Genomic DNA, 118,260 nt, shown 5'->3' with positions numbered 1-118,260 from the left:
ACAGGAAGGGCTTCTGTTCGGTCATCCTCCAGGGGACGGTGGATCACACAGGCCGTTTCATTGACGCGGAGGCAGGCTGGGGTGGTCGGCGGAACGACGCCTTCGTTTTCCAGCAGTCTAACCTACGCGTTGCCATGGACGCTGGAGCGTACGTCCCGGGGAACCCCACCGTGACGATGCAGGGGGTTCGCGTGCCAGCCCTCATAGTTGCCGATGGGGCCTATCCCCAACGCCGGTGGCTCATGAAGCCCTATGCCCCCCCACGGAATGCGGTGGAGGCGTACTTCAATGGCCGTCTTTGCCGGGCACGCAATGTGGTGGAACGGGCGTTCGGCCATCTGAAAGGACGCTGGCGATGCCTGCTGTCCACCCTCCAGGCCGCCATAGTGAACGTGACCCCGGTGATCATAGCCTGTGTCATCCTGCACAACATCTGCGAGGCACACGGCCATGAACTCCGTCTGGAGATGCCGCCCAGGGACACCATTGAGGTCGAGGAGGAAGGGCTGCCCAGTCGGCGGGAGCGGCTGCGCACACGGCAGCAGGGGCAACGCGTCAGGGACGCAGTGGCTGCCTACATGTTCGACCGCCGGCCACGGAGGGGCGCCAGGTGAATGACGGACACGTGACACAGGGGAAGGTAAGGGCCACCCCACTGACGGGACGGCCATTTATTTGTCACCGGTTTACAAGCGCCGGGGCCCGCGGCCTCCCCGGGGCCGGCGTCGGCCCCCCGTGGCAGCGCCCCTGGCTCGCCCCCGCGCACCGCGGCGTGGAGGGGTGTCCTCGACGCCGTCTACCCCGTTCGCCGCCCCCTCCCCCTGTGCCATGGCGACCGGAGCTTCCACGAGCCCAGGAATGGGAGCTGCAAGGGGTGGCTCGGCCGGTGGGATGACAGCGGCGGGGACAGGGGCGCCATCCATGGAAGTCATCCGCTCCAGGGCTGTCGCTATGCGGTCCAGGACTCCTGTTGCTGTCGCGAAGGTGGCAGCTGGCCCGGCCATCGTCTCCCGGTGCAGGTCCCGGAACTCTGCCCACTCCTGGCGGTCCCGCTCGCCCTCCGCCCTCCCGAGCTCCAGCAGCGTGGCCTGCAACTGGCGACGCTCGTCCAAGTCCTCCTCCCCCTGCTCCAGAAGCCGTTCCCCCACAGTGGTGAGGAGGGCGACGCGGCGGCGGCGCCTGCGTTCCCGTTGTAGCCGCTCCTCGGCAGAGAGCGCCCCGAGGTCCAGGGCCGGCCCCTCCCCTTCTTCGCCGCCATCGCCGTCCCCACCGCCTCCACCTGCATGTGAATAGGTGTGTTGTGGTGGGGAACGGCCGTCCCAGCGCCCCCCCTGTCCCTCTGCGCCATCGCACGCACCTGCAGAGTCCTCCCCCTGTCGCTCGGACTCGGAGGCCACGTCCGGGGAGACTGGGCTTCTGTCCGGGGCATCCCCCCATGCTGCACCTATGGGCGACATGAAGGGCGGCGCCTTGGCCCGGGGTGGCAGTCCGCCGTCGGGCCAAAACACCTGGGGAGCCGGCTGCTGGCCAGCCCTTCCCACGGCTCCCACACCACCCATCCCACCCGCTTGGCAACCCATGGTACCCGTCGTCTCCTGGGTCCCGGCTGACTCCTCGTCTGTCTGTCCGGCATGGTCGCTGTCCCCCCCAGGCGACACCGGCGCCGTTGATGGCCCTGGTGGGGGTCAGAGACAGGGGGTGGGTTCGGTGGCTGTGGCGTGGCCCCCCCACCCTACTGGCCGGGCGGCCGCCCCCCGGGGCCATTACCTGGCCGTGGCTCCCGCTGCCTAGAGGGCACCCGTGGAGGCTGCGGAGCCCCACCGGCGGATGCCGGTCTCTTCGGTGGACGTCCCCGGCCCGCCCACTCAGCCTCCACCACCTCGGGCGGCCGGGGAACACGGCGCACACTGAGGCTCCGTGCCACCCGTCGCGGCCGCCCACTGCCGCGCGTGCCCAAAATATCAGCCAGCCTCCGGTAGTGCGGGCATGTGGCTGGCTCAGCTCCCGTGCGGTCGTTATGTTCGCGGACACGGTAGTACTCCTGCCGCAGCGCCTTGGTCTTCGTCCGGCATTCCAAGGCGCTGCGAACGACCCCTCGTTCCCGCAGGTCCCTGGAGACCCGTTCGAACACCTCACGGTTCCTGTGGGACGCGTGCAGGGCCTCCTGGATGTCCGGGGCGCCCCAGACCTCCAGCAGAGCCACGACCTCATGCTCCCTCCAGCTACGGCCCCGTCCCCCCTGCTCGCCCGTGCTTGCCGATGCCGACGAGCTAGGGGTCGGGTAGTCGTCCGCTGGGGCAGGTGGCACCTCGGCCGCTGGGGCAGGGGTCCGTGGACGGCGCGCTGCCATGGCCTCCCTGCTCGCTATGGCCGCGTGCTCTTGCACTAACCAGGTGGCCGGCAACGGGGTCTACACGGCGTGGCCAGGGAGCACGGGCAGCGTGGCCGGCGATAGGCGGTCGTGACACGCGTCAGTGCGTCCGGGGGATGCCGGCTTCCCAGGAACGTCGGGGGCGGTCCCCGTCCCCCTCGCGATACTGTCGGCCGGACGCCAGGGGGGCGTGGTGGGAAGGGGCGGTCCCTGGGAGGGGCTGGTCACTTTCGACCATGCTGCGAACGTGGAGGGAGCGGCGTGACGGAGCCCGATGGCAATGCCGGGCTGTGGAGCTCTTTTTGCTCCACTGCCTGGCGATGGGCGCGTCACGTCGCCTCATGACCACGCCGCAGCTGGTCAACTGTTATGACCTGTTCCGAGCGGCCTCGGAGTATCTCGAGGCCGCCGGATACTCCCGCACACCCCGCCAGTGCCGGGAGAAATTCGAGCGGCTGAGGGCAGCCTTCTTTGCGGCTCTGAGAGCCATCGCTGCCGGGTCCCCAGGACCACCTCCGCCCCACGCAGACGTCCTCGACCTGATGTGGGCGGAGGCTGGGGCTCCCCTCTGGATGCTGCGCCAGCAGGAGGGTGTGTATGACGGCAACGGGCGACTGTGCGGACCCGGGCCACATGCCTGGCCGTTCTGCGCTCCCTTGCCGTCATGGCCCTGTAGGGACCTCTGGTACCGGTACCGCTCTCACCGGGTGCCTTTCTTCCCTACTTGCAGGGGATGCTTCAACGGACTGCTCTGCTGCCGGACCCTCCTCGCCGCCCACGTGAGCTGCCGCCGGCGACCTCCCGCTGCCCTGAAGCTGGACTTTGGGGGGGTTCGGGTGTCCCCTTAGTTGCCTCCCAGTTCGCCCCTCCCCTTGTTTGCTGCCCCGGTCCGTCCGTCCCCTAGGTCGTCCCCTTTCGCACTGTTTCCCCCCTCGCGTGTCCTGTTTTCTCGTCCCCCGGTTTGCACTGTACTTTCACTGTTTTTTATCTGCACTTTTATACTGTTTTTTATCTGCACTTTTATACTGTTTTTTAACTATTTTATAAAGTTTGTATGTTTCACCCGCACCCTCGTCTCTGGTGTCGTTTGTGGTTGTGGGGGGGTTCGGGGATTAGTGGGTTCTTGGGTGGCCTCTGTGCCGTCCCTCAAAGGACATGCTGCCCCTCTCCCCCGCTGGAGCTCAGCGCCCCAGCCCGTTGCCTCCAGGGCTCCCCTGCTTCCCCTCCCCTTTTTTGTGATCTCCGGCCGCTTTCTGTCCCCGTTCCCTTTGGTGCCCTCCGCTGCGTTCCAGCAGCCGCTTCGCTTGTGACTCTGGGGGCTGAACCCGGAACTCCCCGATTATGCACGTGGCGGCTTCGACGCCACGTCTGATTGGACCCTGGTTGTTAGGGAAGCTGCGGTTTCTTCCGCGTTCCGCTAACGCGACTTTTCCGGCGGCGTGCGTCGAATCTGCAGCCCGTTGCCGCCGGCACCGTGCGTTATCGGTGATTTTAGTCGCCGCCATTCCACCCCGAATGTGCGTTAAAACGCCCGTGCATAATGGGTCTTGGAGACCAAGCGCACAAGGAGAGCAGATTGCTGTTGATGAGTCAATGGAGGACCACATGCCCTATATATTGCTGCGTATCTCAAAGAGCAGAAAATCAAAATCTTCAGCTAAAAAAAATGGATCAAAAGCTAAGACTCTATATTGGGAACAATTGAAGCTAGTTGTCTTGCGGACAATGTTAGCTTTCTCAAGGACACAGGTGCAGTTAATTGCACTAAACTTGCACTAAAGGAAGCAAAGACTTTTTCCTGCGGCCCACTAAAACATTCACAGGGCCAAAGCTTGAACCAAAGTTTCATGAAACATGATTTGAAGCCATTATTTCACTACAGGGTGTCATGCCAAATGTCCTTAAAGAGGGGAAAGGGGGAAGAGAGAGGCTATGGCCCTGATCTATGGGGGGGAGGCATTATGTGGGACCCGTAGCACATGCTACATATGCTACATGAATAAATCAGCCCTGCCAAGGTTACTGCCTTAGAAACTCTCAAAATGAAACAGATGAGATTGAAAACAAAAGTAGTTTTTATTAAGAGAACAACAATTTAAGCGATTAACAAACTTGCTCACAAAATTATCTAGCACACACACAAGATCAGGAAAACATGGTTGAGAGAATCTGATGGGGGAATATAAGAGGGAAAGTATAAAGTATAACTACCGTCATGGCATAAAGAAGACTGTGGAAAAAATGACCAGCAGCTTTGGAAGAGATGAAACCTACAAGTGTGTAAAGGTAAAGGTAAAGGTATCCCCTATGCAAGCACCGAGTCATGTCTGACCCTTGGGGTGACGCCCTCTAGCGTTTTCATGGCAGACTCAATACGGGGTGGTTTGCCAGTGCCTTCCCCAGTCATGACCGTTTACCCCCCAGCAAGCTGGGTACTCAGTGTGTAGGGTACAAGTGTGTAGGGACACGTATATTGGTACCAGGCAACACACAAAGAAGAGTTCTGGCATATGCCTTAAATAGCAAGATTTGTATCTTGAGGCTAAGGTTGGGCACTGTAGCCCTTAAGACAATGCACTTGAAGTGATTATATATAATAAAGAAACGGGAAAGCAGACAATAGTCTTGTCCAGTTTAAAACAAAACTTTGGGTGGAACTCTTTTCCAGAGTGGGAACAATACTTGTGATTGCCCTGTGTGAATCCTTAATGAATTTCCCAGGAAAGTAGAAAAAAAATCATACATTACCTGAGTGAGGCTAAAAGTATAAATGGTTCTTGATGACCCCTAGATTGTGGGACAGGATGCTGCCGAGGTGTTGCAGGCTGTTTGTGATTTCCCAATTGAATTCTGTCAGGTAAAAGGAAAGAAGAGGTGTTGATGACATTAGTTATACTGTTAGAAACCTTGTTGTCCTGAAGATATGCACTGCTGCTTTGAATGGGGAAGAAGTCAGCAGTTAACAGCCCCTGTGGGCTCACAATGACCGCACCCAAAGAGTCCCGGCAGCTCCTGGAAACATGGCATCAGGCTGGCATGTACAATATTCTTCCTGCTAGAAAGCAGACTGTGCAATTTGGTGAATCTGGATGTGAAAACAAGGTGTGGGTGGTGTTTTGCAGAAGGGTGTTTGTGGGCGTACTTCCCCTCAAAGTGCGGAAAGGGGGGTCTGAACACTAACAGATTTCACCATCTGGTATCTTCAAATATTTCAACAGTTTTAGACTGCTTAGTAACATGGAGATTGTGGTAGAGATCAAAAGAGGTGGAGAGAGAAACAGGGCTGCCCCATGTTTTCAACTGAAGAACAATAGGAACTGTTGCCTCGATTTGCCATGTGGAAATGCTCTGTGTGATGCCCCCCTTACAATTATGGCAGGTGAGCTCATTGCACTCACTTAGGGATGCCAGGGGTGGGGGTCTGAGGGAACAGAATCCCTGGGGTCCAAGTCAACTCAAGGGCCTATTAAGCTGGAGTAAAGCTGTATCCAACCAAACACATTTCACTTCTACTTTTACTGTAGGTCTGTGCTGTAGCCACTAGAGACCCAGGGAAGTTTGAACACAGTGAAGAGGAGTCAGTCTATATGCTCACCTGCTTCCTGCAAAACTGAAGCAAACCCTTTCCTAACAGATCAGCTAAGCCCACCAGCCTTGTCAGCAGTGGAGTGGGGGCCAGACAAGCCAGCACAGCTGATGGCTGCTACAGTAATTGCCTGGTTGCAGCCTGCTAACGAGGTGTTTGTCTCCCACAGTCTGTCATTTCCGTTCTCCTGTTGTTGCTCCCAAGTCCATGCCTAGTCAGATCTTCCAAGATAGCAATTAGTGTATTGTAACAAAATAAAACAATGTTTCCCTTTCCCCCTTAATTTCTTGCTGCATTTTTCCCTCCTTCGTTTTGCTCTTTATTTATTACATTTCTATGCTTCCCCTTTAATTTTCTGCATTCATCTCTCTCTCTTCCTATTCTATTGTTTTGCTCTCACCCCTTTATTTTCAGTCAAGATCTCAACTCCTTCTCATCCCTATCCCAATTGGCAATTTTTAATAGTAAAAGGTAAAGGTATCCCCTGTGCAAGCACCGAGTCATGTCTGACCCTTGGGGTGACGCCCTCTAGCGTTTTCATGGCAGACTCAATACGGGGTGGTTTGCCAGTGCCTTCCCCAGTCATGACCGTTTACCCCCCAGCAAGCTGGGTACTCATTTTACCGACCTCGGAAGGATGGAAGGCTGAGTCAACCTTGAGCCAGCTGCTGGGATTGAACTCCCAGCCTCATGGGCAAAGCTTTCAGGCGGCTGCCTTACCACTCTGCGCCACAAGAGGCTCCTTTTAATAGTAGCATAGTAGCAAATCTTTGCTAATTTTATCAAGAGAGGAAGGGGAGAGTAAATATTTCAAAGTAGTAAAGAATGATCCCCCTCAACATGGATGGTTATGGACTATTAGTCTGTTTTAATGGTTACACGGAACAGAAATCAGAACTCCCCTCTTTGGATTTAATTACTTTTTCAACATTGTTCAGGCACTGGGTTGATCATGTACTAGGGACACATGACTGGTTACTTACAAACTTTCTTGTTACATGATGCTTATCATGAAAATAGTGCCCTCAAGGGTGTTTTGATTCCCTTCATTTTTGGTACTGTACCTTTTGTGATTCATGGCCGGTTTCAAACATGATAGCCTTAGTTTCTGATGAGTTACGTTGGCCTGCCACAGAGACTCTTCTCTTTCATTGCAAGTGGCATGGAGTTGCTAGTGATTGTTGTGTCTGGAGATAACTTGGGCCAGGATATTCTGATATTTTAGTTTAGCCCTCTCTCACAATCATCTTGAATTTGACGGCCAATTTTCTTTCCTATCTTTATTTTCCAATGACGTATGCCTGCCACCAATGGACAGGTGAATGTACATTTTGATTCTTTTATTATGGTAAGAACAAACCAAGCTGATGGTGACTCTTGGCAGCCCAGAACTAACTGTAATAGGCTTCGGTCATCATTTGCAGACATAACTGTATTGTTTAGCTCTATACCACTGATTCCCCTGATGTTAAACTATTGTGCAAAAAAACCCAAAAAAACCCCCCACTATTGTGCAGGTGCAGGCTGTGCCTACATGTTCATATGTATTTGTACAGGATCAGAAAACATTCTAGTGTTTGATAAGCATTTCACTTGCACAAGCATATTGGCTGTGTATCTACTTCAGACTGCTGCTGTGTACATGTTTAATTAAGTAACATCATGTCTACTAATGTAGCATAACTATTTAATTTCTGAGATGAATTATAGTATACATGCTTCATAAATGACTGGAAAAGCTGGAACAGAAAAAAATAACATTTCCCATAACAAGTTCATAGTCTGGAGTTTAAAATAAAAAAGAGTGGTTTGGTTGCCTTGACCATTTTGTTGAAGATATAGCCAAGGGGAATGTGTACCTGAGTGGGATGACATCTTAAGGAAAAGGGAGTATTAGAAGTGACTGTAAAAGCAACGAGAAAAGGGGAATTACATAATGGGAGAGACACATTGAAAGAATAAAACAAGAGCACAATTTGCTGTTGGCAGAAAACAGTCCCTGATATTCCCACGGTGTTCTGTTGCCTACATTGTCTCTGAGTGGGCAGATACTTCAGATTATATCTACTCTGCAATAAAATCTCCAGGTTTCTCTTTGATTTGATGTTTCCAGTTTGCATTGTTCTGTACTGTCATAATGGCATCTCTACTGAGATATCTACACATGTTCTCAGTCTCTGAGTATTGCTAACAGTTGGAAACCTGCAGCACTCACTTTTTATAAACTTGTTATTGCTGTTTCATATACATCTGCAAAGAATTGACTAGGCAAGTTTCAAGATAAGAGAGTTCCAATTAGAGAACTTTTACTTTAATAAATACTGTTGAGGGATTCCCTCTGCCTTGATTGGAAGGTCCAGAATTTCAGAACATACAAATAACTGATTTATTTTAATACCAGTTTTTCTTCTGGGACTGCCATATTTCAATCCTGCTACCAAATTATGCTAATATGGGATGTTTCTACATATGTGTCTGACTTGTGAAGTAATAATGCCAGTTAATATTTGATTATGTACTTAGGCACTGTGCTAGAGGGAATGGCTATTTTGCTCTGAAGCCCAGAGTGTTTCCCATGGTACCTTAAGCATGATTGATGTCACTCGTATTTTTTTCCATTGTTACCTTTTTTGAGAAAGCAGATATCATTGGGGCAAAAACTAAAGGCAGTGCAACTATACCTTGTTTTACTCACTGCCCAATTCTATAGCTTACGCCTAAAAATAGATATTCAAAATGGATTCATGCTTTGAAACTAACATTCCAACTTGTGAGGCACCAGGGAAGGACCTGAAACAAGACCTCTCCTGGTCCTCAGTCTGCCATCCTACAACTCTACCTTGGAGCCACCTGTGGCTGCTTGTATAACCAATTATGCCTTCTGGGTTGCAATTTCCTCTCCTGGTTTGGGATCAGTTGACCTGGTTTCTGCACAAGGTCTATGAAGAATGGGCGTGGAAGCTGATTCCTCAGTCTTGTTGGCCTGTGAGAACCTGGAGGGATGGGCCAGAACCAATGGGATGAAATTAATTCAAAATAAATTTTGTCTAAACATCAGGAAGAAGTTACTGACAGAGCGGGAGGTGGTGGGTTTCTCAGGAGGTGGTGGGTTCTCCATCTTTGGAAATTTTTAAACAGAGGCTAGATAGCCATCTGACGGCTTTTTATCACTGGGGACCGGTCAACGCTTGACAATTTTACTTTTGCCAAGGGACATTGCCACTGCCTGAGCCCCTGCTCCACTTGCTTTCCCACCAGGGCCCCTGACTTCCCACTGCCAACTGGAGGGTGCTGCCAACAGCAGCTGCGCAGTGCCACACCGAGGGGGAGCCCCAGCCATGGCGGCCGCCGGAGAGCACCAAAGGTGAGCTGGCAGAAGAGTAGCAGGGCAGCCCCCAAGGCAGCAGCTGGGGAGGAGGATGAGGAGGAGCCGCGGCCCGGTACCAACTGATCCACAGACCGGTACCGGTCTCCGGACCGGGGGTTGGAGACTACTGGACTAGATGATCCATGAGGTCCCTTCCAACACTATTCTATGATTCTAACCTGTCTCAGATTAAAATTGGTACTTTTGGCTGTCATGCCTACCCAGCTTCTTGCAGTTTGACTGCCTGCCCTTGAGGGGGTGACAGTTGACAAATTTCTAAACCTTTTGTTCAGCTATTAGTCACTGGATATGATTTTGCATCTGGATTTGTTTTCTGATTCAGCAGCCCTATTCTACGGTAGAAGGTATAATTTTCTCTCCATTGGAATGCAGTTTTTTTATAAGCTCATGGAAGGAGTCTCACAGAAAGTAATGTTTATGCTGATGCTTAAGTCAAATGGACCTTATCCAAAGGCCAGGAGGGAGAATGGAGTAGTGTTACCACTACTGCTCATGTAAACATGGGGGGGGGGGCTGGCCTGGTGGCTGCAGGATGGTTCCAGAAGATGGAATGAGGGGTGGAGACCCTAGGTTATTGGCCCATCTTGTAAGGGCATCATCACTCCCAGCGTCCAAGGATAGGATATTTAACACTATGTAATTGCCTTCTTCTCTGCACAATTGTTTTCATTGTGGATCTGTTCTACTTGCATCAATATATTTCTATTCCACGGCAGTTGAATAAAAATCATAAAAGGTTTACCAATGTATTAATTTTGTATTGAGCATTTGAATGCTAGGCAAGCAACCTCAAAAAGGCCCAGTTCGGCCCTGGTTCATCATCCAAGTTTATGCTTTCTTGCCTCTGACTTATTTTGTTTGGCCTGTTTATTTACACGTCAGTCCTCAGCATGACCCCAGTCCGATTTCTTGCCTATGTTCCATGTACTAGGGCTCTTGAACATTCGGTCCCCAGCCTATCTCTACTCTGTTTCATGCCACTAATGCTATACCGGGCATTCCTCCAGACATTTGAGATCAGCTGTCGAAAATACAGGTGCTTATGATCCCAGCAATGATTTGAAGACCCAGGGAGCTCTCTTCAGAAGTTCTCAAAATATTAACACAAAACAATCACAATTGCTTATTGGGTGTTTCTGGTATTGGCTCCAAGCTGCAAGGCCTAGATAGTTCACTTCTCTCTACTATGAGAAATAATATCCATCAACATCAGCCTATGCTCCCAGCCTATGCTCTCACCCATAGTCATGCCAGAATCCACTGTCCTCTAAAACAGACGAGTCATCTGATTGGGTAGAAGTGAAGCTGCAAGCTTCTCTATATGGCTGAGTTTTCTCAACTAAGCCATTTCTAGGTTGGGTGTTCTTAGAATGTCTGACAGAAGGGCCATTTCACATAGAAATCAAGCCAGGTTTGCCACCATATACATATATGTTCAACAGAGAGCCACAATCCCAGATTTCTTGATGATGTATGCTTAGTTTAGCCTACAGGCTAGTCTACTATAACCTGCTCTATGTAGAGCCTTGACCTGGAAACTACAACTAGTGTAGATTGCAGCTGTTTGGAACCTTATGAGGATCCTGTTGAGAGCCCACATTTATCCTGCTTTTCGACAGCTGCATGGGCTGCAAGTTGAATTCTGAATCAGGTTCAAGGCACCTTCAAGGCCTTAAGCAGTCTGAATCCTGTGTATCCGAGGGACCATCTCTCTGAAGAGTTTTACAGTCAGTTAATTCCAACTTGCTAGTGGTCCCTGGCCCCCAAAAGTGTGCTTGGCTTCAAGCAGAGCCAAGGTCATCTTGGCCCTGGCACCAGCCTGGTGGAACAAGTTACCAGCAGAGATCCATGCCCTATCAGAGATACCAAAGTTCTGAAGATCATTCAGACGGTGCTGTTCCACCAGGTGTATGGTTGAGGCCAATGCAAGCACCTAGTAACACCGAAACAGGCTTACCTTCTGTCTACCTCCCTCCACATCGGAGTTCAAACTCTCAGACCCAAAACTCACTACAGCAATTACATATCGAGGGGTGGCTGGAGCATCTATATTTTAAATAAGAAACTGGGTTTTGTTTACTGTTTTAAAACCATATATGAGTTTTATACATGTTGTTAACTGCCCTGAGACTGTTGTCAGAGAGGGGCGGTATACACATCCAAAAAACAACTGCCTGTCACAGTTTATTTTCTTAGATACATACTTTAAGAAACTTCCTTAATTGGAACAGCTCAAAATGTAATGTGTGAAAGGAAGAAAGCAAACTTAGGAAGTTTTCATATGTGATGCTTATATTTGCTGTCCTCTATAGCTGCATCATGTGACTATGAAGCACATACTGGCAAAATGTACATTCTGTTTTCCTTCCTTGTTAGGTCATACGTTAACACATTGGGCACACAGCATGATAGAAACACATTTCAGTGTCATGCGTGAGAACAGCCTCATTCATTCAGTCACTATTATGAGAATCTTATGATACTGGGAGGGGGGGGGAACACTTGCTTCCCATCCAGAAGCAGAAAAGTGGCCTGGGTCCCTTATAGACCCCCCCCCCCCGAGGATAGGGGTCAGTGAATCAACACCAAAATCGAAATTAGTAGTAAAAGGCCACTATACCAGCAGTCATTTTTTAAAACATTGATCTGCTTACGGGTGGAATTGACATGCAAGGTAGCAACCCAAATAGCTAGAAAGAGTGATCAAGGTATAGTAAATTCAGTCCTTGATATCTTTATGTCTGTGAGACTGGATGCGTTATTGACTTTTCTGCTAGGAGTCAGGACGGAAGCTCTTATTTTACTTCAGGGGCAATGCAACCTTCTGTGGGGGATCTTCCTCTCTGCCCCTGAGTATGTTTGCTAGAAAGTAAGCCCCACTGAATTCAATGGGACTTATTTCCTATTAGGTATGCCAAGGATTGGACCTTGTATTGCACAACCAGGCAGCTTCTTAAGGAGCTAGATTGCACATCTTTTGAAAAACATACAACATGGTTTCCATTGTATAGTTTTTAATAATTCAGCTGACTTCCTTGAAGATCCACACCAGACCAGAGAAAAATAGTAAGGTATCACTCTTCACCATATTATCATCTCACACTGCCCAATTTGAAGGCACTGTTTTCTCATCCTAGAGGAGGAAAGGTGCAATTTGATATTGGCTTTGTCCAGCACTGAATAATCTGTTCAAGTCTGTGAAGGACAATCAAGAGGTCTTAAAATCTAGCTGTGAAATAGACACCCCCCCCCCTCCTTTCACATCCAGCTCATTAAGGAGCGCTGAGGGACTGGAAAGCCTGCGTGCGGTTTTCTGTGTTTTAGGCGGGTCCAAAATTTTCACGAAGGCACTACATGGCTGTTGCTAACGGATTCTTCTTCGGACTACAGCTGCTACCTGCAGTCTGCGAGCTACTGATGGAAATTCCTGCCTGGGGTTTCTTTGTGATGCCGCCTGCCTCGCTACAGGTAGCACTGCTCTCTGTCGCCCTACCTATTTGCTCGAGAAGCGCCATTTGGAAATGACATCATCAGCAAGAGAAAACGACAAAGGCGGACCGAAGCGCCGCCGTCGCGTGGCTGAAAAGGGGTCTCTTGCCCGCCGTTCCCCGAGCAGCCTGCAGGTGGCGTCGCGAGTCAAGCGCCTTGCCCGTCGCCCTCGCAGGCAAGCCCGTGTGGCCCTGCGCGGCAACAGCAGGTGGTGCCAGATCCCGCGCGGAAGCCGCCGCCGCCCCAGCCTGGGAGGGTTTGCGTGCCGCAGACTCGACGAGCAGCTCTCTGCACTCGCTTCCCGTGTCGCTTTCAGCAGCGCCCAGAAGGACCAGCCCGCGTAGGAGAGGAGCGCTGTCCGTTCAGCACCACCCAGGGGGGAAACCACAAGCAGCCCACCCAAATCCACCCAATCCCTTTAACGCAATCCAGCCGGAGTCTCTTTGGTGCGTGGCGTGTCCCGCAGTAAGTACCCAGGGGAGAACGGAGGGGTGGGTGCTCTGGTGGGCGTTAGGGGCGTCTGACTGTGAAGCCTGCTCCCTAGTTGTGTTCCCCCACCCCCCACCCCAGCCTACGGGTTTCGAAGGAGAAAGAAACAATGGTGAAGGAGGATCGCCTCTTTCTTGTCTGCATTTGCTGTGGCTCTTATAAACAAAGTGTCTTTGGAGTTCGACAATAGCCATTCTTTCATAGCAGACCTCAGCAGATGCCTAAGAGCAGAGGTTGCTAAATAACAATTCCCATCCACACCTCACTGTAGTTATATTAATATATATATCCTGACCCTGGCCCCAAACCACCCCTTGTACCAGTCTGGTGGTTTCCATGGATTTACAACAAAGCACTCAGGCAAGGGCTGGGCATTTCATCCCTCTGGTGTGATCCTTGTTTATCATTTTAGCATGAATTTCTAAAAAGAAGCTGGATCAGAACACTTGTCAAAGATCAGTCAAAGAGCATGCTTGATGTTTTATGGTGATTTCTGTTTTTAAACTCATGCCCGGAATTTACGTTGCTACAAAATGTAGCAATATCGCAGGGAGCTGCAAAGGGGAAATGAGGCGTGTTATGCAGGGCAGAATGGAGCACTGCAAGTCAGTATCTACTTGCTAATCGCTAGTCTTTCTCCTACCTCACTTCTGATCCTCTCCATATGTTTTAGGTCTGGGAAGTGAGGTCTAAGGATGGTGAAACTGGGGAGCAATTTGAATGACAAGAACAAGCAGCAACCGTCCAGTGAGGATGGTTTTCAGACAGTTCCTTTGATAACACCCTTGGAAGTAAATCACCTGCAGTTCCCAGCTCCGGAAAAGGTAAAAGAAATAAAAACAAGAAAAGGCAACAATGCTCTGCCACTGTGTTGATCTGATGTCTTTCAGGGGCATTTAAGCACGTGCATGGACACACACACACACACACACACACACACACACACACACAATTGCTCCAGTTAAATGCAACCATAGAAAAAAGGGGATTGTCTTTTGCTTTGTTTGTGCATGTGGATTTTTGAAACACTGCAGACCTACACATAATGCATGAGAAACAGTCCCATAGAAGTGGGGGGCAAATTAAGTTGTACCTGAGCCATTAAAAAATTATTTTGTGCATCATTGTCTTTTGTATGTGCGCAAAGATAGTGATGATCGGGTTGTTTTTACTCTTTATTCCTCACAATCGTGTTTTGGCTTTAGAACTGCAATCCAGGTTGGTCGTCTGGTATAAAATTGCGCTTTTATGGATGAGCAGAATAATTGAATTTTTCTGTATGACAAAGGAACACTCTACATTTTCAGGTTTTAAAAAACATTTTCAGTTGTCTCGTGGGAAGAAATAGCTTTTGTCGAACTTCCAATCATAGCTCTCTGATTTCGAGTGGCGTGCTCAAAAGTGGGATTCATTGATTGGTTGCCCGTTGAGCTGTTCTCTTTATACAGCCTATTGTCCATTCCATACAAATTACTGACTTACATCAATACTGTCAGAAAGAGAGATAATGTGGTACCATGAACACATCTCACTATAAGACTGGGTGTTTAGAAACATCTTTGTGATGCAAATCCTTACCCTCCCCCCCCCCCAAAGGGGGGATTTACTGCTGGCCCACTTCACTGTATTCTAATGATATACAGAAGATATCTCTCCCATGAAATAAGAGTGATATTAATATGCATAGTTCTCATACTGCATATATAATCAATATGTACAGAGCATATGGAGACTATGTGAACTGTATGGTGCTCATGTTTTTAATGGGGAAATAAGGGGGAATGATAGAAATGAAGCCACTCTCTTAGTTTACAGCTGTTTCCCTCACATGGCAGAACGAGAGAACTTGTCTTTCCAGAACATCCATATCATCCAATGCAGAAGAATTCCATTTGGGTGACTTGGGGATGCAGAAAGCGAAAGGCAGCTCTGGCATCCACAAAAGGCAGCAAAGGCTTACATGGCTGCCTATGTTTTGGATTGCAAGGAAGTATAATTTCAAAATATTTTTTTTCAGAAACAAAGGAGGCACATTGTGTAAGCTGATTTTCCTGAGGAAACAAAGCTGATGCTGGGATTTTACAATGTTCAAAAATATTTTTCCCCTTTCTTAAAAAAAAAAAAATAGAAATAGAAAGGCATGTTTCCTAAATGCTGGTTTCCTGGAATTTACTTTTTTATTCTTCCAGCATATTTGGAAACATTTTATAAAATGACATGGTACATTTCTCTCTGTGTCTCTCTCCCCCAACAGTATACATACACAGAGATATAAGGCAGACTACTTTCCCCCAAAGGAGGAAAAAACAAATGAACACGCAAACACCCTTAGTGCATTTGTATCCCAGCCCTCCACAAGGAACTCAGTGTTGCACACATAGATTCAGAAAACCTTTATTGACATAAAAAAGTAAATTCATCATGAATTTTATTGACATAAAAAAGTAAATTCATCAAGTGCATATGTTGTTGTTATGTGCGAAGTCATGTCCAACCCATCGCGACCCCATGGACAATGATCCTCCAGGCCTTCCTGTCCTCTACCATTCCCCGGAGTCCATTTAAGTTTGCACCTACTGCTTCAGTGACTATATCCATCCACCTCATTCTCTGTCGTCCCCTTCTTCTTTTGCCCTCGATCGCTCCCAGCATTAGGCTCTTCTCCAGGGAGTCCTTCCTTCTCATGAGGTGGCCAAAGTATTTGAGTTTCATCTTCAGGATCTGGCCTTCTAAAGAGCAGTCAGGGCTGATCTCCTCTAGGACTGACCGGTTTGTTCGCCTTGCAGTCCAAGGGACACACAAGAGTCTTCTCCAGCACCAGAGTTCAAAAGCCTGAATTCTTTGACGCTCGGCCTTCCTTATGGTCCAACTTTCGCAGCCATACATTGCAACTGGGAAGACCATAGCCTTGACTAAACGCACTTTTGTTGGCAGGGTGATGTCTCTGCTTTTTAGGATGCTGTCTAGATATGCCATAGCTTTCCTCCCCAGGAGCAAGCGTCTTTTAATTTCTTTGCTGCAGTCCCCATCTGCAGTGATCTTGGAGCTCAGGAAAATAAAATCTGTCACTATCTCCATTTCTTCCCCATCTATTTGCCAGGAATTGAGAGGGCCGGATGCCATGATCTTTGTTTTCTTGATGTTGAGTTTCAAGCCAACTTTTGCACTCTCCTCCTTCACCCGCATCAACAGGCTCTTTAGTTCCTCTTCACTTTCTGCCATTAGAGTGGTATCATCTGCATATCTGAGGTTGTTGATATTTCTCCCTGCAATCTTGATCCCAATTTGTGACTCCTCTAATCCCACATTTCTCATGATGTGCTCTGCATACAAGTTAAATAGGCAAGGCGACAGTATACAGCCTTGCCGAACTCCTTTCTCAATTTTGAACCAATCAGTGATTCCATGTTCAATTCTCACTGTTGCTTCTTGACCTGCATATAAATTTCTCAAGAGACAAATAAGATGCTCTGGTGGTCCCATCTCTTTAAGAACTTGCCACAATTTGTTGTGCTCCACACAATCAAAGGCTTTAGCATAGTCAATGAAGCAGAAGTAGACGTTCTTCTGGTACTTCCTAGCTTTCTCCATGATCCAGCGTATGTTGGCAATTTGATCTCTAGTTCCTCTGCCTCTTGGACATCCTGCCTGTACTTCTGGAAGTTCTCGGTCCACATATTGCTGGAGCCTAGCTTGTAGGATTTTGAGCATAACTTTGCTAGCATGAGAAATGAGTGCAATGGTGCGGTAGTTTGAACATTCTTTGGCATTGCCCTTCTTTGGGATTGGAATGTAAACTGACTTTTTCCAATCCTGTGGCCATTGTTGAGTTTTCCAAATTTGCTGGCATATTGAGTGTAGCACTTTTACTGCATCGTCCTTTAAGATTTTGAATAGTTCAACTGGAATGCTGTCACCACCACTAGCTTTATTGTTGCTCAGACTTCGGTGGCCCTGCACGGCATAGCTCATAGCTTCACTGAACTACGCAAGCCCCCTTGCCACAACAAGGCAGCGATCCTTGAAGGGGGCAAGGGCATATAGGATGATGATAATGGTCATATAACATAACAGTAATAGTAATGACCTTATTTGATACCAACTGTCTCCATCAATGGGAGATTTATTCGTAAAATTGCTAACGAAATTTTGGCTATCCCAAAATTGGTTGATGGGTTTTTCTTACTCAACATCATTTTAACCAGTTGCTTCTCTTCTATGCAATTATATTTCAGTTTCTTCATTTAATCACCTAGGAAATTATGTACACATAATTGTTCCCTCCTCCATTTTATCCACACAACAAACTTGTGAGATAAATTAGGCTGACAAGAGCCTTTCTAAATGAAAACAGTAGATCTGAGAACTTGGTGAGATCTTAAAGACAAACAAAGTTGTTGTAGGTTTTGTAGGAGAGAATGTGTTTCGTTAGGATACATCAGGGGACCCCAACACAGTGCCTATTTCCTGGTGTCCCCACATGTTTTTAGAAAGTGGGTAGGGCCAAGTGGGGCTTTATCCCAGCAAACCTTTTGATTGGCCATTGGAAATCTGATTGGCTGTACTGACTTTTTAAAATATTGCTTTAGCAGCTGCCACCATTGAACAAGAATCTTATGTGGCTGGCTCCACCTTCTGTGGCAGCCATTTTGTTTCAGACTTCCTAAGGTGTCCACAGGCCAGGAAAGGCTGAAGACCCTTGGATAGTTGATAAGGAATTTGATCCTGTCTTCTTCATGCATCTGGAGGAAGGCTTTGGTCTACAAAAGTTCATCCCACAGTTGATTTCTAGCAATTCTTAACAAGCTTAACTGTTTGATGATAATTAGGGGTGGTTTGTGCAGAGCATTTGTTTTGTATCCTGAAGCTCCAGGGTCAGTCCTTGGAATCTCCATTTTAAGAGTCAGGCAGTAGGTGATTTGAAGGACCTCTGGGCCAATGACTCAAAGCAGGTTTATGTGGTCATGTGGCCTAGTGTTGCAAATGATAAGACATAATCCTAAAACATAATCCTAAGAAAGCTTTCCTGGTAGAAAACCCAATTAAATAAAATGGGACTTTCTTCTGAGTAGACCTCCGTATGATTGCTCTTTGAATGTTGTCTGCCCCAGTTTGTGTATGATCTTAAGGTCACGCAGGCAAGGGAATAAGCAAATCTATGAACCTAGCTAAAAGGACAGCTTGGAACCCAGGAGCTGAATTAGTATCTGGTGAATGGAACTAAAAAAGATGCCACTAATATCCTATAGACTTTTTTCATTCTGGGGCTCAAAAAAGTCATCATTCACCAATGGGAGGCCAAAATATGCCTTACAGCCAGGCACGTGATATATTTGCTCAGGATTTGCTCCTTGTTGAGATCCCTGAGATGTTGCACCATGAATTCATAAGAGAACAACAGACACGAATCAGACACTAAAAGCCAAGATTTTCAGCAACCAGTGTGTGTGTGTATTTCAGTTGCAGTACTTTAGTAGAAAAGTTTTGAAAGGAGTCTCCTATGACAGGGGTAGTCAGCCTGTGGTCCTCCAGATTTCCATGGACTACAATTCCCATGAGCCCCTGCCAGCATTTGCTGGCAGGGGCTCATGGGAATTGTAGTCCAAGGACATCTGGAGGACCACTGGTTGACTACCCCTGTCCTATGAGATGCTGCTGAATCAAAATCATATGCAGATTTGGTACTAGCAATTGGACTTAGGGTGGTGGTCATCTCACAGCAGAAACAAGGGTTCCTCCATGCAGGTTTGCGCATCCTGCTATGCCAACCATTGGAGGTAACCCATATCCACTTTGTATTGATTTTTGTGCTCTTTCTCTACTGTTGTTTGTAGCCCTGAATATATATCCCTCTGCCAGTTGGGTATAATGCTCCATGCATTTTATGTAGTGGGCTCTGGCTGCCAAAGGCTGATGCCACAGTAAACGTATTAGTCTTTAAGGTGCCACAAGTCTGTTTGTGGCTGCAATACCCTTACATGGCTAGCCTTTGGAATTTTTCTAGATTGAGCTCCTTAAAAATCCTAACTATATATTATACAGCCTTTGTATAATGTCTGGGTTTGCTAGGATGACTTTCAATCACTTGCAACTTGTGAGGTCCTCTCTGGGAATTCAATTTCCAGGTGCATACGCCCCAATGGGTATTGAGAATATTACATTTTGGAAGCGATGCTCGAGTCTTCCTCTCCACATTTTTTCCTGATCTGAAAGCCCCAAGGCAATGTTATTTTCTTTGTTTGGGAAAGCTGTGTGTACCCCATAATGGAACCCCCTCCAAAGGGCAAATAGTCCCTCCCCTGGCTCAGGCATAAGATCCTCTCCCCATGAGTCATGATCCTGATCCAAACTTGTGGGCCCATGAACACCTAGAACAGGAGTTCGTTTTTATACCCTGCTTTTCACTAACCTTCCTTCCCCACAACAGACACCCTGTAAGGTACATGAGGTAAGATTGCTCTGAGACCACTGTGAGTGGCCCAAGGTCACCCATCTAGGCTCATGTGGATGAGGAGGAGGAGGGAATCAAACCCAGTTCTCCAGATTAGAGGCCACTGCTCTTAACCACCATACCAAGCTAGAATATGAGTTCCACCTAGGATTTTATTTCCACCTAGAATTTGAGTTCCCACATTTGGGGAACTCTAAAAGCTCATCTAATTGATAGTCCTTGTGGCAGACTCAAGGACTTTGTAACATGTAGTCAGGCCCTCAGATGGGACAAAAGGGCTTAGATAAGAACCAGCAATTGTTCATGTTTGAAAAAGACCAGAATTAGACTGCATCTAAGTCCTGCTCATATGAGTAGACACTTATGGACCGAACAGTGCTTCAGAGAGATGCAGTTTAAAGCCCAGTAGATGCACTAGAAATGTATCTCATGACTTCTTGAGGTGACTTCAGGAGCAGACAGGCATGTATTGGTGAAACTTCACTTCAGCAGGTTGTTATAATTATCAGTAAACTAAATACTACAGAAGGGTGTTGTGGAAATTTCTGATAGACAACATAATTTGCAGCTGTATTCCAATTTTTTTTTAAATCATTATGTCCCATTTTAATTATTGACACCAGCATCACAGATGATATCTTCTCACAAGCATTTTCTCCAGTCCCTTAACTTGACTAGGGAGCAGATTTGTAGTTGCAAACAGAGGGTCATGGTGCTGGCCTATCTGCTCCAATGAATGGAGAGCTCTACTACCATTCAAGCCTCACATTTTCACATTTCAATTAGCAGCTGCCTGCTTGGAAAAGGAAGAATAAGAGCCAGTGCTGGCAAGTGGATTACTCAACCTGAAAATATCTAGGAAAGACAATATAAAAAAAGCCAAGTGTTCAAAATAATATGGTCTTACTCTACCCAATGTGTCCACTTTTTTTGGGGGGGGGGACATTTTAACAGTTATAAGCATCATTGAAAACCAAACAGTGTGGGGGGAAAGAACCACAAAATCATCAAGAGCTATTCACAAGCAAAACAGGTGAAATACCATCAACACCACACAAATCCTCTGAACATTTATTCTATAATTCTACCCTTGCACCAGAAGGTTCACGTAGGGTACAATCAATGGCAAGTGAGAGCCAACATGGCGTTATGGTCATAGTGTGGGACTAGGTCAGGGGTGGCCAGATTGTGGTTCTCCAGATGTCCATTGACTGCTATTACCAGCAGCAGGGGCTCATGGTAATTGTAGCCCATGGACATCTGAAGAACCACAGTTTGGTCATCCCTGGACTATGACCTGTGACCTCTTGTGTCACAGGAACTGTGTGGCAATGAGCCAACCACACTCAGTCAGCCCAACCTACCTTGCAGGGATGTTGTGAGTGTAAAATTGAGGTGGGGAAAACCATATATGCTACCTTGAGCTCCAGATGGCCCTAACACTGTTAAAACTAGATGATGGAGAATACACACACACACATCTATCTAGCTAATCTATCCATATATATACATACATAAATATATCTATATCTACCTATCTACCTATCCACCTATCTACCTATCCATCCACACACACACACACACACACACACACACACACTCACATACACATATATACATACACACACACACACACACACACACACACACACACAATCCAATCAGACAGCACAAGACATTAAGTGCAACTGGTCTAGGATTACAAAATTAGAAAAAAATGTGAGCAAACCCCAATCTAAGATGTGATTTAACACCAATAATACAGAAAATGGAAACAAAAGTGAAAGACAATGGCCCATTATGCACAGAGGGGAAGGTCCGCATTCAGGGTGGAATGGCGTCACCTAAAATCACCGATAACGCATGACGCCGGCTGCAACTGGCCGCAGATTTGGTGCATGCTGCCAAAAAAGCCGTGTTAGCGAAACGCGGAAGAAAGCGCAGCTTCCGGGTGACCGGGGCACAACCAGAAATGGTGCCGGGGTCGCCGTGTTCATAATCAGTTACTCTGGGTTTTGCCGCCGTTGCGTCCCATCCCGTGCATAAGCGGTTTGCTTCGCGTCTTCCCCCTCCGCGTTTTCCATGTGACCCGAAATTGCTGTTTCGTGCCTAATAGGCCAATGCCTTGATATTGGTCCAGGGCAGTCCTTACTATCTTCCTTACATGGGGACATGCTAGCATTTATTTGAAAACATTTATTTGTTTGTATACCTTGCCCAAGATATGGTTCCTAAAAATAAACTGTATTAATTTACTTTCAGTGCTATCCTAAACAGAATCCCATCCTTCTAAGCTTATTGGCTTTCACTGCTTTGGAAGGCCTTAACTCTGTTTAGGATTGTGCTCCAAGGTTTACTTTAGGAAAGATTCAGCTGGGTTTATCTGACTCGTCATTCTGTATTTACTCAGTCAACCCATTTATACCAGCAATATTTGTGTGTGTGTGTCCCGCCTTACTAAGGATGGATTGGAAATGTGATACAGTGGATCATTCTTTATTAACTCAGGCTTTAGGCTGAGAAATCTCAAACATACCTATTATGGATTGTGGCTTCAATGCCTTCAAAAACTCAGATTCCATTAATGTGGGTTCCTGGATGCATGATTTTCACTTACCTTTATTCAGTTTTCCTAGCAAGTAATTTCACCCACACAGTGTCTGCTGAGCTAGCCTTTGAAAATACAACAAAACTATACAGTGAATAAATGGAATATCCCCCCCTCCCCATGCACAGATAAAAAAAAGACAAATGCCTCTGATAGATTTTAATGTGGAAGATACCCCTCTCCTCTTTGAAATTTGGCTTGTGGCATTCGGTGAGGGGTAGGTCCTGTTCTGAAAGAATTTGGGGTACCAAATTGGCCAGGACATCCTTCATGTTGTCAGCCTAGTAGCAGCCCCCTTTTGCCAAGGTGTCTCTGCAGCATTTGCTACAAAAGAATTCAGCAGCGTTTATCTCTGGTAAATGCAGCTTTCTGGTTCCTAGAATTAGAAGAGCTTGTTAAATTGTGAGCTGTAATGTCAGGTGATGGAGGAGACTGAAGCAGGGATCCCAACAGTTATAGGATGCAGTTTCCTTTACCGATACTCTTTCTTGTCTCTTGGCCATTGTCACTCTAACCAGGCTGCTGCCCTATAGACCACTTGCCTGTGACCTGCCTTTCTTCCTTCTTTTCAGTCCTTGCCAAACCTTTTCCATGTTTAGAAAAGCTAGTGCTTGAAAGCAGAACCAATTACATTAAAAATAAGCAGATTTATACATTTATTTAGCCTGCATAGTTTGTTCTCGTGGTTGAGACACATTTTTGGCAAATGCAGGAGCCGTGTGATAAATCTCAATGAACACTTAATGCCTTTTGATACAGGTTGCAATCCTAAAGACAGGTGCTTGGAGAGTAAAAACTGTAGAGTTTTCCTTCTAAACCTTGTGATGAAGGATTGCTTTACTTCCTCCATCCTCATTGGTAACTGAGCTATCTTAGGTAGACACTTCGTGAGCAGTTTTATGTGAACAAAAATGGGGTAGCTGCTGCTGAAGAAATGGAGAAAATAAGAAGAAAAATGGAGCATGGGGAATAAGGGAAGGAAGGAAAAATGAAAGAAATACAGAGATGTTTTTACATGCCAGTTGTCCTTTTATTGTCTTGCCCAGTCCTTTAACTTGACTAGGGAACAGATTTGACAAAAACTGATTTTAAAATAGTCCTTCATGAGGTTTGTAACCTGCCTTCTTTGGCCTAAGCTTTCCTTATTGTAAATGTTTGTCATTAACTGGGTTGAACATTATCCCCTGGGCATTTCTGAATGTGGATTTTAGCATATGAATTCATCTTACATTTTGTCATAATGGAGATGTTTTTTAAAACATGTCTCAGTGAACGTATTCCAGTCCTGAGAGCACTTTCTTTCTCTCAGCTGTCCCCAGACTATTTTTGTGATAAATCTCAATGAACACTTAATGCCTTTTGATACAGGTTGCAATCCTAAAGACACGTGCTTGGAGAGTAAATTACATTGAAATCAATGAAACTTCTACAATAAGAGGGACAATCTAGTCTTGCTGTTTAAAACCCCATTGATTTCTGTTGACAACATTTTAACACATGGGTTTTATTTGTTAATGCATTTATACTCTACCTTCCCCCCCAGTTGGAACCAAAAGTGGAATTAAATCATTCTCTTGTATTCTGTTTTATCCCCACAACAACCCTGTGAAGCAGATTAGGCTAAAATATTGTGACTGATCCAAGGTCGCCCAGCAGGCCTCCATGGCAGAGTAAGGGTTTGAACCTGGTTCTCACAGATCCCAGGCCAATATTATAACTATTACACAGCATGCTGTAAAATCACTCTGATTGATTCCAGCCTATACTTAGGTGAGAGCTGCTAAATAGCAATCCAGTACCTTGGTGGCTTTACAGTAGCAGAAATCATCTGAGCTCTGAGAAATGACCCATTCACAGCTAATGTGGAGGATGCAGGCTCCACATGTGGAGAATGTGTCTTGATGAAAGAAGTAGTTGGATGTGAGCAGTGGATAGGGCTGCCAGCTCCGGGTTGGGAAATACTTGGAAACTTTGATCGTAGAGCTGGGAGTGGACAGAATGTGGAGCAGGGAGGGACCTCAGTAGAGTATAATTCTGTGGAGTCCACCCTCCAAAGCACCCATTTTGTTCTGATCTCTTTACACTGAAGATGACCTATAATTCTGAGGGATCCCCAGGTCCCACCTGGGAACTAGAATCTCTAGCAGCGGATGCATGGTGTGCTGGAGGACAGAATGACTATATTAAACCTTCAAGTATGGCAACTGTAACTTTTTTTCAATGTAATCTAAATTCACATTAGATACACATTCATGATGGGAGGATATATAGAATCATAGAGTTGGAAGGGACCTCCAAGAGCATCTAGTCCAACTCCCTTCACAATGCAGGAACTCACAACTACCTGCCTACCTACAGTGACCCCAAGTGATGCATGCCCAAGTGATAACCCCCACCAAAAATCTCCAGAACTCAGCCTGTCCTGGAGGAAATTCACGTACCATCCCACAGTGGCAATCAGCAATTCCCTAGGTCTGCAAGGAAGGGCCACAAGAGACAAACACTGGGGCACATCCCTTCCTGTCCGCCCACTCACTGCCTAAGTTCATAAAATCATCCTCTCTGTGAGATTATCTAGCCTCTGCTTAAAAACCTCCAAAGGAGGGGAACCCGCCAACTTTTGAGGAAGCCTGTTCCACTGAGGAACCGCTCTAACTGTCAGGAACTTCTTCAGGATGTTTTGCTGAAAATTATTTTGAATTTATTTCAGCCCACTGGTTCTGGTCTGACCCTCTTGGCCAACAGAAAACAACTCTGCTCCATCTTCTATATGAGCCCTTCAAGTATTTGAAGATGATTATCATATCACCTCTTAGTTGTCTTCTCAAACCAAGCTAACTCAACCTTACCTCGTATGACTTGGTCTCCTTTTTCCCCTTTATGAAGATGGGGACAACATCTGCCTGCCTCCAATCTTCTGGCACTTCACCTGTTCTCCAAGAAGTGACAAAAATAATGAACAGAGGCTCAGAAATTACATCTGCCAGTTCTTTTAATAGGCTTGGATGCAGTTCATCTGGCCCAGAGGATTTGGTTTCATATAAAGAAACTAGGTGTTTATGGACTACCCCTACAGTGATCCTAGGCCACAACTCCCATCCTTCATCACATGAAATGATTTTGCCCCCCTTGAACAGAAGTAGGAATTGAGCAGTTCAGCCCTCTCTTCATCACCTGTTACAATGTTACTTTCATGACCCTGCAATGGTCCTATATTGTTCCTATTATTTTTCTTACTTTGACTATAACTAAAAAAACCCTTTTGTTGTTTTTATCATTCCTTGCTAACTTGGGGGGGGGGGTTCTTATGTAACTCACCACGAGATAGCTTGCTGGGAGTGTCGGGAAACAAATCTAATAATAAAATAAATAAAATAAAATATTGAGCTTTAGCTTTTCTAACACACTCCATAAATGCATTGGTTATTTGTTTATATTCCTCCTTGGTTATAAGGTCCTCCTTCAATTTCCTAAATGAATCTTTTTGATTACTTAATTATTTTGAAAGCTATTTATGGAGCCATCCTGGTTTCTTTAGGTTCCTCCCAGTTTTCTTCCTCAAGGGAATTGTGCCTTCAGTATTTCACTTTTGAGAAGCTCCCAAACTTCTCGGACTTCCATCTCCTTAAGTTTTTCTGATCATGGGATTCTACCTGACATAACTTTAAGTTTGTTGGAATTTGCTTTCCTGAAGTCCAGCCTGTATATGTCAAGACGTGAAAAAAAAATGAGGAATTTTGTGGGGTGTAGCCTGGGTACAATAGGGTATGGGGAGGGATATAATGCCCTACAGCCCACTCTCCAAAGAGGCCATTTTCTCCAGGGGAACTTGTCTTGATTATCTGGAAATCAACTGTAATAGTGGGAGATCTCAAAGTGCTACCTAATTATAACTCTTATACCAAACTTGCTGCCTACCAGTGAAATCTCACATGGAGTGACTCCAGTTTAAGACCACTGATTTCAGTGAGACACAAAATTGCCAATTAAATCCAGAGCTAAAAGCACAAAATAATCTTGTTTCAAAGGGTGGGGGAGATTATCCTAGTTACATATAAATGACGATTGCTAATAAATTAGCTGTTTCCACTCAAAAATAGTAGGAACAAAAATAGGTCTTAAATTAATCACTGAATGTATTAGCTCAATGTGTTGAAACATCAAATACTCTAATAGGCTTCTTGGGACCACTGCACAAGGGAGTAATACAAAATGCACACCCAAAGCAGGAAACTGATTTAAAGAGGAAAGGATTAAGATAAGAGATGGAAAAAGTTATTTAAGTTATTATGAGAAAAAAGTGATTAGTAAACAGCCTGTTTATGGAACCGTACAAATGCAAGAAGTCTGGTGCAATTGTTACATGACAGGTTTAAAAATTATGAGGTAAAATTATTCTTCATATCACGACAGAGTGACATTTATTACCTTAGTATAGGATGCAGGCAGTAAGCAACTGAGTGGGGTTAGGCCTGCTGAGAATCACCACAGGCTCCCAACCTTTCTCAACTTTTTTTACCCTTGAGAAACCACTGAAACATTCTTAAGGCTTTGAGAAACCTAAGACGTGGTGTGATTGTGCAGCATATGGTTGGGAAGCATAGCTGTGTACATGCCCACCTGGGATCCCTCTCCTTCCCCCATCCCCTCCAGACCCATTATTGGCCATTTTGGGAGGGGGGGTGATTGATATATCACCTGATAAATGTTTAATTAACTTAAATCTATCTTGAAAATGAATAAGTAATTAACTCCCACCTATTTGGGAAACCCAGGGCCATACAGAAACCCCAGGGTTTCATGAAACTGTGGCTGAGGAAGCCTGTTTTAAAGCCTCACACCATCTTCTAAACCTTAAAAGAAAAAAAAATGTATGGTTTTCAGTGACCCTGGATAGGTTTATAATTGATGGTCTCTGTTTGCTCTTTACATTTATCCCAAAATCTCTGCCTCCAATTTATATCTCACTCTTCTTCCAAGGATCTCAGGAGAGAGTACTGGTCTCCCCCATTTTCTTATCAGAACCTGTGAGGTAGGTTATGTTGAAGGAGAGACTTCCCAATTCCCTTCCTTTCAGTAAAGGATCCACAGAACTTACAGCCACACATCCTAGGATTGCTAGCTCTGAGTTGGGAATACTTTGAGATTTTGGGTGGAGCCAGGGGAAGGCACAATTTTGGGAGGGGAGAGCTCAGCGGAATATAAGGCCATAGACTCCACCCTTCAAAGCAGCCACTTTCTCCAGGGGAACTGATCTTGGTACTCTGGAAATCAACTGTAATAGTAAGACATTTCCAGGTGCCACATAATAAGTCATTTGAACAGGTATGCAGGGTCTGTTATAAAGAGGTTAGTAGACTATACTGGCCTATAGCTTCTTAATCTAGTTGCATAGTGCTTGTTTGTATTAGGGTTGACAGGCTACAGCTAATAGCTACAGTTTCTCAGGAGAAACTAGGGCGGCGGGACCTGATTATGCCATCATCATGCTGGTGTGCTGACATTACAAGGAAGCCAGCTTCCAGGTGGGCCCTAAGGATCCCTTGGATTTACAGCTCATTTCCAGACCATAGAGATCTGTTCTCCTGGAAAAAATGGATGCTTTCACTCCACTGATGCACTCCACTCCACTGATACCCCTGTTCTCTCCAGGCTCCGTGTCAGAGTGCTCAATTTCCCAATAAGGAATGAAGACATCCAGTACAAATGCATAGGCAGAACTGAGCCTTTTGGCCTCAGGACTGTGTATGTAGAAAAGAGGAATGCATCTCCCCCCCTCCCTTAGGAAAGTGACAAAATGCTTTTCAAAGGAAGACGAAACACTATAGATCAGTGGTCCGCAACCTTCCGGTTGCCGCGGACCGCTGCTCCGGAGTGGCGGGAGAGGGTAGTCCAGGGCCCCACGCATGCGCGGCAGCCCCAGCACAAACGCGCATGTGCGGACTGCTGCGCACCCGCGTTTGCGCCACCGCCATGCCGGTGGCCGCAGCTCCCTCTCCTGGCCCCTCCAGGCCGCCAGCAAATCGGCCGCCAAAGCGGCCAATTAGCTTGCGGCTCGGCAAGCTTCTCGTCCCCCCCCCCCTCCCGAAACAAGAAACTTGCCAGGCCGCGAGCTTCTCGCTTCAGGGGGGGGGGCGGGAAGAGGGAGCTGCGGCCCGGCGCCAAGGCTTTCTCGTCCCAGCACCGGGCCGCAGCCCGTGGGTTGGGGACCACTGCTATAGATAATCTAACTACAAAGGGGAGACTAGGAGTGGGAAGAGCTGGGAAGCAAAATGGAGGTGGGAAAAGCTAGCTGCAATAAACCAAATAACAGGATGCAACCCTGATGTGTCAAAAGCAGGCATCTGGGCAGCATCACAGGACAAGCATTATTCATGGCAGAAATTCCAGGGGGATTCTTACACTCCATCCCCAATTTCCAATTCCTAATCTGGTGAATAGGAAGACCTGGCAACTCAGTTGCTATAATGCAATAAAGTTCAGCCTCTAAAGCAGCCATTTTCTCCAGAGAAACAAAAATCTGTAGATGGGTGATGACTAGTAACTCTGGGAGAACTTGAGAACCTACCTGGAGGCTGGCAACTTACTGCAGGGAAGGGTTTGAATTTTTAAGCTTCTTCATAAAAGCCCCTTGCATACAGAACAATAGTGCACCAGGGAGAAAATCTTAGTTAGCCCACTTCCTAATATGGTTGTTTTCTAATTGCCTTGCAGGGTGGGATGTCCGGGCTCCAATAAATACGCTCACACGTATTGGCACGAAAGGCCACAACTTTTATTTACCGCAACCCCAACGAGGGTTGGCCTGGCAGAGGATTGGGAGCAGGAGCAGTCAGCCGACTGCCTCGTTTTCCTTGGCAATGGCTTTACCCTTCCCGCTTGTTCCCATCCGGGAATGCGGGTTCCCCCAGCCATTGCACCTCACTAACCGGGAAGTGTCCCACCCTGGACGCCGGAGGAGGCACAAATCTCTTCAGCACCCATCCAGGGCCACCTGGCTCTGTGAAAATCTGTGCCAAGCCCAGACAGGCTTGGCACCCGCTCACATTCCGCCACCTCTTTAAGGAGGTCCCTTTCGTGGGGAGTGGGCCACGCAGGGCATACTCCCCCCAAAACCGGCTCCGTCTTCTGCCAACCCGCCACCAGAACGATGGAAGCCTCCATCGTTCCCGCCAACCCTCTTTCCATTTAACCACCCACTCAAGGTCACCTGTAAGTCCCCCAGCCAGATATCCATGCCCTGGCTGGACAAGTGGACACCATCAGCCCTATAAAGGGTCGCCAGGCAACCTGCCAAGGCCTGGTGTTCAACCACCAGCCCCCCAAACCCCGTAACATAACGTGCAATAACTTTGTTAACTTTCCGAACTGTCAAATTAACTCGTTTTGATGCCCTGGCCTGCCGCCAACATATTCTCTCCACCATGCTGGACCATATCAGCACTGTTTGGGGTAACCGATGAACCAGGAGAGACAGATCCTGCTTCATCCAATTCACCAGCTCTACGCCTTTTGTAGCCGGCAGATCATTACCACCCAGGTGGATGACCACAGCTTCTGGGGGGCCACTGCGCCACACTGCTTCCGCGACCATGTCCACCAGCTCACTCCAATGCATGCCACGTCGCCCCAGCCAGCACAGCCGGACTTGATCTTGCAGGCCCAGGTGTCTCCCCCAGCCGGATCCAGCCGCATAACGTCCTCCCCAGAACACGTAGCTGTGCCCACACACCAGCACCGAACAAGGCGTAGAGAAGGATCCTGAAACAAATCACATGTTAGGCACCATACCAGGCCGCACGTACCCTCTGTACGCCCCAGACTTCCACCATCCCAACCACATGATACCCTGGGGTGAAACCCCATCGCAAAAAGCTTGGGTGGCCGCCCCAATCCGGAAGGAGTGCGTGCCATATTGTCGGGGGTCCAATCCCACCCCTTGCAGGCACAGCCGCAAAATTGCGGTAAACTGGAATCTGGACAGGCAGGTGCCATCCTGGTGTATGAACAAGCACCCCGGCACCCTGGGCCGAATCAACAGATATGCCCGCAGGGCTCCCACCGGGTAAACCCCTGTGTCTGCCGCCCTGGCCAGCTGCACCAGTTGGCCCTTGCCCCCTTGATCCGTCTTTGCCCTGGCCACCCAAATCTTGAGGTCGTCCCCCCATAAGGACACATCCCCCATGGTCAAAAACCCCGCCCCGCGCTGACACCGTGAGGCAGCTACAACCTCTGATGCTCTGAAAGCCCCTGCGTAGGTTAACGTGAAGGCGGCCCTGACCATGACCCCTTCATAAGCATTGTGGCAGACACTTGCGGTGCGCTCCACTATGGCCCTCAGCACCTCCCTGGTGATAGGCCGTCTGGCATCTGTACTCTTGCGGGCCATCCTGCCCCACCCCGTGACTGCTTTGCGTGCCAAAAATGACGTGCCCGGGTCCCAGCCGCCCCACAGCTTGCTCCAAAACGAGAGTCCCGCTAAATGCAGCCGCATAAATCTGACTGAGAGCCCGTTTGCACACATGCCAGCCAGATATCTCAGTGCCAAATCCTCTTGCATGGGCCAAGAATCCCGGTAACCAGCTGCCTTGGTGAACTCCAAGTAGCTCCGTGCTGCTCTCTCATAAGTTTTCTGCGTGCCAGGCGCCAATGAAGCCAATGCCCCTCGGAAGATCAATCGTCTCCAAGCCGCCACATGCCCTCCAGGAACCTCTCCAGCGTTAGGCGTGCTTGGGGAGCCAAACGACGAAACCTGTCTTCCTGACCCCTGGAAAGTGCATCAGCTAACTCATTCTGTGCGCCCGCCACATGCTTGGCCCTAAAGGAAATGTTGTTCTGCAAACAAGTGAGTACCATGAAGCGTACCAACCTCATGACCCGTTCTGATCTGGAGGTTTGCCTGTTCACCACAGCGACGACCGCCTGATTGTCACACCAAAAAAGTACCTTTTGGTTGGTGAACTTCCCTTGCCATACAACCAAGGCCACTTCTATGGGAAACAGCTCCAGGAACGTTAACTCCCTCCGGACGCCATCTCCCCACTCCGCCCGCCCACTGCCAGATGACCACTGGTTGTCGTAGAAAACTCCAAACCCAGATCCCCCTGCAGAATGGACTTGCAATTCCCCGCCTACCTCCATGGTGGATTGCCACAGGGAAACCCCGTTGTACTGCTCAAGAAACGACCTCCAGACCCAGAGGTCCTCCCTGACACAGTGATCCAGATATGGTGCCGTGGCCTGCGCGGCCTGGCCACTGCCCTGGCCAGCCTGGTGCAGAATGCCCTGCCGGGCACCACTGCCTTACAGGCGAAATTTAAGTGCCCGTGTATGACTTGCAAGTCCCTGAGCGTGCACTTGGGACGCTCCATAACCCCATCTATGAGGCCCCTCAGGACCACCAGCTTCTCCTCGGGGATCCTGGAAACCCCCTGCAAAGAGTCCAGGGTAATCACTAAAAATGTGATCCTATCAGCGGGGCCCTCAGTTTTAGTGGCCGCCAATGGCACCTTCAACTCCCTGGCCAACTCCTGAAAGGACCTCAGCCTGTCCCCGCATTCTGTGGAACCCTGTGCACCCGCAAACAAGAAATCATCGAGTTAGTGCGTGATTTCTGTGAAACGCAGCCTGTCCCTGATGGCCCACTCCAGGAACGTACTGAAGAGCTTGAAGGCCGCGCATGCCACCGAGCACCCCATGGGCATGGCCTTGTCAACAAACCATTGACCCTGAAACGTGAAACCCAGCAGGCAGAAGTCTCCCGGAAAAACTGGCAACAGACGAAAAGCTGACTGGATGTCACACTTCGCCATGAGGGCACCCCGCCTGCATGAGCGCACAATCCATACTGCTTGATCGAAGGAAGCATACCTGACTGTGCAGAGACCCGGATCGATACCATCGTTCACCGACCCGCCTTTTGGATAGGAGAGGTGATGAATTAGGCGGAATTCCCCAGGTGCTTTTTTGGGCACCACCCCCAATGGGGAGACCCTCAAATTTTCAATAGGCGGAGCTGCGAACGGACCAGCCACCCGCCCGGCAGAGCATTCCTTCCTGATCTTCTCCTGTACCACATCTGGCATGTCCCTAGTGGACTTAAGGTTCCGGCAGACTGTGGCCACCCTGTCCCCAGAATAAGGGATCCGGAAACCTACCTCAAACCCAGCCAGCAAGTATTCTGCCGCCTCCTTGTCCGGGTACCTCTCCAGCAAGGGCCGCAAGGCCGCCAGTTTTACAGGCATTGGCGCCATGCCCAAGCTGAACTTCACGGAACCCTCAGGCGGATTTGCTGGTGGAAGGACCATTGCCCCCCGATCCTTCATCCTTCCGTCCGGAGGATCGGGCCCCACGAAAGGGCTGCTGTGCATCGCTCGCTCTCTGGCAGCTGGACCCCAGGTGACCACCGCCACACCCTTCACAGGTGTGACTGAACCTGCACTGCTTCCTTTTGCAGGAACGCCTATTATAGTCCCAGCAGGGGAGCGACACCTCTCGCCTACCCCCACTCTGGCGTTCCTTCTCCCGCTGGGCCTTAACACTAGGGCCCACCTTCACCAACCACGTGTCATGGTGCTTCGTGTCCCAGCGGGCCAGAGCATTGTGAGAAGTGAGCTTCCTGAAACACTTATCATATTCCAGGGCAGCTTCATCCCCCGCTAGCTCCCTGGCCTCCAGGACATGGCCCAAGTATCTGTTCAGGTGCCAACCCCACTCGGGGTAGGCAGCCGTTATCAATGCTGCATATTCAGCAAAGCCTCTCAGCCAATTGCTGAAGGAATGCTCGCCCTTAAATGGCTCCATTCTCTTTTTATCCTGCCTCCTACCCGTATCCCCTTTTTTGTTCCCTGTCCGCACAGATGCGAACAAATCAACATAATATCCCTCGAGGTTCCCGCAACCTTGGGAAGGTGAATGCCCGGTGGGGACTCAGCATCTGTGTAGCTGCCCGGTGGGGCCTTCTCTACACCTTCCCATTCTACAGATGCCAGCAGAGCACTGGCTGTCTCCCGCCGCCTCCTCAACCAAGAAGGGAGGCCAGGCACGAAGGCCCCTTCGAGCCAATACTTCCCTTCCTCGTGAATGTCATCGCCATCATCCTCGGACAAAAACTCACCCGAGGATGACGTGCTGAGGCGGGAGCCCCTTCGCTTCTGACCGGAACCCCTTTTGCGCCTCCGGTTCCTGCCCCTCTTCCGCTCCCTACGCTCCCCAACGGCAGCTTGGGAGCTACTGGAGCTGGCCCGGCTTCTTGACCTTGATCTGGAACTTGAAGACCGGCTCCCCGCTGCACCAGCCCGTGACATTTCAGCCACCGCCCGAGAATAACCTCTCCAAAAAAGCACAGAGTCAGTATCTGATGCATCTCTAGCCTGGGAGGGCCCTTCATCCCCCGAGCCGGCGCCCCTGCCACGCCTGGTTGCCCTCACCCCCTTTTGGCTGGAGCCTGGAACGGCCCTCCTCTTTTTCTGTGGGGGGGCAACTCTGTCCACCTCAGAGGAAGAGCCCTCCCCCAGCCCAACGCCTCGGGGGCTAGCAGCCCTTGTCTGCCGCCCTCGCCGCCTAGTGGATGCCCGGCGGGGTTCATCCAGCGTAGGGGTGCCCTCTGAGCTGGAGCTGTATTGCTGAGCCCGTGCCCGGCTTCTCCCAGCCCCCCCGTGGCTCCTCGCTTTGCCAAGCCTGGCCCCCTGCCTGTGCATAGGGTGCCTGCAGCCTCTGCTGCACCCCCTGGCATCTTCTTCTGGGCTCCCTTCCCCTTGTTCCCGAGGGGTCCTGGGTGCAGCCCCCCAACGCCCGAGGCCCCGATCCTGCCCCTATGCTTTGGCACCGCACCAGCCCAGGCCTCCCGGGCCCACAGGGCACTCGCTCTCTCCCCCACCCTCCGGCCCGAGGCCAGCGCCGGTGTCTGCGGCCGCTCGCCCCCTCCCATCCTCCCATGGCTTCCAGCCCGCTTCGGGCCCATCCCGATCCTGTGTGTGTGTGTGAGGGAGGGTAGCGAAGGCTTGGGTCCTCCCCGACTGGGCCTCGGCCGTCCCGGCCTCGCCGCGTGCTGCCGCCGACAGGGGAAACCCCGAAGCCACAAGGAGCCGACCGCTCCAACTACGCCGTCCGGCTATGCCTCCCGAGCTCCTGCAACTCGCCCCGGCCCTCGGCAGCTCCCGGCCAGTAGGTTTTGTTCCGTTTTGTTTTGTTTTATTTTGGGTTTTTTTGCTTGTCTTCACGGAGCCTCCCAGAACGCGTCCGAATCCGGCCGCGTCCCCAGCCGAAGAGGGCCAGCACAGCACGAGGCGCTCCTCTGCGCCTGCGCCGGCCCTCTCCAGCCTATCCCCACGCTCCATGCCACTGCAAGCGGCGCGTGCGTGCTCACCTCCCTCCTCCCGCGCATTTTTCCCGCCCGCCCCCACCCGCCGCGGCAATGGCGGCCTCGGCCTAAGCCGAGCCGCAGATTATACAGGGGTTTTTTTTAATGTAAGAAGAGCATCAAAATGTACCTCCCCTTCAGCAATCTCATTGTCTTAATTAAGTGTACACATTAATCATTCTGAACCACAAGACTGTGTGGAAAGTCAACATTTTTCACTTTTTGCAAACTTCAGCCTCCTGACTTCAAGGAAAGTCAGAAGTTTATTTGTTCCACGTTCAGAATGAAAACCATATATTCTACAGCCAGTCAATAATCACTCATGGTTTAGTTAAAACCTTTATTTAAAATCAATTCTTGTTATTCTTGAAATGAGTAGATAAGCAATGATTACCATTATACAGATTAAACTGGCATAGTCCACATAAATTAAAGAGGTACATGACATATTTATGCTACCTAAATTGAATTTATTTCTTATTTATAATTTATTTAGGATATTTCTACACAGACTCCTCAGATTCCAGATAGGGGTGACTTACTATTAAAATCATTAGAATATTAAAAACAAACCATTAAAACACAAGCCATTATAAATGTAAGAATGAATTGAAATGTCTAAGATACTTACCCAAGGTATTTGTAAAAAAAGTTGTGACAGCCTGCCTCTCACAGGTATGTGGTCCCTCATCCTTCCCTTCCCACCTCTCTCTCTCACACACACACATAAACACACACACACCGACTCCTGCCCCACATCTCCACCTCCCCACTCCCTTCACAGTGGTTGTGCAGGTCACACAGTGGCCCCAGTCAGCTTCAGGGGTGGTGCCTCACCCTACACCAGTCATATGGGTTACATAGCAGCCCCAGGTGGCCTCAAGGGCAGTGTCACACCGCACAGCTTCTACTCAGATTGTGCAGCAGTCCTGGCCAGCTTTAAGGGTCCAACCACCAGCAGCTGCACCGCTGGCACCTTGTTTGTGGACTCAGCCTCCTCTGCCGGTGGCTTCTCCACATCTTCGGGTCCCCCCCCTGGGGTGGAGCTATGGATGTCATGTCCATACCCATTTCCATCCCAGGGGGTGTGGAAGAAGATGTGTTCCACATTAAAAAAGAACAAAAACAGCATTTACTGAATTTCAGGTCTAAGAGATAAAATACACCACAGAATGTTGCCAGCTGTACCAGTCTTTCTCAACTTTCTTGCCGTTGAGAAGCCCCTGAAACATTCTTCAGGCTTCAAGAAACTTCAGAAGTGGCACCATTGTGCAGAATATGGTTGGGAATCATGGCTGTGTACATACTCACCCGGGGATCCTCCCTTCCCACCACTTTTAGGTCCATCATTGGCCATTTTGGGAAGGAGGTGGTGGGTCGACATGGCTACATATGGTTATATCATCCAATATATGTTTAACAAATTAAAAAAATATGTATACTAGAAAGTAAGCCTGCTGTGGCGCAAATACAGCGGGCGCTAGCTGGTGCACTGTTTTTTGGGGGGGCGGCGTGGGAGTGGTGTCAGTGTGGTGCGGCAGGTCCCGCAGGGCCTGGTGGCGCGGGCGCCTCCCCCCTCCCGTGGGCCCGGCGGCCATCGAGCCATGGGGGCGAGGGCGGCTGGCGCTCCCTGGGAGGTGTGGTGGAAGGGTGGCAGCTGTCGGACGCAGGGGGAGAGCCCGGCCAGCGTGGGGTGGGAGTGGGGGTTGAGAGGGGGATGGGGCCAAGTATGCGCCGGAATTAGCGCATGCGTGTTGGAGCTGCGGGACGGGGCAGGGGGCGGCCATGGCAGACATAAACCAGGCATACGCGGACCTCCGCACATGCGTGGTTTAGTCGGGGTTTGTGGCGGTGGCCGGCTGGGTCGTGCTGGACCTGTCTGCAGCCATGTTTGGCAGTGGACGGGCCAGGGCGCCAAGGGGTGGTGAACTGGAAGGCTAAGCAGGGTTGAGGGGGTGGTCGGGCGATGGTGCGGTCAGGCACAGGGAAGGGAGGGTGGGGGTTGGCAGTGGAAGACGGGTGGATCGCGGCCGAGTGGATCGCGGTCCTGGGGTGGGGCTGGGGGGAGAGGGGGATGGATAGGTTTCTGGGCGGGGATATGGTGGTGGGGGTTGTGGGGTGGGGAGCTCCAAGTGGTGTTTGGGGGGGAGACGGCGATGGGGTTCGCAGCGGCGAGTCATGGGACTGGGTTGGGGGTTTGTGTGCAGGTGGAAAGTGTTGGCGAGCGAGTTGGTGAGGCGGCGATTGGGGGTAGGAGTTTTTGGGTGGGGAGTGTGGTGCGGAAGCTTACTGGCTCCGTAGGTGAGGCTTCAGGGCTCATGGTCTGCAGCGGCGTGGCCTGGCGGCTCCGTGCAGGGGCTGCTCGCGGTGCCTGCGGGGCAAGCGGGAAGTGCATCCTGGGGAGGAGGCCTTTCGGGAGGCTCCACAAGGCGGCCCGGGCGCCACTGGCGAGGCTCATCGCTGGCTACTCCTTGCGCGGACTCCCTCTCCACAGGCCAAGTGGCCAATAGGGCATCTCCGAGTTTTTATCCTGGACAGGTCCCGCCCTAACTCCTCCCCAGAAGCACTTATCCTTTTATTTAATCCGCTCCACAGGAGCGGTTAAAGATATTAATTAACTTCCAACCACTTGAGAAATCTTTCTAGCGCCATCAAGAAACCCCAGAGTTTCATGAAACTGTAGTTGAGAAAGGCTGCTATAGGTGATGCCAGGGTGGCCAAACTGTGGCTCTTCAGATGCCCATAGACTACAATTACCCTGAGGCTCTGCTAGCAAAAAACAAAGAAAGTGCTCCTTTGATACTGGCAGGGGCTCATGGGAATTATAGTCCATGGATAACTGGAGAGCCACAATTTGGCCACTCCTGTACCATGCTAACTAAGGCAAATCTGGAAATTTGGGCTTAGGTGCCATAAATATGCCGATGACATCCAACTCTGTCTCCTAATGGAAGGTCATCTGGATTCTCTCCCCTCCCCCAAGATATTTGCCAGTTGTTTGTAAGCAGTGACAGCTTGGATCAAGCAGAGCTGTCTGAAACTCAACCCCTTCAAGATGAAGGTCCTGAGGCTGGCCCACGAGGGGATGTACATTTGCTTTGCCTAGATGGGGTTGTGACAGCCTGATGCTGCATCAACCACTAGGAACTTAGGCCTGACATTTGACTCCTTTCTATTTATGGAGGCTCAGGTCAACAAAGTAGCTCAACTGCCTTATTACCATCTCTGTCAGGCTAAACTACTAGTGTCATAGCTGGCTCCAGAACACCTAGCCACAGTGATCCATGTGGTGATCACCTCCAGGTTAGAATTCTGTAACTTGCACAGGCCTTGTCTCTGATCTGGAAACCGCGATTGATCCAGAATGCAGCAGCATGGGCCTTCACAAAAACACCCTAAGTGGCCCATATTAGGCCTATTCTTAGGCAACTGCACTGGCTTCCACTTGAATTCCGAATCAAGTTCATTGTCTGAGCCCAGTGTGCTTGAGGGATCGCCTAACTGTCTATACCCCCTGAAGAGTGCTTCATTCAGCCAAGCAGATATACTCTCGGAGGAGCGGTATAGAAATTTAATTATAAATATAAAAATATAAAATATAGGGCTGCCAGACCCCTGCCAGAGGAGAGGAATCCTCTGGCCCCAGTGGCCACTGCCCTAATATCAGTCACCTCACCCCCTGTAGTGGGATAGATGGGGGGAGGAAGCTGCAGTGTCCTGATATGCTGACATCACTTCCTATGTACCTGGAACTGATGTCAGCACATTACTGGAGATGCTGAAGATATTCTGGTATTTGAGCAAAATTCTATTATAAAACCATAGTCCTGCTTAGATACTCAAGGATCCCCAGTGTTGCCAGTAACATGCTGACATCACTTCCTGTAGTTGCTGGAAGTTATGTCACTGCGTTCTTGCTCCTGTTTGCTGGCCTGAGTCTCCCCTGCCACCAACAAGTACCTGCCATCAGTTACCAGGCAATCTGGCAACTCTTATCTGATACATAGCTTAATTTATACTAACAAATGCAGGAATTTCTTCTAATACGCAGTGATCCTTTCCAACAAGTAGCTATTTCTTTCTTTCTTTCTTTCTTTCTTTCTTTCTTTCTTTCTTTCTTTCTTTCTTTCTTTCTTTCTTTCTTTCTTTCTTTCTTTCTTTCTTTCTTTCTTTCTTTCTTTCTGGCATTGAGCCAACTACAAGATTTACTCCAACATAAGAGTTGGTCTCTCCCCCCCACCATGTATGCTATTAAATGGGGGGGGTCCCTCTTATATTTGCATATGAGTTACAATTATGCCTAGGGTTGTGATTTTTTGTTTTGGTATATATAACTATTTAAAGGATCATTTTACATTCAGGGTCAACTTCCTTTCAAGTAAATGTGGTCTTCACAACTCTTTTTAACAGTAAACCATAGACCTGGTTCACTCTGGCTTGTTATCTGGTACAAGGCTAAATGGTAGAGTATATGATTGGCATGCAGAAGATCCCATGTTCAATCCCTGGCATTTACAGCAGAAAGGAAAGACCTCCACCTGAGACCCTGGAGAGATGCTGTCAGTCTGAATAGACAGTACTGACTTTTGATGGACAAGAGATCTGATTCAGCATAAGGCAGCTTTGTGTGTTTATGTGTTCAAGGAGAGGAGATATAGGGCTGTCATCACATTTTTAGAAAGGATCTCTGAGGATGGTATCATTTTATGCTACAACCACCAATGATTTCAGGCCTCTTTCATGGCAAAACCTCACTAGCTATGAAAAAGTAGCCTAGCATGGGCTTAAACAATTTCTACAGGCATGGATATGCTGAAGTAGGGAACACATTCAAAAATTTACTCCTCTAGACCCTAGCTGTATGCCAAACAGCAAAGAGCCCCTTTGGCCCCCCTTCTCATTCATTCAGGATTTAAATACCTTATTAATGTGGCTTTCTGTTAACACTTACTTACCTCCTGATGTTTGATTATTTTTTCTTACATTTATTGTACCACTGACACTCATGGGCATATCATTTGTTGAATGGGCACTGATGTTGAATATTCCCCATGAATATTTCAATAATGCATAGTAACAATGCTGGTCATGCAAACCAGATCAAGCAAAAATGATCTGTTTGTAATATATGTTTCAGCTTTTGAGTAGATAGTTGAATATGTAGCCCATTATTGGATGACCCCCCATACCAAGCCCCCATCATGTAACAGTTTAGCATTCAAGTCCTTCCTTTCAAAGCACTTTACATTTTGTGCCATTACTATGGCCGGAACTATACATCCAGAAATAACATGGTGCATTTCTTCCTGGACTGTACCATTTTGGAGTGCAGGAAGAAGGCTGAAAGATTAGATTTAGGAGCAGAGAACCAAGAAAGGCTGGGTCACAGAAGATGTTTGTTCTAAGAATGGCCAAAACTGAAAGTAGAGGCAAAGAAGCCAGAAAATGGGAAAAGACTTAAGAGAGAAGAAAGGAAGATAAGAAAATGGGAGTGAAGAACCTGGAGGGTTGTGGAACCGATGGAGCAGGCAGTGGTTGTGGAAGTGGAGACAATAAATGGTATAGAATCACACCAGAGTCCCATTTGATCACACCTCATTGTCTTCAGGAATGTATCTTGGTAAATAGATGTCTGACCTCTTCATGAACACAGTATGATGAGCTCTGGACACAGAGATGACTCAGGCTTTAGCCTTCTAAAAACAGAAGCATGAAAAGCCCTCCCTACACACTCAAGGAATGCCCCAGCCATAAGCTTTGTAAAGAAACATAGGCCAAATCCAAACCTGGAAGCAATCATTGTCCTTGTCAGGAAAAAACATGTTTTATTTATTGGTTTTTCTAATCCTGGTGACTCCTGCAGCGAGCACAACTTTCCATTATTAATAAGCCCAAGAAGCAGTGTATAAAAATTTCATGATCCTCACTTTTTGCACCACCCAACCTGAAATATATTATATACGTCTTGGTTGATGACAAAGTGGGAATTACATTAAGGTTACATATTTAGAGTCCAGTGGCACCTTTAAGACCAACAAGGTTTCATTCAAGGCATGAGCTTTCGTGTGCAGGCAGATACAGGCTACATGTCCTTCCTCTTCGATGAATAATTTACAGCATTTACAATGCCCAGTTATGCTAAATATTATCACTCTCTTGTACAGCAGATAGAAAAATTTAACAGCATGCATGAAATGCCAGGAAATGCTTCTGTGGTTCCCCTAGTGGAAAAAAAGGGTTTTTGAATGAATGCAACTTAGAATGCAGATTCTTGGCTTCATTCTGAACACCAGGAAGGCCAGAAGGCTATGTGGTGCTGTTTCCTGGATTAATGGCTCTTCTGGCCTCATATTGCAGCAGCACCCTCAACACTACATAGGCCTGCCAGCCTCCAGGTGATGATGAAGTGATATCACCAGGAATGTCCTGGAATCCTTTTCTGGGCACCTGCAAGTAACGTCAATAGGTCACCTTGGAAGCTGTGATATTTGGACAAAACTCTGTGGTTTAACAATAGAGTTTGGGTCAAATGCTATAGCCTCCCCGGCATCCCCCAGTGATGCACTTCTGGAGACACTTTCTGGCATGATTTCCCTGCTGGGCAAATGAGCAACAGCAAGGAAGCACCCACTGGGTGTAGAGGATCCTTTACTCCTAGAGGGAGAATGGCAGCCCTAAAAGATGGACTCTATACAGTCTAGGATAAACAGAAGTCCTAGAGTGACATTACATCTTCACCATGCTCTCATCCTTATCCAAACATCCCTCCCAGATACAAGCCCCAAATCTCAAGGAATTTCCCAAGAGAGAGTTAGCAACCAAAAGCCACACTCAGTCCTCCTGTGCCTATATATTTCAGACAGTATCTTCTGGCTTATGAAATATGAAGTACCAATAAAATGAATGTGGTTTCTGCAATAGAGTAACATGGCTTCCTCTCTCGAATGTGTCAGGGCTTTTTTTTTTTTAAGTTTAATGTGATGGTAATCTGATTCATCTTTCTTTTCCCGCTTATTTCTTTTCCTGTTCCCTCTTTGGCTCTATACAGTTCTGGTCATCTGAAATAAGTATCTTCAATAGGGAATATTCATTAGTTTTCTCAGAAACTCTGAGAGCAGAAAGTCAATTTTCTCTGTAATTGTATTTATCCAGATTGCCAATTCAAAGAGAACTAGGGGAACAACCTTCATGTTGAAAAACTGAAGAGCTCTGTGTAAATATCTGCCCCCTTTGGAATAAAAGAAATTTCTGATAGCTCCCTAGCACAGGTTTGTCTTATTAAGCACAGTTCTAAAGTAAGATTTCCAGGATGTATCACTTGAAAACCAAATACTTAGATACAGAAAAGGTTTGACTTGTTCAATTATGTATGCATCTAGTAACAATCTAGAAGAGCCCCATTTCCAGCTTTTAGAGAATCCTAAAATCTTAGATTTATTATAATTAATTGACAGAGATCTGTTCCTACAATAAGTAGAAAAGTTTTTTTAAAGATCTTAGATCAGCCCTAGTATATGATAGTATAAGAAGGAGAAAAAGGAGGGTAACTACCAATCTGTCAACTTGTCATCTATAGCTGGCAAGTTTTTAGAACAAATCATCAAACATCCTTGAGCAGCTAGAGCCGATGGCTGTGATTACTAAGAGTCATCATGGATCTCGCAAGAACAAGTCATGTCAGAATAACCTTATCTCTCTCTCTCTTTTTTTTTTTTGAGAAAGTTACTACCTTGCTGGATCAGGGGAAGACTGTGGATATTGTTTATCTTGATTTCAGTAAAGCTTTTGATAAGATTCCACATGATATTCTTGTTGACAAGTTGGTAAAATGCAGTTTGGATGTTAGCTGGATCAAGAACTGGTTGACAGATCACACCCAAAGGGTGCTTTTAAATGGTTTGTCATCTTCTTGGAGAGAAGTGATGAGTGGAGTGCCTCAAGGACCTGTCCTGGGCCCTGCATTGTTCAACAGATTCATAAATGATTTGGATAATGGAACAGAGGGGGTGCTTATTAAATTTGGAGATGATACTAAACTAGAAGGGGTAGCAAACATCCCTAAGTATCACCTATACAGTCCTTAGTGGCAGTTGACCCAAGTACCTGCTATTCCTTCTGAAGGCACCCCCCGGCAAAGAGGTAACATTGGCAATTACTAATCCATGTGCCTTCTTTGTGGTAGCTTCCACATTATGGGATGATCTGCCTGAGGGCTGTTAGGATGGACTGGGGGCTGTGATGTAATGGATCCACTTGAAAGGTGAACTCTTTTAGGGATAATGTATTTTTTTCTTCCAGTCTTTCAGTTCCTGATCTACTGTATTATGTTCTTTTATTAGTAATCTTTGCCATTAGACTCAAATAGTAACATGTTTTGTAATCCACTTGCTGATTGACAAATAACTCTACAGTATGAATCTACCTTGAGTGCCTATGAAAAAGGTGGGCTATGAATGTATGAATGTATGAAAGAATGCATAAAACTCAAATTTCATGTGAAAGCACTTGGTATGCAAATTCCCATGGGCCCCCAGGGTTATCAGGGTGCATGGGATTTTGTCTCCCCAGTACCTTCCCCTGCAGCAGCACTTTCTCAGGTTGATGTTAATGTCTTGGGTGGTCATAGCAGCAGTTTAGCAGCCAAGCAAACTTGTGGCATGTGTCCAGTGGTACAATTCCTTCAATGGAACTGACTTTCCATTTGGAGAACAAGGCATGGCGATTTCATCTGATTCCTCCACCCCTGTTGCCAAGTATGGTGCTCATGAGGATGTGCTGACCCTCCAGGAACAAAGTTCAGGGAGTCTCTGAGGGTTGTAAGCTAGAAGGGGAAGTGGCACCATGCCATTCCTTGAAGCCCATGGATGGTTGGATACATGTCTATGTATGTCTGTGTAGTTACCTGAGGCACCTGAGTGCACACAATTCTGAGCAGGGTCTGAGAAATATTTGTGGAAACTAGGAGGACACAAGGCTGCCACAATAATCACACAGCACTGAGCCCCTTATGAGAAGCTCTTGGGGAATAAGGTCTCAGGCAGTTCACCAGATGCGAATGCACGAGTTAGACATCCATTCATCAATCTGGCTTTGGTTAGTACTTGATAGCACCAGTCTGTCTCAGCAGGTACAAAGCAATGAACCTTCATATTCATTCGGCTGCATACTCGGAGTGGCGGCGGTATATTTGAACTTCCATTTCACATTGTGAAATGAGAAAAGTGACCTGCCTTAGACATTTGAGCATCATGCTGACAGTCATTTTAGAACCTATTTGGAGAGTTGGACTAATAGACTGAGGGAAAGGGAGTAGTTTGTAGTGCTCAACTTCAAGAGAAGCAGGAAGCCTACCTGAAAATCCGTAACCTAGTTTGGTCTGTTTTTAGAACTGGGTCAGACCACTTTTTTATGGCATCCTCTTGTCCTCAAGTGATTCTTTATACTTGACCTATTTATTCCTCCCTTTTTTGTTCATTTCTAGGGCTCTGTACAGGGAGTGTTATAAAACAATCTGATGAGGTTGCATTATTATATAATCAACGAATAGAGCTATGTAGGTTCCTGCATTACCTTGGATGTACCTTCTCAGATGAATCCCCCTCCTCAAGGTTACACAGACCCAGAGGATTAGGAAGTGACTCATGTTTCCACTTCTTGAGCTTCTGGTGAGATGCTTCATGTAGGATCTCACAGGATGGAACGTGCTTCCTTTGGATTTTACCCCAGAAATACAACATTTGTTCTTTCCTGATCCTGGTTCTGTGTAATGGTCAGAGTCTTCCTCCTTCTTCCACCCTCTCCCCTGCCCAGCAATCAATCTTTGAAAATTCAGACAAAATGATAAAGAAGGCTTTGCAGAATGGACAGGAAGATGACAAAACTGTTTTCTGTGGCAATGGGCAATCTTTTTTTCAAGGTGCACTGCTGTACCTTCTGCCTGTTTTCCAGCCAGGCAAACTTAAGAGTTTAATTATATTGTCTGAAATATGATTTCTCCTACTGTGAGCTGTGGTATAACAGAAGAAGAAGGAGAAGAGTTGGTTCTTATATGCCGCTTTTCCCTACCCAAAGGAGTCTCAAAGCGGCTTCCCTTTCCTCTCCCCACAACAGACACCCTGTGAGGGAGGAGAGGCTGAGAGAGCCCTGATATCACTGCTCTGTCAGAAATGTTTTATCAGCACCGTGGTGATCCCAAGGTCACCCAGCTGGCTGCATGTTGGGGAGAGCAGAATCGAACCTGGCATGCCAGATTAGAAGTCTGCACTCCTAACCATTACACCAAACTGGCTGGCATTCTAACACTTTCACCAAGCCAAATTACTAGGGCCCTTGTTGTCCCAGGAATACCTAGCCACAGTGATCCATGCAATAGTCACCTCTAGACTGGACTTCTGCAACTTGCTCTACGCAGGCCTGCCCTTATCCTTGATTCAGAAACTACAGCTGGAGCCAGTATCCTCACAGGATGGAGGTCCCACATTCAGCCCATCCTTCAAGAACTACACTGGCTTCCAGTCGAATTCTGGATCAGACTTAAGGTTCTGGTAATCACCTTTAAGGCCATATGTCAGACCAACCTTATCTCTTTTTTCGAGAAAGTGACTACCTTGCTGGATCAGGGGAATGCCGTGGACATAGTTTATTTGGATTTCAGTAAAGCTTTTGATAAGGTTCCACATGATATTCTTGTTCACAAGTTGGTAAAATGTGGTATGGATCCTTATTTTGTCAGGTGGATCGATAACTGATTGATGGATCGTACCCAATGGGTACTTGTTAATGGTTTAGCATCCTCTTGGAGAAGAGTGACAAATGGAGTACCCCAAGGATCTGTCCTGGGACCTGTGTTGTTCAACATATTTATAAATGATTTGGATGAGGGATTAGAGGGGATAATTATTACATTTGCAGACAATACTAAACTGGGAGGGGTAGCAAACACAACTGAAGACAGCAACAGAATACAGGATGATAAGCTTGAGAAGTGCGCTAAACTAAATAAAATGAAGTAGGGACAAATGTAAAGTTTTGCATTTAGGTAGGAAAAACCAAATACACCAATATAAGATGGGGGAGACTTGCCTTGGCAGTAGCATGTGCAAAAAGGATCTAGGAGTCTTAGTAGACCATACATTGAACATAAGTCAGCAGTGTGACTCAGTGGCTAAAAAGGCAAATGGGATTTTGGGCTGTATCAAACGGAGCATCATGTCCAGATCACGGGAGGTGATGGTACTGCTTTACTCTGCTCTGGTTCGGCCTCACTTGGAGTACTGTGTTCAGTTTTGGGCACCCCAGTTGAAGAGGGATGTTGACAAATTGGAATGTGTCCAGAGGAGGGCAACAAGGATGGTGAGGAGTTTGGAGACCAAGACGTATGGAGAAAGGTTAGGGGAGTTTGGTCTGTTTAGCCTAGAGAGGAGACAACTCAGAGGGGATCTGATAACCATATTCAAATATTTAAAAGAGTGCCATATGGAGGATGGAGCAGAATTGTTCTCTCTTGCCCCAGAGGGACAGACCAGAATGAATGGGATTAAACTAGATGACCCATGAGTTGGACTAGATGACCCATGAGGTACCTTCCAACTCTATTATTCTATGATTCTATGATTCCGTGTGGTCTGGGTTCACCTGAAGGACCACCTTTCTGCCTATACCCCTTAAAGAGCTTTACACTCTGTTACCTCCAACTGCCTAGTGATCCCTGGCTCCAAGGAAGCTCTCTTGACCTCAACCTGGGCCAGAGCGTTCTCTGTCCTTACCCCCACCCGATGGAATGAGTTTCCAGAGGAGGTCATGGCCCTAATGGAACTTGAACAATTCCACAGGGCCTGCAAAAGGGAGCTCCTCCACAAGGCTTTTGGTTGTGGTCAACTAGAACCAACATCTTCCACTAGGCCATTGAGCCTCACTTCCATGAAAATCATTGCCTGATTTGTCCAACCCACGGAGCTATCAGTATGCTGTAGGTTGAATTCCTGTTCTCATTATTGTTACACTGTTCTATCATATGGTTCTATTTACTGTACTGATACCATGTATAGCTATTGATATATCTGTCCTGTTCCCTATTCCAATTTCATGTAAACCACCCTGAGCCTTAGGGGAGGGCAGTATATAAATGTTATAAATATATATATGTTATGTACCCTGCTTAAATGGGGTTGGCCTCCATTTATCTTTAATTTTATTGAGACTTTTGGCGATTTCAGTGAGTACCTCCCTGCAAGATTTTGCTTGGAAATATTAGACAGGTGCTGGACAGGTATCATTGCCCAAGATAGCTCAGATAACGTTATGAGGGAATCACTAAACTGCCATTTTGCTGACCATTGGTCCCTCTTTGAATAAACTATAGCATTGCCTATTGCAGTAGAAAGGAAGTGAAAGGACAAATAGAGGGATGGCTCATGATCTATAATGGCTGTCATGGACTGCTTAAAGAAATGGACAAGATCAGTCTTCGTACTATATACCAGTGAATGACTGGATATTTCAGCCTGTTCAACCTCATAGACTTGTTATAAAGATGAAACGGAAAAGGGATAATGAGCTCTTTGTTGAGCTCTTTGGAAGAAGGGCAGGATGAAGATAAGCACAGCCCTGCTCAATCAGACCTGTAGCCTATCTAATCCAGCATCCTGTTTCACACAGTACCTGACCAGTTGCCTCTGAGGGTCAACAAACAGAGCAGAAAGGCCATGGCCTTCCCAAGATGTTGCCTCCTAGCACTGTGTTTCAGAGTCTGACTTTACTCCCTATGGCTAGTAGCCATTGATGAACCTCTCCTCCATGAATCTGTCTAATCCCCTTTTAAAGCTATCTGTGCCTGTGGCTGTCACCACCTTCACTGACAGTGAATTTAATTATAGTCACTTCCACAAGCAATTTATTTATTTATTGATGTCAAAGACCCAGGCCTGGATCCCTCTGAACCACTACCCCTTGGGCAAGCAGGCAGCACTTGTGGGCCTTCAAGATTACCTATATAAAAGTAATGAGACCTTGGTAAGATATATAAAGGTTTCTTAAATACTTTAAGAAATAAGATTTCACTAGGTCTCTACAATTGTTCAGCAAGAAAATAAGAAAAGCTAACTTCTATCTAATACTTCAGAACCTGATATTAGATGGCGCACTTCTTAGAATGTGAGAATCCAAACATTTATTTTAAGGTAGTCTATGTAGCAGTCTATTGCAATGGGGCTTAGCATAGTCCAAGCCAAAACCCAGTCATGAAATTAGCATGGCTTCACTCTTATCTTTTTTTATTTTTGCTTTAAATTTCCTTTATTTCAAAATATTTCATGTCACATTGAATTCCATATCAATCTTATATCTCATCCAAACTTTATAAAGGGCTCCTCTAACATAGTGGTTTCTAAACTATTGATTTTGACATTATATAGGAGGCGAGTCCCAGCCACAGCTCCCGCTTGCCCCAAGGAGGCCAGGCTCGGCCTTTCTCAGACTTCCTGGGATGGGGGATGAGGCATCCAAGTCCATGCCAGCCCTCCCCTTTGCCCTGGGCAGCCTCGCCATGGCCAAGAAAGGCTGTGCTGCGCCTTCTCGGGGCTAGTGGGAGCACTAGCTGGGACTCGAGGAGCTGAGTCCCAGACACGGCTCCTGTTCGCCCCGAGAAGGCCTGTTGCCACCTTTCTCAGCTGTGGCAAGGCTTTCCAGGACAGGGGTGAAGGATGCCAAATCCAAGCCCTCCCTCCCCTTTGTCCCAGGAAGCCTTTCCTCAGCCAAGAAAGGCAGTACCAGCCCTTCTTGCACCAAATGGGAGCCAAAGTGGAAGAGTACTTACCTGGTAACAATGGGGGAGAAGAGCACTGGGAGGAAAATAGAGGTGTGGCAAGCCATGGAACAGCAATTGGGGGGCATGGAAGGGCAGTCCCCGCCTCCCCCCTGCATTGCCTGAGCAGGGCTGCTCACACGACTCCTTCATGACAATAAGTCTGATTACCATGGGGGTGGTCAGCATGGGAGCAGCCAGCAGATACCCCCTTTTTTTGTAATAATTTCCCCTTAGTTTTACATTATTAGAGAATCTAGTGCCTTTGTCCCATGATCTTTTCCAATCCTCTAACAGAATGTTATGTCCAATTTGTTAGCCTAGCTGATCATAACCTCCTTTACTTGTTCAGGTTGTAAATCATAAGCTACCTAGAATTAAAGCCCATTGTAGCAGATGCAACGGGCACTAGCAGGGGAAGAGGGGAGGGGGGATAGCAAAGAGAGAGGGAGTTAAAAAGGAAGAGAGTGATTAAGATAGAGAGAGCTTGGCATTGGGAAGAGTAAGGGGAGGGGTTGTCCAGTCTGTAAGGGCAGGAGGTTGAATATGTGGGTTGGTGGGGGGGGGGTTGTGGTGGATTGGTGACAAATGAGGGCATGGGTGTGGAGAGATGGGTGTCAAGAACCTGTGGATACGATAAGAAGAAGAAGAAGAAGAAGAAGAAGAAGAAGAAGAAGAAGAAGAAGAAGAAGAGTTGGTTCTTATATGCCGCTTTTCCCTACCCGAAGAAGGCTCAAAGTGGCTTACAATTGCCTTCCTATTCCTCTCCCCACAACAGACACCCTGTGAGGTAGGTGAGGCTGAGAGAGCCCTGATATTGCTGCTCAGTCAGAACAGCTTTATCAGAGCCATGGCGAGCCCAAGGTCACCCAGCTGGTTGCATGTGGGGGAGTGCAGAATGGAACCTGGCATGCCAGATTAGAAGCCCGCACTCCTAACCACTACACCAAACTGGCTCTCACACCAATTTTACATCACTTCAATCAGTCATCTTTTAACAAATTTTTGACCCAACATGATTCCTGAAGTTCAAATTCAAAACATTGTTTATCTGTATTCAGCCTTTCTCATAATTGCCTATATAAGAACCAACTGCACGTTACTCCATCAAGAAATATTTCCTCCCATTTTTAAAGGTTAATCTGTATATTATTCTTAAGATACCATATGTCAAAAATTCCTTATGATCTAAAGATTGCTTACTAAAAAGTGCCTTATGAGGTGCAAACTATATAGGCATTTTTCCAAATAGTACCTTGTTATATCTTATATTCTTATAACTTTATAAAGGGCTCCTCTTAAGAGAGTGGTTTCTAAATTGTCTATTTATTTTGACATTATCATAACCCAAATATGCATGCCATCCAAAAATTAAATTGTGACCTTCTAAATTCAGTAGGTGTTGATCTTTTAACAGTATCCAATCCAAATAAAAGCAGCTACTTCATAATAATAAAGGTATACATTTGGGGCATTTAATCCCCTTCGTTCCCTATTATCACATAGATTTTTGAATTTTATTGTGGGCTTTTTCCCTTGCCAAATACGTTAGAATCTTCTGCCACTCCCTGAAAGGTTTCTTTGACATAATACCTGGCAATGTTTGGAAAAAAAATATCAGTTTAGGAAGTATCATCTTTATTGTTGCTATTTTACCCATTAGAGACAGTTGGAGGTTCTCCCATTTATTCAAAGAGAAGGTAATTTCCTTCTAAGCTCTTACATAATTATTTCCAAACAATAAATAATTTTATTACACATAAATATTTTATTTCTGATTTATTTCCTAGATCTGCCACCTGATCTTCTGACATATTCCAGACCAACATTTTAGTTTTTTGCTTATTGACCTTAAAACCTGAAATCTTCCCAAACTCACATAGTTTCACAAAGTGTGAGGGCACATGAAAGCTTCTACCTTGAATAAAATTTTAAGGGGGCTACTGGACTCAGCGTTTCTTTGACCTACCTTGTTCTGTCACATGGCTGTACTGAAGGATCCAGTGTCATCCTAAGGACATTTGCCTACTGCCACGTTAATATGGGTAGGGTTGTTGGTCTTAAAGTCATAAGACTACACAGATCTTTGGTGAATTTTGGGTGCCACAGAGGATCCATGAGGACCCATGTTTTAGAACCATGTTTTTGCCCTGTGGTGTCACCATGAAGGTGTGGATCTTTGATTTTTGTGTTGTATTTTGTGACTATGGATAGAATAGGTGATCTTATGGTTAGTTTAGGATGATCTAGTGCAAAAATCATAAGGATCCATGAGGATCCATTTATTTCAACCATGTTTTTGCCCCATTGTGGCACCACAGCACTGTGGATGCATGATTTTTTGCTGCTGCCTATAGTCTAAGACATGATCAACAGAATGAAAGTGGTTTTATTTCGTCTTGCTGTAAAAATCATATGAATACATGAGAATCCATTTGAAATCATCTAGATCCGAGGAGCTCATGGGTATTTAGGCTCCAGCACTCCTGGGAGGGGGCAGTCCCTCCAGGAAACTAAGGCGGAAGGTTGCAAGATCCCTTCTCCAAAGAGGGCCCTGGATGCCCTAGGTAGAGGGACAGGGCCTGGCTTGGCCACAAGTGAAATTCAGGGAGGCCAGCGGAGCAGCCAGCAAGGAGCCTCACCACCTGAAGTGCAGGAGGCAGATGGTGAGACTGGGTTGTGAGCGGCAAAGGGAACCTCTCCCCCTCTTCAGTAAGGGAGTATAGGGAATAAGGAATGCATTTTTCACACTTTTAGTTTACACCCTGTGTGTTTAAGAGTGCTGTTGTTTTATTTTATTTGATGTGCTGGCGGGATTGTTAATTTACAAATCTTAAAGTGTAAACAGTTCAATAAACTTGAAGTTTTGGTGATGCTCTAGACCACTTTGTCTCCCCTGCTTGGGTATTGCTTGCACATTGGAAGTGTCTAGGGGAGGAAATCAAGGGGAATCTGGATGGTAGCCAACTGTTCAGACGGAACCCAAATATTCAGTGTTTTAACCCCAAAACAGTAGGAACCTAGCCAAGGGGACTCACTGTCCTTCAGGAAGGGTGATTCAAGTCAGTGAATGGTGGCAGCAATTAGAAGGAGAGATAGTATCTACCCAGAGAATAGGGTGGAAGGCTGGAACAGGGCTCACATGCCTGGCATCAGCTGAGCAGTTGGCCCATTCTGCCACAGAACCCAACAACAACAACTAACAAGGGCCCCACTCTGGCTATGGTGGTGCTCTGGCTGCGGTGGCCCCACAAATCCTTAAACTGGGTCTGTCTGTTGTTCATGGTTAAGAGGTCAGGTCGGCAGATTCTCTATCTCAGCGATATCAGGACTCTCTCAGCCTCACCCACCCCACAGGGTGTCTGTTGTGGGGAGAGGAATGGGAAGGCGACTGTAAGCTGCTTTGAGCCTCCTTCGGGTAGGGAAAAGCGGCATATAAGAACCAACTCTTCTTCTTCTTCTTCTATCTTGAAAAATATTAGCTCATGTCCTTTTCAGCATTGCTTGGCTTGATTGCAGGAATGACTCTTCTACCCTTCCCATTACACGAAAACAGGAAAGGAATCACCATGCCATCTCCATAAAGCCTTCAGCAGCATTTTAATCTCCTTTTTAAATTTCAGGGAGGTTAATTAACACTGTTAATTAATACTGTAAAAACAGTGTCAAAAGACCGAGGGGCTCAGAAGCCACAGCTACTCCAGCTAGTTCATCATCTTTCCTAACTGGAAGTCCTTCTAATCAGATATGTCTATGGCTTAGTTATACTCTTGCCATCTGTCATCAGGTGGTCTCCCAAATCCAAATAGGGAGGTTGTTTGATGGAACCCTCTAGAAAATGATATCTGCTCCATCTTCCCCCCTCCCATCTAGCTACAGAACTGAACCAGGGATTGACATGAATGGACTCAAAAGGCCAAATTTGGATCCAGCTTTTGGCTCCTTGGGGGCTTGGGAACAGATGTTCAAGGAAGGTATACTCCTTAAATAAAAGTTGGCTGGTTCTGTTTGGCTGTTTGGGACTGCTCTCTCTCTGCAAGTTCACCTCAGAGGGCTTTGTTCCTGGATCTCTCTTTAATGTTGAGGTTTAATCCCCAATTTGATGAAGCAATATCCCATAAGCATGTACGGACTATTTCCCCCTCACTGCTGAGTAACTAGAACCTCAGCCAACACATGGGGGCAGGACAAGAGCAGAGGAGATGGTATTTGGGCAGGCATTAGTTCCAGCATCCCCTCCTGGAGAAATTAATCTCTGGGAATATAAATTCCATCACACTTATCAATATTATGCCTTCTGGCCTTTTAAAAGTCCTGGATTAATGCTTAGCACAATACCATAAGGGAAGCTCTTTTGATTAGATTGTATCTACATATACCAGACATAAATTAAACAAGAAAAAGAGATTTAAAGGGAGACAAAAGCCTTAAAAGAGGAAATAAATCTGTGAGGGAAAATGGACGCTTGGGCACTGCTTCTGTATTGCCCTGGGTGATTAGATGGTGGGAAGCACTCACCAACTGCAAGAAGGAACTGGGTGCTGTGCCTGACTAATTTATCCACAGAATACAAATTCATCTTTCTGAGCACCACTTAGCTAGTGCTGCTGGGAAAGTTTCTGCAATTAATGATTCAGCCTTTTCAAAGAGCATTGAGGAAACAAGTGGAATGCGGCATTAGGAGGACTCCGCCTGGGCTGTAAAGCACTGCAGCAAGGAAGAGGGCAGCAGAGAGATACTGATGCTGCTTGATGCCTTTTCTGGCTTGCGTGTCCAGCATTAAAATGCAGCATGCATGACTGCAAAGCTCACAGACCTTCGCTCACAGGACTTAACTGTCTTTCTAAACATCCCTTTTTATATATTCCAGCTAACTCCAGGGTATTGTGAACAAATAATCTTGGCAAGGAATCAACAGTGTGAATTCCTTTTTTTTAAACTGGTATTTCCACTAAACCAGCATTCTTTTGAGGTTCATTAGGGAGTCCTTTCACTTTATCGGGGAACTTCTATATTTTAATAGTTATGCATCAACACTGCCCCACTTTTGATTCCCCCCCCCCCCCCCCAGCATTTAGAAGACCTTTTGAGGGACTTAACTGGGAGAGACTGTAGCACCTCAGAACTTGTTGACTGGCCATTTCCAGAGGAAATGCCAGATTACTCTGTTACTCTGTTGCAGTGAAAAGAACAGTCTCATGGCGCTAAAGACTAAGAAAGCTTTCATGCGTCTTATCAGACTTAGTCATACATATGATGTGTCTCCTTCAGTTGGCAGCTAACACTCTAATATTCAACATGGCCAGATCTGTAGATACTTATATCTGTAGGTTGGAGACATAGACAGACAAGATCAATCTTTTAACAAAAATGAGAAAAATTGTAGAAAAATCTGAACATGTGGGAGGGGGTTAACCCCCCCCCATAATAAAAGCAGCACTTATACCTTTAAAAAACAGATTCCCTCTTCAATGGCCATTGTGCGGGTTTCTAGGCAACCATAATTGTATTGCCAGAAATAACTTTGGTTTCTGTCAGTAAAAGGCAGAGGGAGAACCCTTTTGAAGGCTGTTTTGACTTTTGAAGGAGACTCATAGGTCCGGGTCTGGCTGTATCCATGGGCAACTTGCAAGGTGTGACTTCCATGATTCTCACAGATTTTGACGTGCAGTAATGGATTTAAACTACAAGTGGAAGGAGGAAGGGGTGGGTAGGGGTGAGGGGCAGAATGAGACTGGCTGGCTGCTGGACAGACAAGTGTCATATCCATCCTCCAGCTTCAACCAGGAGAGTTAAGTTAGAAGCTTGCTGAGCTTTGCACCCCCCCCCCCACCTTGTAGTGTCTCCTTTTGATCCTTCCCAGGCCTTTTGGCCAGACTTTATGCTTCAGGGAAGCTCTCCCTCCCCCACTGTGAGAATTCTCAGAACCTTCTCTTATCACCCCACTTGTCCTTGGGTGCTGCAGATTTACAACCCTAAGAACAGACCGGATGTCTCCATCTATTCGCACCTTTTTACATCAATAGCCCTTTCCTATGTGAACCCTCCTCCCTTCCTGAACTATCCCCCTTATAAAAACCCCTATGGGGATAGCCTGTCCCCATCTCAGTCAATGTTCCCCTGCACCTACTATGTTGTGGTTTTTCACATCATCTAATGCGATCTTTCAATAAAGACTAGCTTCTTCGCACCACATGTCTCAGGAGCAGTTTTGTTTAAGGGGGCTCTTCTGATCGAGTGGGATCAGCTTTGGTTCATGACAACAGGCAAGCCGGTTGGAGGAGGCACTTGGGGTGGGACAGCCGCCCTGAGTGAGTGTTAAGTGCTGAGTGGCTTTTAAGCCATGAGACACACTCCTTCTCCAAGGCCTTACCAGAAATATATTCTGTGGGACAGATTAGATCTGTGCACAAAAAGTGGGTATTTTGTTGGTATTTTAAACCTAAAAAATGTCAGCATTTCCAGATATTCACAATACTAATAACTGGTATGGCTATCTGGAAATGTTTGAGAAAGCTGTATTTTTTTTCCTCTGAGGGGAAGGGAGTGAGATAGATTTAAATGTCTTGACTGGGGGTCTGCTCCCCCCCAGGTTTTTTAGGCTTGAAAGAACTGATTGCACATGCCTAATGACAACAGGAGGATCAAGAAGAACTCATGGGGGAGTGCTTCCATTCTCACCCTCCCTTTTCTCTCCTTTTTGGGTGGCTACAGCATCTACAAATGGTGCTTGAACCTGGGTTGTGGTTTTGGATTTTTTTTTCACTCCCTAGTTTTTAATTTTGGAAAGTATTGTTTTTGTGTGATCTTGGGGTTTTTACTGGGTTTTAAGTTCCCTGAGAAGCCATAGTGGCTGGTTCCATTGTGCAGATTCTACTACAGGGGACTTTCCCTTTACAACTAGATATGACGATGGCTGTCTTTACTATTAACCAGCACTATTTCATTGCTATACCTGGTTTCCTCTAGTACATTCTTGAGGCCAAATGACTCATTATCGGCAGTTTTGTGCTACTCCTTATATGGAGCTCTAGCTAGAATGGCCCCCATGTTTACGACATTGTCCAGTTTGCTCCTAGAAAAGCAAGTGTGAGGGGAGCATTATCTTATAAGTTAAACCTTTTCTAAATTAGCTCCTAGAGGAGCTCCTCCATATAGTGACAACCACATGGTTTCTAAGTGAACATGTAGAAATCCTTGCATTACAATAGGCATTTAGTAGAAATGCTGGCATTTGAAGAAGAGAATAGGATATTTCTGGCTCACTGCCAAAGCCACAAACTTGGAAATGAAAGGTAGAAGCAGCAGCTCTTTCTGAGTCCCTTTCTTTCCCAATCACTGGTAGGATAGGACAATAAGGGTGCTGTTATTTTCCAAGTCTAATGTGCATCATTGGGCGGAGGGGGGGTGGAAGAAGGCTCTGTTAAGGGGCACCCAATCCACAAAAGAATAAGGTTGATAGGGAGACTAATGGTTCTGGATCCTGTGCCTCCAAGCTCTGTCCCATCCCTGCTGAAATCTTTAATTTGACATCTGGATATGGGATTTGCGTGGAGACTTCCCATTCCTCGCCCAGACTGCCCTCCCACTGATTCAGCATGCCTGGATGAGACCTGAAACTAACTATTGTAATTCACCTCCAATGCTTTCATGTCTGGTGATGAACAGAATCTATCCTAGTGGGGAGAGGGGTCCCACTAAGCATGGGATGTGTTTTCCCATTCTCAAAGTTATAGTAGGTATGGATGTCACATTTATTCGATCTCTTCATTAGTATTTTTTTAAAAGCAGTTGCATCGTATGTGAGGTTACCCTAGGCAAGTGGTTGTGGGAAAGTAACATTTTAGAGGACTGAAATATACCTGCTTTGTTCTGAAAAGTTAAAATGTCAACATTTGCCCCTAGGTGATTGTGAAAACAAGAACAGAATATCAACCAGACCAGAAGAACAAAGGAAAACTCAGAGTGCCTAAAATTGCTGAATTCACAGTCAGTTTCACTGATGGTGTAACAGAAAGATTAAAGGTAAGAAATGCTAATTGCTAGCAAGCTATGTGCAGAGCTAATTATCACAGAATAATTAATAGATGACATCTGGCTTGATTCTGGTTTTAAAATAGCAAAACTATGTTCTTGATCCAGCTAGTCTGATTTAGCAGTCCTTCCCCACCAAGACATTTGGCTTTCACAGCAGAAGTCTGGAATTAGATCACTTTGTGAATTTGAAATGGTAGCTTGAAATGCATTTGGCTTTATTATCCAGCTTCTGTGTGCTCTCAACTTCAACCCACGCTGCCATCAAAATACATATATTGCTCTTGAAAGGATCTAAAGGTAAGGCAGTTCATTCGCAGTTTGACACAAAGTAGACTTGGAAATAAATCTGCGTCTTGATCCATCCATTATGCTTGGGTATACCCATTATGCCCTGCAGCTGAGGGCTCACCCATTCAGTTTGTTGGAGGGAGAACTGTGAGGGCAATGGATTGCTTCTATGCTGAAATGCAAAATAACAACTATGGTACAACAGTGACCCAGGATTATAGTAGTGCTTCTCCTCCCTGTTTTGGAATTGTGACTGAGGCCTCCTCCTTACATTGGGGCAGGACCCATAATGTAGAGTTAGGAAATGCCTGGAGACTTTGAGGGTGAGGCTGTGAGTGGGTGGGGTTTGAGGTGGGGAGGGACCTCATTGGAGTATAAACCTATGGAGTCCACCCTCCAAAGTAGACATTTTGTCCAGGGGAAATGATCTCTGTTGCCTGGAGATGCTATAATGTATAGGGATACCCAGGTGGTATCTCTACCATAATCACATCAAGTCTTCCACACTCCATCAGTGGCTTACTTACTAATGGACCTTGATGTCCAGTAACCTCTCACTGCCATTGCTAGGAGGCAACATCGAGCAAATCCTTGGCCTCTTTACCCTGGTTGACCATTGTGTGGAACAAGATGCTGAACTATTCCAGACCATTGCTGGTCTGATCTAGTGGGGTATGCTCACATGCAACACAGTCCTGAGCATGTTAAGTTGTAAGGCCTATTGTATAAGAAGGAATTTTGGGTTGCCTTGGCATGCAAAATAGCACATAACAATGTAGCCACAGCAATCCCTAGGTGAGATGGGGAAGGCAGCCCAGACACCTCTGCCCTCCCACTTCTCCTTCCTGATCATTCTGCCTTCTTCTCCCTTTTCATAGAATCATAGAGTTGGAAAGGACCTCTATCTAGTCCAACCTCCTGCACAATGCAGGAACTCACTAATACTTGCCCACCCACAGTGACCCCAATTTCATGCCCCAGTAACCTCTCCACAAAAAATCTCCAGAATTCAACCTGACCTGGAGGAAATTCACCTCCCATCCCACAGTGGCAATCAGCAATTCCCTGGTTATGCAAGGAAGGTTCACAAGACACAAAAACTGGCACATCCTTTATTGCCCACTGACTTACAATCTGCCTAAAATCATAAAATCAGCCTTTTTGTGAGATTATCTAGCCTCTGCTTAAAAACTTCCAAAGAAGGAGAACCACCACCTCATGAGGAAGCCTGTTCCACTGAGGAACTGTTGTGTCAGGAACTTCTTCTGGATGTTTAGCTGAAAATTATTTTGAATTAATTTCATCCCATTGGTTCTGATCTGACCCTCTGGGACAACAGAAAACAACTCTGCTCCATCTTCTATATGAGCCCTTCAAGTATTTGAAGATGGTTATCATATCACCTCTTAGTTGTCTTCTCTCCAGGCTAAAAAGACCAAGCTCCCTTAACCTTTCCTTATACGACTTGGGCAGAGTCTGCACTTACTTTTTTTATTCCATTGTCAATCCTGTTGAATTCAGATCGCTTTGAACTCGAGTCTTCCTCTTCCCCCCTCCCCATTGAAATAGGAAAGTCTTCTGCATGTGGCTAGGGAGGCTCAGAAGAGGGGAGGGGGAGGCAAATGGAGACTCTTTCTCTGTTTTCTTGAAGGGGGGAGAGGATCCAAGAAGTCAGAGGAGGGAGGAAAAAATCCTTTCTTTTCTTGAAGGGGGGGGGGAACGAAGAAGGCACTAAAAAAAAATCCAAGGCTGACAGAAGTTGAGAGAAATTAGGGGCTTCTCCTTAGAGGCAGGCTTGTCACATGACCACCTGTAGCCAATCACGGGTCCTCTACCACGGAGGAGAGCCCAGATTCAAAACAATGTGATTTTCTGAATATATTCAGGATTAGCAGCAGTCTGAGATATCCCACAATAAAGGTAGGGTCACTCCGGATCAATCCTTCTTGCTGCAGAAGGAAAATTAAAATTGCCCCAAATCCAAACTGAAATCGCATTCTGTGTAGAGGGCAGGGACTGAATCGACCTGGGATTGGAATAAAAGCTCCGTGCAGTTTACACCCTGGTCTCCAAACTTCTCACCATTTTTGTAGCCCTCCTCTGGAAATGCTCCAGTTTGTCTACATCTTTCTTTAGTTGTGATGCCATTTTTAGGACTCCACAGAATCATTAACTTTCAATTCAGACTCATGTTACTCTTCATTGCAATCAAAATATTCCTCCTTGACTGGAATCCAAGTTACAAACCTGCTATATGAAAGATTGTTATAGTGTTTGATAAAAAGAGTCTAATTAGCGATTTGTTTATAGCCGTTACTCAATGGCTTCATATTGTTGTATTGTCATAACTCTGTATCTCTTATATATATTTGTGAGAGTGAATTAGTATGGCCAAACGTATGAGAGTACTTATTAAATTTGAAGGTGATACTAAACTGGAAAGGGTAGCAAACACAGCAGAAGACAGAATCAAGATACAAGATGATCTTGACAGGCTACAAAACTGGGCTAAAACAAATAAGATATATTTCAATAATGATAAATGTAAAGTTCTTCATTTAGTTAGGGAAAATATGCAACACTTTAAGATTGGAGAGACTTGACTTGGCAGAAGTATGTGTGAGAAAGTTCTTGAGGTCTTTGTAGACCATATACTGAACATGAGTCAGCAGCGTCATTTGGTGGCTATAAAGGCAAACAGGATTTTGAGCTGTATTAAAAGAAGTATAGTATCCACATCATGTGAGGTGATATTACTGCTTTACTCTGCTCTGGTAAGAGCTCACTTGGAGTACTGATGGTAATTAATGGCAGACACTGTCCCAGTTGTGAAAAGAAATTATTAAAAGAGGCTAGTTGCTGGCCCCATCCGTCTCCACCCATGTGTGGAAGCATCCCTGCAAGTGGCAAGCTGTGCTGGCAAGTTATCTTGTCCTGAGACCAGAGAGTTAGATTCAAAATTACACTACATATTACTAACATTGCATTACAGTAACATTGTCTCAAATAAAATAAAATAAAATAAAATAAAATAAAATAAAATAAAATAAAATAAAATAAAATAAAATAAAATAAAATAAAATAAAATAAAATAAAATAAAATAAAATAAAATAAAATAAAATAAAATAAAATAAAATGAAATGAAATGAAATGAAATGAAGTGGGGTTTGTAAGGAATGTGGATATAAGAGTGGAATGAGATTAGCATGCATAGTGTGATAAAAAATCTATGTCCTTGTTGATTCCAGGGTATGTCATTTTTTTGAGTGTTGTGATAACTTTCATTTCTGAACTCTCCCTTACTAGTCTATTCTGATGATATTGCATTGTCTCACTTTGGAATGGTTTATTTGTATTGCTATATGAAAGATTATTATGGTGTTTGATTTTTAAAAGTCTGTGTCACAAACCAAGGCTACTCTCTCATAGGAGACAAGACAACTGAGACTTTCTTTTTATTAAAAAGAGTTCAGAGCTATTTACTGTGTCCAAGAGGGTACATCTGGAAATTTCATGAAAGAAAATCTATTGCTAAACTGTTCTGACCGAGCAGTGATATCAGGGCTCTCTCAGCCTCACCCACCCCACAGGGTGTCTGTTGTGGGGAGAGGAAAGGGAAGGTAATTGTTGACCAGTTGGTCAACTGGCTTGACCAGTTTTAGGATACATATAGATACCGCCCTGCCCCCATCAATGCATCACTTTTCTTGCCATTTGCTATTCCCATAGGAAATGAAGAAGAAGAAGAGTTGGTTCTTATATGCCACTTTTCTCTACAATTACCTTCCCTTTCCTCTCCCCACAACAGACACCCTGTGGGGTGGGTGAGGCTGAGAGAGCGCTGATATCACTGCCCGGTCAGAACAGTTTTATCAGTGCCGTGGTGAGCCCAAGGTCACCCAGCTGGTTGCATGTGGGAGAGCGCAGAATCGAACCCAGCATGCCAGATTAGAAGTCCACACTCTTAATCACTACTCCAAACTGGGATATTATCTTCAAAGGACAGTCAGAACAAAGCAAAAATCTACATTTTTTGCACCTAGTGGTCAAAAAGTGACTATAACTTGCTAGAGCCATAGTATGTAGAATAAGAGAGAGAATCATGAAGGGCACTCTCTACTTCCTGGGAAGATTGTATGATCGGTATGCGTGTGCTGACAGCCACATGAGGGGAAAGGGGGAGAGGGAAAACAGGAAAACAAGAATTACACCTGATGGCTTCTGGTACTTCAGTTTTCACTTGGATCCTTGGCATGTTTAAGAGACAACCTGACAATCTAGTGATTTGTCTATAGCCTGTACACTGTTGTTTTGAATGTCTGTATTGTTAACTCCCTTTGCCAGCGTGATGGTGGGAGTGAAGTAGGCAGGAGGATGGGAAACCTTAATAGACAGGTTGGTAGGAAATAAAAGTTGAAGCCAGTGTGGCAATAGAATGGGTGGAAGACAAGCCAGATGATCGGAAACAGGAAGTGGAAGTGGGGAAATGAAACCATAGAAAACAAAGTGGGGTGGTGGTCTGGGGATGTGACTTCTCCTCTTACATATTGTCCTTGTGATGAATGAGGCAAGCAAAGTCTAAGAAACAGAAGTTTGTGTTTCACAGCTATAGTAAGAAGGGTCTCATCACCGACTTCAGGTCTGGAATCTAGCTTCATGATCCTTCCAATGCAGAATTAGGTTTACCTTATTTAAAGGACCTCATTTTGATTGCAAAATGTACCAAGAATAACAGAGATAAGGATTTCAAGCTTATTTAAACAGGTGGAAATACGTCACATGACTACAGTGTTCTAAAACTTAGGAAGCCTGGTATTTAAGAACAAAACTACATGATTTGTATTCATTTTATACCATGTGAATTACCTTTATTTCCCTTGCATTAACTTTTCAGACTTGACTCCTCCAGCTCTTGGGTTTCCACTAGAGTTGCCTCGTCCTCCCTGGCTACCAGAGGAGGACAGGGGATAGGGTTGCCAGATTCAGTCTGGGGAACTCCTGGAGATTTGGGGAAGGAGTTTGGGGAGGATAGGAACCTCAGTGGGCTACAATGAGTCTTAGCTCATCCACATGAGTCTTAGCTCAAACATGCAGCAAACTGTCAGGCTGAGGAGAAGTGAGACATGGGGATGAAATCAATACTGTATTTATTAGAATTTTCAATTTCTTATGAGTATGACATGGTGGGATCAACTTCCTCTCCCTGACAGCCACTTTCTTTCTCCAAATTCCATATGATTTCTATTGTGAACTTGTCAATGTCTCTTAGTAATCACCCATCATCACAACTGAAAGTAGTTAAGGATGTAAACCTCTCCAGTCTGTTTTTCATAAAACCCACATGCATTGTATTAGGTTTGCGGTATTATTTCCTAAGCAAAACGAGCAGAGGTAATCATCTATATTTTATTACCTTCTGTTCTGGAATTTTTGAAATTACTCTTCATTTCGATTCCAATGTGCATTTTAGGAAAGTTATTAAATATATTTCCCCCCTGGTTATGTGCATATCAATTATCTGGAGCTGATGAAATAATCTTGCATTGTATTTTGTAGCAGGAAGTCAGAGCAAATGCTTACTGTTATTAGTTCATTTTTTGGCAATGTGGAGAAAAAAAGGACTGACCTATTATGAGATCATCATATTTTCTTTTGTTGAATCTCTAAATAAAACTTTGACCAGCAAATTTTATTCAGGGTACAAGGTTCCGTGTGCATGCACATTTAATCAGATACAGTGAAGTTACCACTCCCCGCATATTGGTAGAGGGGGAGCAGCAAATTAGCATACAGCATAATGAAGATGTTTTACAGATGCAAGGATCAAAGAGGAACAACAAGCTTAGTTTACGTGGTCATTATTCGTTTGGATTTAATTCTGAGGGGGAAGCAATAAATATATCAGCATATAAATAAATGTTGATAGATAGATGATAGATAGATAGATAGATAGATAGATAGATAGATAGATAGATAGATAGATAGATAGATAGATAGATAGATAGATAGATAGATAGATAGATAGATAGATAGGTTTTATACTGCAGCTCTCCAAAGGTCTCGGGGTGGTTCACAACATAATAAAATACAACAAAATACCATATAACCCCATAAAACAACCCTTAAAAGCAATTAAACAGATAGTGATCAATTTCTAAAGAGAATTCTAATCTCCCAATCCCCCCCCTTCCCCGTTCAGCCCGAGGATCTAGTTGTCTTCTGTTGGGAGCAAGGGACAGATCTAATCATGTATTGGGGGATCCTCCAATAGTAACACTGAGACTCTGCCCTGGCCTCAACTATATGCTTGATGGAAGAGCTCCGTCTTGCAGGTGCTGGGGAAAGCTGTTAACTCTGGCAGAGCCCTCAGCTCTTCCGGGAGCTCATTCCACTAGGTTGGGGTCAGAACCAAAAAGGCCCTGGCCCTGGTTGAGGCCAGGCAGATGTCCCTGGGGCCCAGGATAATCAATAGATTGATACTTACAGAGTGGCATAAGCAACTAAGTGGTCCCACAGATAAGTGGGACCCAGGCTGTGTATAGCTTTAAAGGTCATTAAGAAATACCTTGAACTTGATCCAGAAACAGTGGAGTAGACGGAGCACCGGCAGAATATGGGCCCTCCATGGTGTTCTAGTGAGGACCCTAGCAGCCACATTTTCCACCAGCTGCAGTTTCTAGGTCAAAGCCAAGGGTAGGCCTGCGTAGGGCGAGTTACAGAAGTCTAATCTGGAAGTGACCATTACATGGGTCACTGTGGCCAAGTGGTCAGAAGACAGGTAGAATGCTAGTAGTTGTGCTTGACGAACATGGAAGAATGTTGTTTGGGCTACTTTCGTGTCCTGAGCCTCCATGGAAAGGGAGGCATCAATGGTCATTCCCAAAATCCTGGCAAGTAGTACATATATTAACTGCACACTATCCAGGCAAGGGATCCACACTTCCTGATCCTATCCTCTTCTACCTAGCCACAGGACCTCCATCTTGGAGGGGTTGAGTTTCAGATGACTCTGCCTGAGCCATCCAGCCAGTGCTTCCAAACAGCTGGCAAATGTATCCCGGGGGGGGGGGGAGTCCAGCTGGCTGTCCATTAGCTGGGTGTCATCTGCATATTGGTGACAACCCAGCCTATAGCCCTGGACCAGCTGGGTTAGAAGGTGCATAAAAGGTAAAGGTAAAGGTATCCCCTGTGCAAGCACCGAGTCATGTCTGACACTTGGGGTGACGCCCTCCAGCGTTTTCATGGCAGACTCAATATGGGGTGGTTTGTCAGTGCCTTCCCCAGTCATTACCGTTTACCCCCCCCCCCAGCAGCAATCTGGGTACTCATTTTACCAACCTCAGAAGGATGGAATGCTGAGTCAACCTTGAGCCGGCTGTTGGGATTGAACTCCCAGCCTCATGGGCAGAGCTTTCAGACTGCATGTCTGCTGCCATACCACTCTGCGCCACAAGAGGCTCTTACAGATGTTGAAAAGTGTGATGGAGAGTATCGCCCCCTGCAGAACTCCACATGGGAGCCTGCATGGGTCCGACAGCTCATCCCCCTTTGTGTCTAACTCTGGAGAAAGGAGACCAGCCATTGCAGTGCAGTCCCCCTAATTCCAGTCCTGGTGAGGCAGTGGGCCAGTAACTCATGATTGACCATATCAAATGGAGCCAACAGATCTAAAAGCATGAAAATGGCCAAACCACCGTGATCCTGCTGGCGCTGGATATCATCCATCAAGGTGATCAGCGCAGTCTCCACCCCGTGGCCAGGATAGAAGCCAGAGTGATAAGGGTCAAGGGCCAAAGTTTTCACCAATAATGCTAGGAGCTGGTCTGCCACAGCCTGCTCCACCACCTTACCCAGAAACCCAAGATGGGAGACTGGGCGGAAATTGGTGGGGTCCCATGGATCGAGCAATGGCTTTTTCAGTAAAGGGCACACCACTGCTTCTTTGAGCCCTTCAGAGAATTCTTCAGATGTTAAGGTTGACGGTTGACAATTTCCCTCAGAGGGCCACCTACCCACTGAATCTCATTCAGTTTTTACATCTGTATTCTTACCAATACATCCTCTGTATTTTACTGTATTTGTTATTTTGAATTGTTGTTGTTGTTGTTGTTGTTGTTGTTGTTGTTGTTGTTAGGTGTGAAGTCGTGTCTGACCCATCATGACTCCATGGACAATGATCCTCCAGGCCTTCCTGTCCTCTACCATTCCCCAGAGTCCATTTAAGTTTGCAGTTATAGATTGTAATAGTGATTGGAATGTAATGCAATGAAAAGTAGAATGTAATATAATTTGAAATGGTAGATTGGAATGCATTGTTAGTTACCTCCAAGCTTGAGAGGAGATGGATAGATCATCACAAAAGGGTCTCAATTACTGTTCGCATTCCACATTTCAGAAGATACATTTACGTAGCAATCTCCAATTTGCTAATTTAGTGCTCACCCTCTACCTATATGTATGGGCTGGTAACTTCCATTTCAAAGTATCTGAAAAAGTGTGCAAGCATTCCAACCCTTATACCCGGAATAAAATTGTTGGTCTTAAAGATGCCACTGACTGGACTTGCATTTTGTTCTGTTGCTTCAGATCCACATGGCTACCCACCTGAATCAACAAATCGCTAGTGAGCACTGTGCTAGAAATTTCATTTTCACTTTCCTGCATTTTGGTACCTGAAAACGCGAACTGCTTACTTATATGCATAGATCATGGCTTCATCTATTCTAGATTGTATGTGATCTGGCTCTATAAATAGATTCAAGGCCAAATGAGTCATCTCCCTGACTGGAATAAGACAGCTGGCTTGTGTGAACAAAAATAGTTCATGCTTCTCTGCAGGGATCCTGTGGGGAAGAACTGTATGAGGAGATTTCTTTGATAAAGTTTGCATCTGTGTGGTTTGCAATTAGGTTAGGGATTTAGCTGAGCTGTAGTGCAACTTATAAGCATTTCTCTTGGGCTCATGTCAGAAAGATTCCTGGTATGTTGCTTTTTTGGTATAGTCATTAGAAGATAAAAAAATGAACTAACTTGCTTTGGAATTACCTCCCTCCCAAAATCAGCATTACTTTCAGTGGGGGGAAAATGTTCTAGTGATATGGCAGAGTGAAACTCTTTCAACGTAGAATAGCAGCTGGTGTTTGGTGTCATTATTATGTTTCACCTCTTCCTGATGAGCTATTGAAGCCATTTCTTGCTTTGCCTTGATGAATGATTGACAGTCACAATTGAGTATATAGTACAGCAAAACAAAAAAAACAAAGACCGTATAAAGAAAAGATGGATTCAGGCACGTCTGAATAACACAGTGAAGAGAAGTTGTTCACATTTGCTTAGCTGCATAATTCTCCTTAATTTTTTTCTTTGATGCATCCAACATCACCTCCTTGTGTTTTGAAGTCATTAGACAGTATGTTTCCTTGCCACCACAGGATTGTGGGGCTAGAAATACAGAGTATACACTGTGAATGGCATCAGGACATGGGTTAAGTTGCAAGGTATGTCACAATGTGGAAAACAGGAAAGGCCACAAATTTTGTGTGGCAGTCCTGTGTTTCTTATAAAGCTGCATTCTGGCTTAACAGGCAAATCCAAAGATATCCTCTAGTCTGTGATGTTGATTATATGATATATTGAACACGCTAATATATTACTGTGAAGAGGCAAAAGCTGTATGTGGAAAAGAAACTTATGTAAGTGCATCTGTCATCCATCTAGGGTAGCACTGATGTGATCTCCTTAATTGTGGTAACATCTGAAAGGAACTGTTGTCCCTAGGCAAGTTGTGTTTTTTTCACCATTTGTCTTGCTGAAACATTGTGCCATTTCTACAGCTTGTCAGTTCTGAAATATGACACTATATTTCCTTGTAGCTAAGCTCAATTATGGAACATTCTGAAAGTTTGACCAATTATTCTTCAACTGTATGACTCATCCCCTACATGCATGATGATAAATATCTAAGCCGCTCTGCGCAGGTGGAGTATAAGAAAATGATGTTAAAATAACATTAAGGCCTAGCCACCAATGCACCAAAGTAATTTCTTTTATTGTTTCCTCATCCCATCCCCCACTGCTGCATTATAATAATATACTCAGAGAGGAGGCCCTGTAGAACAGTGGTTCTCAACCTGGGGTCGGGACCCCCTTGAGGTCGAATAACCCTTTCATAGGGGTCACGACAGGGCAAGCTTGGCCGGGGGGGACATCCACACAACAGCCTTGCGGGGTAGATCAAGATAGAGCATTTATCTGTCTGAAGCAGCAGAAGAGAGCGAGACCGGCATGGTGGGACAAGAGGCAGAACTGAACTGAGAAACCCCGGGAAAAAAACAATTTATATACAATCATGAACAATGGATCGTCACGCCATTGGTCAGTTTCGGTTTAATTTCTGTGAAAGAACCCTTGCATAATTTTATGGTTGGGGGTCATGACCACAACATGAGGAACTATATTAAAGGGTCGCGGCATTAGGAAGGGTGAGAACCACTGCTGTAGAAAGTAACATGTGTATGGACTGTATCTTCATTTTGTATAGAGTGGTAGTCACAGTTTGGCGCTTCTCCATGTAAGCCTCCCTGAGTTTATGACTGGGAAGAGACAGTTTATAACTAACTAGCTAACTAGCTAGTTAACAAACTAATTAAAACACCTGCAAATTAAAAAAGCTCATAATGGAAAAAATCTCTAGTTCAGTCCTTAGCATGTTTTCCACTTCCAGGGATTTCTTAATATAGGAGACAATATATATTTTTTAATCTGGAAGAATCTACGATCAGAGTCAAAATTGGAGGTCATAACATCAATAATCTCCACTATGCAGATGATACAACACTCCTTGCTGAATCGGAGTGTGATCTGAAGACCTCGATAAAGAGACTAAAAAAAGAAAGTGAAAAGATAGGACTATACCTAAATACCAAAAAGACCAAGATCAAGACAACTACTGGCAGTAGCACCAGTCATTGTTATAGGCTGTGGCATTTCTTGCCACATTAACACAGGCCATTTTTCCAAGCAGCAAGCTCCTCCAGGGCAATTTCCTTGGTCTCAGCCATGCCCAAATCAGTGGTTTCATGCATCACTTAGGAGGTCATTGTGTAGGAGGCTTGCTGTGTTCATTGAAGAAGAAGAGTTGGTTCTTATACCACACTTTTCACTGCCCGGAGAAGTCTCAAAGTGGCTTACAATCACCTTCCTTTCCTCTCCCCACAACAGACACCCTGTGAGGTAGGTGGGGTTGAGAGAGCTCTGAGAGAAATTGCTCTGTCAAAACAGCTTCTAACAGGGTTGTGATGAGCCCAAGCTCACCCAGCTGGCTGCTTGTGTAGGAGCGGGAAATCAAACCTAGCTTGCCACTTTTAACTACTACACCATGCTGGCTCTTATGGCTCTTTCTTGCAGAGGAGCAAAAGACATCAGTGCCCTGCATTTGATGGAAGTAAGCCACAGCTTTGGATCGAGAAGAAAAAAATGGTTGTGAGAGAAACCTGATCAAGGGACTTTTCAGAAAAGAAAATTAGACACATGCATTGGATGTAGGGTTGCCAACTTCTGGGTTGGGAAATACTTGGAGACTTTGGGGTGGAACTAGGAGTGGGTGGGATTTGGAGTGGGGAACGACCTCAGTGGAGTCCACCCTCTAAAACAGCCACTTTCTCCCAGGCAACTGATCTTAGTCTGGAGATGAACTATAGTTCCAGGGGATGTGCAGACTAAAATCACCCCATCTTTCTTTGGTAAACCCATTTTTAGTATTGCTAGCAGTAAAAGTCTTTCCTTTTAAATTTGTAGTCAATTTGTTGATGTTTAAATGTGTATCTTTCAAACATGCCATGGAATTCAGGCTCCAATTCACTTCTTACAAGGCCAAAATGGGGGTAAAACACAATTTTGGTTGTTTGAACAGAAGTCAAAAAACACTGTCTGCTCTGGAACAAACTAAAAAAGAAAATCAATGGATTTTCTGTCTGAAATTAGATTTTTGCTAAAACCAGGCTTCATAAAAGGAGAAGGTGGTGCTGGCATCTTGTTCCCTAAGCTGGTTTCTTTCTCCTTCTCACAAATATATGATGCCACCCACCCCTTTCTTTCTGGAAGACGTTGTGCAATGTCGAAGCTCCACTTAAGCCAACAGAATTGGCAAAACTGTTGTCAATTATGTAAGAAAAAAAGAGTAGGGTGTGTATTTGCAATGCACATATGCAGTGCAACTCATTTGTGTATAAATGGCTTCAGATCTGGATGACAACCAGTTACTGATAATAAAAAACCCACGATACCATGGCAACCATCGCATCTTGAGTCTGCTATCTGTGGAATACAGAGATATTGCTGGAAAAATCCCATTATGTACCAAAAGGCTACTATGGCTTCAGGGGGAGGAAACCCTCTAATAAATGTAGATTCCCCCCTTCCATTTGGTTCAAGATAATTGTCCTCATGTAAGTGCTGGGGTCTGTGCTGTCTGTCTGTCTATTAAATTTCTAGCCCACCACCCTCCAGAGACTAATGGAAGGTTATATATACAGATAACCCCCCCAATAAAACCAGTCAACTCCCTTTAAAACAGATATGAGAAGGTGGCATAATCCCCCCTACCTTCCCCCACCATCTTGCCAACCACCTCAGGGGATGGGGTCAGCATGATGTTATAGCATGGCCCGAGGAGAGCCCCCTATTCTTCCTAACCTCAGCCTCAACCAAAGACCTGGTGGAAGAGCTCCATTTTAGAGGCCCTGTGGAACACTAACAGCTCTGTCAGAGCCCTCAGCTCTCCTGGGAGCTCATTCCACCAGCTTGGGGCCAGGAACAAAAAGGCCTTGGCCTGGGTTGAGGCCAGGCATGCTTCCTTGGGGCCAGGGACCATGAACAGATTAGCACCCACAGAGTGAAGAGCCAATGAACTCAATGCTGACATCTCTGTTGCATATGTACAGTGCCCAATCAAGTGTAGGAATGGTGGTAGACTCAAATACTGAATGAAAAGATCCAAGCCCAGAAACCATGCATGTGGTGGACACATGATTCCATTATTGTTGTTGTTGTTGTTAAATTTATTGCCCAACACTCCCAAGACCGGCTCGTGATAGGTTACAGATGTCCAATTAAAACCCCAATAAAACCCCATGAAAATACACAGCAAAATCACATTAAAAGAAGAAACAACATGGCGATAATACCTTCCCCAACCTGCGGCACCCCCATCCATACTTCTGGGGGAAGAAAAGAGGGTCAAGATGACAACTGATTGCTGCAGAACACCAGGGGGGGGGCACCGCTCTTCCTCATTGCCACCAGCCTCAACCATAGACTGGGTGGAAGAGCTCCATTTTTCAGGCCATGCGGAATGCTGAATGCTCCTGCAGGGCCCGGAACTCATGCAGGAGCTCATTCCACCAGGTCAAGGCCAGGACCGAAAAGGTCTGGCCTTGGTCAAGGCCAAACGTGCTTCTCTGGGGCTGGGAACGACCAGTAATTTGTTACCCACAGAACATAGGAGGTCACACAGATATGTGGGACCCAGACCATGCAGGGCCTGAAAGGTTAGAACCAAAACCTTGAACTGGATCCAGACAGCAACTGGTAGCCTGTGCAGCTGCCTCAGCACTGGCTGGATATGGGCCCTCCACAGTGTTCCTGTGAGGACTCTAGCAGCCGCATTTTGCACCAGTTGCAGTCTTTGGATCAAGGACAACAGTAGTCCCACATACAGAAACCTATTCTGGAGGTGACCGTTGCATGGATCACCATGGCCAGATGTTCAGGGGGCAGGTATGGTGCTAGTAGCCAAGCTTGGCAAAGATGGAAAAATGCCTGGCCAGCTACCTCTTAACCTGTGCCTCCATGGTTAGTGAGGCATGAAAAGTCACACCCAAATTCCTGGCCTGGGGCATGGTCATAAGTTGCATCCCCACCAGTGTGGGTAAGGATGCTTCCTGGCCCATCCCCCTACCTCCCAGCCACAGGACCTGTGTCTTGGGGGGGGGGGTGAGCTTCAGATGACTCTGCTCAAGCCATTGAAGTCCCCCAGGATTAAAAACCTGGATTACTGCAGTGGCCAAGCAGCCGCCACCTCCAGCAGGCCACCTCCATGTGTGGTTGAACATTGCCCTTGCTAAATTGAAGCATTTATGTTTAACATACTGGTGTTAAATTTTCTTTTTCCTTTTATACTTCAGTTTGGGTTGGTAATTTTCTTATCATGTAGACTTCTGTAACATAGCAGAACTGGGTATACTTTTAAATTACTATGGAAACAAATACAAGGAAATCTAGGAACAGATGGGATTCATCCACTCCTTTTGTGAAGTAATCTAAAGATAAAGTGTGCTGTCAGATTGCAGCTGACTTGTGGTGATGCCATGAAGTCTCAGAAGGCAAAAGATGAGCGGAGGTGGCTTGCCATTGCCTTCCTCTGTCACAGCTCCAGTCTTCTGAATCTTGGGTGGTGTCCTAGCCAAGAACTGACTCTGCTTAGCTTCCCAGCTCTGAGAAGATCAGGCTAGGCTGGGCTATTCAGCCTGTAGTTATTTCTCTGGACTTATAGTGTACCCCCAGAAATAATTTAAGGTGCAAGAAATGTTGGATGTTCACTGAAGGTGGATTAGTACTGTATTATTTCTTCAACAGGTTCCTCCCACTTGGCTAGGACTGAGACCTAGTCTTCTAAAAAAATATATATATCCTTTGTTTGCAGGCAGTGGGTGGAGGCGTTCTAGATTCTTTCAAACCCCTTTCTAGAATCTCCCTAGAAATTATTTTCTGGAACTCCCAGAGAGAATTCATTCTCAGTGGCATCACATCACAAATGAAAATAAAAATGAAAGTAAGAAGCAGACTGTTACTGATTGTATGTAAAGGCAAGCTTTATCTGCACTTATGAAGAATCTTACCAGTATTGGAGTCAAATCACAAGGATATTAAAAGGCTAAAATTTGAAAGCATTATCCAATTCCCTCTGAAAATTTAATTATATTTATTGTAAAGCTTCACAGAGTGCCGACTGAGCACTAAACAGGATTGAGCTTGCTTTGGTGCATGTTCTCAGAGCAAGTTGATTTTCAACAGTGTTCATTTACCCGACCTGCCAAACACTTATGACAATCTGACTGTAGGAGCTGCAGGAGATTTGAGGCCTTTACAGACCTGCTCTTTGCTGGTAACCCCCATCCCCTCCTGGATTCCCAGATATATATCCATTTTCCAATCTGGCCCTGGGTAATTCTAAACATTTAGGTGATGTCATTGTGTAACAATTTGTCACGGGAGATGTCAGGTCTGTCATTTTGTGATGCCTCTGGCTACCTTCTTCTGTTCCTCTATGCTAAACTCCCTGAAAGCTGAGCAAATCACTTTCCTTGTATATGTTCACTATCACAAAGAAGAAAATTGCTGTCATGAGGCTTGGCTATATGGCTGAACACTTGTGCTACAGTCTGTCCCTTGCTTTGTCCCCAAGCCCAGGTATGTTGGGGCTTCCAGCTGATATTACAGGTGGGAAGGGGACAGGACCTGCTGCAATGGAAGCACCAGACTTATATCAGATCATTATTATTATTAATAGCAATGTCAGCCTCCAGGTGGATCCTGGGGAACCCCGAGAATTATAGCACATCTCCAGGTGACAGGGAGTTCCCTTGAAGGAAATGGCTGCTCCATTGAGGTCCTCTCCACTCCAGATTCCACCCACTCCCAGCTCTACCCCCAACATCTCTAGTTATTTCTCAACCCATAGCTGACAACCCTAATTATGAAGCAGGAATGATATAATCTGACAGAATCAGAAGGGGGCAGTTGGGTGACTTTGTCTTCCTTTGGACACAGCAGAGTTGTCATCTCTCCCAGAAGAAATCCCATTGGGCAGTTTAGTGGCATATTTTAATATCATTTAATTTTCTGCAAATTAAAAAAAAACCTCATTTAGAGAGGGGTCAAGGGGGCAAAATAAAACAGGTCAGTTTAAAACTGGCAAGGTGTCTACCTTGGGACAGAGCTCAGTGCCTCATGCAGAACAGCAGATGTTCTTAGCCGGTTTACAGTGTATTAGAGCCAAAGACTGAAACCAATTGAGGCTTTTGGCAGAGTAATTACATTCTTGGCCAGTTTCCTGGAGCTTAACATTTGTGCTCTAATCCAAGGATTTAATGTTCTTAATTTCTTGTTTGAAAGATTGCAGGGTTTTTCTGTGTACTCTCACTGCCCCCCTTTCCCCCTTGATGTTGCTGCTGGAAGCAATGGACAGCTGTTACAATCATAGTCTCTTGGCCACTGTTACATGTAGAATGTTGGACTTGATGGGCCATCTGATCCAGCAAAACAGTTTTAATATTATTTTGTTCTTTATAGTATTTAACGCTGAATCTACCAAGCAGAGTAGACTTCTGAGAGTATTGCTTTCATACAACTGTAGCTTAGGCTTGCCAGACTCCAGGTAAAGCCTGGAATCTCCCAATATTAACACTTGTTCTCCAGATGACAAAGATCAGTTCTCTTGAAGGAAATGGCTGCTTTGTAAGGTGGACTCTATGCAATGCACCTTGTTGAGATCCTTCCCCTCCCTAAATCTACCCTCTCCAGGCTCCACCCCCAGGTATTTCCCCACCTAGACTTGGCAACTCTTCTATTGTTATATGAACTTTTCTTTTGGGCTGTTGGATCACTAAGTTTTTCAATGTTCATGGTTGTGAACCATCACACACGTATTTCAAACCAGTGTTTTCTAAGTGAGGTGGAACTGTGTGTTCTACTTGGAATTCCCAACATCACAGAAAGAGGCTCAGGATGGCTCAGAACGAGGCTCAGAACCATTTCCACTCCACTTCCTAGCAAGATGTGGCCATTATTGCTCATCTCCGGACGACAGGGACTCTGGAGATTTTGGAGGGAAGGATCAGTTGGGCATGAAATTGGGGTCATTTTGGGTGGGCAGATACTTGTGAGTTCCTACATTGTACAGGGGGTTGGACTAGATGACCCTGGAAGGCCCTTCCAACTCTATGATTCTGTGAGCCTCTGTGTGACTGAAAGTGTAATAATAATAAAATGAATACATGCTCCAGACACAGAACTTCCTTTGTGTTGTCTGTTTGGCCTAGACTTTCAAGGCAATGAAGAATGGTGCTGGGTTACTACTCTTTGTCTTAGATTCCCCCCCCCCTTCCTCATTTATTCAGTGGTATCCCCTTCACTTATTACATTACACATTCCATGGCCAAGTTTAGGATAAGCCTCAGGACTCAGGGCTTAGTCATGACTCCAGTGAAGTCCTGCCTTAGAAATATAGCTAGGCCCATTCCGCACAAGGACCAATGTTGCCAATTGGTTCCTGAAAGCAGAAATGCTATTTTTAAAAGTGCAATTCTGTGTTATGCATACCTGCCTTTGTAGTGGAATCCAGTAGCATTTCAATTGTTTCCCACAGGTTTCCGGTCTCGGCAAAAATTGCTAGAAAGGAAGTGATTTTTTCTGCGCTTTGTCCCGTCCCTGGCCATCAATCAAATGAACAGCCAATGGGCGGCCGTTATCATGCTCCCGAAAAGCCCCTTTCCCTTTAAGCACAGGTGTTTTTTAAAAAGAAAAACACACATTGCAACGAATATACCTTGATTCCTTGATTCCTCCTAACGTAGAGACCCATCTAGCTGGCAGCTGGTGTGTGAGCTGCCGATTCATCATTACCACACTCCCCCGAGTGAAAAAAAATCCCCCCCCCGTGCACGGGCGCGATTTTCGGCCGAAAATAAAGGGAACTTGCAAACGGGGCTGTGTTGTGCTTGGTGACTTGAGGTGAGCTTTAAAGCAGCTCTGTGGAGGGACTGTAGCCAGAGAAGCCTCGCTGGGTGAATGAAGGCTCTCCGGTTCGTTGCTTCCTGCTCGCTCCAGGAAAAAAAATGGCGATCACTTCACCGGAAGTTCAGAGGAGAGAGCCAGGGGGAGGGACTTGGCTGGAACAGCAACAATGGGAACACACAGATCTTTTTCGCTACTGTTGCAGATTGTTTGCAAGAGTGTAGCGCTTTTCGGAGGGTGAATCCACTTTTCCGGATTCCCCTTTAAGCGCTACAACGAATCGCTTTTTGCTGATCGGTTTCAGATTGTGGCAGATTGTGTGCAATGTCGTGCATAACTGCAAATTAGTAGCATTTACAATTTGGAAGCCTTTTGCAACATTGAAGTCGTGCAGAATGGCCCCTAGTCTTCCTGAACCATCATTGAGTTGGATGGAAATAAAGAGATGTAATGTTTTTTTTTTAGTTTCTGCAGCCTAAAAGTAAAGGGTCTTTGGCAGAGGGGCATGCCACAGCCAGCCCTCATCAATGAACAAGGCTGCCATGCTCTCAGGGGGAGATTTCATAGAAAAATGTTTCTAGCACGGTTGGCAAGGTCAGGTTTCTCTCTCTTTCTCTTTTTCCCTATCCCTTAATTGGTTGACATAAAAGTTACCAGTTGGATAAAACAATTTGGACTTTCTCATAAGGAACCTTTTCGTTAAATAACTAGGAACCTTTTTAAAGTTCCCATTGCCGCTATAATTACCCTACCACATTCAGAGTTGTGGTAGTTAAAGGATTCCCCCCCCCGAAACATTCTGGGGTCATTTAAAGATGATGGTATACAAATATTCATGGTAAGTCAGGGGATATATATATATATATATTATTTAGGAAGACAGTGGGGATACAAAAAAGAAAAGGGAAGTAGGAATCATACGGCATAATTGCATTTGTCTAGGACAAACATATAGTACAAAATTTATAAGACAGAAAATATTTTCTGCTACATCACCTTTGTTATAATTTTAAGGCATTATCTATAAAATAAAATAGTTCTGCCTAGTTGGGATACAATTGTATTCAACATTTTAAATTTAAATTTCAAGTTACATAACTAATCTATTTTTACTACATTATTAGTTTCATAATTACAACATAATCAATATTATATATTTTTGCCACTTCTACGAATTCATTAGGGCCTTTAACATATAAATAATACATCAAGGTGCAAAAGAAGGTCTATTATATATCTCATATCAAGAACCCATTTATATTTGAGATGTTACATTTAAAACAAATATTAATTCAGCCACCCATCAAGAAAAAGAGGTGGGTGTCATGCGCATATTGATAACAATCCAGCCTAAAACTCCAGACAAGTTGGGCCAGAGAGTGCATAAAAACAATAAATAATGTGGTGGAAAGGACCACCATCTGTGGAACACCACAAGGGAGATGGTAAGAACATGACTGCTGTTCACCCACATTGACCTTCTGTGTCCAGTCCCAAAGAAAGGAGATCAGCCACTTGAAGGGCTCTCCCCTGAATTCTGGTCTCTGCACGGCAGTGGAATAACATCTCATACTCAACAACATCTAAGATCTAAAAGCAAGAGGAGGACTGACCCACCTCTATCCAACTGTCGCTGAAGGTCATCTGTCAGGGTAACCATGGATATTTCATCACCATGCATGATCCCATCAACTTTCTGCCTATAGCTGACAAAATTTTAGAACAAATCACCAAACAGTCGGTCCTTGAGCAGCTAGAGTGGATGGCTGTAATTACTAAGAATCAACATGTCAGACTAACCATATCTCTTTTTTTGAGAAAGTTACTACCTTGCTAGATAAGAGGAATGCTGTGGACACAGTTTATCTTGATTTCAGTAAGGCTTTTGATAAGATTCCACATAATATTCTTATTGACAAGTTTGTAGACCATACACTGAACATGAGTCAGCAGTGTGACTTGGTAGCTAAAAAGGCAAATGAGATTTGGGGCTGTATTAGAAGAAGTATAGAGTCCAGATCACACAAGCTGATGTTACTACTTTACTCCACTCTGGTAAGACTTTACTTGAAGGGCTGTGTTCAGTTTTGGGCCACAATTGAAGAAATATGTAGAGAAACTAGAGTGTGTCCAGAATAGGGCTATGAGGATGGTGTGAGGAGACCAAGTCGTATGAGGAAAGGTTAGGAAACTTGGTCTGTTTAGTCTGGAGAGAAGATGAATAAGAGGTGATACCATCTTCAAATACTTGAAGGGCTGTCATAGAGAAGATGGAGCGGAGTTGTTTTCTGTTTTCCCAGAGCCAATGGGATGAAAATTAATTCAAAAGAATTTTTGGCTAAACATCCAGAAGAAGCTTTCCCAGTAGCTTTGCCAGCTCCTGCTTGGGAAATTCCTGGATCTTTGGGTTGGGACAGAACTCAGCGGGGATGTTCTTGGCTTCAGAGGAGATGTGATGTTAAACATTAGAGCTGCATGAAAAAGTGAAAAAATGTGATCTAAGCATGATGCTACCACTAAACCCTTAGTAACCCCTTAGTAAATAAATTCCCGCCACAGATTGTCATAGTTCATCTTGGTCTTTTTTTCTGTCTTGGGACACTTCATAAACTGGACCAGGGGGATTCATTTGATTGAAATATTTGGGGACAGAGGCTGTTGTCTCAGTGCAATGGACTGGACCAAACAGCCTTCAGGTACCTTCCAGCCCAATGCACCTGTACTAATGTATCCTGTGTGAGGAGAACCAATGTACCATGTGCAAAAGCAGCTGCTTTGATGTTTTATTTCATGACCCATGATGGCATATACATAGAAAAAGTGCAAAGTATTACTTCAGCTTTCACCAATGGAAAACACCCCCCCCCATTTCTAAAAGACCCTTTAAAATACCGAAACACTGCTTTTGATTTGATTTTAGGTAAAAAGTTCATTGACTTTAGGTTGGAGACATTATTTCTGTGTTTATTTGTTTCAATCATCTCACTATGGAGGCTTGGCTTCAGAGGAGATGTGCTGTTAAATGTTAGAGCTGCATGAAAAAGTGAAAAGTCAAAACGTGATCTGAGCATGACCCCACCACCAAATTCTGAAAAATTAATCTCAGGCACATACTGGTTTTATTGATCACTCTAGTGAGGTAGGACTGAAAAGGCAAAATCTATGCTTGGATTCTTTTGTACTTCAATCATACCTGTGGCAATCAAAATAAAGCAATGGATGAGCCAAATCCAATTTCAGGAGGTTCTGCATTTTTTTTCCCGGGGGGGGGGTGTTGTTTGAGGAAAGTGGGAAATAAGGAGAGGAGGGAAATAAGGAGAGTAATATGCTGCCATGAAGTCAGCCCTCCAAAACTTCCATTACCTCCAGGTAGGTTTGCCAGCCTCCAGGAGGGACCTGCCATTCTCTAAGCATTATGTTTCTAGACACCTAGATCAGTTCCCCATAGGCAAATGACAGCTTTGAAGACTGGTTTCTATGGCATTACATCCCCACTGAGTTCCGTCCCCACCCAAAGATCCAGGAATTGCCCAAGCAGGAGCTGGCAAAGCTACTCCAGGGAAACTGATCTCTCCTGACGATGGTAATCAGTGGTGTAACTAGGATATGGTGTCAAGGGAGCAATCAGGGCACATGCCCTGTTTGCCAAGTGATAGGGGTGCCATGCAGCCCTCACCTGTCCACCCAGAATCAGGCTGCTCTGGGGCACAGCTGTAGAAGGAGGCAGGAGACTCACTGCCTTCAGCTCCTGTGGCATCCCAGGCCAAGCTAGGTCACATCCATTGCCTGCAACCTCTTTCCCATCAGCCTGGTCAGCCATAGCGGCAGCAGCCCCAACCAACTGGCAACATCAGTGGTGCAGGAGCCCTGGGCATTAAATGCTGGAGCACTGAATATAGTACCTAGAGTCCCTCCTGTGCTCCGGTCCTGCCTTTGCAGCAGGTATTTATTTTAAAACAATTCTATAAATAGAAAATATCACCTTAGAAAGATTTTTCTTCTTCTTCTTTTTGACCATAAAAGGGGGGGGGGGAAGGCTCAAGAGAGATAATGCGCCAGAAATCAGGTATCAATTCCCCTTCCCTCCAGGTTTAGGATTAAATATTAATCTGTTGAGCCTTATAAATCTTCACTCTCTACCATCTTTGGCCACATGTATCATTTTTCACCAACTACTAGAAATGTTGGAGGGAAAATTCTATAAATTTGTACCACCATTTTATCATCATCACCGTTTTTGTCATCAGTATTGTTGTTATTATTATTATTATTATTATTATTACTACTACTACTACTACTACTACTACTACTACTACTACTACTACTACTACTACTACTACTACTACTAGAATTTAAGAGCCGGTGGATTCCCCCCCTTCCCCGAGTCTTACCCTGCTGCCCGGGCAGCACAGTCGCCGACACAAGAGCCGCGGTGGCCGGGTGGTGGGGAAGGGCGCTCCCCCCAAGCCCTCCGCCCCCACTGGAGGCCGCAGCTTGGGTCTCCATGCCCCAAGCCCCCCCCCCTCCTGGGCTAGCCTCGCTCCCGGCCCCAAAGGGCCTGAGAGTGGCGGTATAGAAATTGAATGAATGAATGAATGAATGAATGAATGAATGAATGAATGAATGAAATAAACATGCTCTGTGGCCATGTAGGATTTCATTTCCTCTGGATATTTCATTTATAACTTGCATTCACTATTGTATTTTAAAGGGCCTTTGCAACCTTGAGGTGTTTAGTACAAAATCCCACAGATAATGAGAGTGGCAATGTGCCATCGATGAAATATGATGGCGAGTTATGAGGTGTCACTTACGAAAGGTTGGCAGCTGGATGATGTGCCCCTGTACAGTAATCCCATTAATTGAATCACCTACTCAGATTAATGATTTGAAAGGCAAGTCAGTTCCCATTTTTCTCAACACACATGCATTTCTTTTCCTGATGGTCCACTCAGTGCAACTGTTTAGTATGCTAGGCATTAATTGGGAATGTTGGCTGGAAAGTTGGCTTGTTTTCTTTCTGTTGTGGTTTAATTAGCAAACGCTCCTTCCCCCCCAAAAAACAATAGGTTAAAACCTAGTGGATGGTACAGACAGTACAGGAAAAATTCCAATTTGCCCTCCTCTGATAACTGTTTCTGACATCAGGAAGGCTGATTTATTGGGTTGTGGGATCCATGGAGAAATAGCTACATGTGTCAGTTGGCTGGAGCAAGAAAGGGGAGGGAGGGAGCTTGCTTTCCCTGCCTCTTCTGTCAGCAGAGCCATGCTGGCAGATGAGACAGTAAGAGTGATTGAGCTCCTTTACACATTCTTACTCCAGCCTCCCTACGTGTGTGACGATCATGATGCTTGGGCCCCAAGATCCTGGAATTCAGCTCTCTCAGAAATAGCTGTTGGGGGTAGTCTTTGGGTGAGTGGACTGATGGATCTAACTGAACCAAAATGACAGCAGACCCTTACATGATACACAAGCCAAAATGCGATGGTAGTTCTCACTAAATATTAAGTACTAGCTTCAAAGCCCGTTCCTAAGAATGGGCCTTGAAAGGGTCCCCTCCCCTGGTCCCTGGCCAGGCAGCGTAAGGTGGCCTTGGGCAGCAGCTCAGAGCTCCTTACCAGTCAGCTAGTCAGCTCCTTAGCAGTCCTTAACGAGCAGTCAGCAGGCTGGGAGGCCCTCGTCAGCATGCTCAGCCTAGCAGGCCAAGAGGCCCTCATTAGGAGGCCCTCCACCATGATCCTTTGCCCAGGGCCCTCTCCTCTTACCTGCTGCTGGCTCCAGGCACTGAGGTGTCTGAGAGCAAAGAGGCTAGAGTCCAGGGACGGAGGGCGGGAGCTGCAGGGGCAGGGCCAATCAGGGCAAAGCTGGTTTGGTGTGGGTTTTGTGCCTCACTTGGAAGCTGGCAACCCTAAGAGGAGGTCTCTCTGTGCAGAAAAGTCCTGAGCCAAGTCAGATTCAAGTACACCTAGGAAGTGTGGAATTCCAGAACATGAACCTATCTGGTATCCTTACCTGCTCTCTGCAATGTTTTTTTGATCTGAAATTGGCCAGGGGCACTATGTGACTGCGGAGGCATTATGCCCTTTTGAGGCCCCACTTTCAAACGTCAAGGAATATTTCCAACACAGGGTTATCCAACCTCCAGCAGGGGCCTGGAGATCTCCTGGAATTACTGCTTATCTCCAGACTATAAAGTTCTCCAAAAATGGCTGCTTTGGAGAGGGGGGGATCTATAGCATTGCACCACACTGTTTAGGGATGCCAACCTCTAGGTGAGACTCCCATAGACGTATAGCTCATCTCCAGGCACCTAGGCTGAAGGGAAAGCTCTCCCCCCCCCTCACATGTGCCCCTTCAAAAGTAATGCATGTGGCCACAGACACTCCTTGGCTAGCCCAGTCTGTTGTTTGGCTGTTAATGTCTAACCCTCTGAAGCCTGAGGCAACTGCAGTTCCTGTTGTTGTCTGCAAGGCCAAGTTGTTGTTTCATAAATGTGGAACACCAAGTTCCCCTTAAAGTCTCACTGTCTGCTTTCCTGTAAAGTTAAATCCATTTGAAAGTCTGAACCACTGATGCCTTTGATTTTGTAGGACCTTTTTGGCAAATACTGATTTTTATTTACCAGGCCAGGCTTGAGCAAAATCACTTCAGTTCCAAGTTTCTGCATCCAGTTACTTGTTCACCATGTACAGTTACAGGCTCTAAATAAAAAAGAAGTGTTACAAGGGTCTCTATTTAAAGCCTGAGGATCAGGGTTACTGCAGAAGAGTGAAAGGGAAGAGGTAAATGTTTACTGTCCCCCTCCACTTTGAGTGTGTGAACCATGGGCGGAGGAGCCATTTACTGATCCCTACCCACAGACTCCTTTTGGAGAAAAGGTTTGGAAGGTTGCTCATTTCAAAAACTATTATAAATTGTTATAATACAACTTGAAACTAAAGCTTACTTACATTGAATGGAATGTGTGTGAGAAAAGCCTTCCAGCTTTGTGGCCATCTGTGTGCGAATAAAGCCAAATTGCTGATAAGAAAGTAAAACAAAATTGCACAGAAAAGGAACAGACAGTATAAACTTGACTTGCTTAGAGTCTGAGAGATGATATTGAAAATAAAGATAATTAAAACAACTACAAAGACAGTCAATAATGACTCTATGGAAATGTAACCAAGCTCAGATGCAAGCAGCTAATGTAACTGCAACACCAGACAAGCGGATTATGCAAGAATTAATAGGAAAAAATTAGCCAAATGACTGAGACAATTGTGGATACAAACAGGAAGGTGGGAAAGCTAGATCAAGACCCTGGCAAAATTAAAAAGGTAACAGCAAAGATTACAAATATGGAGCAGGGCATTAAGCAGATTGTAGAGGACTTTAATGTTATAAATGACAAAGTAAATCATCTGGAAGAATGTACTGAGGATTTAGATGAAAAAATAGAGAAGGTTGACAATGAAAAACTGATGCTAGAAATTAAACAAAAGGAAAAATTCTTAAGAATTAGAGCCCTGGAAGAGACAGAGAATAAAGGTATTCGTGGCAAGATCACTCGACTTTTTGCTTGGAAATTAAGAAAAAGAGTTGATTCTTATATGCCACTTTTCTCTACACGAAAGAGTCTCAAGTGCCTTCCCTTTCCTCTCCCCACAACAGACACCCTGTGAGGTGGGTGAGGCTGAGAGAGCCCTGATATCACTGCTCTGATATCACTTTCTCTTAAACAAGAGAAAGATTTTGACATTGAGTTTGATGAAGTTTTTCAAGTGAACTCTAAAATGGCAAAAGAAAAAAGGGATATTTTGTTTAGGTTTACTTGAAAGTCAGTGAGAGAAGCTGTACTTCATGCTTATTATGAGTTAAAAATAGAGGGTAAATAAATTATCTTAATAAAAGAAATATGCCTATGTAGTTATTGCAAAGAAAAGAAAATAGCTTTGTAACCGAGGCCCTCTAAAAGAGTGGTGTTTATTTATATTGAGACGTACCAGAGAGAATATCTTTTATGTTTAAGGGAGGTAACAAACAATTAGGTAAGGGATTTATAGCAACTTGCTATCATGGTAAGAAAAAAGGAATTGTGATATATGTTAAAGAGAATTTTAAACCAAAAATAATGATGATGGCTGATAATATGGGTAGATTTTTATTGATTGAAATTATACTTTATGAAATAAAAGTTTTGGTGGTAGGAGTTTATGCTCCAAATGCAAGGGAAAAAGGAATGTTTTCATATTTTAAAATACTATAGAAGACTTACCATATAAGAAACTAATTGTGAGATATGAATGAGGTGAAGGACACAATAATAGAAAAAAGGATGAAGGAAAGAATCCAAATAAAAGCCAAGGAAAATTACCAGAGATATTTTTTTGAACTCATGAAAAATTTAGGTTTATCAGATATATGGAGAAACAGAAATAAATATTCTAATGAATATACATTTTTCTCAGCCAGATGTAAATCATGGTCTAGAATTGACTCTACATGGGTATTGAAACAAATTAAACTTATGACATTTAAAGTGAAAATATTGCTAGGTGTAAATTCTGACCATAAACATGTCATGCTAAAGCTCAAAAACATTAAGGCTAGAGGGAAATTTAGATGATCATTCAATGATTTACTGTTATTGAATGAAGAGGTATTGGAAGATTGCAAACAGAAATTGTCTGAACTTTTCAACCAGAATCTGGACAAAGGAGTTGAGGATAGAATATTCTGGAATACAAGTAAAACTTACAACAGAAAATTATCAGGAATAGAAAGCTACAACAAATTCAGGAAGAGATTAGAAAGGAAGAAACAGAATGAATGAGAAATCCTGAAAAGGAGAGTGCAGTCCAAAGATTAAATATATTAAAACAACAAGTAGACATGTTGTTAGGAGAGTCAATAAGCAAATAAGGTGGCAAAACTGAAATATTTTGAATCAGCAAATAAACCAGGGAAATGGTTATCCTGGTAATTAATGAAACAACATCAAAATAAATGTATAGATAAAATTAAATATGGCTCAGAGATATTAAAAAACAGTGATGAAATAAAAGACTATCAGGAATATTATTCTAAATTATACAAGAAAATGTCAATAAAAGGAAAGACACAAAATCACTAAAAGAATTAAAGGCAGTAGTTAAAATATTAAAGCCAGGGAAGGCCCTGGTTCCAGACGGTATTACTGTCAAATATTAAAAATGTTTTCTTGAAGAATTGTCCCACCCATTTGTTAGACTCATGAATAATATAAAAGACAGCGGAATACCAGATTCATGGAAGGAAGCAAATATTACTTTAGTCCCTAAAACTAATAATGTTTTACCAAATATTAGTTATTTTAGACCCGTCTCACATCTTAATGTAGATTATAAAATATTTACCTCAATGATTGGCCAAAGACCAAAACTAATCCTACAGGATTTGTTTCATGAAGATCAAACAGAGCTTCTCTCAAATAAACAGATGAAAGAAAATATAAGAACATTAATAAATGTGATTGAATATTATCAAAATCATCCAGATTGCTTGCACTCGAAGCTCATGCCTAGAATAAATCCTTGTTGGACTCTGAATCCCACTGGACTCTGATTTTGTTATCCAGATAAACAGTTAGTGTTCCTTTTTTGGGGATACAGAAAAAGTCTTTGATTCTTTGGATTGGAATATGATGTCAGAAGTGTTAGAAAAAATGGACTATGGGAAGAATTTCATTGGATGGATTAAAAATATATATCAAGTCAACCTGCTAGTCTAATAATTAATGGAGAGATAACTCCTACCCAAAAATAAGTAGAGGTACAAGGCATGGATGTCCTCTTTCCCCACTACTTTTTATTATACTGGAAATACTGATTAATAATATAAGAGAAGAAAAATAGATAAGAGGGTTTAGGATTAGAAAAGAGGAATGCAGATTTAAGGCATATGCCAATGATTTATTGATCATTTTAGAAGATCCAGAAGATAGCATTCAGTACTTAAAAATTAGAAGAATTTGGTATAGTATCAGGCTTAAAAGTCAACAAAGGTAAATTTAAAATCATTATAAAAATATGTTAAAAGACCAGAAGTTCTTGGAGGAAAAAATCAGGTTTTCAAATAGTCAGTAAAGTAAAATACTTAAGAATTATAATAACCAACACTAATTTAACACTTTTTCAAAATAATTATGAGAAGACCTAGAAAAAAATAGAAGATATAAATAGATGAAAGCAACTAAATTTATCTTTGCTAGGAAGAATTTCTGTAATTAAATTCAGTACCTTACCTTGAATTATGTTTCTTTTTCAAAATATGCCCATTATAAATTCAGATAAATCATAGAATTGTTGACAAAAATGTTTAGTGAAATATATCTGGCAGGATAGAAAATGAAGAATCAAAATGAAAACACTATCCAATTCTAAAGAGAGAGGTGGTTTAAAAGTTCCCAATTTAAAACTTTGTTTTGAAGCAGTGGCCCTCAACTGGCTGAAAGAATGCATACTACATTTAAAAAAATAGATTATTGATATTAGAAGGGGAAGGGTACATTCATGGTTGGCATGCCTATATGTGGTATGGGAAAGGAAAAAGAAACAAGCAGTTTAGTCATCATCTATTAAGATTTGCATTAAATAGGGTATGGAATAAGTATAAAGGACAGCTATTAGACAAAATTCCACTATGGCTGTCACTGTGTGAAGCGCTATCCAGGAGCCAGGTAGGCACTGAGGAATTATGGCTCACACTAGAAATTAAGCCCGCTGTAGAAATAATACAGTGGGCACTAGCGGGCAGTGGGTGGGTGTGGTAGGCACCCCCCGCCTCAACACAGGGAGATAAATGGTTGGGTGGATGGATGGATAGGAGGAAGGAAGGAAGAAAGAAAGACAGAAAGTGAGCAGGTGAGAGGGAGAAAAGAGGCAGAGAGAGAGAGTCAGAAAGGAGAGAGAGAAATGGAGGAAGGAAGGAAGGAAGGAAGGAAGGAAGGAAGGAAGGAAGGAAGGAAGGAAGGAAGGAAGGAAGGAAGGAAGGAAGGAAGGAAGGAAGGAAGGAAGGAAGGAAGGTGAAAGGGGTCAGGGCACGGGAGAAGGAGGGGGGTTAAGGGCCTGCTGGGTGGGTGAGGAGGGCAAGTGGTAAGGGGGCAGTGGGAGAAGAGTTCAAGGTAGAGATGGGTAGGTGGGTGTTTGGCGGAGAAGCAGCGGCAAAGCGCGGGGGGAGAGAGAGAAAGGGGAAAGGTTAGAGGACGTAGCAGGGGGGTATGAGGGGGGAGGTGAAGGGGACGTTGGGGGCGCCCCTCCCCTGCTCACCTCCTGGGCTGTCTTGGCCCCCCTGCCAGCCTCCCGGCCATATCCAGAGCTTCTGGGGCAGCAAAGGGACAGCCCTGTTGTGGCTGCCTCGAGGCAGGGCTGTCTGTTTGCCGCCCTGAAGTTTGGCGGGCCCGCCAGACTCCCTGCTGGGTCCGGAGCTTCTGGGGCGGCAAAGGGACCGCGCCACAGCAGGGCCGCCACATGGCCGCGCCACAGCAGGGCTGTCCCTTTGTCTCCTTGAAGCTCGGCAGGCACACCAGCCTCCCTGCCGGGTCTGGAGTATCTAGGGTGTCCCTTTTTCCGGGCTGAAGCTTGAGGGGTAGATAGAAGATGGAAAAGATAGAAGATGGAAAGACTGAATTTAAACTAAAATCACCAGAACAATTATGGGAGGAAGGTAAATTAAAAGATTGGTGGCTTTTTGCTCAACTAAGACAGAGATTCATTAGAGATAATTAAAAAATTGGATTTGAAAGTAAACCTACACTGCTGTTAACTCAACTAATGAAAAACAACGAACATTTGATAAGTAGTGTGTATGAAGAATGTTTGAATTTGGATACTGAGACTAAAATTATTAATGATTTTATGTTAACTTGGGCCAAGAATATAAGAAATGAGATTCAATATGATGATCGGCAGTTTGTTTTGAAAAAAGATTCTAAATTCTCAAATAGTTATTATATAAAATAAAATATTTTCAAAATGCATTTTCAGTGGTATTTGACACCATCTAAAATCTCAAGATGATACTGGAAATGTGATGAAGAGCAAGGTACATTTTACAATCAATGGTGGAATTGTCAAAAAGAAAAACTTGGAGAGAAAGTCATGAGGAAATTTCTAAAATATTGAACAAAAGGATTAAATTTACACCAGAAACCTATTTATTAGGCATTTTAGAGAATTCCTAAAGAAATTATGTAGGAAAGTTTTTGGATACTTTCAGTTTTTGAGAGAATTATATGGGCAAAAAAATGGAAGTCCGAATAAACATCTACAATATATGAATGGCAATGTAAAGTTATGGAGTTGACCCAGAATGGAAGCTATAGAAAATTTATATTGAAAAAAATTAAAACAAATATTTGATAAGGATGGCTCTATGTTTCTTAGTATATTTGTTATATTAGATATTATTTTACAGCAAAAGTTTATATACTGGGGGAAAAGGTTAAGACATTTTTTCTTTATAAGTAGAGTTCGAAATCACTTTTAAACCACATGTTACTTATTTTTCTTTTCTTTTCTTTTACTGCTTTTTCCTCTCCTTATATGCATTTTATTCATTTGCTATTCTTTAATCTGTATATAATTTTGTTTTGTATAAATAAAAATACTTAAAAATAAATATTCCTTATTTAGATCTTCCTGCACTTTCCAGACATGCAGGACCCTTGCTGGTCTGTCTGTCTGTCTGCACCCAAAAATACAAACTCTGGCTGGTAAGGACTGGCCAGAGCCCATAGCCCAGGCAAGACACACTTGCACCACTCCACCCCAATTTCAGTCTACAAGCCTCTACCGTCATTTCTACTATCGCTGCTCATCTCTAGACTATAAAGATCAGCTCTGCAGGCAAAAAATGGTGACTTTGGAGGGTGGACTCTGAGGCATTGTACCATTTTAAGGCCCCACTTCTAAACCTCAAGGTGTAACCAACCTCCAGGGGAAACCTGGAATTACAGCTCACCTCCAGAATATAAAGATCAGCTCACCAGGCAGAAATTGATGCTTTGAAGGGTGGATAGGGTTACTTTGAAAAAGAAACATTTGAGCCTCCCACACAGGTTGTGCAGATGAAAAAGGCAGCAAAAGATACCCCTTCAAAAGCATCCAGTTTCATCTGCATAACAACATTCCATGTTAGGCCTCAGATATTCAGAGAGTGGTGGGGAAGAGACACACATGGTTTGGCTGCATCTTTCTTCCAGTAGGGAGACCAGCCACAGCAGTACTTTAAGTGAGAAGGAGCTTTTCTGTGGCCTCCCTTTCAGCTAATCATAAGGAGTAGGGGAAGGCTTTCCCGCTTCAGAAGGAATGCCCATGCATGCCCATAGATTTGCTGCTCTTGGAAATTCATCTCTTGCCTCAACAAGTGGTGTTAAAGGCTCTCTTCACAGCAGGCCAGAAGGAAGGGGGAGTGCGGAATCCTGTGCAAGAGCAGCAATTGGCCCTGAGGGGGGATATTCCAGCAATAGGATGCTTTGGAACCTTCAGCATTTTGTCAGGGTGAATGGACTTTTTATGATTTTATGCATATAGAAGATATGCAGCATTCATATTACCATTTGCAAGTTACACATATTACACAGAACTAGAATACTTTACTGCAGGGGTTCTGTAGCAGCAGCATAAAGCCTCACCTGTAATTTCACTCAGTTTAGCTCTTATTGTTTTTATAAGTACTACTAGGGGCCAAGCTCATTGTATTCAGGAATACAAGGTGCACTAGATTGGGATGTGTGGGAGAACTCTGTGGACAGCCTCTCCTTCCCCCCAGGACCTGGAAAAGCTGCAGGCAGATGTTAGGAAACTCACCAGCAGGGGCAGCTCTTACACAGCAAGGGTCTGCAGCCTCTGAGCCTTGAAGGAAAGTGGAAGGAGGAGAGGGTGGTCAGGGGTGAGGGACGGAAGGCGATTGGCTGGCTGCTGGGCAGACAGGAAAGCCAGTTGGAGGAGGGGGCACTCAGGGACAGCCGCCCTGAGTGCATGTTAAGTGCTGAGTGGCACTTAAGCTATGAGACATGCTCCTCCTCCAAGGCCTTACCAGAAATATTAAATGGAACAGATTGGCATCATGTTGTGGAACAGAAGTTAAATTTAATGCATGTCAAAATGAAAGCTGCTATAGCTTCTTAGAAGCCAGGCCATCCAACCAGTTAAACTCACAGTTAAACTCTGACACTCAGTATGCAGGCATCAAAATCTATTCAGAAGTACAAGACATAGACCGTTTATGCACTGGGAACTTCACTGCCCCAGATCCTGTGCAGGAGAACAAATCGGGGGCAGATGAGGTGCACCAGTCCAAATGCTCTCCCATGTGGGTACAGGAAGAGGTGGGCCAACCTGCCATGACTAAAACTCCAGCCTGCAGACTGGTATGAAACCTCCAGTGCATAAACGGTCATAATGAAATTTTGAAACTTCTACCATTTTGCCCAATGTTGGTTGCACATCACAAGAATCACTCTTTGGGTTAAAGAGGAAGGGCAGGACTTTTGTCTAGATGGCCAATCACATACAAAGTCAATATAGAGGTCTTTCCTTCTCACAGCAGGAATAACCTTGATGGGCTAGGTTAAAGGAATGGGAGGAAGCTTTTCATGATGTCTGAATGCAGCCGAAATGTATGATCTTTACAATACTTGTTCCTGTTGCCCTTACATGCCACTTTATGTAATATGTACCAATGAATCACATGAAGGCAAACTCCACAACCAGACCCCATCTTCACTGCCACAGGTTCAACATAGCAGCTTCAATCCAAGACATGTCCAGCTCACCTCTCACTGACCCCGTACCCCATTGTATTTGCTGAGCACAGGGTCCAGCAGAATTCTGTTTGCCTAAAAGCTTCCTGGGCAAGATTCTCAATTTCTCATCTATAATCCACTCTACACCTATCTGCCAGAGGAAATTACTTCCCAAACATCTAGACACTTCTAGACAAGATGGGTTATTCACTAAAAGCTTATCTCCTAGCCAAGATGAGGCATTTTTCTAATATCTCATGGATAATTCCATCCTATTTTCACCTCATCTGTCTCCCAAAAACATATATAAACTGTGGCTTTGCCAAGCCCAAAGTGTGCGTCTGATGGGGACCTATTCAGAACACCCTTCACACCACTGGCTGGTTGTGTCGTATTTCTGCCCCACTACTCTTCAAGTCCAGTAAATATACTTACAACCTTTTTGTGCCACTTTATTTTCCTATCCGTTAGATTACTAGTGTGCTGGATATATGTTTGTCTATTTCTTTTATTATTTTCTTTCCAAGATGGTTATTATTTTATTATAACTACCTGTAGTCTGCCTTGAGTTCTTAAGGATACAATCATCTTGGATACAGTGGCAAATCAATCCTTAAATGCTATGTTACTGCCCACTCATGCTGCTATTTCCCTACAGCTTAATACACCTATGTCACAAGACACATGTGTAAGTGTGATTCAGGTAACAAATTATAGGGATGAATATTCCAAGGCCCCCTCCCTGATAAATGCAAACAAAAAGGTATTAATATTGAGAATTTTAAATCATCCCAAACATTTTGTAGCGCTTGCAAATTGGATTGTTGTCCTCACTCGTTTGTTGAAGGCTTAGGAGTTGATAATGAAATATGTCACATTGCTGTGGCCTGGCACAACAAACATTTTCAGACACCTAATCCATTAGGGCTCTAACAGCCACTCAAAATGATATCACTTGACCAATCTAATTGAGCCAGCTACTTATTGCACAGGCAATTTAATTGTTTGTCAAATTGTTTGGGAACATTGTATGCTCACATGCTCTGTATTTTTGCTACATGAACAAGATAGTCGGACAGGGAATCACCACCAAGGATCTTACCTTAGGACAGTGGTTCTCAACCACTCTGAAGCCGTGACCCCAACTGCGGTGGCGGTGGGGATGGCGTGCGCAAGCGCATGGGCAGCATGTGTGTACACGCACTCACTCAGGCACACAACAGTCTGGAGGTGGTGTGGAGGCGGCCAGTGTCATGGCTCTGCCACTGCCAGCTGCTGCCCCCACCCGCCACCGTTGCCTGCTACCTGCCGCCACCTGCTACCACCTGCTACCACCTGCTAGCGCCTGCTGCGTCCGCCACCCACCACCACCACCGGCCACCCCTACCAGCTGCCTCCATCAGCCACCACCAGTGGCAGCAACCAACCTGGGGACCTCATGGAAGGGGTCAGGCGACCCCAAATGGGGTCGTGACCCCAAGACTGAGAACCATTGTCTTAGGAGATGGCCTCCAGCTTATTCTCAATTTCAGGACATGCAGAAATACAAGGGAGAGTTATCTGATATATTCATAAATTCTAGGCAAGCATAAAAGTCAGAAGACCTGTTTTCTAGTAGAAAAATGTGTCAGCTAACAAGAACATTTATTTTCCACAGTGAGGGCTACTTGCACAAAAATCTTAAGCAGATCAAACCTGTAGTGAGTTCCACTCATGGATATCTTCTACATTTCCTAGGGCTGGTATGCTTCTAATTTTAGTACTGGGCATTAGATGTTGGTTCCAAATACAGTATTTAGAGCAGCCTTTCTCAATATTCTTCAGGCTTCAAGGAACCCTAGAAGTAGCACAATCACACAAAATATGGTTAGAAAGCATAGAATATGGTCAGGAAGTACATGCCCACCTGGGGCCCCTCCCCTTTCCACCCCTTCCAGGTCCATCATTGGCCATTATGGGAGAGGGTCAACATGACAATATATCACCCAATAAATGTTTAGCAAATCTAAGGAATATATTAAAAATTAACTCCATCCATTCAGAGTACTTTTCCAGGTCATCATGAAACCGTGGTTGAGAAAGCCTTATCTAGAGTATTCCAGGGACTTCATACTATCTACCAGCCTGGTTTTAGTGGTAGGAATTATAAAGGCTCTTACATCATCTTTTGGAGCCGAGATGCCCTACACTGCTGCTAGACATGGGTGTGACTAATGTTTCTCACTTTCCTTTATTAGGTGAGCAGGTTTGTGCTGTGCATAGATTTTGCGTTTCCCCCCTCTTACCATCCTGTTGTCATCATGTTGGTTTCACAGGCTGAATGCTAATTTTTATTGTTTTCCCAGAGAGAGTGTCAAATATCTTTTTTTTTTAATTTCCCCCCTCTTACTCTCTTTTTGTCATCCCCATGTTGGTTTCACAGATTGAATGCTAAAAAATGTTTTGCCTGTAGAGAATGTCTAATATCAATTAAACTGAACATTAATATTGCCTGTCCTTTCCCTAACTGTGGAATAGCAGAGTCCTCTTCTTCATCACTGTGATATTTGTTATTCCATAGTGAGAGTATGGAAGATAAGCAGGTTTGGTAGGAAAGAACAGCTCATTGCATGATAACTCATGCCAGAGCAGGAGTGTGTACAGAGACGGATTCATTGGATAGAGACCTATTGTTCATATTTTAGGAATCCTCTTGCCCAGGGACCCACCAGTCTTGGGACCAATAGTGCATATGTAAACTGTTTTTATTAGGAAGGGGCTCATTTCAGCACCATCAAGCTCCTTTGAATAGTATTTTTAATCTTCCCTTTCTCATTTGTTGACTTCATCCTTGGGGGGAAAGAGGCTGGTAGCAGAGAGTCTGCCATGTCAGTGATGCTCCTCATGTGAATGTGAGATGTTCCTAATGCATGCTGGTGTTAATGACATGATGGGAAACATTTTCTGCGTGTTTTCCCCAGATGCGCATCCATAGATGCTGGGGATCATGAGAAATGAAGGCATCAAATGAATCCTATTATCTGCATCAATGCCAGGAAGAATAGGGAACCATTCTGGGTGTCAACACAGAGTCTTGCACATATTTAGAGTATTAATCAGCATTTTGGGTTGAAGTTGACATTATTCTTTCAGAGCTCTCTCAGCCCCACAAACATCACAGGGTGTCTGTTGTGGGGAGAGGAAGGGTAGGTGACTGTAAGCCTCTTTGAGATCCTTCAGGTAGTGAAAACTGGGGTCCAAAAGACCAGCTCTTCTTCTTCTTCTTCTTCTTCTTCTTCTTCTTCTTCTTCTTCTTCTTCTTCTTCTTCTTCTTCTTCTTCTTCTTCTTCTTCTTCTTCTTCAGGTTCAGTCCTTGGCATCTCCAATTGAAAGAGTCAAGTAGCAGGAGATGTGGCTTTGGGATCCTTCATCGAAAATCCATTCAGTATTGAATTTTTTGCAGCTCCACATAAGTGCAAATAATGAAGGGTCTTGTTAAGAAAGGGACTTAAAAAAAGTTTCTGAGAGTGTTACTACGGCTAGGTCTCTTGAAAAGCAGCATCAATAAAACACTAGCAGAAAAGAGACTAGAAAATTATAAATAGTTGATGAAGGCACATTTAGCTATTTGAGCCAAGAAACTGATACACTGAATTTCCTTAGTGTAAGTATCTGAATAAACCTAGGAAAGGATGAAACATTTACTAAACAGAAAACACAGTAGGAAGAATGCTCACAATCATCAATAGAAAGGATGGTTACCAAAATAGTCAGTGCACATTTGTTCCAGAACTGGACACTGGCAGCTCGACTAAGTATTATCTGAGTTGGGCCAGGAAACACAGAAACCTAAGACACAATGTCTTACCCAATTAGCAACAATAACCCACAGCCCCACCCCTTAAAGGAGGTGGGGGGAAAGAACAGCAGGCTTCTGCTGCCACTTATGTCTACAACAATTGGGTCTCAAGCAGTAGGCTGGAATACGTAGCTGTGATTCCTACCAACAACAGACAGGGTTACCACTGGCTTGATTCTAGTGATTGGGGGGGGGGGAGGAATGTGATAGGCTGCCGGTGATTCTGTTACCCCATTCTGGACTTGTGCCCAGGGCCCCAGAATTATGCCTCTGTTTGCAAGCTGAAGATGACCCACAGTGCATGGGATCCAGAGTTCCCTGTTTTTATGTGCACTGCTAGTGGAGTCTCGCCACTACAAACTGGGTCACACACAATCTTTAGCATCTTGCAAGCTAAAATGCATTTATAGAGTAAACTTGCATTTTTGCGAAAAGAGATAATATTAAGGCCAGGTCCAAAGCTGGGAGTGGCCTTCCTGACTTCAGAGACATAAAATGAAGACATTCATTTCCACAAGAATCCTTAGCAGTGTCTAGCTAGTGCAGCAACACTGTCCACCCTCTGCGATAGATCTCTTGGAATAAGGTTGGTACAGAGAGACATGATTCTCTTTTTGTGTGCACAGGGAAAAAATCCTTTCTATTGTGATTGTTTCATCCACTTGCAAATCTTTATTTCCTTATGAGGGGAATTATATTGCTTCAACGTCCATCATGGTTCATGTTATTCTTTTTAAAATATAAAATGTAGGTTTATTAGGCAGTTCAGCTGTCTCATCCTGTAGCATTTGAAGGTTTAATGCATTTATCTATTTTTCAGAGTACTCGCAGAACTGTAACTCATGTTCCTTACTATTCAGGATATAGGCTGCTTTTTATTCCTTACTCCTCTTAAGCATCTGTGAATATTTCATTGCAGTTTAGTTTTGTATTGTGCATTTTTGTGAATATTAGGCCATGGAAGGTTTGGGGGAGTGTGTGGAACTAGAAAAGGGAGGGAAACAATTCTTTAGGTAAGGAATGAAAGGATGAGAACAAAGGAAGGCTCTAGGGTGCTAATTCTGGGTTGGGAAAGTCCTGGAGATTTTGGGAGTGGAACCTGCGGACAGCAGGTTTGGTCCGGGAAAGGACCTGCCATAAAGCCCATCCTCCAAAGCAGCTATTTTCTGGAAACTGGATCTTGGTTTGTAGATCAGTCAAATAGTGGCACCTGCAGGTTGGCAATCCTTAGATTTTGATTAAGAAACTGGATGCTTATGGACTGATGCAGCAATGCCAAGCCTCCAAGTGAATGTATAAAACTGGACTAACTATGAGGAAAGATGGAAAGCAAAGACGGGGAAGTGCAGGAGTGAAAAATTCTACAGATCTGGGAGGGAAAAGAAAAGCTGCCCATTGAGTAGATGGTATTGAGGCAAAGGGGAGGGGGATAAAGCCAGAGGTATTAGAGGGGAGGAGGTGTGTGGGAGCACAGACCCTTGGACACACAAAGCTTTGGCTGGGAAATGAACAGGCTGTGCTCAAGTTCCACAATGCATACCATGTCCTTTGCGTTTGGATTCCACTACCTCAAAATGGCACATCTTTTTGTTGCCTTGGCTGTCCCAGAAAGTCTTTTGTGCTCTCCTTTTGATCGATCCCCAGAGCAGTTCCCCTTAAGCTCATAAAGGGATCACATTTCACATTGACCATTGGCTTCCCAGATACGGCAGCGTTCTTGTACTGGTGATACTATTGAGCTGTCAGCTTTGTTTATAATTGATGGTATTTATACAAATGCTGAATTGATTGCTTTGTGCTTTTCTGCCTACATAGTAGTCCCTGATCAATTTGCCCAATTTATATATGCCAGAGATGCAAGGAGTTAGTCTCTTCATAACTTGCCTTTCCAGCTCAGTTTATTTTTGGCCATAGTAGCATCTCCATTATAAAGACACACATGGAGCAACTGGGACTATACCACTTTAGAATGAAGGTGGAATAATCATGTGACTGATTGCTCCCCCATGATAAAGACTCCTTACTTGTAGAAAGCAAAGCTTGTAGAGTCCTGGACTATCATTTTTTCCTAAAACATATCTAGTTTGCTATATGCAAAGAAGTTTCTTTTTAATTACTCTCAAAGAAAATTCCTGAGGGTAAATCTACAGCATGGTTTTACATCTTTGAATGTGTCTTTGTGGATTGCGTTCATTGGCTGATGGTCTTTTTATGGTCTGGATAACACCTGTTTAGTTTGCCTGACCTGCATGCATGAACTGGGGAATGATGCCGCTCAAAAGCTCAGGGTTGCAATATTTGGCTATGGAGCACAGTAAGAGGGGAGGAGGGGCTTCAGGCTCCACCCCCCCCTGCTGTTTCCACTGAAAAAAAGCTGGCTGACAGTTTGACTGTTTTAATAGTTTTAACTACTGTTTTAATTAAAATGTGCATAGTTTTTTCTTTTTTAATATATTGGAAACCTCAATGAGCCAGCTATGCTGGGAAGTATGGTGAAGAAATCAAACCAACCAACCAACCAATAAATAAATAGGCTGAAGGAGGGAAGCCTGAAGCCCTTCCTGCCCCCTTGCTAAGAGCTTTTAAGGTGAATTTTTCAGTTCAGAAGTGTGACTGAAATTTGGGTTATGTGTATTCCCAATCTGACTCATGATATTTGTAACATCTACTCTGGCCACTTTAGCATGCATGCACAAGGCTGACTGGCAGAGATGGCCGTGCACTTTATTGTCATCTGTCCATTTGTTGTATATATAAACACACACTTTAAACAGCAATTGCCTATAACAATTGCAGGACACAGCCAGTTTAAGGTTTTCTGGGGCCCGTAGCACTAGATCCAATTTTAGTATTTGCGGGGCTCAAGCAGAAGACAATTGTGATGGGAACAGGCAGACTGGAAGCAGAGAAGCCCCCCCAAGGTGGGAAAGGGTGTCACTCCAAGTGTCCTTAGAGAGGCAAAAGGGGCGAGGAGACGGGTGATGGTCCTGGTTCATAGAGGGGAAACCACCATGTGAAGCCCTGGAAGTGTGGGGCCTGTAGCACATGCAACATATGCTCCACAGATAAACCAGCCCTGTTGCAGGAAGCTGGAAGTGTCTCAGTTCTAGGGATGTGCAAGGGAAGGAAAATCCAGAACACTTCAGGTTCAGAAAAACCCACCTCAGACTGGTGTAGGCTTGGCTGAAGTGGCTGCTTCATTCATCTCTGAAGCGCTTCAGCCATTGAAATCACCCTGGGCCTCTTGTCTACCCTGAAGGGAGGAGAGCAAGAACCCCACCCTCACCGGCTCCCTGCCTGGGCTGCTACCGCCACCACCATGCACTCTCCAAGGCCCAGCAGACTGGTCCCCCCCCACGATGCACTTACTTTGTGCAAAGTAAGTGTGCTGCAGGGGTAAGCATCCTGCTGGGCATCAGAGAGGGCCTTTCCCCACAGTGCACTTACTTTGCAGTGCTCGGGGGGGGGGGCAGCCACAGAATGTTTCCCTCCGAATCCGGAGTGGTGTCGGGGGACCAGCCAGACGAGGGTGAGTGCATGGCGGTGGCCTGGGCAGGGAGTGGGCAAGTGTGTGGCTCTTGCTCGCCACCCTTCAAGGCAGGTTAGAGGCCCAGGGTGTTGCTCCAGGCTCAGGGCGGGCAGGCACAGAGGCAAGCTGAAGCATGCCGAGGCATACTGAAACAAGACTTGGACAGCTGCTTTGGCTCTGTCTCCCCACAGGATTTCGCACCTCAGACTGCTTCAATCAAAAGATCTCTGAAGCAAGCCTGCTTTGGAGATTTTTTGATCAAAGAAGTCCGAATTGCACAACCCTAGTTTAGACTGTTTTGACTGACTGATCCAGCTTCTCTGGATCCTACTCCAGTCAGGGTAGGAATGCCAGTCCCCAAGTTGGGGCCTGTGGATCCCCTGGAATGATAGCTTATCTCCAGGGAACAGAGATCAGTTTCCCTGGAGAAAATGGCTGCTTGGGGGGTGGACCCCATAGTATTAAAATCACTGAGGTCCCTCCCTGCCCCAAATCCTGCCCACTCCCAACTCCATCCCCAAAGTCCAGGTATTTCACAACCCAGAGCTGGAAATCCTAAATCAGGGCCAATGAGACAAAAAGTTCTGGCATCCCTATGCACCAATCAGGTGGAATCCAAGCACCATACAAAAACAAACAATCAGAATGACTTTGGGGTAAAAATAAAAGGAGTAGGAAATAATAGTGGCATTATGGTGGGGGTCTGCTATAGACCACCAGGCCAGGCAGAGGACATGGATGAGATGCTTCTAGACCAGATTACAAAGTTCTCAGAGACACCGGACCTAGTGGTCATGGGAGGTTTCAATTATCCAGATATGTATTGGAAAACCAGCTCTGCTAAAAATGAAAAACCCAATGAATTCTTGACTTGTCTTGCCTATAACTTCATTTCCCAGACACTGGAAGGGGCAATGAGGGGGTCTGCTATCGGATGTGGGTCAGGCCAGGCTGGATCCTGGAGATTTTATGGTGGGGGTGAGAGATCACTTGGCCATGAAATTGGGGTCACTGTGGGTAGGCAGATAGTTGTGAAGTCCTGCATTGTGCAGGGGGTTGGTCTAGATGACTCTGGAGGCCCCTCCCAGCTCTGTGATTATATGATTCTATGACCAGGGCCACTTAATTTGGTCCTCCTAATCTCCCTTTAATAGTCTTGACTCTTCTTTGAAAGGATTGGTCATCATCTCCATATGTTTTAAGGGGAATATGGTAAACTCATTCAGCCTGGCTGATTATTATCCACCCTGAGGATTATTTGCAATGATTAAACAAGAGTCAACTCGTTAAAGCTGCCATAACTTGGTCTCTCAACCTCAGATGAGGCAGCAACTACCAATGAGAAGTCTTACAAATGATGAAAATGTCTCACATGAGTGATTGTTAATCAGTTGCTTGAATTTAGTGTTTTTTCAATTTCTTTCAAAAATTCCAAAACTTTGTTAGATATAGCCATTGATTTATTGTCTTTTCTCTCTCTTTTAAAACAGGGATTTATCTTTCATTTGTCTTTGAGGAGAAATCAATACAGCGTTTTGTAACTTCGGTTCTTGTCATTATTTTATGTCACACACCACAGGGTGGCACTCTGATGGGTGGGTAGGATGGTTGGAGAAGTCATTGCTTGCCTCCTGAGCATCTATAAAGTGAACATCTGAAATTTTAGAGAATCTTCCTTGTCTGCCCTCTTTCTTCTCATTTCTCTTTGATCAAAATGAAATTGATTAAGAACTGACTCCAAATTCTTTAAAAGAAGAAAATAAATGTATTTCACGGAGTAACTGGGTGAAGTTGAATTAAGATAATTTTTCTTAACCCTCCTTGAATCTACCCACAATGCCTCTTGGTCTGTCACCTGCTACCTGCTGTCTGCATATGCAAGAACAACTTCCTGAATTCTGAGGGAAACCCAGAAATATGTACTTTGTCTATATGCCAAAACATTTAATCCTTTGTCTTGCTCAGTAACTAAGAACATAAGAAAAGCTGAGAAGGACTGCAAAGCACATTTGGTTGCTCCAGTGCTGCCAGAACCACCAGGAGTTCCTGGCAAAAGATTCCCTCTGTGTGCCCTTCTCCCCATCACACACACACACACACAAACTAGTGAGAGAGAGGAGAGAAAAATTCACCCAAAGCCTCTCGAGGAAGCCACAACCACTCACTGAAACACTTAACTGGAAAACACAGCTAGTTTCTGTGTGAACTGATTTAATCATCTTTAATTATTTTAATAGACAATTATTTTTGTATTATATATTGAGATTCCTGGCTTTGATGTACTGAGTGAAAGTATGAGAAGGCAATGAGGCAGGTGGGTCACTTGGCCCTCAAATCAGGGTGTCATGAATGGTGTCATGGAGACTGCAATTCATTAGGCTGGGAGTTACTGCAAGTAATTTGATCATGAGATTGCACAGATGTCTGTTGACTAATATTTCTCTTTGTTTGCAGGTCACAATTCTCATAAGTTTGGCTCTTGCGTTCCTCGCCTGCATAGTGTTTCTTGTGGTATACAAAGCTTTTACCTATGACCACAGTTGCCCAGATGGATTTGTTTATAAGGTAAGAGATCTGAGATGGATGGGCTGTCCCTGTTAATGAGAGAATTTAATTGACTGCATGGCTACCATTTAGCTCGGCATTTTCCCTTCAGGATCAAAGATGTCATTTGTCAAGAACATGCTGAAAAGTGGTTAGTGCCTTAGGAAACAGGGCCTTGCAGCACTGTCTGTCAGCCACAATTACTTCAGACTCTGTAGGCTTCAATCTGCACGAGGACCTCCAACTATTCCCTTGTTTTTCTTTATAAATGAGCTCACATAAACGGGCCCTTTGAATTGGCTTACCATAGATATGAATCATTCAAATGTTTTGAGACTGAAATTCAGTGAATATTGGTTTTCTGATCCGTTTCCATAGATACTGACTCTTTGCTTAGAGGGAGAGAATTGGAGAGTATGTGTACATTCTTCTCCAGTATTGTTTTAAAGGGTGAATAAATAGGTAAATATATAAAACATAAGGGTGGTAGTTATCATTTGACTCCTACAAGAGATAGACAGATACCTTTTCCGCACTGGTGGTGCTGCGCTGGACTACAATGGAGCAGTTTTCCCTGCCACTTCCTGCATCCTCACAGGGGATTGTTTTGCCCAAATCCTGTCTGCCCCAGATTTCTGCCTCCAGACAAGGCAGCCAGGGCGGAGAGGTTCTGCTGTACTTTGCGGTGGTGTGGGGTGTTGTGATTTATTTTCAAGAAGGTGGGATAGCAATACAATCACCTGCTTGAAAATTGCCCCAGCTGGCTCCATGGTGCTGTGCAGTGCCAAGGGAGAAGGCTGGAGCATTTTTTGACCCTTCTAGGACTCCATAGTCGGGGGAGGGTACCAATGGTGCCCATGGCAAGGAAGTGAATGTGGGAAGAATCCGCATTCTCCTGCCGCAAGGACCTGAGTTGGGCCAGCCCTGGTCCGGGCCAGGGGCCAGCACCGATGTCATCTGGTAGTGGGGATTAGCCCTGCAACCAGACAAATGCCAGCCCAGGCCTAATTCTCTGTACAGAAAAGGTCAGAGAGAGAGAGAGAGAGAGAGAGAATCTGCGTTGATTCGTTGCAACGGAGAGACCCATCTAGGTATCAGGTGGTGTTTGAGCTGCCATTTCATGGTTGCCACGCTCCCCCCAAGTGAAAAAAAAAATAACCCCCCCTCACGGGCGCGATTTTCGGCCGAAAATACAGTAAAAAATAAAGGGAAAATAAACCAACAAACGGGGCTGTATGTTGTTTCGTGCTTAGTGACTTAAAACAGCTCTGCAGCCAGGGAAGCCTCACTGGGTAAACGAAGGCTCGCCGGTGCGTTTATCTCCGCTCGCTCGGAGAAAAAAAAATGGCGATCGCTTTGCCGGAAGATCAGAGGAGACAGCTAGGTGGCGGGACTTTGCAGAAACCGCAACAATGGTAACGCACAGAACTTTTTCGCTAGTGTTGCTGATTGGTTGCAAGAGTGTAGCGCTTTCTGGAGGGTGAATCCACTTTTTGGGATTTCCCTGAAAGCGCTTCAATGAAGCGCTTTTTGCGGATCGGTTTCAGGAGTGTTGCAGATTGTCAACGACGTTGTGCATAATGGCAAAACTGTAACGATTTCAATTTGTAACCATTGTGCTATTTTGGACAAGTGTGGAATGGCCCTGAGTATAGGTCAGGTGGTGGTATTCTACGTATTTCTCAGTGACTGTGATTGCTGCTACTCACTGGTCCTCCTTTTCCTTTGTCATCAGCATAAGCGGTGCATCCCAGCTTCCCTGGACGCCTACTATTCAGCTCAGGATTCCAACTCCAGGGGAAGATTCTACACTGTCATCAGCCATTACAGCATGGCTAAGCAAACCAGCTCACGGTCTGTCTCTCCCTGGCTTTCTTCGGGATCAGTAAATCATGAAGCCAAGGCTACCAAGACAGAAGGCCATTAAAGCAGTGTGGTGGCCAGGGGATGGGGGAGGGGTGGGGAAGGGAAGAAGAACATCATTGCTCTAGTTCAGAGAGAGCGCCATGCTTCTAGTGCAACAAGAATAAACTAACTCCAAGTGCAGGTGTCATCTTAATGGATCTTTCTTTCTCTTGTTCACTTTCTCTCCTTCTCTCTTTGGTGCATTGTTCTTGTTGATTTGTATCTAAGTCACAATCTTGTACAAAGGCATGTTAGGTGTTGACTATATCTTACAATGTACAAATATTTTTAAAATCATTGCTTAATATTTGTTAGAAAAATAAAAATTTAAAAAACAAACAAACAAACAAAAAAAGCAAAGGCAGACCACACTGACCAGGAAGCAAAATTATTCATGTCTTATATGGCTAAGGAGATGGAGCGCTGAAATGGGGGCGGAGAGAACCACATGTGATAGGATTCATTCATCAGAATATGGTGTGAGAAGAACTCTGTAACAACTCATATAGGTTGAGGGGCACTAAATCATGGCACAGACCCAGACTCAAATAGTTCTTAGGTGTGTGCATAAGCAGCCCAATTTGAAAGATCCTTGGATGCTCTGATGCAAACAGAGCTATGCTTAACACAGAAGCAAATGGGAAAAGTCCTTGAACCCAGGAAAGCTCCTCGGTTCACTGGAGACCCTGCACATGCAGTGGACCACCAGAGTCACATCACTACTTTGTATGTGTGCTGTTTCTCATAGGAAGAAATACTGGGTGCTGCTTATTTGAATATGTGAATTCATGTGTACAATACTTAGATAGCTAGATGTTACCTATCAGCTACCAATTGCAATTAAAATATGAACTACAAATGAGTCCTAAAACAAAACCCATGAAGAGGGAGGTGGCCCAAGCCCAGTAGGGTCAACAAACAAGATAGCAACTATATCCCATTCAGTAGTCCACACTATGAATGCAAGTGTCTAAGGTTTAGACACATACCAGCTCAGATTTCAGCATGGATTTCTAAACTTTAAATAAGAGAAGCAAGAGGAAATTAATAGTATCCAGCTTCTGCCCCAGAAACTTAATTCTTATTATTGTTTGGCAATACCTGGAAGGACGTTAGCCAGTTAAATAAGTATATTACGTCAGAAACTTACACAAAGGTTAACATGATCCAGAGATGTGCTTCTGCCAGATTCTGCCATAACTAGGATTTTCTAGGAGTTCCTCACCCTAATGTATCCCTTATCTATTTTAATTATCCTTTTAAAAAGTAATCTGTGGTTCAGTGTGTAGAAGAAACAGGCAGATAAATCCCATATACATTTGTGTACCCAATCAGTGATATTCACCCTACTGTCACCCTACTTCAGGATGAATCTTTCACCCACTCCTCATGAACTGTAAAGGCAAAAGCTAAATACCACACTATGTGGCTACAAAGGAGAAATAATCTGCATGCAAGTGGGGAACAATTCACAAAGTAAACTGAAAACATTTCTTTTTCCATGAGTACTCAGATACCTGAATGCTGGATTTAAAAGTTCATCATATAGCAGTCAGTTACCAAAAACCGGGCATACTGTGTTTGTGATTTGTGGGGCAATGAAGTATTATTGATCCTCATTTGCAAAAATTGACTCCATGCCCATCTCAGCCACCAATGGACTGTTCAGGGTCAACTCATGGTGAAACAAATCCCCATGTGAATTGGTACGTAGGCTCAATTTACATGCTATATTTGCAGAATGGGTATTGATACCTTTTGTTTGACTCCTGCATTGCATCAACAACATGTTGGAATATTTCATAGCACAGATCAAAAGAGTATGTGCTCATCAGCGTCAGTGTCCAGAATGGAATTGCAGTGCTAGTATAGAAAACTGCTGGGAATTACTGCCTAGTTAATTAGATGTCTTGGGATTCAGGCTTCCTTCATGAAATTTTCTTGTGAGTCTGGAAATTAAAAAAAAAACAATATTGAGATGATGGAAATCACCAAACAGATCATTAGGCTGTAAACTGGAACTGAACCAGGTGCAATGAAGCTTTCAATATGTTATCTTGAGAAGTGTCTGAATGTATTGTGATCCACATGAACATGTTATTTACTTGGTTGAATTGTACATTTTAAAGGTCTTTCTTTGGTTTTGTGAGGTTCACCGCAGTTTTCATGAAGATTAGGAAGCAAAGGGCATGTTCTACCAAACAAGACTCCCATCCAATTTTTATGTTTATTAATGGGATTTTCTAGGGAATGGTTGATAGGAATAGCATTTGGCTGATTATGCCCAAATTAATTTAAATTAAATTAAACTGAATTGAATTCAAAATAGAAGAACTAGGCAAAATTGAAATGGATTGAAGCTAGTCAATTTATTCATTTATTCCATGCATAGGTCTCCTTTCTGGTAGAGACTCAGTTGAGCTAGATCCAACTTGTGGTGAAGATCTTAAAAAATGAATTCCAAAGTCAGTTGTCTGATTTAAGGCAGATATTTATGAAAGGCCCATTGAGCTTTTGACTGATTCAACAGGAGTCATGATAAATGGTTGTATAATGTAGCCAAAACTGTAGTGCCAAATCTCATTGTCCAATTTTAAACCCCTATCTCTACCCTTCCCATAACATTATTCACCTGTAAATCCATTTATCACTTGAAATGTACAAATACATGGAGAAAACAACAAGAACAATGGTGTCTAGATCAACCACTGGACATTTTATAATTTTGTGATGTATTTTATGTCAGTAGGTAGCAGAGACTGAAGTATTTTTGGTGTAGTTCTTGACCTTTCTGACAGGACAAATAAAGCTAGATGTGTCTGAGTGTCTCTGTTATTGTGGTACATTTTTCCCCTTTCATTCTCTCAAAAGATGCTGAAAAAAAGAAATGATGTGTGTGGAGGAATTTGTACGTTTCAAATAATAAAATATTAACCTCCCACATCAATGTCAGTTGTATACAGGAGTACAATACATCTGTAGATCTTTCACATATGTAAATGCATCCATGCAGCTTTGTGGGATTGAAAGTTTGAAAGAATTTCATAGATGCTGCTGCTGAATAATTTCCAATACTTTTGAGAATCCTTTTCTTTTTTCAAGAGGGCAAAAAAATGTTTTTCTGATAGCAGTATGGAAGCTTTGGAAATGCCACGGCTATGTAATATGTAATTACTAGGGGCGTAGCCCATTGCATTCAGGAGTACAATGGGTGGTGGTGGAAGAATTCTGTAGACAACTTCCCACTCCCTCCAGGACCTGGAAAGGCTGCAGGCAGCTGTTAGGGAACTCACTGGCAGGGGCAGCTCTCATGCAGGAGGGATCTGCAGCCTCTGAGCTTTGGAGGGAAATGGAAGGAGGAGGGGGTGGTCAGGGGTGGAAGATGGCTGGCTGCTGAACAGACAGGCAAGCCAGTTGGAGAAGAGGCACTCAGGGGTGGGACAGTCACCCTGAGTGGGTGTTAAATGCTGAGTGGCACTTCAGCCATGAGACCAGCGCCTCCTCCTAGGCCTTACCAGAAATAATAAGTGGAGCAGATGTCCTGAGGCAAGGGACTTCCTCACCCCTGGTAATTTCTCCTGGTAATTTTTAAATGGACATGAGAGGGATCATCCTTGGAGCTTGACACATCAAAAACATTTGCTCTGTTGCTGAGTTGAAGGCCTTCATGAAGGAGGGCAACTATTACCTTCATGTCTAGCATAATGTCCCAGATGCATCACTGCCATTTCTATTTTTTCTTTTCTGCCTCCAGTATCCAAACACAAAGTGAGAAAAACTTTGTGGTTCCCAGATACTTATGCACATCTAAGATTGTGGGATGTTTTGTTTGGAAACTTTGTCAGGTAATCATTTATTTAGAATATATTTATAGGCTCCTTTCCCCTATATATGTGATCAAACGTTAAATTAAAATATAATACAATCAGAAAAAGTCTTCATAAAACAAACTATCAGAATGTACTGAGACAAACAAGTATGGTCTCCTGTTCAGTTTGAAGGCCTTCAGGAAGAGAATGCCTTCTGTTTGATCTAGAACAGGGGTAGTCAACCTGTGGTCCTCCAGATGTTCATGGGCTACAATTCCCATGGGCCTCTGCCAGCGTTTGACTACCCTTGGTCTAGAAGGCCCACTGGATGAGAATTCCACAACTTGTAGTTTCTGCTAACCTAACCTCAGCAAACATTGGTTCTGATACGAATGTATCATGTATAGAAGTTAAAATTGCTTCTCTGACACAGCCTACAAAATTCTGGATTAGTATCTTCTTTGAGAAACTTGTACTGTTTTCAAAGTTACCTATCATTACACAAGGGCAAGTGCATGAGAACTTTGTTCACATTATGTGTGATGAACATGTAATCTGTAGCTCAAATCGTGGTTCTATTCAAACAGCTAGAACTGGTCCACAAAGCACTTCATCATAGCTTGTACTGTATCACTGAATTTTTATCCAAATAATTTAAAAAAATTATGATGGTTTGCATCCAGTCAGCTGTTCCACAGCAGTTGATCACATATTCCTCTGCCACCAATAAATGTGGTATAGAATTACTTACCTGCACCGCCAGTTGACAAGGCAGAGGAGCAGAAGTGGAGATTGAGGGGTGGCAGTGTTTGCAGCAGGTGCTGCAAAAGTGCCACATACACGGGGCCTGATCTCTTTCTCCTAGGATCACCACGGGAGCAGCTTCCCTCCCTCCGACCCTGTTATGTTGGTTTCCTCTATTGTGGTTTTGTTGGTCGGAGTTGTAGGATCGCAATTTTGTCACAGCTGCCTGTTCGGCATGGGATGGAGCCTATTTGGGCGGCGTTTGGTCTGCATATTGGACTCCCCAGGTTAGGAGCCTCCATAAAAGGCAAATGTAGAATGTCAATAATAGTCCAAAAGAAGATGAAACTGAGAATGGCAAAATCTTTATTATAGTCAACAAGTTCCTAGGTATTTTTCCTGTTTTTGTCCCTTCTTCAGTGACTCTTATTTTCAAATAAAGTAATTTCTCTGTTATTACAATTGTCAACATTTTTTGTCTAATAATATCACCTCAAACCTTATGTTATTCACACTCAAATGACAGAGGCAATCCTGTGGACACAGGCTATACAGTCCATAAAAGGTGGCAGGTCTGCAAGTGGGTGCTGACCTAGCAGGGGAGACAAATGGCCTTGGGTGGGACCAAAGGGAGGTATGCATCCCCCCTTGGCATCCCAGGTGAGACACATTTCTTGGGTGGAATCCCAGCAGCAAGGGGATCCTCATTCCTGGCAGGGAACCAGGTAGGCTCCCCAGGGGGCCGCTGAGGCTGGGTTGGTGGGCTACAAGCTCAGGCTCCCACTCCCATGCCCTAGCCAACACTCCTGCTGGAGTTAATAAAGCTGTGCCTTAATTAAACCAATGGTCATGTTTATGTATCATGCCCTCCTGCTAGTCAACTAACTAACCAACCAACACTGTTTGGGGCAGCAGTTTAATTTAAAATATTTATACACTATCTTTCCGAATTTGAGTTGGTTTCCAGTAAAATTCATAAAACTGCAAATACTATAAAATAGGGCAGTTATCAAACAGCATAAAACAAGCAACTTAACCCACATAAAAAATCATTGTAACATAATCAGTGGTACTGTTGGTTTCTCCATACAAAGAGCAAATTTGAAGAGTCTTCACATGTTCACCTGCAAACACCCAGGAAAGAAGACCAACCTCCAAATTAACAGTTTAATAAAATCTTTGGTAACTCAGAAAGCTTTGGCCTGGTGAAGGAAAGTGAGCAGATTTGGTGCCAGGCAGACAGTTGGAAGAAGGCACTACACACATGAGACACTACAAAAGATGGCTCCAAAGATATGTTGACTTTGTTCCCCAAAATATAAAGGTATGTATTCTGTAAGGAAAGATATGCAGTGAGTGATTTTTTTTAAGAACCCTACCTATGTCCAAACACTGTATGTAGCTTTCAATTCTGCCTGGATTATTTCTTTTTCTAAATTGTTTAGGGATTATCTTTTCCCCTCACACACACTTTCATTGTGTCTGGGATTTAATAATTCCCAGGGATGTGTTCTCTACAAGTCTTCCTCAGTTTGGCTGTTAAACAAAAAGTGTGCATGTGTGTTCATTTGGGGGGGGGGTGATTAAGCCCTTGTTTTGGTTTTTTTTTTAATATTGTCTGCCCAGTAATTTTGAAAGATAAAGTGCTGCTGGATGGACTTGATATTATGGTGCTTCTTTAGCCTTATGAGAAGACAGAGGAGAATGGCAGCCTCCAGCAGAAAAACAAAACAGCCGTTAATCAAAGGTTCCTCTAGCTCCTTACTGAGACAGATGAGCCCCTTCAAGGGTGGCAAGCAGATGAAAAATATGATAGTCATTATATCAATAAACATGAGAATTAATTTTTGATGATGCACTAGCTGAAGAGTCAATGTTACTCCATGTGGATACTATGTACTAGTGACAGGGGAACGCCAGCAGCGTAGTCTTTTGTCAGGCTACCTCCTTCTCTTGGAAGAACCCCTCTCTTCATCCGTCCCAGTGTGTGTGTGCTGGAGGTGGGCGGAGGGGATGCAAAATATCACATGATTTAAATGGATTTCAGAACCATCCCGAGATATATTCACTCCCAGGATACTGTCACGGATAGTTATTGTGATCTTTGGAAACTATCATGGCCACTTTGAATCCTGACCTTTTGTTAGCCTAGACCGAAACAATGGGCAAGAATAAAAAAGAGACACCTGATTTTCATCAATTTAAGAATTAAATTACTGTTCCACTTTGGGTCACCCAGTGTGGGATGCAATCGAAAGCATGAAACTTGGTAATTACACTGTAATAGATTCACACATCAGGTTTGATTCACACATTTCGTTTAGACACATAGGTACAACTGATGGATATCTTAGAAGAAAATATCCTTGGGCTTATGATTCCCTATTTTCACCTTTTGAAGCACTTGTGAAGCAGAACTACAAGTATGAAGGGATGGGGAGGCTCCTGACAGCACTTTGTCATGTTACTATAGTGACAGGAATTAATAGAATTTGTCTCTTACCCTCCAAAACAAGGGCCATATCCTCTGTATGTTAAAAGCATAAAAATTCTGTAAACAAGCTAAGCACAGCAGCAATTGGCCCAAGGACAGTTTATGATTTTCCTGACTGACATTTGAAGCAGGATCCATGCCTTCCTTAGAATTCTGTTCCTTGCACCACACAGGCTTTGTAAACTGAGCTACAACCATCACAAGCAATGTCTGGATCACATTCTGCTTCTTCTGCATGGATAAAGTAAAGCATGATCCTGATGAGACATGCAAGCAGGAAATGTTCTGCCACTATTGCATGCATGAACTACCTTACAATAAAGCCATAACAAGTTGATGTGGCCTTTTCAGTTTTATATGTCAAATATTCCTCGTAATTATGTCTCCACCCTACATGATGACAGCTGGTATTTACTCATGTCAGACAGCTTGTTCGTTTTCCAGTCTCTTTTTCCTCTGGCTTGCTAAATATATGGAAGCACACTCATTAGCAGGCATAACCCTATGAAACATAAGTAGTGGTTACTTGATCTCAAACTTTCTCAGACTGGGGTGCTGGGACGGCTGTGGGACAGTGAGAGTATTTAGCGAGGACAGAGGGTGCAAACCAATGTGGAAACACAGCTCTCTTGGCTTTCTAAGAACAAAGTCAAGGATTCTCAGCCTCTGGGGAAGGAGGCAGAATTGGGTCTCTCCAGGGCAGATTGCTAATGAACACAGAGAAGTTTCCTGATTCCTGTTTGTGCTTTTCTTGAGCAAATATAGCCAAACCCTAGCGGCTCTGCCTGAGGCCCAACACTGCCTGGCCCAGATCCCTCATCAGTATGATTGCCAGGTCCCACTGGACAGCCACCTGGGGTTGGGGGGAAGACTCACCAGGAGTTTTCAGGAAGAAGAGAGCAGAAAGCTTCATGACTGCCAACATGACCAAGAAGTGATGTAGGCATGTGAAGGACATCAGGGCAATGTTCTGGTTTCTGAGCGAAAACTCTATGGTCAAATAAGCTTCTACCATAAAGTTTTTGAACAAAAACCAGAGCATCACCCTGATGATGTGCCATTGTCACATCCAGGTCATGCTGAGGTCATGTAAGCATATTGCTGGACTGTTGGATGTCCCTCCCCTTTTTTGGGAGAGGGTAATTCCCCCTGCTGGCCAGCTGATCAGCAGCAGAGAGGTGGAGTTCTGGAACTCATCAGCCATGGAAGTTTGTGTCTGCTCACCAATAGTCTATTCTGGCACTGTTTGTAGTCTTCTTTTTTTGGAGGGGGGATTATGCAATGGGAGACCTAAGATCCACCGTCTGCCTCACTGAACTGAGTGGCTCTGCAATGCTGGCCTGTACCATAGCAGGGGCCGCTCAGCTTGACTTACCGCAGAGCTTTCACTTTCCTGACCCTTCAGTGCAAGAGCCAAAGGCTTATGCCTCTGCTGAGCAAGAGCCTTTTATAGCACAAAGGCCCACACAGCAGAGGGTGGAGGTAGCAGTCAGCCCCAGGAAAAACTGCCAACTGATGCAAATGTAATTAGCTGCAGTCCCCCAGCACCCAAGCAAGGGACAGATAAAAAACCCCACTCAAATTGCCCCCCCACTCCTGAAACCTATATACTCTCACACACTTCCCTCATACACTGTAAGAAAGAATACAACTCCTGAGCTCCTGAGTAGAAGAGGAAGAAGAAGAGCTGGTTCTTATATGCTGCTTTTCCTTGCCCGAAGGAGGCTCAAAGTGGCTTACCGTCACCTTCCCATTCCTCTCCCCACAACAGACACCCAGTGGGGTGAGTGAGGCTGAGAGAGCCCTGATATCACTGCTTGGTCAGAACAGTTTTATCAGTGCCATGGCGAGCCCAAGGTCACCCAGCTGGCTTCATGTGGGGGAGCGCAGAATCGAACCCGGCATGCCAGATTAGAAGTCCGCACTCCTAACCACTACACCAAACTGGCTCTCCTGAGTAGCTCCTGAGTTGGTTCTTTCACCTCTTCCCTGCGCAGGTGCTTGCACTCAACATAGTTGTCATAGTTGTTTTGTTCTCATTAGAACCGTGTAAGGAAATGAAGCTGAAAGAAAGTGACTGGCCCAAGATCATTCAGTGAGATTCATGGCAGAATAGGAAGTGGCATGTTCACTCAAAATTATATGGAATTTTCTCTGAATTTTGGCATAGGATTGCAGCCTAACCATGTTAATTGAGAAGTATTGAACACTTCCACACCTAAATTTAAAAATAAATAGAAAAATAAATAACAATATTTATGGGGAGATGTTCAATGTCTTCAGTTGAACTTCCTTCTTTAAAAAGTCTGCTTAGGGATGCAGGCTCTAGCTTGGCCCTCAGTAGATTAATTAGTGTTAGAAGCCAGGATCTCAAAGAAGTTACTCTATAAAGTCACCTTGAAAACTGGTTTTATTATTATATGTTAAATTCCTTTTAAAATTCAAAATGTTAAGGACTCACTTTGCTAAATACAGATCCCAGGTTCAATGCCTGGATAAAAAGGTGTCAGGGAATAAGTATTGGGAAAGGCCTTCTTCAACCTGACATACTGCAACTCCACCATCTGTTAAAGATAAGACTGGATCGACCAATCATCTGATTCAGTATGAGGTAGTTTCATATGTTAACAGAAAGAAGAGCTTGTCAAAATTCATAAGCAATCCCAATTTTCTCCACACATAAAAACACACACACAAACATCTTCTGAGACTCCTTAGAGTTCAAATGTATAGATCTGGTCTTATATGACAAATGGATTAATATTTTTAAATGTGTCATAAAATTGCTTGTAAGCCCCCCCCCCCCCGGCTGAATAAAGAAGGTGAAAAAATGGTGCTTGTAATAATCTGCTGTATATTGATATGGGCTCCATCTCCCTCATCAGCCACAACATGTCTCTGTGGCCCAGTGGTGACTCTTTTTGCCATTACTAAGAAGAAACATTTTCTATTCTCAGTAATATTTGGGATTCTTCAAAGTGAAATGCCTTTGGCTTTCTCACAGAGTATATTAATAATAATTTGACACCAAGAGTCAGAAATTGTGACAACAGAGAGACCCCTGTCCTTGTAATACTGGAGTGACTGTCAGGGGCTGTTTCTGTTATAGGTTTAATCCATTTTAAGGTAGAGTAATTAGGTCCCTTGAAGTATTCCATCAAAAAAAAAAATGACCGCATTTCTTTGTAGCAAATTTCCAGGGCAATCTTCAAACATAAAAAGAGTCCTCTTGGATCAGACCTGTGTGTGGCTTATGTGGCCAGCCAGCTGCCTGGGAGAACTAATGGATAGGGTAGAGAGGTCAAGGCCTTCCGCAATGCAGGCTCATAACACTAGAGTTCAGAGGTGTATAAATCCTCATTGTGAAGGTTTCCTTCAGTACCCTGTCTAGCAGCTATTAACAGATATATCTTCCATGAATCTAACTCTCCTTATAAATGCTGTCTCTGACCCTTCCCTACAGGAAGAAAGGGGATGTTGTATATCCTGCAGGTAAATTTGTATTTCCAGTGAAGATTTCCAAGATAATGGAGGACTCAGTGTCTGAAGATATAGGACACTGAGATGGTATTCACAAATAAGGAAACAAACAAAAAAGCAAGATACTGGAAGCATTATAACCAGGCTACACAGTGAAAACTGCTTACAGAAAAGCAATGGAGTCCTTTTATCATCAGTCTGTCCTACCTTCTGATTGTTCCAATAAATGTTATTCTGACTAGGATGAAAGTAACCACTTCGGAGTAGGACACTATTCTGCCTTCAGCCAAAGTAGCAGCACTGGCTCCCAGATGGCAGCTTTTACCTCATGGCAAAAGAAGAAGAAGAAGAAGAAGAAGAAGAAGAAGAAGAAGAAGAAGAAGAAGAAGAAGAAGAAGAAGAAGAAGAAGAAGAAGAAGAAGAAGAAGAGTTGGTTCTTATATGTCACTTCTTTCTACCCAAAGGAGTCTCAAAGACCGTTTATGCACTGGGAACTTCATCTGCCCCAGCTGTCATGCAGGAGTACAAATTGGGGGCGGATGAGGTGCACCAGGCCAAATGCTCCCCCATTTGGGTGCAGTAAGAGGTGGGGCAACCTGCTACGACTAAAACTCCAGGCTGCAGCCCGGCATGAAACCTCCAGTGCATAAACAGTCAAAGTGGCTTACAGTCACCTTCCCTTTCCTCTTCCCACAACAGACACCCTGTGATGTAGGTGAGAGCCCTGATGTTACTGCTCGGTCAGAATGGACAGAGATTCCAAAATAAAAAATGAATCAGAAGATTTTTATACCCCACTTTTTATTACCTGAAGGAGTGTGAAAGCAGCTTATAATTGCCTTCCCTTCATCTCCCCACAACCGACATCCTGTAAGATATGTGAGGTGGAGATAATTCTGACAGAACTGTGACAAGCCCAAGGTCACCCAGCAGGCTGCATGTAGAGGAGTAGGAAATCAAACCCAGCTCTCCAGATTAGAAGCTACCACTCTTAACCACTACACGAAGCTGGCACTAAGGAACATGGAAATCACAGAAGAACTCTGCCAGTGTTTTAAATAGACTGAGGCCAATTCCACATAGCCGGAAAAGGCTGGGGCAGTGTCAGTATGGGCACAAGACTAATCCACATGTCCACATGGAGTTGTCACTGTACCAGCACACTCCAGGGACTGACATGGATCAGGCCCTAATTTGATGCACGCTAAAGGAACCCAGGAGAATCTGCATTCCCTTTTTGCATTGTGGGGGCCAACAGGGCCTGTCCTCTACAGATGCCCCAGTAATCATTGCAGCACTTCACGACACTGCAGAGTGGACTGTAGCTTTTTTTGTATTTGCAGGAAGTGGGGATCACCTCCTTGCACAATCCCACCTTCCTGCAAAATAACAACCCCCCACTGCTGGCCCTTGCACACTGTCCACCATAGCTACATCCCTGGAGGGGACACTTCAGTGGCGGACCAGGTGCCCCGCTGAAATGTGTCCCTTACGGGGACACATTTTAGCACTGGAGCTGATTCAGTGCTGAAATGTGTCTCCCAGGGGCCTATTATGCACGGCCACTGAAATGGCGGCATGGAGAACGCGGAGGAGGAAGAAGCAAAGCAAACCGCAAACGCACGGGACAGAATGCAATGGCGGCAAAACTCAGAGGAGCCGATTATGCATGCTGCCAATCTGGAGCCACTTCTGGTTGCATACTGGTCACCCAGGAAGCTCCACTTTCTTCTGCATTTCGCTAACGCAGCTTTTTCGGCAGCATACGTTGACTCTGCGCCCAGTTGCCACCTGTGGCATGCATAATTGGTGATTTTAGCTGCCTCCATTCCACCCCGAATGCGGACCTTCCACTGCGTGCATAATAGGCCATGGTGACACAGAATACTGTGGAACATGCAGCTCCACAGTAACGCACCACCAGCAGCCCTAAGTAGCCGCCGCTGGTGCAGAATCAACTTGAAAGGCAAATGAAAGAGCTGTAAAAACTGCAGCAGCTTGAGGCAGAACACCCAGACACATAAGTCAAGGCAGACCACAACTTTCACCCGTCAGTTGGCTGATGGGTGCAGCTCCCAGCTGAAAAGCCTGGTGAGAGGAGGGTGTCTCTAATGAAAAAGCCCTATGGAGTGGTGTCATCCAAACCCAGGTTATGGAGACCACCATGCAACTCAACTTTGATAGGAACTGTGATAATTGGCCCATGCACTGGCCAGTTATTTCTGTGAAACTCTGAGCTGTGTCTTGATACCTTTTAGGAGAGTCAGGGCTGCGTATCTTGACACAAAAGGATTAAGTGAATGAATCCAGAGTCAGCAAAAAGAGCCCTATTAAATGTTCCGTTCTCCTTTCCAGTTCTGCTTTGAATCAGTCAGCCAGCTTACAAGAGGCCATTCCAGCTCAACAGGAAGACCTGAACTGGTCATTTGTACTTTAGGGAATACAGAAAATTCACTTCTTCTTTTAAAAAACAACCCCATAATGTTGTTGTTAGGTGTGAAGTCTTTTCCGACCCATTGCGACCCCATGGACAATGATCCTCCAGGGCCTCCTGTCCTCTACCATTCCCCAAAGTCCATTTAATTTTGCACCTCCTGCTTCAGTGACTCCATCCAGCCACCTCATTCTATGTTGTCCCCCTCTTCTTTTGCCCTCAATCACTCCCAGCATTAGGCTCTTCCATAATATATATTTAAGCTAATTATCGTGTTGGCTTGCCTTGGCCTTACACAAAATGGAATAGCATTTGTTTTTAGTTAAGCTGGGGGTGGGGGGGGTGGGGGAGGGAGTTAAAGCATAGACAAACAATTATTAATTGCTAGTAATCAAGTCTGAGTTTTTCAAATTTATACTACTTTTGCCATTAACTAGATTTTTTTAAATTGCCTAGTGAGCCACATTTATTGATACTGGAGGCAGCTTGTCATGGCAAAGTTATGGTGTATTCAATAACTGTGGTGAAGCTATTTGAGTTATTCCTCAAAGAATCATAGAATCATAGAGTTGGAAGGGACTTCCAGGGTCATTTAGTCCAACCCCCTGGACAATGCAGGAACTCACAACTACTTGCCCACCCATGGTGACCCCAATTTAATGCCCAAGTGATCCCATCCCCTACCAAAACTCTCCAGAATCCAGCCTGGCCTGGAGGAAATTCACCTACCATCCCACAGTGGTGATCAGCAATTTCCTGGCCCTTCCTATGCAAGGAAGGGCCACAAGAGACAAACATTGGAACATCCCTTTGACCGTTTAGAAGAAGAAGAGTTGGTTCTTATATGCCGCTTTTCCCTACCCGAAGGAGGCTCAAAGCGGCTTACAGTCGCCTTCCCATTCCTCTCCCCACAACAGACACCCTGTGAGGTGGGTGAGGCTGAGAGAGCCCTGATATCACTGCCCAGTCAGAACAGTTTTATCAGGGCTGTGGCGAGCCCAAGGTCACCCACCTGGCTGCATGTGGGGGAGCGCAGAATCGAACCCGCCATGCCAGATTAGACGTCCGCCCTCCTAACCACTACATCAAACTGGCTTTTACATACTAGAGGTTTCATGCTGGGCTGCAGGCTGGAGTTTTAGTCATGGCAGGTTGCCCCACCTTTTCCTGCACCCACGTGGAGGAACATTTGGCCTGGTGTACCTCATCCACCCCCAATTTGTGCTCCTGCACGGGAGCTGGGGCAGTGAAGTTCCCAGTGCATAAATGGTCTTTCTGACCACCCACTCACAATCTGCCTAAGTTCATAAAACCAGCATTTGTGTCAGATGACTAACTAGCCTCTGCTTGAAAACTTCCAAAGAAGGAGAACCCACCACCTCCCAAGGAAACACTCTAACTGTCAGAAACTTCTTCCTCATTCTTTTTGATAGACCAAGAGGTTTCTCTTTGAGAGTGAAATATAGTATGTAAAATTTCAGCTTAGAACCTCATTTCTGCCCCCAATGATTTGTCTATCTCTTCTCTTTAACCATTTAATAAACATTTGTAAGATTTTTTAAAGCTATCTATGTTACTGGCCAAGGGAATGTGGCATAGTATAAAGGTAAAGGTATCCCCTGTGCAAGCACCGAGTCATGTCTGACCCTTGGGGTGACGCCCTCTAGCGTTTTCATGGCAGACTCAATACGGGGTGGTTTGCCAGTGCCTTCCCCAGTCATTACCGTTTACCCCCCAGCAAGCTGGGTCCTCATTTTACCTACCTCGGAAGGATGGAAGGCTGAGTCAACCTTGAGCCGGCTGCTGGGATTGAACTCCCAACCTCAAGGGCAAAGCTTTCAGGTGGCTGCCTTACCACTCTGCGCCACCTGTTCTTATGATATGTTGGAATTAGGATTGCCAACTCTGGCTTGGGAAATACCTGGAGACTTTGGGGGTGCAGCTGGGAATGGGTAGGATTTGGGGTACGGTGGGAGCTCAATGGAATATGCTATGGAGTCTAGCCTCCAAAGCAGCCATTTTCTCCAGGGGAACTGATCTATATTGCCTGGTAATGAGCTATAAAAGTGGGGAATCCCCAGGTCCCACTGGCATCCCTATGTGGAATACAAGCAGGGTTGGTGCTTGGACGTGAGACTACCAAGGAAGACTCTGCAGATGAAGCCATTCCTGGCTCTCACTTGTCTTGAACGGCATTTCTGAGATTGCTATAACGTCGGCTGCAGTTTGATGACACTTACTTGTGCACACGACTACATCCTACAGCCACGGGCTGTGAATAGCACAATTTGGTCCCTCTGATTCCCAGCCCCAGCAACTGCGAGCCGCGTGCAGCGTGGCTCGCAGTTGCTCCCTTTGCCGCTGGCCTGACGCGTCGGAGGTGCGAAGCGCCTCTGACGCATCAGGCTGGCCGCAAGGGAGCCCCCGGCAGCCGCGCGGAGCGCGGCTGCCGGGGACTTCCTGCCCGCCAAATGACCGCCACCCGGGGGAGGCCCCACCACCCCAGGAGCCCCACGACTGGGTAAGTGCCTAGCGCCCGCTGTATTACTCATACAGCAGGCTTAATTACTAGTATATTATATATCAGGTGGGCTAATAAATCCATAACATGGAGTTAGGTACATATAGAGAGAACTTATCTACAACCATGAAGCTCCAAGTTTGTAGAAAAATCTAAAATCTAAAAACAAATACATTGGTGGATTAAAACTCCCCTAAATAATAGAAAGAACAACTGTAGATTTAAGAGAAGATCTCAGTTGCAATTTTGTGGGTCGATTCGTGAACAGAATAATATTGCTGAGCTTTCCAAGACTTGGTTTCTATAAAACAAAGCCATGGGGCAATGTATGGGTAAAGCTAGTGCCCCAAACAGCCCTCTTAAGGGTCCTGTCCCCCCCCCCGCGACAGGACCAGCAGTGACAACTGGAGACCCACTACTCATGCCACTAGGTCTTGGCTGATGTCAGTGACCACAATACAACCACACTCGGCGCTGGTGACCACTCTGCAACTGCCCAGGGAGAAACTGCCAGGGGAGGCAAAGAGGGAAAACCGAAGAGAGGAGGGGAGGTAAATTTTGGTTAGTGGGAAGAAGGAGAGATGGCAGCAGGACATCAGGAGAGGCTTTGTGGCTGCCAGAGAACGGTGATCCCCTCTGCAAGTTTTTGCGGATCCCTCACTTTTGTGTCTGCATAAACATATGAAAAAAATACAAGAGCTACGATGCTTCCCTGAATGAAATTGACCCCCAGTCTCAACTGTGGCCTTCTCAGTCTCTTGAGGGAAGATTTGCAATCCTTTACTATTTAACTGCAGGCAAATAAATCACAAGAATGAAAAGCCGGCTACTACATAGAACATAACATGAAGTCAGCCCTGAAACTAGAACTTGCTACAGAAAAACAGAAAAACTTTGAGACAAATGATAGTCAGAAATCAGTTAACTCCATTATTCTCACTTCCTCCTCTCACTACCCAACACCATTAGACTACACCAAATATAATTAAGTGTAACAATTTGCTTTGCTTACAAAATAAATATATAAAGGGGGAGCAGTGGAGATGGACTAGTCCACTAATTGGTTTTGAGTTGCAGGGAATTGGTTTGGTGCATGACTGCTTGACAATACAATTCACCTTGCATAAACATATGGTATTGTAATTCACATGGGGATTTTAATGGCAGTGCCTGTCTTCTAGCCTAAAACATCAAACACAGTAATACGTTAATTAAAACAGAGTCATTCCTCCTGCTTTGCAAATAAAATATGAATTGAATTTGAAACAAGCTATACAACCCCCCCCCCCCGAGAAACAGTCGAGGCAAAGAAAGGACAATTCACAACATGGTATAATCATGTGTATAGAAACCATTTTGATTATTAATTATTAAGATATTTTCCACTAATGAACAGGCTACTGGGGTTTCCCCATTCCTGCCAGTCCAGAACAGTGGCAATGGGGCTTCCAGAGGGCAGGCTTGCCCCATAATTTCCCTACCCGGGCTCCATGGCAATGCCTCTACCCTGTACCACCAGGTCGTTTTCAGG

The 118,260-nt window shown here is 44.9% G+C and overlaps 1 protein-coding gene across 2 annotated transcripts; it reads left to right on the top strand.

The window, feature by feature from the left end:
• The first annotated feature begins 13,004 nt into the window (after positions 1 to 13,004).
• Positions 13,005 to 104,071, top strand: NSG2 (neuronal vesicle trafficking associated 2). 2 transcript variants are annotated; one of them, XM_077327023.1, is made up of 5 exons: positions 13,005 to 13,280; positions 13,997 to 14,147; positions 56,450 to 56,569; positions 99,253 to 99,363; positions 101,078 to 104,071. In XM_077327023.1, the coding sequence occupies exons 2-5, from the start codon at positions 14,019 to 14,021 to the stop codon at positions 101,267 to 101,269; spliced, it is 552 nt and encodes a 183-aa protein (XP_077183138.1). In that variant the 5' UTR covers positions 13,005 to 13,280; positions 13,997 to 14,018; the 3' UTR covers positions 101,270 to 104,071. The 2 variants fall into 2 exon arrangements, with proteins under 2 accessions (XP_077183138.1, XP_077183137.1); XM_077327022.1 differs by having other exon boundaries at positions 13,019 to 13,299.
• The last annotated feature ends 14,189 nt before the right edge of the window (positions 104,072 to 118,260 follow it).

Source organism: Paroedura picta, chromosome 3 (genome assembly GCF_049243985.1).
Source record: "Paroedura picta isolate Pp20150507F chromosome 3, Ppicta_v3.0, whole genome shotgun sequence".
Taxonomy (NCBI): domain Eukaryota; kingdom Metazoa; phylum Chordata; class Lepidosauria; order Squamata; family Gekkonidae; genus Paroedura; species Paroedura picta.
The sequence above is the reverse complement of the archived record's forward strand: the minus strand, read 5'-3'. Positions and strand labels throughout refer to the sequence as shown.

Bases quoted from the DNA above. Each gene is read 5' to 3' on its own strand.
- NSG2 (XM_077327023.1), top strand. From the start codon at position 14,019: ATGGTGAAACTGGGGAGCAATTTGAATGACAAGAACAAGCAGCAACCG. The intron at 14,148-56,449 runs GTAAAAGAAATA...ATTTGCCCCTAG, and splicing joins AGTTCCCAGCTCCGGAAAAG to GTGATTGTGAAAACAAGAAC. The intron at 56,570-99,252 runs GTAAGAAATGCT...CTTTGTTTGCAG, and splicing joins GTGTAACAGAAAGATTAAAG to GTCACAATTCTCATAAGTTT.